The 143,770-nt window shown below is 42.7% G+C and overlaps 2 protein-coding genes across 13 annotated transcripts; one reads left to right on the forward strand and one right to left on the reverse strand.

The window, feature by feature from the left end:
* Window positions 1-24,256: 24,256 nt before the first annotated feature.
* LOC120410207 (basic proline-rich protein-like) lies at window positions 24,257-27,126 on the reverse strand. Its single transcript, XM_039553978.1, has 2 exons — window positions 26,989-27,126; window positions 24,257-26,101 (listed from the first exon to the last, which is right to left on the reverse strand). Exons 1-2 carry the CDS (start codon window positions 27,124-27,126, stop codon window positions 24,257-24,259), a joined length of 1,983 nt encoding a protein of 660 aa, XP_039409912.1.
* Window positions 24,280-105,382, forward strand: FGFR2 (fibroblast growth factor receptor 2). 12 transcript variants are annotated; one of them, XM_039553521.1, is made up of 18 exons: window positions 24,280-24,368; window positions 29,844-30,100; window positions 45,080-45,346; window positions 46,016-46,090; window positions 53,063-53,232; window positions 59,238-59,361; window positions 75,489-75,679; window positions 76,529-76,676; window positions 80,579-80,781; window positions 88,630-88,781; window positions 91,416-91,537; window positions 92,163-92,273; window positions 93,020-93,210; window positions 95,733-95,855; window positions 97,142-97,212; window positions 98,963-99,100; window positions 99,904-100,009; window positions 103,600-105,382. In XM_039553521.1, the coding sequence occupies exons 2-18, from the start codon at window positions 29,926-29,928 to the stop codon at window positions 103,762-103,764; spliced, it is 2,532 nt and encodes an 843-aa protein (XP_039409455.1). In that variant the 5' UTR covers window positions 24,280-24,368; window positions 29,844-29,925; the 3' UTR covers window positions 103,765-105,382. The 12 variants fall into 12 exon arrangements, with proteins under 12 accessions (XP_039409455.1, XP_039409453.1, XP_039409456.1 ...); XM_039553519.1 differs by lacking the exon at window positions 24,280-24,368 and adding an exon at window positions 25,143-25,223; XM_039553522.1 differs by lacking the exon at window positions 24,280-24,368 and adding an exon at window positions 25,207-25,223 and having other exon boundaries at window positions 29,847-30,100.
* The last annotated feature ends 38,388 nt before the right edge of the window (window positions 105,383-143,770 follow it).

Here is a 143,770-nt window from a genome sequence, read left to right on the forward strand (position 1 = left end):
GCAGAAAATCTTTCCACCAAGCAGGAAAGGTTGGTAGGACATTTCCAAAGTACTTGGTCCCTTATCACAGACCCTTGTGCTGGAACTGGGGCTCAACCAGCATCGAAGCCACTGCTGAGGGTCTGAAACTCTCCCCACCACTCTGTTTTAATTCAACCCCCCCCACCCGCTGGTTGTTTTGAATTAGGGTTTTGGCCTGGGATCACTGAATTACACGATGTGACGTGAGAATATATATTGCAAACAGAGCTCAGAGCTGCTGCGTGGATTAGCATCACTTTATCTCTTGTGCCTGGGGGAGTGCAGGATGCAGGCAGCTGAACTTCTTGCACTGAGACAGCGCTTTCCTCTCTGGGGTTACAATACCATGAAGGAAATGCAAGACAAGCCACGGCTTCAGCAACCTCCTTTATCTTGTCCATCCTCATCCGAGATGCTGGTGTACAAAGGGACACTGATGACCTTTGTTTGGTGCTCTGCCGAGGATGCTGGGCAGCGGGACAATGCCCAATGCCACAAGTCACCAGCTGTCCCACAGCGAATGCACCCACAGTAAACAACCAGGGACAATGGGGACTCTGGGGAGGGGGGGGGTGGGCTTGTACCAGGGCTAGTGACTGTACCTGATGTGACAAAGGGACAATTCAGCTCTTTGGGATGGCATACAGCGGCATGGCGCAGAGAGAATGAGTGAGGAGAGATTAGCAAGGCTTGGCTTGTGCAGGCTGGCACATGATAACATTATTGGTTCTGTCATTTGATGCCGGGTGAAGAATGCAGAAAGAAAGTGCTTGTAGCCAGCTAAGTTAGCACATCATGGTGGTAAGGTTATTTTATGGCTTTTTCTGCTCTGTTCCCTTTTTCTGCCCCCCAGAGTCTGGTAGAAGACCACTCTACTCCTTTCATCTGGTGATATTTCTGGTTATCAGGCAGCACGAGGATGGTGGGATTCCTGCCACAGCAGCCTCAGTGCTGGCCCAGTTAGCTGTTAACTGGCAATTGCCCAGGGATCAATACACCCAGAAATTTTCAGGGTGGCTCACGTTGGGCAGGCTTTGAAAGGATCCAAAACTGGAGGTCTGGCCTAAATCATTCAGAATGGAGGAAAGGTAACTCGCACCTGAGGAAAAAAATGGCCTGATGAGGATTTATACTCTGAGAAACCCAGCATTAGGCACCTGGGCTTGAAGATGTTGGTTTGTGCTCTCCATGGCACGCCTTGTAAAACCAAAATCTGTGTGTAAATAGTAGCAGATAAAGAATTTTTTTTAAATGGCCCATTGCCATGAAGAAATGGAGCTGGGCAAGCAAACAAGCAAAGGCAGCTGAGAGAATGAAGGTCCCATAACTCACAGTGCATTTGTTTACTTACTTTGGCATGAGACGCAGGTGTGAGCTCGGTCTTTGTTTCTTTCTGCAGGCTGGAAGGAAGCCTGCCTGCTCCTTGCCATGCAGGTAAAATAACTCCAGTACTGAAGAATATTCTTTAGCCACCTTTTTTCAATGAAGGGACACATGCCTTTTGGAAAAAAAGAAGTCCAAGGACCAGCTAAAGTTAAATAAATAAAATCTGCAGACTGTTTCACGCAAGGCTCTAACGATGGTTTTCATTTATTCACCTCACCTCTCCCTGAAATAACCTAAAATGAATGTTCATGGATTACTCTCCCCAGTTTTGCTTCCTGGCATAGATCTTTGCACATTTTCACCTCTCAGGTGTTGCAAATCTCCACGGACTCCCCCTGAGTGCGGATGCTGTACACGCTCTCTTCTTGGTCCTATTAGACTTTTGTATTTTAAACTTTGTGAGGATTTTTTTCATATGCACTTTTTGATATTACACCCTTTTAGTGCAAGTTTAATGGTATCTGCACAGAGAATTTGGGAGAGGGCAAAGTGTAAGAGCAGTAGCGAGGATGACTGAGTGAATCCAGGTAGGAGCTGCTGGACACAGAGGAACAGTTTTGGGGGAACGGTGGCCACATCCAGCCTCAGGAAATGGAGTTTAGCCTTCAGAACTAAATGCATCTGTAGGAAAGCCCCTCCTGGAGCTCCAGGTGGAGGAGGTGTACGTGCAGGAGCAGAAGGCAGGGACCCAGGCTAGCTGAACACCTTTCCCGTGGGATGGATAATGGGGAGAAAAGCAACACTTGGAGAAAGTAACCTGGGTGAACTGACAGCATTATCTTGTGTGTGGAGGTGCAGAGGTTGGAGAGCAGGGAGAGGAAGAGAGGGAGAAATCGGAAGAGCAGGCAGCTGCTCTGTGGATGGTCCATGTATTTGGCTAATGGTGGTAATAAAATAGGATTAGCTGCTAGCCCTGGATTGATGGCCATGGCAATTGCCAGACACTCTGCTTCCCTTCTGTGAGCAAAGGAAGGTGGCTGCATGTGGGAATTACTTTTAAAAGCTCATTAGCTGGGTGTTAAGTCTCATCAAACAGTTAACATTTCAAACAAATACAACCCGGGTATAATTGCAGCCTCTCTGAATTTGTTTGCCCCTTTAATACCTGCCACTATCAATTATTTAATTCCTCCTCAGCTGCTTGTTTTAAACTGGGCCTTACATGGATTTATTTATTTGTTTCTGACCAGAAGATGTGTTTTCTGCTCCATAAACTCTGTAATCTGAAGGTAAGAGATTAAGTGGGAGACAATAAGGATGGGGTGCTTTGGTTTGATGCTACAAAATCCATGGGAAAATTCTAGGGAGAGTCCAGGTTTGAGAAGATTGGAGTTTGGAGGACCTGGTTTGGGTCTCCCAGATGTGCCAAAGAGTTCCCACCAAAGCAAATGGAGCCTGAGTCATGCAGGAGACTTCGGCTCGTGTTTATTCCAGCAACGGGAGAACCATAGCAGCAGGAAAACAAACTTTGGGAGAGAGGACAGATAAATGAGGCATTCCTGGGCAGTGGGAGTGTAGTAACAGGGGAGTGAGTTCCATGGGGTTGCCAGAGGGGAGAGAGGGTCGCCTGCCCTGGAGCACTGGGGGAGTGCAAGAGGGGTGAATTGTCCCTGCCAGGCTGATAAGGAAAATAATAACCAGGAAAAATCTTTATTAGTGCTGATGCAAACATTTTTGCCATTTCTCACCTCGGAATGTTTGCTTTTATTGCTGTTGATTCTCTTTTTTTCTGGCTGCTGTGTCTCTGCTGAAAGTTTTGTGGCACAGATGGCTCCCTGGTAATTTCTGTGTATGTCCTCCAGGACACCTTTTAAAATTTTTTTTCTTTTTTTAAGTGACACCTGTTGTATGTGGGTATTAATTGGAGAGGGCAATAAAGAGTGCTGGCAGGTGAAAACCCTCCTCTTGATCTCCCTGTACTTGTCTCTAATGCTATTAAGCATAGAGAATCAAAATAATTAATTAAGGTGGCATTTCTGTGGTCAAAGGGAGAGCTTTGCTTTGGCTCCCAGCTCCCCACAGCTGCTCAGCTGCCACATGAGCAGGCATTTCTGTGCAGTGCATATGTGGCACTCTGTGCTCCTGGCGACAGAGAATAGGGGTTTATTTTGGAAACTGCTAATGGCTTTGTTTGCACATTTATTCCCTTTGCTGAGAGAGGCTGCAGACTGTTTCTGTGACCTTTTGTGTTTCTGTGATAAGAAGCTGTTTTGGGGGAAAGCAGATCTGATGCTTTTGGGCACCTAGGAGCCTTTGGAAAGGCCTCCAAACCATCCACGCCGAGGGAGGCAGGATGCTGATTGCAGCTGGAATCCATAGCTGGGCAATGCTTACTCAGGTAAATATTCTGAATATAGGTGTAGGAATTTAGAAGGAAAGAGGTTAATATATGTGCTTCTGCAAGGTACTGGGTTGCTGGTTTTGAGAGTTCAGTTCTGGAGGCATCTCCAGCCATGCCAGGGCTACTTCCAGTTTATTTCCTGTAGAGCAGAGGGATGTACATGGAGGGGAATGTGCCTTCCTTCCATCTTCACTCAGGAACCCTGCAAAGCTGTCAGACACCAGCTGAAAAGGGGCTTTTGGTTCCTAAAAAGGGAAATTGCAAACCACCCTGAAGGCAGACCACCTCTTAAATATAGCTGCACAATAATTCAAGTTTAAATGTTAATTTTTATATAAGAAGCAAACTATAAATTGTTCTTGCTTTTATTTTGGTACCGGAGCTGCAAACGACAAGGCATGTCATATTGCCTTTATAAATTACCCCCAAAATTGGCACTAATTTACTTTCAAATTTTGGTAACATTGGCTTCCATATATGTTTCCAGTTTCTAGTAGTAAGAAAAGACTACTTACACGAATCATAATTTGTGATGGGGAAAACTGAATTTTGAAGATATCCATGCTGAAAGTACTATGTGCTTTTTTTTATTATTATTATTATTATTATTATTATTATTATTATTTCTTGGTTAAACAAGTAGCTTGGAACTGGTCATTTAAAAAAGAAAAACAATGCTGGTTGTTTTTTCAGTGGCCTTTTCAGCTCGTGCATGTAATCATATACAAAATGAGGCATATTTCCATAGCTGCCATTCTGGAGTGAGCAAAGCTTGTTATTAGCTTGTCTAGCCTGGTTTGTTTGATTTGAACTGCAGTCAGGGGATGAGTGCATGCTTGACAATTCTTCTGCACTAAAATGTCTAAAGCAATGCCAGCCTGGGCTCCATTATGGGAAATGAGTAAAATCCATTCAGTATGTTCATGAGCAACTATTCTAACTTTTAATATACTTACAAAGTATACAACCACTTCTGGGCTGCTTATGCAGCCAAATGTTTTTGATGTTTAAAAGAAAAAAACAACTAGTGTAGGTTTTCTTAGATATGGAAAAAGTACCAGCAAAATCCTTATTTGTTTTATGTGGCTGAGCCTGTTTATATTGCCCATGCTGGGGATTATATGCCCTTAAACAGGAGAGGAATCTTGTCTACAGCTGTTGTGGGGCGCCTTTATTATAAAAGATGACACAGAAAAAAGTGAAGAACTTTCTTAATCAGTGTCTTAGTAATGAGAATAGAAGACAGATCTGTGATTTTAGCCCAGTTCCTTGAGCCCTGGAAGTACTTTAAGTACATCCATGACCTGATCCCTGTTGAACAAATAAAGTCAGTATATCTTTGAGGTTATTAGTTTCAATGGGGCTTACACGTGTGTTCAATAACTATGTACAATAAAAACTCTGCTGAATTCAGGCTCCAGGTTTGCTTTTCAGGTCCTGAACAATGGCATTTGTCCAGCTTGTCCTGAGACCTACAGATAAAACCACTGTGGGTGTTCAAAGTAGTGTTCTTCAGGCTCAAAAGTGTTAAAGAAATAGACAAAGTGTGTTTCTCCCTCTTGGATTCCCTGGAGATGTCTGATTTGGGTGATGGTTTGCCTTGCTGGTGCATCTGAGCACATCAAACCAAGGTATGGTGTTAGTGAAAAAATCTCTGGCTTCTCTTTTACAGCAAAAGACCTTCCCACCAAGGATGTTGTATTTGCAGCTCTCTGTCCAGGCTTCAGTAGGAAGTGGCATTTCACTGAGGTGGCTCACAAGCCACCAGCTGGCTGAGGGAGTCTGCCTAAAATGGGAGAGGGCTAATATCATGCTGGAAATGTGAACTCTCTCTCTCCTTAACATCCTTGGAAATCACTGAAGGGGACATGAGAACACAGCAGATGCCCAAGACCAGAGCAGCTATTCCAATGCTTCTGATGCTACTGATGCCCTACCCTGAGGGCTTGGCAGGTGGCTGATGTGGCAGAGCATTTTCTCTTTGTTTCTTCTTTCCCCACTTATGCAAATGCAGAGGACAGACAAGGGGGATAAAGGGGAAGGAAGTCTAATACATCCTCCAATTCCTCTGCTCGGTGGCTAGCAAAATCTAAACTCTCTGATAAAAACTTTTGAGTTGTGGCTTGGAGAGTAGATGCTATGGATCAATATCATCATCCCAGAATTTAGACATCATTAGGGTTGGAAAAAGCCTCAAAGGTCAGTGAGTCCAACCATTAACCCAGCATGGCCAAGGCCACCACTAACCTATGTCCCCATGTGCCACATCCACACATTTTTTTAAATCTTCCGGGGATGATCACTCCACCACTGCTCTGGGCAATCTTCTCCAATGCTTGATGACCCTTTCAACGAAGAAACTTTTCCTAATATCCAGTCTAACCTCCTCTGACACAAACCTTTCCTCTTGTCCTGTTGCTTGTTACTTGGGAGAAGGGACGAATCCGCAGGGATACCCATTGCTTTAGATATTGCTGTGCAAGTTCCAGGCATCTTTTTTAATTAGTGGCATTATTTATGTATCTTTAAGTATGCTCAAACCTCTATTTTTTTTTCTTTTGCCACAGCAATTAGTTAACCAGCCTAAAGGCTGATATAAATGGCAGTGAGTATGACCAGGTATCAGTGTGCAGAAGTGGCCTCTACCACACACCTTCATGCTGGCTCTGCTGGAAAGTGTCAGGGCTCCTTCCCACAAGATCTGTCTGAACAGGAGGCATCCAGGCTTTCCTTTTTCCAGCAGCAGCAGGAAGCGGTTTCAGAGTTCCTCCTTTGGGTTTGTGCCACCCAAATGTGGATATTTTTTTGGTAAATAGAGCATGCATGCAGCCTGCTTGACCTCAGTAAATACAGCGTGAGCGTGTGTGTAAACTTGAGGCCAGCGCACAGTTGGTGACTTGGAGAGGCTGCTCTGGCAGCAGGGAGCTGCCATCAATCACAACCTGCTTTTAGGGTGTCAGGCCTTGCAAGCAGAGCAGGCTCTGTTAGTCAGTAAAAACTCCAGATGAGGAGGAGCATCCTGGTGACAAAGCAGCAGTGCTGTATGATGTAATTCATCTCTGGTACTGTACTGTGTGCACAGGAAGGAAAATCCATGCCTTTCCCCCAATTAGTGACTGTCAGGTTTTTCCTGCTGGCTGGCAGCTGTCACTTGAATCTTCCTAAGTAACTAGATTGAGTCCCAAATAGTCCCAAACTGCCCCCTGGTCAGTTTGTTCGGGAGAAGAGACTGAGCCCTCCATTCACAAACTCTCTAAATTTGTGTTTCCTTCATGAAATCCCTTCTTTGGGATGTCTGTGATGTCTTTAAACTGTCTGTCTCCAAATCTTCATATAAAGGTCAAGGTTAGCACCTGGTAGTCATTGTTTTCCTTAACACTTCACATCAGACAGTGTAACTAACATTTTACTATTTATTGTTTTGCTGTCTGGGGGAAACTTGATTAATTTTTTTTTTGCTGAAGATTAGCCCAGTCACCCAAACCAGGCATTATTGTGATGGTTCCTGCCAGAACATTTTCAGCAGTGACCCAGTAGTGTTAAAGATGGAGATGAAGCAAGACAATATGGCTCCAACAAAGTTAATTGGAAAAACTCCCATGAACTTCAGCAGAATCAGGATTTAATTCCTGCTATTGTGCAGTTAAGAAAAGCTACATGAGAGAGAAGTCTTTAAAAAAATTATTAGAGAACAGTTGTGATCTTGCATGTCAAATGTATTTAATTAGAAGAATTTTTCCAGTATCTCTAGAGATTTAGGGACATGCACTGGGACCTTTTCTGTTTGGAAAATACTTTGCCCATTGTGGGCACTAGGAGAGGAAAAAAATTGAAATAATCTGTATCCAATTGCAGTTGGAAATGTAATACAATGGGATAGGGCTGAGACCCACAGGGAAGCAGTGGCAGCACTCCCACTGACCTTAATGGGAGCTGGACCACATCCCACACAGCCTCGGAGACATTTGTGGGGGGAAAAAATTTCTACTGCAAGGCTGAAAGATGAGAATGAAGAAACGCATGGATTTCAAAACTCCGTGGCTCAAGCGGGGCCAGAGCCAGAACCTGCTGAAGCAAACACAGAGTCAACGGTCAGGCAGCCTTGGTTTGACTCCTGTTGGCTCTTGTGTTTTGCAGAAAGTTTTGTAGGTTTGTTTGTTCCTACTCTTAGAAAATACCTGTTAATCAGCAGATAATGCTCATTAGCAACTCCTTTGTATAACTGATACACTGGGTTTTACCCAAAATCACAGGAGAGAGGTTATCTGTGTGTTTTCACTAATGAAGTGAAAGGGGACTGGTGACCTTCACTCTCAGCAGTTCGCTTTGAGAGGGGGATGTCTCCTATGGGTTCACCTGTGGGCAAGGGCTGGGGAAAAGCTGGCAAAAAGGGGTCTTATAGTGGTGGGGTTTCTATTGCTGCAAGGTGAGGCAGACCATGCTGCTGTCTTGCTGGCTTTGAAGATAGCAGAAAAATGATGAGGAGGTAAAATTTGCTAGAGGTAAAATATTTTTTGGGTTTGAAATGCAGCTGAGGAAAGGTTTAATGGTGAAAAGGCATTTCCTTCATGTAGAGGAAAAGGAACACCCAAAGGACTGCAGAAAGAGAGTGAAAATACTTTCAACTTCAACAGGGCCAGCAAAGGCCAGAGAGCCCCCAAGCTTCTCTTGCTTCCTTGCCATTTTGTGAATTTATGGAAAGAGATCTCCACCGTGGATCAGTTCACAGCAATCCGGTGTCTGATGCACAAGTGTGGGAGCTAAAGACAGGGCAAACACAAAGCCTCTCCTGGGTACCAGGACAAGCTTTGCTCTGTGTCTCTCCAAGTGCATCAGTTCTCCAAACCACACAGAAAAGTTTCCAGAACTTTCAACAAAGCAGGGCTCACCAGCTTCATAGGGAATTAAGAGGGTCCTCCCCCTCAAAGAGCTCTTAGAGAGGCAACATGCAGAAGAAGCCCAGCTCCCTAGCAAAGGGCTGCCTGTGCTTCCAGAAGAACTTGCTAGAAGCCACAGTGCATCTTGGAAGGAGCGGGGATCATATTTCAGCCCTGGATTTTAGGCACACGTTGTGACAGCCCGCGGCAGACATGCCAGGAACTTCATTCCGTAAATCACATTTCTTGCAAAGGAGGCCTCTGTGCTCAGTAGTAGTAGCATTTGTTTCTTCTTTTTCTTGGCTGCTTTGCTTGGAAGTAGTGTAAAGACTTAACCCTGGTGAGAAGGACCTGCAGAGAAATAATGGAGTATGTGAGAGCTCCGGCTTTTGCCTTGTTAAATGAAACTCCGTCTATATAAACACCCTTGAAAAAACCCACTGGTAATGCTGCAAACATGGGATTCAGCAGTGGGCTGTTTTCATTTAGCCTTTTGGCAGCATTTTTAACAAGAATATGTTTTTTTGTGACTTTCAAACCAGACACATCATCTTGGATGAACTATAATGGTAATAAAAGCATTGCAAATATCTCTATTTCTAACCCAGGTTTTGCTGGAAACATCTTACTGCTCAGAGGAGAAATAGAGCCTTCGTGTACTGAGTGCAACTTGCTTAGAAGTGAGTACTAAAAGCATATTCCTGTGTTTACTCACACCCCAGCTTTACTTTTAGTGTTTTTTGGTTTGTTCAGTATCAACCCCCTTGTTAAGGGTGGCTTTTACTTTCATCCAGCCGTGCTGCAGAAACTTCAGAAGCTGCTGACCTGATGTACTTTGCCGTTTCCCTCTGAAGCGTGTGATGTGTTTAATGCAACAGTGTTTTGTATACACAAAGGCTATCATCACCCCAAATTACCTGTTTGTAGACAAATGTTTCCTCAGTCAGCTGCTATGGGGTGAGGAAGATCTCTGCTGTCAGCTAAGAAGAGGCCTCAGTCTGGAGTGAGGTCTGCTTTGAACATTTCTGAATAAATATTTTGCAAAGAAATGTATATATGGAGACATGGTGTTTAGCTTGATTATAGTGGTGACCCTAAAAAATGTAGAAAATGGTAGTGGAGATAGTCATCATAAAAAGGGTTTAATTAGCAAAGCACCCATTGATCTGTAGAGCAGACATTAGCAGCTGCTGTTCAAAGCTCCTGCCTCCACCGGAGATGCTGAACCCCATCATCAGCTCATCATACTCGTCCTCTGAGTATCCAGAGTCAGCCTAAGATTAAGCAGGAATTTTCCCTCTCTACTATCTAAAAAGTTACTCCAGAATCTCTCTCAATATCTCAAAACTTGCTAACTTCCATGTGTTCTGCATTTTCTCATCATTGCCAGCTGGTAAAGTTTGGCATAACTGTCACTGTTAATCCTGAGCAGCACAACTCTATTCGTTGTACCAGTGAATTCAGTCTTTTTTGTAATTCTTGTCTGCTCTAATCCCATTCTCCCTGAACAGAAATTTCTATCCTCCTCTGTTTGACAGTCCTTTCCAATCTTATGCTATCAACAAAATTCAGTGTGCTCCTATTTCCTGTGCCAAGACTATTAATGAAATATCTAATATTAATCTAATATCTAGTATTAGTATTAATCTAGTTCTCTAAGAACCTAAAACTCAGTGTCCAGGAACTCTCCTCTTCAACCCTCTCTATGCTGGTGTCCTCTCTTTCAGTTTGAGATGACACTTCCAGCTTCCCTAAGAAGTTCCCTCTGGCTCTCTGCTGGAAGAGTTCTTGGAAATGCTGGGCTCTGTCTATTCTTTTGCTCAAAAGTAGGGTGAAGACGAAGAAGTACATTTCTTTAAAATGTACTGGTCATAGAATCACAGAATGGTTTGGGTTGGAAAGGACCTTAGAGCTCATCTAGATTCTGCTATCCCAGGTTGCTTCAAGCCCTGTCCAGCCTGGCCTTGAACTCCCAGGGATGGGGCAGCCACAGCTTCTCTGGGCAGCCCGTGTTGGGGCCTCACCACCCTCACAGTAAATACTCTCTTGCTAATATCTCATCTAAACCTGCCCTCTGTCAATTTGAAGCCATTCCCTCTTGTCTTGTCACTACATGCCCTTTAAAAAAAAAAAATACAGCCAGCAGAACTCTTGAAGTTTCAGCTGTCTCTGAGCCAAAACACATCTTAATAATAAAAAGTTGAGTGAGAAAATGAACTGTCCCTTCTGCAAAATCTCTGGGTTTATAAGAATGATAGGTAAAGGGTTGTTTATCACCAAGAGCCCCCAGTACCTCACTGCTTTGCCTGAACCATTCCTGCTGTCCATGAAGGTATAGATTTGGTGTGTTATCACACTGCTGCTGTTTACCTGTGCAGTTTAATTCCTTTAAGATGTGGCCTCTGCACTGAGGAGGTTCCCCTGCTTTGGAGCAGAGCTTCCTCTGGGAACGCCGATGGCAGCTGCAATGCCACCACCATTGACCACAGCAGAAATCATCGCCTCCAAACACGTTCACCACGTGGAAAACCAGAGGCCTTGCTGTGCCTGTGGGGTTTGCTCTTTCACCTCTGTCCTTCGCCCAGCACAGTGACCATCAGTGAACCACAGCCCCCTGGGGGGTGTTTGAGCCCCACCACACGAGGAAAGAGCAAGGCAGCAGCGCCGTTGTTGCGCAGGTCATCCTTCCAGCCCATGTGGTTGTCCAGGAGGCAGGCAGGGACTTAACTTTGTGCTCTGCCATCGCTTGGAGTTGCAAGCCAGCCTCTGAGGAGGAGCACGGCCCACGCGCCGGAGCCGTCAAGCTGCAACACGCCGGAGCCGCCGCAGCGCTCCCGGGACGGCTTCGCCTCACCCGTGCTGCTCCTCCTGCAGCCTCCGACAGGCCAGTGGAAAATAACAATCAGGTGCTGCATTTTTTGCCTTCAAAGCTCCCGTGCCAAACACAATACAGATTCCCTGTGCTGTGAGGTGCAGACAGGCACAGGAGCAGCCCACTCGCAGTGCGTTCTGCTGGTTTGTGACCCCGCAGCCCAGGGCTTTTTGCACTTTGGGGATGTGGGGTCAGCAGCAGCCACAGCCATGCCAGGCCATGGTGCTTTAGGTCTGTGTTGATATTGCCATTTCATAGAGTCAGAGAATATCCTGAGTTGGAAGGGACCTGTCAGGGTCATCCAGTCCAACTCCTGGCCCTGTGTAGGACATCCCAAGCATCCCACCCTGTGCCCAAGAGTATTGCCCAAACATCCTCCTGAGCTCTGTCAGGCTTGATGCTGTGACCACTGCTCCTGCTCCAGTGCTCAACCACCCTGTGGGTGAAAAACCTTTTCCTGATACCCAACCTAAACCTTTATATAAATATATAATTTTAATTACATTTGATGCAGTGCTGTCCCTGCTGTTGGTGCATGCTGAAAGTGCAACTGACCAGGCTTTTATTTTCTTTCAAACATTTAATTGGTCTAAATAAAAGATGGGATAATTGACACTGATTTAAGTTACTCAGGAAATTCCTCTAAATGCAGTAAATTTACACAGTTTACTGGCTATTGCGTGCAATCTCTCCCTGACAGCATGAGCATCACCCCACGCCCCTCTGTGTGACAAACCATTGGTGCAAAAGGGTTCTGGTGTGGGGAAAGGGCAATGAAGTAAAATTATAATGAGGTTTTGTGGCTGAAAGCTGAAGCTGAAGAATTCAGACCAGCAATAAGGTGTGCATTCTTGGCCAGTGGGGAATTTAATATCTGAAACAATTTGCCTAGGGATATGACGAATTCTCTCTTTGAAAACTTAAATTAAGATGGGGTTATTTTTTTCTAAACAATCTGGTTCAACCAGAAGTTATGGTCTTAATGCTGGAGGTTCTGGTAGCAAGTATCTGACCCAGGCGATGCAGGAGTTCAGACGAGATGCTGCAAGTCTCCACTTGGGTGAAATAAAATGTTTTAAATGCTGTACTAAAGCATTGCTTGCCTTCATGCTTTAAGTCTTATCTCAGTCTCCCCTGCATGAAGAAGTGGGGGAAAGTGAGAACAAATGGCATTTTCTGAATTTTTCTGTGATGTACTTTTACTTCTGTATCTATTCCTCCAATAATTTCTCACTGACATTAAATATGACTTGGCTTAAAGGGAATTGTCTCACCTTTACAGAGCCTCCTGATCCCTTTTCTTGTCCTGGGGAATGGGTTACTGCTTGCCAGTGCTAAGGGATAATTCACCAGGAAACACCCCAGGCCAAGCAATGAACTGCACAGCACAGCAGCCCTCTTTCTACTCATTTTCCTGCAAAAACAATCCTTGTGTGCTTAGATATTTAAGGAATGCAAAATACAGTGGTGGTAGTGACTTTTGGAGCTATAAAGTATATTTTCCTTCTCTTCCCTTAGCATGCAAAAGCCCCTATGGTGGGCACAGACCTCCCTGGCTGGAGCAGGATTTCTCCTTCTCCTCCTGGCCCTTGTAGAGGAGCTGTGGTTGAGCTGCAGGGACATCCAAACCACTGCTGCGTGCCCAAGTGGCTCCTGAATCCATGAGCCCCTGCAGATGAGCTGGGGAGAGTATGGGCATGGAAATACTTGCTGCATCCCTGGGAATACCTGGGCTGGCAGGAGCTGACAGGGCTGTCACCACAGAGGTGCTGAACAGTCAGCAACAGGATTTTGATGAGAAGAGAAAAAAAAGGCAAGTAAGAAGAGGACCTTTGATACAATCCCATAGAAACCACCCCTACAACCCAAGAGTACCCTACGAACTCTCCCAGCATTGTATAAATCTACTAAATTAATCCAGTGTTCATGATCTAGATGAACCCTTGTACTCATTTCAGCTGTTTCTGTACAAGGACCTCGAAGGAAAATTAAGATAAAGGCCTATATGTGAGGTCTAGTTGACTTTTCCCTGTCTCTGTGCTAATGGTGAAGGAATGCCTACAGGGGATGCCAAATTTTATTGTGATGTCTGTGAATAATAAGTCTTCTCTTAATACTCTGGAATTAGTAGGTAAACAAGAAAGTGCTTTTTGGGGACGTGGATGCAGTGATTCCAGTATTTCCCATGACTTTATGCTTAGATTTATTCATCAGTGGGTTTGATGAATCCTCAGACCATGTCTCCACAATGACATCAGTCAGACTCCCTCCCTTGTGCTTTAGGAGTTCATTCTATTAAATGTTGTTGGGTTTTTTAAGCTGTGAGCAGAACAGGGCTAGAGGAGAACTGAAATACCAATTTACTTCTTGTGAAGGTCTTGTGAAAAGCAGGCAATATCCAAGGGATAAAAATACTGGAAAATTATTCTTTCATTTGTCAGCATGCCAAAGCCAGGATCCATCCTTTTGCCAATGCTAAATGATTCTTCATTGTGTACAACACAGCTTCACAAATTATTGCTTTTTCAACCTTACTGCCCAATAGTTATTGAAATGAACAGAAAAATTCAGGCTTTCATTTAGAAAGTGGCTCGCTTTGGGGAAACAAATTTATTTACCGGCAAGAGTTTTACTTTTTGAAGCAAAACCAATACTTTGCTGAAGAGTGTTTGGAGGAAAATGGCATATGTTTATCTCCCTGTGTTTACTGAAAATAGACAGAAAAACCCTCCTTACAGAGGTTCTCTTTACTGGCAATGAGGCACAGACCTGAAAAGCTCTGGTGGGTTGCAAGCTGGCAGCTGTGAGAATTCCTATGTTCTGCTGCCTTCATGGCTTTCATCAGCAGAGATGCACAGGGTGGCATTTTAAGATTGTAGCTAACCAGGAGAGTGGGAATAATACCCTCCAGATAGGCAGGGAGATGAGATTTATACGAGGAATTTCAAAGCATGCAATTGAGGACTACGTGTAGGTAAATTTTGCTGTGCAGATGTTTCTTTATTGGCCTGAGACACACACACTTTACAATGCTTTGTGTTTGGCCAGTAAATTATTTAATGGAACAAACAGTTAATCTTCAGTCCCAGCCTTGACTCTGGCTCTGCTCTTCAAGCTTAACTCCAGAGCAAATGTTTCTGCTGACAAATTTACAGTGATTTTTCATGTTGTTGGCATGGTCTGGCACATTTCTTCAAGGAAAATAAATCTTGATATCAAATAGGGAATATTCACCTAGGAGGAACTGAGTAAAGGTTGGCTATTGGTTATTTGGGTGTACTTTCCTTTGGGGGAAGAAACTCATCCTTCTGTTTAACTCTTGAAAGATGTTATTGACTTTAAATAAAAAGAAAAAAACATTGAGAGTACACTGCAATCTCCTGACAAATATGTAAAATCCTGTCTGTTTGTATTCACAGAGCAGAGCTGGAACCAATGAATAAAGACCATCAGTAAACTTCCAGTAGATGAGGCAATGTGCAATGGCCCAGCATGGATGGGGATGAGCTTTTTAGCAGGGCTGGTTGTGAGCAGAAAAGGGGGGGGTGGTTTTAAACTAAAAGAAGGTTGATATAAGAAAGAATTTTTTTACAGTGAGTGTGTGAAACACTGGCACAGGTAGCCCAGAGAAGCTGCCCCATCCCTGGAAGTGTCCAAGGCCAGGCTGGTTGGAGTTGGAGCAACCTGGGATAGTGGAAGGCGTCCCTGCCTAAGGCTGGGTGTTGGAATGAAATGATCTTTAATAACCCTTCCAACCCAAACTATTTTAGAACTCTATAATTCTATAAAGAATAAAAGGAGATGTGGCCCTGGGGTGCTCTGTAGCAATAATAAATCCAATAATGCATTTCTAGAACTGCACAGTTGTATAACTGAGCCTTACCCCAGCACAGTGACACCCTGGATAGAAAAATGCTCTTAGGAAGATTCATCATATGGCAGTGGTACCCAGCCCTCACATGGAAATAATTTCCACTGCTTATCTACAAGCTCTTCAGCAGTGTTGGGTGAACTGAAGTCAAATATTACACTTTAAAAGACAATTACGTGTCTTTCACTTCCTCAAGTCCCTCTAAAGCCAAATAGTGCTATCTAATCTAAACCACCCCAGCTCTTCTCCATTCCCTCAGACACATGCTGTGCATTACATTTCTGCAGAAATCCACTGCAGTCTGTTTCAGCAATCCCTTTGAAGTCCTTGGAAGCTTATCTTTACTTCAGCAAGCACGGGTGTGTCTCGTGGCCAGCTTGCAGGTGACCATAAAGCAGAAATTTATCCCAGAAGCTACAGGTGGCTCTCTGGGGATTTTTTTTCTCTGACTATCAAGAAATCCCCAGAAGTTACCCCAGAATAAAGGACTTCTGAGGCTGTCAAGTGCTGCTGAGTGTGAGTGGGACTGTAGCGTGGGACACATCACAGTGCCTTCTGGGCATGGCCCACCGGGACTTAAACAAAAACTTTCAAGAAAAACTGAAAATGGTCACAGCTGCCTCGTGACAAAACCGAGCAGGACAAACAAAGTGGGGGTGGCAGGAGGCATCTGCCTGTGTCCCCTCCAAACTCCTTCAAATCCCCCAGGTGCACCCACCAGCATCAGCCTTTCCCTGCCCAGCTACAACCCAACTCTCCAGAGGGTGTACACACCCCACTCCCCCTGCTCCATCACCATTCTCACCCCCTTTCCTAGTAACCACAAATGCTTTCCCTAAAAAAAGCTGGAAAATGGTTTTAATGCCACAGGAGAAAAGAACAAAAAAAAAATCTGACATTAATCCAGAGATGAAAATGGCTGAGCAAGTATTTATGTTGATTTAGGGCTGTTCTTGTTACATTCTTGAAACTACTGAGGTTATCTTGTAATCCATCTGAATTGCAGCTTGCGGCATTTTGAGCTAATTTTCAATTGTGCTGCATTTAACTATTCTGTACCTCCTTCTGCCTCCCAGTATTTGTGGAAAAACCCTCATCAGACTTAGGAAACCCAAGGCTAGAACCTCCGAGGTGTCTTGGCATCAGAAAACGGAGAGCATTCCTTAAAAAGAGAAATTTCGGGGTCTGATGAGATTTTGGACTCTGCTAAGAGGCGACACTTTTGCAGGGCTGGGTTTTGGCTGGAGAAGGGTTCCCTGAGCAGCTCCCTTTCTGTTTATTTTCTGAGTGTTTTGAGTGAATGCACGTCTCCACAGATGTTTAGAGAGCAGCAGCACTGGAGATGAGGTTTATTTATTCACAAGATATGTACCATGCAAACAGCTGTGCACTGCTTCTCCTCACTGCTCTGTTGATGAGATTCAGCTCCCAGCCCACAGATCTGGCTGGGAGAGACAGCACAGCCCCCAGGAGTGGGGTCTGCAGTGCCTGGAGGCTCCTGCCTCTCCTCCAGCATCAGGCCATTGGGCTTATCCCTTCCTGGAGCTGGAGCTCTGTACTGCAGGCTGGAAAGTGAGAGGGAAACTGGCCATGACTCAGCACTCACAGGGTGCCCAGGGAAGCTGTGGCTGCCCCTGGATCCCTGGAAGTGCTCAAGGCCAGGCTGGACAGGGTTTGGAGCAACCTGGGATAGTGGAAGGTGTCCACAGCAGGGGGAGTTGGACTAGCTGACCTTTAAAGGTTCTTCCAAGTCAAACCATTCCATGATTCTAAACGGACACATGGATTTTGGAAGACTTTTTCCCTCTGGTGAAGTTAATTCCCTTCTCCTACCATTCTCTGTATTGAGAGAAGAGCTCCAAATGGACGGCAAATTTGTCAGAATTTTGGATGCAAGGGCATTAGGAGGTATTTTCTACTGGGCCAGTTTGGTGATCATCTCAGCATCCAAGAAAAGGAAGCCCCAGTACTAAACCTGGCATTTAACATATCCAATGACCAGACAGATTTTCCTAGAGTACAAAGCAACTCGATGTCTCCAAGCATATGGGATCACAGCATGATTTTCCTCTGGGGTCTTCTGCAAGTCACTCCCTGAGGAAAGTGGGGGTTAAGCCCATTTTTCACACGCCTCTGGAAAAAGGTCCTGGTCTGCTCCTTACCCCTTAAACCATCAGAAACCCAGGGATTTGGGGCAGGGTATGTGCAGAGAAACCTTGTATTTCCACATCACGTCCTGGTTCGTGACAGTTTCAGTGAGAGCACCATATGAGTGCCTTCCTTTCCTCCTTCAGCTCCTTTTCCCTTTTGTCCTTTCTCCTGACCCCTGGGCACCCCTGTGGCATGGAAAGAGACCCATTGCTTGCAGTCCCTGCTGTCTGTTTGTTTGCAGAGACAGGGTTACACCCGCATTACTACCTATCTGTAAATGATGTTTTTCCTGTTGAGCACAAGTACAAATGCAGCTCCTTCGCTTTTAGCTCAATTTTTCACCACTTGCTCCTCACATCCCCCTCCTCCCCCCCCCCTTTGTTGTACTCTGGCGATCGCAGCAGTTTCTGTTTAAAATGTTTCAGTTTCTCTGTTTTCTAGAATTAACCAGGAGCTTGTTGCTACATGTGGAGCAGGGTGGGACTGCTGATTCTTTTTTTTTTTTCCTTCCCTCAGAAAGTAGATTGCTGAATGTAAGGCTGCAGGGAATAAAATTTACAGGAGAGAAATTGCCTTGTATGTGTTTAAGGCAGAGCTACCTTGCTGGCCAACACAGGATTTCACCCTTTGCATGCCATGAAAAACTATTTTTAGTGCTAATGCCTTCTGTAGATCTGGGATCAATGTTTCTCCAGTTCCTGAGTCCTTACTACTCTTTTCTTGTCCTCTGTGGCAAAAATTAAATTTGTTGCTTTCAGATCCATTGCTGAATTGCTCTGATTGGCATGTAGCGAGGCTGAAAAACTGGATCCCCATTTAAATTCTCCTTTTTTGACAGATTTTTGAGATTTGTCATTGTCACCAATCAACAGTACAGCCCTTTTCAAAGGACCTCCAAAATTTTGGGACCCATCCAGCCTGGGAAGGTAGGGAGAGGCCATTTGTTGTGAGACCCCTGTGGGGGACACCCGTGGGACAGGGCTGGCTCTCCAAGGCTCTCTTTGGCAAATTAAAGGAGCACCAGGATTAAAAACCAGCAAAACCATTGCTGCACATCCACACAGAGCTGTTGTATTCCTCCCACTAGAGGACAGCAGCTGGTGCACGCAGCCACCAGCAGCATTTCACGGCAGAAGCAAGAATAAAACAGCCCTACCCTTCCTGTAGAAACTTGTTCCTTTCTAGTGGTTTTCACATAATGAATCCCAGTGAATATTTAACTAAGCCTCCCCTGTAATCAAGTTGCTGGCCTCTTTACTTGTACCCACAGAGCAAAACATTTCCTGACCCACTGTGTTCAGCAGTCCTGGGAGTCTCCAGCAGGATCTCTGCTCAGTTGGCATCAGGGGAGCAGCATGAGGGTTGTTGGGTGTTTCTCATCCAGCAATCACCAATACAACCTTTGTAATCCTTTAAGAGATGGAATCTGACCTCAGCTTGGCTATCGAAATCAAAAGCAGGACTTCAAGCCCTGAATTATGGCTGTGTGTTTATACATATATGAATATTCATTCATATGCATGTGAATATTCAGTAATGCAAGTCTGGATTTCATGCAAAGCAAGCTTCCCTGCAACCCTTTATTTAAAACAGAAAAGAATGAAGGAGAAAAGGGTGTTTCTGTGGCTGTGGGAGCAGGGAAAAAGGACAGTTTGGGTCTGTGTGTAGGAAACCTTTCTATGACTTCAGTTTAAGGAACTCCCCATGCTTGTATCAAATTGTCTTTGGGCTTCATCTGCCTGACCATTACCTTTTCATCCCATTTTTGGGACTGCAGCTTGTGAATGTGGTTACAGAGTTAACAAATGAGGGCTGTTAAACCTTGATGCATCTCTGTTTATGTGGAGACTCTCTTGGGCAGGTCACTGGCTTCTCTCCAAGGCAGTCCAGTCTCTGAAGTGAAATTGTGGGTACCACAATCACCTGGCAAAGTGGAGGAGGAGGTCATCTTACAGTGGGGACTGGAGCTGATAAAAGACATGGCTTTCACTGAGAGAGACACATAAAGGAAGAAGCAAATTCCAGTGAAAACTATGTTAGGAGATAGGGACAAGAAACTATTTGCAAAGGACAGGGAGAGGAGGAAGAATATTAACTGCTTGGAGAATGCTGACTTGAAAGATGTTTGAGGGTTAAGAAGAATGAGGCAAGGAAATAGTTGTAGGCATCTAGTGCTTTATTACCCAAGGTGGGAAGTAGAAGAATTACTTTTATTTTATATTTTTAACTGCTGCAGAGTGACTGTGCCTGCTTGTGTCTGCACCTGGGCCTGTGGGAGAGCGAAAATGCAGAGCTTGGCACTGCAACAGAGGATTTGGGAAGCAGGAGGGATCTGTTGGGATTTGGTGGCACCCAGCTGTGGGACAGCTGGGTCGCAGGACCCTGCCCAGAAGGAGCAGTGTGCCCACACTGTGGGTCCCTGCCTTACAGTTTCCTGCTCCTTCCAGGGTTTAAACTGTAACATGAACCCTGGTGTAAGGTTGACTTCACACCTTCTGCTCCGAGGTTGTGCCTGAAAGTTCGAGCACCTCTGCAGAACCCTGCGGTGTCACCAGAGAAGAATCTGATCTGATGTAACACTGCAGGGGAAGCTGCCACAACCACAGCTGGTCGAGTTCAACACAGGGCTCCAGTGAAACCAACCAGCGGGTATTGATCAGCTGGAAACAGAATTGAGAAGTGCATGGGCCGACAAGCAAAATATACCCAAGTTCTGTAACAGAAGGAGAAATTTTCTTTGCAGCCTTTGTCTTCTCGTTTTTATAAGTCTGGCTCTGTCTTGCTGTGCCCTGCTCAGCGCTCAGAGGAGTTTATTCACAGGGTTTTAAAGGAGCTCACTGCTAAAAGATTTTCTCCAGTGGATGCTGCTTTCCACTCTTTTGGAAATGATACTGTTCCCTGAGAGCCAGGGGTGCTCTACCAGGACAGCGTGTGACAAATTCTTTATGAGAGAATCCATAATAAATTGAGGATTTTCTTTTATTTTGATTATTTAGTATTCAATATTTGCATTATGGAAGTGCCTGGAGGTTCCAGCCGAGATCAGTGTCCTATTGTTCTAAGCCATGCATAAAAACATGGTCAGAGATGAGGAGCTTACCATCTAAATAGATGAACTGGATAAAGGGTGGGAGACAGGAAGCATCTATTATTCTCATTTCATAGCTGGAGAGCTTGGACACAGACAAATTAAGTGTCTTTCCCAGGAAAGCCAATGGAGAAGGGCAAAAATCATTGAATGTCCAGGATCCCTGCTCATAACACACCATATTTCCTGCTTAAATATATCTTGCAACACTGTAATGAAAACAACAAATATTTTTTTGGAATATTTTCCTTAAGACACACAAAATGAGAGGAGCAGCAGAAAGGTTACATGGCTACAAGGCATAACAATCCGAGGGGAGTGTTGATACTCAAATGCCATTACAAGACACTGACACAGCAGCAGTGAAAATAATTTTTTTCTCAACTGATTGGCCTTACTCCCTGAAAAAGGATCTCCTAGAATATTCAGCTGTTCATAATGCAGAGGAAGATCAAAAATTGATAGACAAAAGCAATTAATTTTCCCCCTTCTCTAGCTTAACCAAAATGAGGTTTTTTTGTTTGATAAACAACAAGTAAAACTGTTCCTTGATGGGCCAGGAACTGCAGCCCCCCTTCCCATACACATTTTGCTGTGAAAGAACTTGGTAGCCTATCTGCTTCATACTTTCATGGATAATTATTGGATCTATTGGCATTAAAATAATTAATTCTTATCTCAGTTTTTCAGCTTAGCAGCATCTTGAACTAATACCTGGAGAGAACTAATGATGGAACTACTGCTCTGCTGTAGTTTTTATTTCAGAAAGGGGTTGTTTTTATAGGAAATGACTTTTCTCTAAGACACTGAAAAATCTATAGAGCAGCTTTGCCTGTCTTTGACAAAGAAATATTTTCAGAAGTGGGTTCCTATGATTTGCTCTTTGGTACCCTAAAAAATAGTCCAAAGCTTCCAGGTAAGAAAACCATAAACATTTTGGAAACCAGGTAAATATTTTAGCTGCCAAACTTTGGGTTTAGACACTTAGCCTTGGAAGAGCTTTAAAGAAATCTTAGACAAGCATTTAATCGTATCTAGCATGGTCAGGAGAAATTTCTGGATGGGACAGTTTGAATAACAGGGAAGAATTGTTGATTCCCATTGTCTTTCATGGAGAAAACCCTCAGTGATGTGTGTGGTTGAATTTGGATCTAGAGGGTTTCTCCCCATAGACCTCTAAGACTTGAATTTGTGGGGTTTCATTTTCTTTTTTTCCCCCCTAATTTAACTTTGTGTATTTTATTCCTATTTTCATCAGATGGAGCTGTGGCATGTCAGCAGGTCCTGCACCTGGAGAATAGATCAATGCTGCCTAACTTGCTTCCCTGAGGTACCCATGGCCTCCCTTGCCATCTGCCTGCAACGTGCCAGGAGCTGGGGCTGGTTCCTCACTGGAACTCCATGGAGAAGCCAGTTCCCGTGGAGCCCTGGCTGCACTGATATCTCCAGCACTTAAAAGAAATGTCAGAGAATCTGCAAGGATTAGAACTGAGAGTGCTCAGAAGCTCTGCTGTGCTTTTTTCTGAGGTGACTTTTCCCACATTACTCGGAGGCATTGGCTGCCCATCTCACCTCATCTCTCCACAGACACGAGTTGTTCGTCAGCTGCTTAACCTTCTGCCTCCATCCCTTCAAGCTGGGCTTTTATGGATGAGCTGGGCTCTGGTGGGTCCAGCCCAGGAGCAGCCTGAAGTCAGGCACATCTTCACCTTACCCTGCCAGGTAAAGGAGATGTTGGGTGGGAAATAATTCATCTCCTCACCTCTGCGTGCCCCTCGCTGGGGCTTTGGCCGAGCCCAGCTGTGCCCTCCCTGCAGCTGGAGCAGGGCTTGGACCCTGCCCCTGTTGAACATTAACTGTATCCCCGCCTGCGTGCAGAGGGAGGACCGGGGTTCGGCTGACAGCAGCCACAAAGAGCTGGCAGGGCTGAAAGATTCAATTTAACTTTCTTTCTCCTCCCCCGCTTCCATATGCGAGGGCACACAGCGCTGTTTCTGCTTTTGAAACTTGCGGGGCAAAGGAGCATTGGTGTCCTCATTTTCCTTCCTCCCTATTGATGTATCATTGCCAGGATGAAAAAGGACGTCTCAAGAGCTTTTGAAAAAATGGGTGACTACTCAAGACATTTTATAAAGGAGGAAGAATGGGAGAGAAAATAGGACTCGGTAGGGGGTAGAAGGAGCCTGAATGTGTGCCTTGTCTGTCTATTCTTTCGCTTGAAACCTGGAGCTGTTGTTCCTATTTCAGTTCAAACTGTCACCTTTAGTTCATGATGGCTTTACTGCCCTTGCTCCTGAACCTCAACAGATTGGGGCTTATTTACCTATTCACACTCTGCTGTGGAACCTCATTAATAGGCTTATTAGCCACACCATTCACGTGCAGGAGGGCTCACAGAAAAGATCCCAGCCACTTTGAGAGGAGGAGGAAAAAACTGTAAAGAGATTATGCTCTCATTCAGCAGCCTAACTGCTATGAAAGGCTCCCTGGGCCCACTGAGATCTCTTGAAGCCTAAATATGATGACAGAATTGATCTCCCCCCCCACCCCTTTAATTCCAAACATGCTTCTGCTTTTCTCAGATTGAGGAGCTGGGCTGTTGTGGGCCACTTTAGGAGAATGTGGCTCATTTAAGAGAAAAGGCTGCTATTGATAGACTGCTATCTTTTCATCCTCCAAAAGAATAAATTCTGACAAGTGCTTCCAGACCTTGGAAATAGGTGTTCTGATTTGTCATTTTTAGTGGAATGCTTCCTTTTCTTTCAGAGTATGCAAAGATATCGATGAATGGGGAAAGGTATTGCAGCTTCCTGTGCCGGACAATAATTTATGTGAGAATGTGTTAACAATGTTTCCAATGGGCGATGGACATGCCCGGAGCTGGGAAAATTGGATCTTGACTGTGACATCTCAGCTTCTCAATTAGAACATTCAGATGTCTGTTGCTTTAGGAACAACAACAACAAAAAATACTAAACCTGTGTTTCCAATCAATTACAAATTTGTCTGCCATCCCTCATAAAGACTGCAGTACTGGTGGGAAATACGTGCTGGGAGGTAAGAACATATTCTACAGAAACTTGTTTTCCAGTTTTTGGTGTCTAGGAGTGTGTAAATAGAGTTACACTATGATGTATGGCCACAGTCCTTGAAAGTCCCCTTGATCAATACTGCACACAACATATAAAATGTACAATAGAGCTTAAGTAAAGTAACATTAAATTGATCAACACTGATTAAATTTGAGGTAACCACCACTTATTGATTTTGTTGTCAAGCTGACTCTACACAAGCAAGCATTACACAGACTCCATATTCAAAACCTTTTAGCTGATGGTATCTAAAGCAAATGTTTTATTAGCCAAGGATCACGCTAAGCCATACTGAATTTTGAATACCCATATTATGCAGTTTTAAATCTGTGTGTCCAAGCAAATTATGTTTGCGTAACTTTTCAACAACTTTTCCCATTTGGGCACTGCACAGACAGGTATTAAAGGCGCACTGTCAGACCAATTCACGGGGCAGTTGGAATCAGGCTTTGAACTGAGAGGCTCCTGAGGGTGATTTCTGGAGTGGGTGTTATCCAGCCATCCTCCCTAGACAGAAGTGGCCACAGACCAGCCATGGCTTCTGAGCCAGAAACACTTCAGGAGAGGTTTCGGGAAAGGCTGTTGTGATGGTACCATTTTTGTGTGAGGATGCAGATGCTGCCAGTGCCGGACTGGCAGTGCCGCAGCCCAGGCTCAGTCACTGCGGAGGTACTTGCCGCGCCCCCCATCTTTCCTTTCCAATCCGCTGGAAAACTTTCAGTGGAGCAACCGTCCGGGGGCTGCGCGGGTTTCCTCCCCTGCAGCCCAGCGGTCGCCGTGGGATGCGCTGCCCCGCTGCCCCGGGCAGGCAGCGGCCGGAGCGGGGACTCCCCTGCGCCCCTCCTGCCCCTCTCCGGTGCTGCTGAGTGCGCCAGGTCCGAGTCACGGGAGCATCCGCGACCCCCGGGCAGGGTGGGGGGCTCCCGGCTCCGCACCTCTGCGGGCCGGGCGGGGGAAGGGGCTCGGCGGCGATTGGCAGAGCCCGGCAGCGCCGTCCAGGAAAACGGCTCGGGTTGCAGCGGGGGGAGTGACCGGGGGAGGAGGAAGGAGCCGGAGGAGTGCGCCGAGAGGGGGAAAGGGGGGAGAGAAAACCCACCTCCCACCCGAGGCGGCTGTCGGCGTGACAAAGCTGCGGCGGCTCGGGGCGGGCGGCTGGATGGAGCGGAGCGGGACCCGCGGCGCGCTGCTCGGCGATGCCCGCGCGGGGGAGGAGGCAGCTGGCGCCGGGCACGGCGGGCTCGCCCCTCTGAGGCGGTAGCCGCCGCGGCCGAGCCAGGGCACGGCACGGGACGGGGCGCCGGGCCGGCTCCTGCCTCGCCTCGCCGCCCTCCTGCCTGCCCCGGGCGCGTCCCGCGGGGGATGCGCGGCGCTGCGCCGCTGCGGGCTCGCCAGCCGGGGCCGCCCGCGCCGTGACCGCGGCCGCACGGGAGTTTCGCCCCGTCCCGGGAGCCGCCGCTCGGCACCGCGCCCCAGCCCGGGAGCCGCCGCGGAGCGGAGCCCGCCCGCCCGGCGCTCTCGCCGCAGGTAAAGGCAGCGGGCGGGCCGGGGGAAGGGGCGGCCCCGGGGAGGCGGCGGGGCAGGGCTGGGGGTCCCGCCGCGCTCTCGGCGCCGTGTGCGCGCTGCAGCGCTCCGCGGGGCCCGGGGCTCTGCCGGTGTGCGGGGCTCGGGGTGCCCGGTGCGGGGCTCTGGGATCCCCGGGACGGGCTGTGCCGGTGCGGGGCTCTGGGATCCCCGGGGCGGGCTGTGCCGGTGATCGGGGCTCTGGGATCCCCGGGGCGGGCTGTGCCGGTGCGGGGCTCTGGGATCCCCGGGGCGGGCTGTGCCGGTGATCGGGGCTCTGGGATCCCCGGGGCGGGCTGTGCCGGTGATCGGGGCTCTGGGATCCCCGGGGCGGGCTGTGCCGGTGCGGGGCTCTGGGATCCCCGGGACGGGCTGTGCCGGTGCGGGGCTCTGGGATCCCCGGGACGGGCTGTGCCGGTGCGGGGCTCTGGGATCCCCGGGACGGGCTGTGCCGGTGCGGGGCTCTGGGATCCCCGGGGCGGGCTGTGCCGGTGATCGGGGCTCGGGGGTGACCGGGACGGGCTGTGCCGGTGCGGGGCTCCCTTCTGCTCCCCGGCGGGGCTGCGGGTCGGTTTGTAGTCAATCGGTCGCCGCTGCGGTGCGGGGGGAAGCCCGAGCAGCACCGCTGTGTTGCTGCCTTGCCCGCATCCCGGTGGGTGCACGGGTGTTTTTGGGGACGGTTCCAGCGGTGACAGCCGGACGGGCAGCACCGGTGAGGAAAGGGGGCTCGTCCCCGGAGGAGCAGCCCCGGCTCGGTACCAGCCCCGGGTCGGAGCCCGGCGCAGCCCGGTCCTGCCCCCGCCGTGCTGCGGGAGCGGGGCCGCAGGGCACAACCGTCCCGTCTGAGATAAGGGGGGAGAGAAATCGTCAGTGAAATATATATTTAAATGCAAAACGGCCCTCCAAACTGGGACCCATTATGCGTTTGGTGTGAAACGCTATCAACATTTAAAACTTCATTGTTTCCTTTGTACCAAATCCCTGTAAATCTTCCACTAGCCTTTTCTCATTTTCATCTGAAAAGCCTGTTTGGGCTGAATAGACAGCAATCAGCAGCCTCTGGACTTCTCCCTCTCTCTGGAATGTCAATTAAAATGCAGATTTCCCCCCCCCCCCCACCCCGATCTCTTGGTGGCAAAAGACTTGAGAAAAACAGGGTAGTCCTGGAAAGCAAATGAAAGAAGTTCAAACAATGAAAAAGTACTGAAGCTGCCAGCCGGTTTCCATTAGTCCTCCAAAATTAATGTTTAATAGCTGTGATGCTCAGATTTGCTTGGAGATTGAACTCTGCTGAAGAGTCTTGTTAGATATATGTGTATATATATTCTTATAGACGGATGTGTATTTCTGTCATTTTCTGTCCACACAGAATTCCTGTCAGTGGAATTGTGTATATAAAGCTGTTAGCTGTAAAGCTTCATCTACCTGGATTTTTCTGATGCAGCTACTGGGCTTTTAGAGGACTTCAGGGTTCTTTGTGAAGATCCATATTTCACTCAGATTTTGCTATTCCCCGCCTAATTGAGAAAGATGCTGAAAAGTTATACAGTGAGCAATGTATTGATTTGGTTAACATACTCAACAAATTGTACTGTCCCTGGGGAGTGATAAACATCTTATAAACAACAATGCAAGTAGATTAAAAAGAACACTGAGCATTGAATTTAATTAATGCCACTGCTGAACAAGTACTACTTGTTTGTGTGTGTGTGTGTTTAAACTGAAGTACAGCTTGGAGGAATTTGGTTGGGCTCCCAAACCAGTCTGCTTTCCCATGCTTGTCAGTTTGGCAAAGAAAATTTGGGCAGGTATGTGACGAGGTGAAAATTGACTTGATGAGCGAGTGGCAAGGAGAACCATCAATCATTGGGGGCTGACAACTCCTCCCCAAAGTGTAGGCTGAGAAGAGAGACAGAGTTCCCTTTCAAGGGGAAAAATAAACACTACGTGTGGCTTTCACTGAGTCTGAGACTCCAGGAGGGATTATGGTATTGTAGTCAGGAAGCCAGAATTGTGGAGGCCAAAAAGCATGCTGGGGCTGTGTTCCAAACATTGAGATAGAGGTACATAATTATCCAGCACAGGAGGTCTTTCCAGAGACTCGTCCCCCAGCGACTGTGGCAATTAAACTATGAAAAGAATTTGGTTTCGTTTCATCTTCGTTGGACTGCACTTTTGGGAAAGGGCAATCCTTGAAACCTGTTTGCTGTTGTGGTGGTAAAGAGTGGTTTGGCTCCATGAATGGGTGCAGAGCTTTGGTTTTTGCGTTGTTGCACCTTTGCAAGCTACGATTTTGAGTTTGCTGCTGCCCTGTGGATGAAGAATCCCTTCTTTCTGCCAGCAGATGTTCAGATGCAGAAGCCAACAAAGATCTTCAGGTGAGGAGACGCATGGCCAAGTAGCCTTGTGGCACGCTTCAGGATTTAGGATGAGGATAGGAACCACAAATGTGTTTTCAGTGGCGTTTAGTGCAGTCTGAAAATCTGAAACTGCAGGAATGCCAGTGGAATTAATGCTCTTGGAGTCTGAAATACATGCTGGCGTTCTGGTATGTTTTCTTTCTGCAAAATCATGATTGGATTTTGCATTTATCGACATAGACTTTAATCAGAGTTTACAGGACGATTTATGGAAATTAAATCAGCATTACATTCAGGTTGTTAATTAGGGATTTCTACCCACTTTACAGCTGGATAAATTGAGCTGCAGGGCTGTGGCTGCCAGACAGTGAGGTGGGCAGTTGACCTGGGTGGCAGCATCCAGGGGGGGGTTGCTCCAGTCCTGCTCCAGACACAAACTGGTCCCAGAGACAGAGCTCTCTTCAGCTCTACACCTGCTCTGTGCTTATTTAGAGAAGAGCTGGGCAAACTCTTCGCAAATGTTTGTGCAGTGGTCTGGTGGTGTTTTTGCTGGAGATTTAATGGTAGTTGCTAGCTTGTGGTCTGGGATGCTTGAAACAGGCTGAAATCTCTAAAGGAGGCTTTGAAGGGATACCAACTGAGTTGGAAAAAGCTTGCCCTGAAGTATCAGGGATTCACCTGGGGATACCGTGTATTAATTATTTTCGTCAAGTGCCTTATTTATGTCAACCAGAATCTGTTTTTACTGACCCCAGAAGTTACTGTATATAGTACCCAAAATAAAATGTCCCTCAACAGCATTTCTGTCCTTAGTACTATGAATTTTGTATGTAACAGGCAGCAAAAGGGCAATAAAATCAGAATCAACTTTTTAATGGTTGGCTTTATAAAAGGAGAATCTGTGTCCCTGTTCCTGTGTGCTGAGGTACCACGCCACATCCCAATGACAAGGGGTTTGGAGAAGTTTGACTTTATCTCTACACTCCCTGCCTTTTTAAGTTTTTTTAAATTTTCAAGTGTTGAGGGCAGGAGGGAAAAAGAGGTTTTGTGTTATTTTTTCCCTTCAAGATGAGTCCTCTCCAAATTTCAGTTGGGTTTCATCACATCTAAGATGAATCATTGACCAGATTAGAACAATTGCTGCAGTTACTTGTTTTATCCATTTACTGAGGTTTTACCCGTCTTTTATTTCTGAAGCGGAAAATCAGGTCTAATCTTCTGCTTGAGCTGTTAAACCACCCTGTGAGGAGGATGCTCTTCTGACCCTCACCTGGCATCTCAGTGTTGAGGCAACAGGGTCCTCTGAAGGGAGTGCCAGTTACTTTGGTGCCATTTCTCTTCTCTGTCAGACCATGCCTGGATTAGCACTTAACTCCATCCATTTAAATTACTTTTATTGTGAATAAAATAGACTTTTTTTTTTCCCTACCTCTGAAAAATATACCTCAATAAGCATCATTGAGAGACTGAGAAAAGAAAGGTTTGTGCACACATCTTGGCACGTTTGGATGGAAAGTGATGCTTTCCTGCAATTTATTCCATACTTTATACAGATTTTAATTGCCTGTAATGCAGAGTAGCAAACCAATATCATTGTGAAGACTAGAGCCTTTCACCTGTCCAGGATTTTCAGGCTTCCAAAGGACAGCAAACTGAGTTAGAAGAAGGTACATCCATGGGGGAGCTGGAAGTCCTGAATTGAAATAGTCTTACAGATTTTTCCAAGTCTAAGGAGTATATTTTTCAACTGTTTTCCTTGTGGAAAATTACTGAATTCCTGCAAATTCATCTGGCTGCAGAACTGCCTAGGTGAAGGAATGAAAAACAAGGCAAACTTACATAAACCTTCAAATAATAACAAGAATATAATTTGTATAATTGAGGTAATTTTGTGGCATTACAGGTTATGTGCCTGCACATGTGTGTGCCTCTCATTTTTGAAAACCTGTATGTTTTTTCTGTCAGTAAAATAGCTCTCAATATGTTCAGAGAAGTGATTTTGTGAAAACAAGGAGGACTTGGTTACGCCTCAGGTGATGATGGAAACTGCTAACAGAAGATGAAAAGTCACTCACTTTTCACATATTCTTGAAGCTGGAAAACTGTTTTTCCCATCCTCCTCCCCTCCCTCTCACCTCAGTTCGGTTTGAGGCGTTATGAAGGTTTTTGGTTTGTGTTTGGAGATGTTTTTGCTGACAGTGTTAAATCTCTCTCCTCCCCACAGCAGCAGCCGTCGTTCCAAGGGAGGAGGCATTACCCTGGCTGAAGGCACGGCTTTCTCTCCATGCTTCTCTAGAGGTGTTCAGATGGGATTAAAGTCCACATGGAGATATGGAAATGGACCAGGAATTTACTCTAAAAAGATGGTCCGCTGGGATTCGGGTTGCCTTATCTGCCTGGTGGTGGTCACCATGGCTGGACTTTCCCTGGCTCGACCTTCATTTAATTTAGTTGTTGAAGACACCACAGTGGAACCCGAAGGTAAATCACTCTAGAATCCTTAATTCCTTAAAAGAACTTAATTTAAAATGCCTGAACATCTGAAATAGAAGTCAAGATCTTTCCATGTGCTCTGGTAAATCTAAGGCAAGTAACAGATCAGCCCAGGAGAGTTACGGTCTCTGACTTTCCCTGCTCTCGCTTGGGCTGTGTTTGTACAAGCATGTGTTTGTTTATTCTTATGCAAGCCACTGGTGTCAGTGATTTCACTTGGGACTGTCATCACGTTGTATAATCAAAGTGCACAGATGAAAGTTTTTCAGGAATGGGTCTTCAAGGAAACCAGTCTGTGGCACTTTCGTGTCTGTTACGTGTTGCTGTCTGAAGGAACGAAGCAGCTGAGTGGCTGCTGTCATGAACCTGAGGAGTCCCAAGAAAAAGAAATCTCATTAGTTTTTATTTGTGAATGTTTAGTTTTGCCGGGCACTCTGCAAAAACACTGTTGCAGCTTTGTTGGGGTTTGTACTCACAACAAACTTCCCTGTTGCTGTTGATAGCCAAGCAGTGCCTGGATCACAAGTTCTGAAGGTGTAAATGTTGAGGTCTGAATAGAAGGGCTGTAGTTTATTGCTGGGAAAGCAAAGGCTGATGTAGACCTTCACGTTGGAAGAGGTGTTTTGATAAAATCTCCTATTTTGACCCTGCACCTGTTGGTATGTTCTTCTAGGTTTATCTGTTCCTCAAGCTTTGCAAAGTGGTTTTCTTCTCTGGACAGCTCAGGAGGGGCTGCTTTTTTATTGTTGTGAGCTGATTGCATTGAAGAATGATTTTACTGTGTTGTGGTGGGTCGTTCCTGCTCTGTGAGCATCTGGGGGAGGAAGTGAGGCTTCTTTCATAAGGTTGTATCTGTCTTTCAGAGGAGTGATCACAGTTCTAATAACTCAGCTGTCAAGCTGATATAATAGTCCACAGAGCATTTCTGACCTGGCAAGCTTGCTGCAGAGAATTTGGCCTTTATACATTCTGCTACTCATGTCCACAGATGCAGTTTTGTTTTTATTTAATACATCTTCATGCAAAACTTATTTGTTTCTATCCACTGCCTCTAAAAATAGACGTCACCAGCTAACACATTTTTAGAATCCGGTCCAAGTACATTTTTATTGATGGCAGGGGATGAACTATTTAAAGATGATGAGCCCTCTTCCCTAGCAAGCATTCCTGAAAAAAATTCTCAAAGAATAGCAATATTGTCATCTGTCAGCCATAGAGATTGTTGATAGCAAAGATTTTATTTTTTTCTCCTTTTGAAGGTAACCTGAGATTTAAAAAAAAAAAAACCACCCAACTCTTGTTGCCACTTACTGTATGATTTGTTAATTGAACATCTGGTGCCTTTCTGGCTTTTCAGGGGAATGACAAAATCATGAATAATTCTGGTTTCAGACTAGCTTTGTAGTGAGGTCCCCTAGTTTTAGGGTTAAGTCAGAAAGAACGTGATTGCAAGATTGGTGAAATGTTTTCCGGGAAGAAGAGTAATATTTTTTGCATGGTGACTGGTAATTTTTCAACTTTTCAGGGAAAGAATAGCTTTTATTATTTTGGAAAGCACAGTTTGAAAATATATGTTGTTTCCACAGTGAGTATGTAGGGGGTGGAATCTGGGTTTTATCAAAGAGTAAATTGTTAAAAAAGATTTAAAACTTCTTTCCTGGGCAGGAATGTTACTGACATGAAACAATTTTAGATGTGAGAACCCAAATCATTACCAGAAACAAGAAAAAAAAAATCAGAAAACGCTTCTAAGTTAATGGCATAATAAGAGCTTTTATGCTGCAGAATAGAGGGAATTGTGTGGGATTTATATCTGAGATTTGGGAAATAAAACCTCCTTTATGAACTTCATTAAACCCTTTGATAAAAAAAACCAAACCAAAACAAAACCAAGTTTTTACACAATCACCTTCTCTGGGTTCTATCACTGCCACCCACAAGCTCTCCAAGCCAAAACAAAAAAAAAAAAACAAACCCCTCTTCAAAAGATCTCTTCAAAGACAAAGTAGACTTCTTTTTTAATTTAGTAAATGCCAAAACATTTTGGGCACAGCTAATTTGGGGGGTCAGGTGCTCTAATAATGTAAATTTTCAATGGGGCTGCTGACTGCAGTCATTAGAGCTATGACATTTCATGCCAGCTGAGAAGGTCGGCAGGGCCATGACCTTTGGTGACACTTGCTGATCTGTTCCTGAGTCTTCCTTCATGGACATGCCCTGAATTGTCTTTATTTATTTATTTTTAATACAAGATGCTTTGGTTGTTATTATTTATTGTCTTAGTGACTCAAGAATATTGGAAAAGCTGTATGCAATGCTAACAGGAATTGAGATTTGTTCCTTTGGTTGTGACAGAGAAAATACCTTCTCTCAGCTATATGTAACTTTAGGGACGTTTGCAATAATTTTCTTCAGAGTATCTGGGTTTGTGTAAAAAATACTAAAGTTTGTGCTTTGCATGAGCAGTATTTAGCTAATAGGGTAATCAGCTGCATGGGTACAGGCAGGATATGTGCAAGATGTCATACATCAAGGTGCTGTGCTTTTTGGCTATTCACAGTCAATCTTGAGTAAATAAATACCCCTCTGTGACCACTGGACATTACTCTGGTCCATATGAAAGTGCTCACACTGCAAATGGCATCCTGAGCCGTTGTGAGTGATAATGGTGCTGATATTGTGGGTGCTCACTGAGGGGCCTGAGTGTGGTGAGTCTCGGCGCTTTATTTATTCCCAAGCAGCGATGGCAAAACCCGAGGCTGTTGCACAGTGTGAGCAGGAACAGGACCTGTAGGACTTCTCTGGGGACTGTCAGCTCCCAAATTATATCTCACATCAAGTGTTTATGTATATGCTTTTCATCCTAGGGAGCAGAAAGACTTTTTCTGCTTTTAAATGTTTAGAAATAAAGTCTCCCCCAGCGTGTACAAAGGCACCATTCTCTCAGCCTGTGTGTGCCCAGGCCTTTGATGATAGCCAGCGTTTCACAAGGGCTCTGACCGCACACATGGGTTGAAGGGTTACTTTGTGAACTGAATAATTAGTTTAGACATATATTTGATAAATAGTGAGCTCTCCCTTGACCTCCCCTTGCCCAGGCTGTGTGTTATCATCCTGCTGGGTAGCTAATTTGGTCTCTTACCCACATGCAATGCCTTGACACCGTCCTTGGAGCACCCACTTGGAGCCGCCGCCCGGTGTAGTGACAATGCGTTTCAGTTCTTTTAATTTAGGTCAAATTTCAGAGGATTAATTTAAAGCTTTCCACAAGGGACAGCCTATTTCTGTGTCCTGTGAAAAACACAGTAGTTCAGAATGGTCCTACATTTGGGAGGTTCCTAGGAGACCAGGGAAGGGGAGAGACCCCCTTTAAGGGGTGACGTGTGCTTGTGGTGGAAGTGAGTAACGAGTTGTCGTTTGGGTTTTAACTTGGTCACAGCCATTTGCTGACACTAAACAGTATTCAAAAATAAGTGTGTTCAGCACAGTACCCTTCTTTCTGTAAAAATGGTGAGTCATATGAGCACTGTACCTTCATTTTTGTCAAAATGTTGGCCGTGCTTAAAGGCTAATGTCACCTGTGGTCACAGTGGTCAGCACTGTCCACTTGGAGATCCTTCTTTAGCTGCTTTGACCTGCCTGGGTCAGGCTGTGGGATTTTGTGAGGTGCTGCAGTGTGTGGAGGAGGGATGCTATGGTGGTGGGATGTTCCCTGTCCTGTTCCCCATCCCAGGGTGTCCCCATGGGTCCTCTCCAGCCAGTGCCACCCTGCTGAGAGGTCACAAGGCTGATGGAATCCTGCACATCCATCATTTTCCTGGGACAGAGGTGATGTAGAAGCATCAGGGCTCTGCTTCCAGTTTGGTAGGAAAAAATAAAGCAAATAGTTCACCCTGGGTTCCCTTGTTACTTTTTTGTTTTGGTTTTTTCTTTTTTAAACAACAACAGCGGCTTTGATATCTGCAAGTTAAATTAATAATTCAAACTGATTAGTTAAATCAGAGCTGGCTTTATCTTTTTAATTTATTTTCCTTTTAATTTTATTTCAAGGCAGGGCAATTATTAAAGCCCATTATGGAGGAATGTGACATCCCCACAGCTTCGGGTGAGGGCTGGATGCCCTTTCAGGGATCTGGTTCAGTAAGTTATTTGGCCCAGTACAGGATTTGCTAGCTGAGATTCTGGGGAATTGTATGAACAGCCAGATTAAATCAGTCTTAGTGTGTCCATTCTGTGTTTAAAATGTGCAGCCCTTTAGCAGGGGCATGGTCTTGAGCTTCAAACTAATTGGACGTGGGTAGGGTTGTTATTTACAGTCTGTGTTGATGAGACACTGGGAGTTGGTAGTCTCTCAGTGTGGCTACAATTTTGCAAAGTAGCAGAAATAATTGCATGTTTTAGGCTTATCTGCCATACAGTTGCAGCTTTTTGAAGGGGTATAATAATTATTATAATAATCATTAACTTTTAGGAATTTGATTCCTTTAGCGTGGGGTTGTTTTTTTGGGTTTTTTTTGAGCCAGAAGGTTTTCAGAGATGCTGAGTTGTGAGGATTTTTTTATCTTTTTATTTTTATTTTAAAACCACTTGTATAGATAAAACCCCAAACCAGCGGCCAACTCCAATGAATGCATAGTTTCCTAATGTTAAAATAGTTCTCCCTTGGCAGAGAAATAGCAACAAATTTCAGGCCATAGCAGCTTTTTTACAGGCAAGTTAGAAACCTCTGAAAGCAGAATTTACAATGAAAATGCTGACGTCTCCAGTTATGCAAGGTTGTGTACGCATGAGACGATGGACTATTGTGGTGTTTTAATAATAACCGTAGCATAGCTCTTAATGAGCTTATTCCTATATCCAGCTTCCCAGCTTCAGTAGAATTGATCTTTAAATGTCTTTAACCAAAAGCACTCAAGGATTAGTGTTTCCTTAAAATGAGTGTTTAGTTTAGGATCAGATGGGAATGTAAGAAAAATACTTAACCATGTCTTTTTCTATCATGTATAGAGAAAAATTCCTTACTGGAAGCATCAGATTTTTAAGTGTTAAACATTTTGAAACTCTTCAAGATTGAAGCTTTACAGTGAAGCAGTGCTCCTGAGCAGTTTAAATCTGTGTTTTTAAAAGAACCATCACCCACTTTGGCGAGTTATGTCTTGTCTGTGTGTGATAGCACACCTGGTTTGACTACAGGAGAGAATTTATTTCAGTGTAGTTAAAGAAGTGCAAAATTCAGGCTGAAAAAGGGACCATGAATCCCAGCTGGACAAGTGGGAGCATCTTCTGCAGAGGACACTGATTTGTGTTAGTGGTGGCGGTGGGAAACGGGGCAATATTTGGTTTGGCACGGAGCCTGCCAGTGTAAAATCATCCTCACAGCAATTTGGGAACTGATTTGGAACTCAGACCTTTGAATTTAGGTTCAGCACGTTGCAATGCATGTTTGTAGTGGGGTTTTTTTGGGAGATTTGGCACAGCGTGCTCCCCAAATCAGAGACACCGTCTTGAAGTACCAGGGACTAAACTGACTTTTAAGCTGATTGAAAGAGAAGTTGGAGCAACTGAGCAACTTTGGAGCAACTTTGTAAGAGTCAGATCATAAATAAGGACCAGATTTGCAGGAGTGCAGCAGCCAACAGCTCCTGTTATAATTACAAAACGTGCTCTGGGAGTGCCGGGGCTGTTCTGGAAGTTTGGCCCTTCGGGTTTCAATCGGAGCTGGAAGCGTCAGCAGAACTGCCTTGGCATTTGTTCCTTAGGGACTGTGCTTCCCAACCAGGACAGTTGCAAAACAAGAGATTCTGTAAGAGGAGTGGATTTTTTTTTAATGTGGATTTTTTTTTTTAAAACTTTTAAAACCAGTTCATAACTCATAAACCGATTATGTATGTCTCCAGGTTGTCCTTTCCCATCTCTTGATTATCACTGGTGGTTTCTTTGTTTTGTTTGGTTTGTTTTTTTTGCAAAGAACCCTATTTTTATGGGTTTGTTTTTCCTGGACTTCTGAGTATCAGAGCACCTGGAACAGGGATGTGTCTTGTGGGCTTCATTTTCTGCTGGTTCAGGTTTTCCTGCCTCTTGTCACCACACAAATGCCATTATCCCTTTCAAAGAAAGGGACAGAATACTGAATTCTGCGGTGCTGCTTTGTTCACTTGCTGTGCTATTATTATTTTAATTGTATTTTTAAAGTGACTGTAAGTGAAAGCATTTGGTGAACCCCAGTGAAGCTGAGGAGCTGAGACCTGACCTAGTTTCATTCCCCTCCTCACACGTTGCAGGTTGTGTGTAATTATTGCTTTTCCTCCCCCACAAAAGAACGTCAGTTTGGGACATTCACCGTGTCAAGCAAAGCCACAAGAACTGGGAAGAGGGGAAAATTCCTTTGTACCAAGGAAATGGCTTGTGTTTGTGAGGGTTTACTGGAAAGGGAAACGTATTGAAGGACGGGAAGGGAGAAAAATGAGCATGAGAGGGTGGTTGGGGAGGAGAAAATCTTATTTTGGTTGGTTTTTTTTATTTTTTTCCTCTTTTCTATTTTGAATAGTTTTGTGACATGGAAGGAAAAGGTAGGAAAAGAGTTTTGTGACACCTCAGGCTTTCTCCCAGGGGAGTTCTGGCTGTTTCTGAGTGGGGTTGGAGTGGGATGCTGTGGCTGGGGATGCCTTGGTGGGCTGCACCAACCAGGACGAGGCTGTAGGAGGTTCAGTTGTGGTTGGATGGACAGCAATTGATCAGAGCACCACGCAACAACTTAGTTTTTAAATGTAATAAAAAGCTGTGGGGTGGAGGAACTCGGTAAGGTTCACGCTACACTTGCTTCAGGATGGGCTGTGTGGAGAGGTGAGCTGCTGGCAGGAGGAGAACCTGCTCTTGGGAGACTGGCTTTGCAAGTTTGGAAAGCGCCTTGCTCAGTGTCTCAGTGTTGCAATATTTAATTTGTTTCAAGGAAAGTAATATGATTTCTACTTCTGAACGACGCCCGACAGTTCTTGAAAATAATTTTAGCCCCCCAGTTCAAATTTTGAGTAGTTCTTGAGCTTGGTTCTGTTAAACATTGTTTAATCATGAAAAATAGTGCTGTTTAGGTACTACAGTATGGAAGCACCCAGATTTCCCTGATGTTGTTTACTCAGCAGGGTAGCACAGGTATTTCAGATGTGCAGGATTAACACGGAGACTCTAATAAACCTGCAGTGAACCACAGCTCAGTAATAGCTCTGCTAGCAATTCAGAAGCATTTGAACCCTGTTGCATTAGTATGGCAAAGTGCCCAGGATCCACAGCTACTGTCAGGAGTGACGGAGGTGTCTGGAAGGTCAAGTGAAGCATTGTGTGAGTGGTTGTGTGCCACCTGGAAGGGCAGGTAGCCAGCCTGGCTTTTCACTTCAGGGCTTGTGCTGTGTTCTTTGTCCCCACTGGAGACCGTCCTCTGTGTGGAGCTGGAATTAAACAAGCTATGATGCCTCTTGCCTAAATATTGCTCTCGGTTGAAAGGGAGCCTGGTATGCCTTGAGGCTTTGAAGTGCTTGGAGAATATCCCGTGGTTTATGTGTGTTGTGGATGGGACTCTCAAAAGTGCTGAGAGGATGTTTTGGGGATATTGTTTCCAGTGACTTTTTTTCAAATCCCACTTTAGGAAGTGGGGGGAGATGAATTTCAGGGAAACAGGCAAGATGAGACTTCCAGATGAGCTGCTAAAATTAAGAGGATTTGTATAGTCGAGTAAAAATGGGACCGTGTACAAAAGAAACAACTGCTGACTTGCTTGTAGGGAATCTGAATAGATGTTCTCTGCATCCAGAACTAACACTGCAACTTTGAACTGTGCAATTTTTAACCTCCCAGTTGTAATTTATTTCTTTTGCACGTTGAGCAGTAATAGTCTTGAGCATGGCCTTTGGCGAACCTGGAAGACCAAGGTTCTGTTTTTATGTTTGGATCTATGCTATGTTCTGTTCAGGTTTTATGTTGCTGTTGAAATGCAAATAAAGAACCTGAAAAAAGAGCTACAGATTGGAATAGATGGAAGAAAATATTAAACCCAAGAAAAACCTTTTGCAACCAAATATACGTGCTCGTACACTTTCCCAAGGCTGTATATCTTATGGAGCCTTTCCCAGGCAGACTTTAAGGCTGGGCTGAACCACAGGTCCTGGTTTAATTGCTCTGCCACTTGGTTACGTGCAGAATTCGGTCAGGGAGATTTGAAGTTCTGCTGTTGCTGAAAGAAGAAACAATAAGAAAATGTTCCTAGCTTCAAATTCTGCTTTTTTAGAGAGAGATTAATTTTTTTTTTCAGCTTTTCATTTGAGGTTCTGACAAAAAGTGATTCATTTCCCCTTTGTATTGTATAATAGATTACATGAGAAGACTCTTCTGTAATGAGTTTGAAGAGCAGTTAATTATTTTTGAGATTGTGTTACATGTGTGTTAGGTTTGTTGTACTCCTCGGTTCACTTAACACAGAGACTTTCACTCTCTTACTTTAGGCAGATGGTGGCATTTATGACTTGAACAGAAATGGTCAAAACTTGGTGCCTGGAACCAAACATTCACATCCTGAAGATGACCTGTAGTTTATCAAACTGATGAAATTACAAAAGGCAGCATGATAATTTTAGGGGGTTTGGTGTGGCTTCTCAAGGTTGGGGGGTGCTCTTTCCCTCCATGGTCTCCAAGTCTTTGTGCAGAAGCCATCCTGGTGCTTTCCTGTTTCTTGCACTATCTGGAGATCAATCCTGTGGTGCTGCTGTGTAAAGAACTCTTCATCCTGTGAGGAGCAGACCGTGAGGAATGGGGGCAAACAGGAACAAGTGGCAGGGCAGTTCCCAGCAGCAGGAGGTGGCCTCGCTGGTCTCTCTGCTGTTTGCTTTGAACTTGGCATGCTCCGAGTCTTCCCTGGCCTGGCTTCCAGCAGCATAAAGCACACAGCCAAGCCCACGAGCATGTGATACTTGGTGTTTTTGACGCAGGTTGCGTGGTTGTGCAGCCGTAACTCAACAATCACGTCTATAAAGACAGGTAGGAGCAAGCAGGCTACAAGTTGTAGGAATTTTTAATCTCTACATGAAGCCTAGACAAGTACAATTTCTTTGTCTTTGGGAATGAGTCTTTCTTTAACCATGGAGTGAGTGAGACACATCCACCCAACTGCTTGGCAGCTATCAAAGCCCTGATGAAACTCTTCATGTCCCTCACCCTGTGTCAACCAACGTAGTAGGGGACCATCCTCATGAGGTTTGCTCCTGCTGCTCTGTCCTGCTGGGTGTGATGGGGCCTGGGTGGCTGTAGCCAGGGCCAAGTGCTGCTTGGGGACAGTTACCTGCTGCCTAGGAGTATGACCCAAGGCAGATGGGATATAATCACATGGGGATAATTTCTGGGTGCCTGTGCAGAGGTTTTTTCTAGTCTGAGGAGTCTGGCAAGTGGCAAAATGCTTTGTTGCTCACCAGAATTTTTTATTTTTCGAAGCCTTCAAAGCTTAGGAAAACAAGATATAGTGCAGTGTAATATTTTCCCTTACCCATGATGACATTGGCAAGTTACTGCAACTGGAGGAGATTCACTTTTTTTTAAATGGTTTTAGTATATGTAGCACTCAATAGGAAGTTGACATGGTGTGAAGGTCCAAGCTCCAGCAGGTCAGTGTGGCTGGAAGCTCTATCCTTGCTGGAGCACCAGCCATGTATGATGTGGCAACACTGTTTTGCAAGTGTTCATTTCCAGGGCAAGAAGATTATTCCTGTTCCTTACGTAATTTTTTTTTTGGTCTGCTTTCATGTCTTCACCCGTCAGATGGTTACGTCCTTATTCTATAAGGATAACAAGATTAACAAACGTGCCAGGAAAAATTTATTTTGGAGAATCTGGCACTTTGTTTTGTGAAAGTCATTGCTATCAAATAGAGCAGCCCAGGAGTGTGTGTTAAAGGAACAAGTAAAGACTTAGAATCTGCCACATATTAATGATTGTAACTATCATGGATAGCTCTTTCAAGTTTTGTGTTTAAAGCTTTCCTACAAGGCCTATGTCTTTTTCATCATATTTGTTTTTATACATTAGAGGTGCAGGGAAATGATTCATGCTCTTTGGAGTCTTGTTCAGGGACAAGGGTTTTTTTTTTAAAAAAAACTTCAATGTTTTAAAATTATGGGAGGAACTGTAGCAATTTGGAAAGTGTTTTATCGAAACAGAGACTTCCTGATGGTGCCTGGTGGAGGCAGAGCTGGGCAGAGCTGGGAGCTGGCTGGCAGAAACAGTACAAATGGGACAGCAGGAATCCAGTGGCTTTGGAGCAGCTGATGGATGAATTGCAAGCACTGTTTTGTGCCCCTTTGTCTGAGGAGATGTGCTTAGCCTTTGTGGCTTTGGTTTGCCGTTGGCTAACGGGAGATGGTCACCATGGCCAGGAATGACTCTGCATTCTTAAACTGGTGGCTGTGTCTTTTACAGCCTGAATTTATCATCCATTGTCAGAAGAGGACATGGAGATACTCTTAATATTGGTCTTCTGGCTTAAATTAAGGGAGAATCCCATCATCGTGTTCCTGGGAGGTGGGAGGGAGGGAGAGCTGCACCTGACTGGTGACACTTGGGCTGCCTCCTGGAGAAAGCCTAAAGCCTGGACTTGACTTGCAAAGTCATGAGACCTATTTGACATCCCCATTCCATGTTGTTCATTCGGTGTGGTCTTGCTGGACTTCTCTCAGTGACAGGAAAACCATGATGAGGGGCAGGAGAAGCAGGAGTGGTGGTGGTTGGCAGCCTGGTGTTCCCTGTGGGGACATTCAATCTTGTAATGAACCTCTTGGATTCTTGACAGGTCAGGTCTGTTGACCCTTCTGGGCACACTGTGGTGAGTGTTTAGTTATTTACTAAAGCCTTTTGAAGTGAAAGTGGCTTGATGGGGTCTGAGGCTTTTGTGTTCTGGAGAGCTGTGTGAGAATCTTTGCTGGGGTTAGCTATTAGCTGATCGTTTCATTATTTGGCTCTGTAACTAAGTAACTAAATGACTTGAGACTGAAGATAAGCAGCTCTTGTTAGCATTTTATTAAATGGAGACAAATAATAATAATAATAATAATAATGATAATAATTTAAAACATAAGGAAGTATCAATCTCTCAGTGACCCAATCTGGAACAGAAACATGATTTGGAATACAATTGCATGTCTTAATAATCTGAACTAGAGCAGTCAGAGTGTCCCCAGTCCTCTATTGTGGTCATGGCTTTTATACAAATAGTCTTTACTCCACTTGCTGGCTGGATGGCATAAACCATGCTGTGAGGCTGTATGAGCAGGCAGAGAAAAAGTTCACAGCTGTTTATTTAAGAGCAGCTTGGTTTTCCATGGCAGTATTGTTCAACAGCTCCACCTATGAAGTTTAAATACATTGTGTGCACCACTATTGCAAATAAGGATGTAGCTGAGAGCAGAAAAAGCAGAAACAGTGTCCCCTGTCCTGCAGTGTTTAAGAACACCCAGAGTCGTTCTGCACGTGCCTTTGTTGCTTGTTTGGTGTTTTAAGAGGTGACTGACAGGTGTGATTCACATCAGGTAGTGCGCCTTTGCAGGAGGGACCAATGCCACAGTTACTGGATTTGCAGGATTTGCTTAAAAAGGAACCTTGTGCTGCCTTAGAATCAAGGAATGATTTGGGTTGGAAGCGACCTTTAAAGGCCATCTTGTCTAACCTCCCTGCAATGAGCTGGGACATCTTCAACCAGACCAGACTGCTCAGAGCCCTGTCCAGCCTGGCCTTAAATGTTTCCAGGGCTGGGGCATCCACTGCCTCTCTGGGCAACCTGTGCCAGTGCCACCCTGATTGTAAAAATTTATTTATATCTAATGTGACAAATCCAGCAATGGGCTGGTTCATAGGCCTCTGGTGATGGCTGAGGATCCAGTTCCAAGGCAGAGCATCAAAGAGGGCTGTAGGGGCATGGATGTGATAGTGGGTTATCCACAGGGGAGCCATTGGTTTGATGGTACAGCATGGACGTGAGTTCAAAATTCATCCCTAAACTTCAGAGCAGTGCAAAAACCCATGTGCAGTGTCCCAGGGAGAGTTAACTTTGCAGCATAGGTTGTTTAAGTGCTGCTGGGAACTTCTGAACAGTTTGAACTGGTTGATTTTTGCAGTGAAGCTGTTGGGCGGATTCATGCCTCAGAATCCCACCTGTTCTCTGTTTGCTTTTGGGCACCATTTCAAACCCACACTGGAAAAAAGTTTATAGGCAAACATTATAAAAAGTGACAGTCTTAAGTGCTGCTACAATGTAGTTTGGCATCACAAAAGCTTACCTGAAATAACTCACAATTTCCAAACATGACTTCATTATATCATGACAACACTTTGCTGCATCTTCCCTGATACTCTAGAGAGAAAGAAATGGAGGAGGATAATGCATACCAAATGCTAATACCTATTTGAAACTTGTTTTTCTTGAGTGTTCCAGTAATTTTCTTTGTAAGAGGAATTTTTTTTAATTGTAATTTTGAAATATATTACTCTTCTAGAGTTTGGATTCGGATTTGTGTTGAAAACTCAGTGCAAACTTGGGGTTAGTAGTTTAAAAGAGATGAAATCAGGGATTTGATGTTAAAAAATTTTCATTTTAATTTCCTTTTAATTGTGTGTGGGCTCATCCTGTGAGTTTCCTGGCACTGTTCAGCAAAAGGCTCTAATGCGCTTAAAGGAGGGTTGAGGTATCATCACCTAAGGTGGCTTTTAAAAAGTTTAAACAAAGACATTTTTAGACTCCAGTATGTTTTTGGCACAGTGTAAACTCTGTAAAAGAAATTTTCTTTGCAGGTAGAGCGTTACAAAGAAGTCTTACCAACTTCAAAGTAAATTAGGTAACTGGCTTCAGGTACCTTTTTTTACTTCGCAGTGAAATCTAATTAAAAAAAAATTCTCAAGCAGACTCAAATGCACTCATTACTGTGACAAAATACATGTAGAAAGGAGCTCATGCTCCTTCTGGAAATTCGATTTCTAAGAGCATGATGTAGCACTCAGTGAAACACCTGCGCTGCAGATCTGTGGGTTCGTGACTGTATTGGCGAGACTGAATTCATTTATAAGGGGTATAAAGCTGCATTGGAGCCTGTCCTAGACTCTGAGATGGAACTCCGCACGCTAGAAAGTTTAGAGACCTTGTTTTAAAATCGAAATTCAAGAAGCTTTACAGTCTCCATAACTGGCCGTGTTGGGATGGGTTTTATGTGCCACCTTGGTGTGATGCATGTGTCAAACCTGTTCTTTGAGAAAACATGTTTGCCCTAAGGAAAAAGGCAAGAGAAGCTTTGGGAGGGCACATGCCTGGAACAACAGGATTGCAGGATGAGTGGGAGAGAAACTGGGCATGCTGTCTCCAAGCCCATCAGTAGAACCTGATATCTAAAAGGCATGAGTCCCCCACTGTGCTGGCTCCTTCTGGTGGTCACAGAATCGTATTTCCAGTTGGAAGGGACCCATGGGGACCATCAAGTCCAACTCCCTGCTCCTTGCAGGGCTACACAAAACTCAACTACTGACAGAACTTCAGCGTTTCCAGACTCCCATCTACAGCCTGCTCAGATGTGGTGCTTGTTTCAGCCTTTCCTGTTGAACGTGTGGTAGAAGAAATGACAGTGTTGTGCCCCAAGGATAAGGAAATACCAGTTTCAGAGTTTTGGTGTTCTCAGAAGGAAGCGTGGACATCAAAGAGCCACCTCTTGGTAGTCCCTCAGAGTCCCAAGCAGACAGAGAGGTGTTTTATTTCTGGGTGCACAGTTGGTGCCTGTGCAGGGCAGGACGTGTCCAGGGTGCACGGTGAGCAGCTGTCTGTGTGCTCTGACCCTCCCCTTGAGCAAACAGAAGATGCCTCGGTGCTTCTTCCCTTTATTTACTATTCCTGCCGCCCTTGGTGAGGCCCTTAGGAGAGGGATTCTGGGGTGGTAGGGAGGAAGCAGTTCCAGAAGCAGTGCCTGTATCTGGGACAGCCTGAGTCCATCGTAGGTGTGCTGAGCCTTCCCACTGCACTGTGGAGACAGTCTGGAGTGCCCGGGGCTGCAGTTCCTTTCCCCTTGCTGAGAGCTGGCCTTGTAAGGGGTGGGGATGAAGCTCTAGTAACTATAGGCATATGTAGTTTTTTGGAAAAAGACTGTGGTTTGACATTCTTCTTGTTACTGGGTTACAAAAGGGAGCTGACAGATGAGCCATTTCGTTCTGAACTTCTGTGCATACTTTGACTTTGAAAGCTTCGCTTGTGCTCATGGGTTTCTGCTGTATTCCACTTGGGAGAGGTTGTGAAATAAGTAATGAAGCAAAAAAAGAATTTAAAGGAAAAAGTTACTGTCATGGAGAGTAGTGTTGGCAGTGTAGGAGGCAAATGTAGAGACTTTGTGATGGGCACAAGAAGGAAAATTAAAGACATCGTACATGCTGTGTATAGGAATTCATGTTTATTAGCTTGGTGAGTGAAAGGTTTTTTGGGTATCCTTTTCTTTCAAAACAGCACTTCTCAGGTTTTAAAAACAAAAAAGCCACTTATATTAAAATCAGGTGAGGAAAGGTAATTGTTCATTTGAATTGTGGACCCAAATGCTAAGATAGGAACTAGAATTTGCTTTTTGAACTCCTCTTGCTCCTACAAGTCCTTTGAAGCCCCCAGTCGTTGTCCCCAGCTCTCTGTGACCAATGAGAAGGGTCGTGTGTTAGTGTGGCACTGGGGACAAGGGACATGCCAAGACACTGATCAGAAGTGCCTGAGCTTTACTTGCGGTTAACTTCTTGAAAATAACTCGCATGCGGTTCAGTTTTGCAACACAGAATGCTGGGCTGATCTGGATGAAACTTTTTTGTTTAACGTAACTTGATTTCTGTGGATGAAAAGGGCCTTCACTGACTTGTGTTGGAAATTCTCTCCTTTCCCTTCTCTTTCTTCTATTTTTTCCTCCTTTCCTTCCACCTTCGCAGAGCCGCCAACCAAATACCAAATCTCTCAGCCAGATGTTTACTCAGCACTTCCAGGAGAGCCGCTTGAGTTGCGCTGTCAATTGAGAGACGCCGTCATGATCAGTTGGACTAAGGATGGGCTCCCTTTGGGGCCCGACAATAGGACAGTGATTATTGGGGAGTACTTACAAATTAAGGATGCCACAGCCAGAGATTCGGGCCTCTATGCTTGCACTGCTGTTAGGACCCTAGACAGTGATACCCTGTACTTCATTGTAAATGTTACAGGTGAGTGAGTCAAACACAGGTTTTTGCATGTAGAAGCTGTAAAATGTGATGCTAAGACACATTATGACATAACATGAAACAGTCCACTTGGGCACAGTGAGTTAAGCTGAGTTCTCTAGCTGTTTTGGGGATTTTTCTCCTTGTCCTGACCCTGAAATGGACTCAGTTTGTATCTACGGGCTCTGTAGTGATTAACAGCTGCTGAAGAGCTCTCTGTTTTATGCCACTCTGACAGGATTAAATTAGACAGAGTTGCTGTGATGATGATAAAGACAGTAGCATGAATACAGTTTTTGCCCCCTGCATCAGAAGAGGAAAAAAGGTGTTCTACATCCTTCAAGTTTAGAGATAAATTGTTCTGGAGATGCTCAGTTCTGTTCAACTGAATTTCTTCAACAGAAATTAAAATTTTAAGTGGAAAGAGATTTCTTTTGCAATTAGCAAACTTCCTTGGGAGACTTTGTAGCACTTCAGGACTATTAGCTAGTTTTGTTACAATTTTATGCAGAAATACCACATTTTGTGGCTGGATTTTCTTTTTCTCTAGCTTCTGCACAACTAACATAAACACTTGTTCTTCTTGATATACAGTCCAAGATGTAGCTTATCAATTTATTTGTAAAAGAAAAACCAGGCTGGTTTAAAGACTTGGTTGTTTTTAATGTGCAGATGCTCTTTCCTCTGGGGATGATGAAGACGACAATGATGGGTCCGAGGACTTTGTGAATGACAGCAATCAGATGAGTAAGTAACAGCAAGCTGCCAGAAGTCACTAGCAAGATCCACGTGGAAAATTATGTCCCATCTTTTGCACTCCTGTCTTCAGAGCTTCCTGATTGTTAACTGCATGTACTGTCAAATAGTGATATCTTTGTCCTCCTCCGTTTTCTGTTTCACGTAGCTCGTAACTTGGAAAAGAAAAATAAAAATAAACTAATATTCTTTTGAACATGCTTTTCTGGTCTGTACTTTCTTTCCTCCCTTCTTCCTGCATTTCCTTTCTTCCTGAATCGAAGTTTGGTCTTTGTCTGGTTTAGACTCTCACAGATGAACTAACTTTTCCTGAACCTGAGAAGAAATTTAACAGAAGAAACAAAGATCCAGCTCATTTTGTTAAAAGGTGGTATGGAAACTTTAAAAAAAAATTAAATTGTAAGGAGGAAAATCCTTCAATCCTTAATCTCAGCAGAAATCTACCCAGGGAGAATGAATTTGGAGACAATGAGGTTCTTTTGTCTGCAAAAGACCTTAAGGTTTGTTGCAAAGCAGGCAATTCAGCGCTAAACCCACATTTTGTGTTACTTATACATGATGAAAATGGGCTAAAGAGCCTTAAACCTATCTGAATGTTAAACTTCGTCCTCTTCAGAGAATTTGGAAAGCTATTAATAAGCTCTAAATAGAGCACTCTCTAAGAGTAAAAAAAAAAAGGTGTGTAAAATTCATATTGGTTCCTTATGCTGCTGTGCAGCATTGCAAAACCCCCTCGGTGCCTGGTGGTTTGCTATCGCTGGTGCTTGGTAAAGTCAATAACACAGAGAGCAGAGAAATCCTTCAGGGGAGATGTCAGTGAGTGGCACCCACAGTGGGCAGGGAGTGTGTGTGCTGCTCAGCCTGATCAGTAACTGGCAGCTGCACTGCAGCTTGGAACACTTGTTCAGGTGATAAAGTACGAGCCTGATTTCGGCTCCCCTGGTTAGTGCCTTTTGTGTGCGGCTGCCCCTGGTCTGAGGCTGTGAAACATTAGATGCTATTTAAAATGATATAAGTTCCTAGCTGCCTGTTTGGCCCCTGCCATCTGTTGGTGTGATTAACCCAGGCTGATGCACAGGTGCCTCTGGAAGGGGCTGAGATCAGGCAGCTGGAGGCTGCCCTGACAGAGGAATGTGGTGGCGAAGATAATTGGAGAGTTTGGAAAAGGGACACTGCTTTTAAAAGAGGTTGTCTAGGCAAAACCCACCAATCCAGGCAATGTTAGTGCTGCCCTGAGATGGAACCATGTTTAGAAATTGCCTTTAGGAAACACTTCTGATGTTTGCTATTTCTTAAAGCTTTGTTGGTGTTGGTCAGAAAAGGGCTTACAATATTTTCAGTAACAATTGTGCTTCTGATCTGCAGTGGTGGCTTTGGTGATCCATCGTGAGCATAAATGGCTTTTGGAATAAGTAAAGGACCTGCTCTCAAGGCAGCTGTGCTCTGTAATGGCCTCAGAAGGATTCCTGCCCTTCCAGCGACAGGGAGCAAGTACTCAGTGGTTGCGCTAATGACGTTCTTGTAAAACGAGCTATCATTTTGAGCTACTGTTAATCAATCTTGATTGGGGAGCTGGTGAAAGGCCCTTGACAGTGTCCATCTGCTGGGACAGGGGTGTGTGCTGCAGCAGGGGCCAGGCACACTCCCTGTTCCAAGTGAAAGATGCCTCTCGAGTGCAAACGTTTAAACATCGCGGATGGCGGGGAAAGTGCAGCCATGGAGATGGAAGGGAGGAGACTGCAAGAAGACAGATCTGGGCCTGAGCAGAGTGTTCCACAAGCAATTCCTTGTTGGACTGCTCTTTAAAAGGTGGCCACTGTGTGCTGAGGGAGCAGCGCAGCCTCCCATGGCCTGAGCTGGAAGCAGGACAACGACCAAAGGCTCGTGGTGCCGCGTCCCTCCAACTGTTCTGTGTTCAGTGAAAAGTTGCATCACAGTGACCGCCTTGGATTAATACAAGGCTGCTGAAAGAGGGCTGTGATTTGGCAAGATCAGAGCTGTATGAAAGTGAGGGGTGGGACTTGGTGTGGTGTGCCTTGTAAGCCTTCTTTTCCTCTTCAACATTTTCTATCACATCCAAGAGGCCACTTCTAATGGAAGATACTGTGTTACAAGGCAGATGGAAGAGTTAACCAGGAGCTGTGTCTTCCTTGGGTGTGCTGGGGGGCAGGCAGTGGTACACAGTGGCCAATGTCTTTTACCTTCTCCTGCCTATGAGATGTAGAGCCTGGGGTAGTCCACGACCTCACAAGAGCCCCTGGCTGCTGCTCTTTTACAGAAGCCTTTTAAGTGTTTCCTGAATCATGGTTTGAGCTTTGCAGATCTCAAACGATTAAACTGATAATTTACATACAAATTACAGCTGTGATCATTAAGGATAAGCAATGGAAATTGGCCTGGTTATGCCTTTACTGATGGAAACAAAAGGCCATGGTCTTCAAAGGTTGTTGCTTTTTGATGAAACAATTCTGATAAAGTCCAGCTGTCTTGGCATGTTAATTATGATGAGATGAGGCAGGAAATGGCTGTAGTGCCTTCAACAGGAAGCTGAACCTTGGCATTCTCATTCCTGCATACTTAAAACTAAAACAAACCTTTTAGAACTGTTTTATTTATGCTGCTAAGTATTCTTTTAAGCTGTTTTATTTTCTTTGCCTCTGTTACAGATACATATTTCAGAGGCCAAGGTTTTCAAATGCAGGTGGAGACGCTGTTGAGGAAATCTAGTGTAATTTTTAAGGCTGCCCAGAAAATACAATTGCTCTTGAAGTCAGTGGAGGCTGTAGGTGACTCTGTAGCTGTGAGGAGCAGCTCATCCTTGGGAGAGGAGGGCACTGCTGTGTACCCGTGTGCATTTGACCACTGGCCCTGTGTGTATTTTTCAGCAAGAGGCATGGAGAGCAGATTTCACTCTGGGTTTGGCGTCCCTTTAGCTTGACAGATATTTTAACTGTCTGAAAAAACACTGTGGTAGATTTGTTCCAGACTGCATCCTGAATAGCTTTTTATTACTTCCAGCTTTTGTTGAAGGGATTAGTGCTCGTGGGGAAGGTGCAGGATTGGTTCCACTGCAAAGCAGTCCCCTTTCTCCACAAAATGGCTTTGTTGGCAACTTGAGTTTTCCCCTTTGTTACCCTAAAGTTGGGCCTTAGCTTGGTTCTGGAGGGTCATCTCCATGGACTAGCTTTTACAAACTTAGGTGCTGATCATCATTCTGGCTGCAGTGGAAAAGACACTGCTGGCCCTTACTGCCTCATCCTCGTTGTGGTTTTGAGAGGTAGCCCTAATTTGAGGGATTTCTGTAATCCTGACCTGATGCTGGCACAGCAGCAGCTGTTGTGGTGGCTGCAATCAAGTCCACCAACTAATTTATCTGTAGACTCCTGGGTAGCCCTGAAGATGCTGCTGCTCTGCCTCGAATGCTGGTCAGGCAACTGGAGGCTTTACAATTTTTTTTTCCTTATTGCCCTTTAAACAATTTCTTCTGGGCCAAGCAATGGTAAATTGGCACCAAGAACAAAAAGTATCTAAATGTAATCCACATGCTGTTCCTTTCATGCCTTGAAGAGTTTCAGAAAGGATGAAACAAGGTTCAAATTCATCAAATCCTGTAGAGTGGAAACCCACTCAGGGGAGCAGCAAAAATTGGATGTTGCCTAGAAGTGGTTTTTAATTAAAGGTCAAATACAATAGTACTGAAGACCTTGGAGGGGTTTGATGTGGTCACTTCAGGCACTCTTTTGCCTGCTTGAGGGGCTTGTCAGGCAGGCTTGCAGTTGACTACTTTTGTATTTCTTTGTATAGAGAAGTCCCAATAAAAACTGAGGAGTCCTGAAGTGAAGTGGTCCCCTGGGCTTCCTAATTTCAATTTCACATGCAGGAGATCTGGCTGATGAGATGTCTTTGCAGCGGAGTGCAGTGTGGGTCAGCAGGATATTTTCTTCACTAATGAGAACTCTAAAAGCAATCAGGAATTCCCACCCGTTCCCCTGCTGCTTGTTACTGCCTCATGCTGGAGTCTGCCCTGTGGTTACTGTGAACTTCTAGCAGTGGTGCCACCTACTTCCACCTGTCCTGGTAGCAGTGATGGGATGTGATGGACATGGCCCGTGAGAGCAGTCAGCACCTGGTGGTATCTGCTCATTAACTATGTTCATTACTGGCTTAGTGAAGCTCGGTGTTTTTCCTTTCAAGACAAATTGAAGCAGTAAAAGGTGTTCTTAGGTTATGATGATTTAATCTATAAAGAAGAAAGCTGTGTGTTGATCAGATCAATCACTGGATGAAAGCACAATTTGAGGGCAAGTGTAATGGTTTGTGGACATTGCTGCCTTTTCCTCTTTTGCTTAAACATGCTGAGGAGCTGCCAATAGTAAAAACGTAGGATGTCTTGGAGCATTTTCAGATGGTGTTTTCCATATGTGAAGTCTGCAAGTTTTTCTCCAAGCTGACCTGTAATTCAGGAGCATTGCAGGTTATGCTGAGGGTTGTGTGAGGGGAAACTTTCCAAACAGTCCTTTCTCCCATTCTGGGATGTTTGCTTTCCCCTTCTGTGGGGCAAAACTGAGCCGCTTCTCTTCATTTCTGCCTGCATCTTCCTGGCCTCTTTTCTGCACCCGTCTCCATCAGAGATTTCCCTCCCTGTGCATTTGTTGTATTGGAGCCTTTCCAGGAGCAGATTGTTCATGGAAAGGATAGTTATTTTCAAGAAAACCAGAGGTTGGGCTGTACTATGACATGGTACAGACCTGGCTGCATGAAGCAGCTTTGTTTGGGGAGCTGCTGGTGGCTGTATCCTGACTGGCTCCAGTGCCCTGGTCCCAGTCTGCACCCTGATGGGAGCTTCCCAGAGTTTGGCCCATCCAGCCCATGGGCTGCAGGGCAGCATTGCCATGGGTGAGCTGTGAAGCCCGTGGCTCAGAGGCTGTGCCTAACAGTGGCTGCATCTGAGCGTTTTATGCTCCATATGTATGAGAAAGGTGCATGTGATGGACGTGATGAGAAGTAACCGTGCTTGCTGCAGAGTGGCTGGGTTGGCAGTACCCATTTGGAGGCTAAAGTAAGCACTCAGCTCTGTCTGGGATGGTGATAAAACTGGTTTGGATGGTTGATTGTCTTTGACCTGCCCCAGTTTGCTTTGCCTTTGTGGGAGCTGTGGGTAGGGACCAGGAATGGTCACCTTGTATTGCCTTGTGCAAGACCTTTTAGCAGTCCAGAGAAAGCAGCTTTTTAATCCCTCAGTACCAGCAAGTAATTCTGCCTTTTCCTGGTGTACTTGTAATGTAATTTGGCCTTTGAGTGTAGTAGTTAATTCCTCTGGTTGGCTTTGTTTAAAGTCTTCTGTTGTTTTAATGTGATCCTGCTTTTAGCAAATAATGTTAACAGTGATTTTCCTTGCATCCCTAACTCACTTTAGTGTGAGTAACAATTCCTTAGTGTTGCAGTTAAATTTTCAATAGTTACTTGATTTTCTATTTTGATTACATGCACAAATTTGCTTTGCTTTTCTACTTCATTAATTTTAACACTAATTGCCACTTCGGGCAAAAAAAAAAAAAAAAAACCAACCCAAACACTTATCGTTCATAGCATCATTATAGGACTTGCTTTTAGAATGTTTTCTTTATACTGAGAGAGACTTTGTTAAAGGATTTATTCCTGTATTTTCTGTCCAGCTGTATTTTTATTTAGAGAGGGGGGTAGCAGGATTTCTGAGTTTGCACTGATTGTAAGAACTGCTATAAATATTTGAGGAACGGAAGAGTTTATTTATAGTGGAGTGTTGGCCTGCTAATGAAGGAAATGAAACAGGGCTGAGAGAAATGGAGTTATTTTTCTGGACCCCTCTAGTCCTAAAAATTCCACGCTAATCTGATTTGCTTCAGGAAAACTCCATTGTAAAAGAAATTAATGTTTCCTACTATTAAACAGATCTTGAATCTTTAACTTTTAAAAAAAACTATTATGGTGAGACAACTGAAGCAATGCTATGAAGTTGTTGAGAAATGTGGACGAAGTAGTGCAAGGATCCAGAGCATGGGATAACCTTGTTTTTGGATCTATGCATCCAAGTTTACTTTTTGGAGGGTGAAAATGTGTGGGTAGTTGTAAATTTTATTCTGCTATTTCCTCCACTGGTACATGACAAATGTGCTTCTCACGATGTTAACGTGGGTGCAGGCTGGACCAGGATGTGGCAAGGAGTGAGTGAGAGCCAGGAGAGCCATGTCAGGGTCTGCGAAGAGTGATCACCTCAGACAATGTGGGCTGAGAAAGACACTCTCATTTTATGCCATGTTTTTGGATGTCACTGACCCTTTGGACTTCAAGAGGCTCATTAGTGTGGGAAATTCCTGCAAAATGATACATGTTTTTTGCCGATCCACATTTACTCATTTGGTTTCCTCCTCTTGGGTTAAGATTTCAGAAATACGTTCCATTTGTAAGTACATTTCAGTGGTTTCTATGGCAGTAGCAGCACGGGTCACCTTGGCATCACACCCTGTAGGTTTTAGCGTGCTGTCAGACAGGTGGGCGTTTTTATCCCCCGTCTCACAGAAGGGGAAACGTGGAGGCTGATGCTTCCAAGAGACTTCTGTCTTGGTCTGTCTGGTTTCACAGCTGAGGCCCAGGAATTCTGAGTTTGAACCCTCATAGTAACTCACCTTGAGGTCAGAAGCATCTGATGAAAACTCAGTCCCTCCGTCTTACTTGATGTATGCAAAACAAAGGTTGTCTGTGGTTAATTGTTGGAATTTTGTCACAAATGGAATACTCAGAGCAGCAGACTGACCCGTTTGCAAAACCCTGGCTGACACTTGCAGCACATGATCTCCAGTCTTGTACTCTGCCTAAACCGTGCTTAAAACGAGTACATGCGGCTCCTTATAGCTGTGGAAGGGGCTGGAGAGGGATCTCAGTTCCCGAGTGCTGATGTTTTCTGGATGTCTCCCTTTGGAACAGGGGCACCCTACTGGACACACACGGACAAAATGGAGAAGAGGCTCCACGCCGTGCCAGCTGCCAACACCGTCAAGTTCCGCTGCCCGGCCATGGGAAACCCAACGCCGACCATGCGGTGGCTGAAAAACGGGAAGGAGTTTAAGCAGGAACATCGCATTGGCGGGTACAAGGTAAGGGCTCATGATGGGATTTTGTAATTTGTGTTCTTGACCAAAGCTGTTAAACAAAAAACAACCTCTCAAACCCAGCCCTCCTCCCTCTCAAAAAAAACCAAAACCAAAAACTTGCTGAAGTCAACAGAAAATCTTTTAATGGCCTTGGATCAAACGTGGAAGCAAAAGGAGGTAGTTGTTTTCTTCTGGGGAAGGGTGGGTGGTTTCTTTGGCGGTTACTGAGCACTAATTCTATATTTATTTTTTTTTCTGAAATTCAAGCTTCTAGCCTAGCAGCGCAGCTAAGGATTATTTATAGAGACGTATTTGGAAAACTAAAGACTGACTTTGCAGAGCAGATTAAGACTGTTTTGCTCTATTCACTTTTGGCTGCATTGTTAAAAACATGACCATTCGCTTTGGTGAGTGTAAGGCAGTTTAATAAAGGAAGGCTTGGAAGTCAAAAGTTATTATTTTCTATAGAGTTTATGGCCTGTGAAACTGAAATGGGAAGAATTTGAGGGAAAGTAACAGCAATTACTTGGAAGGGTTTGTTTGAATTTTAAACAGCTTCAGATTAGATGTCTTATTTTGAGTTGGTGGTTACTGATTAAGAGAGAGTTTTAGGGAGGCCAGCTCTCTCTGTATGTTAGTGCACGGACCTTTAACCTCATGGTATCTGCCTAGGTCAGGTCAGAAGTCAGGATTCGGTCATCTGATCCCACTCTTCCAAGGAATTGGGAATGCATGACTTTGATGGCAAATTGCTGTTCAAGCGTTGCCATTTCTGAGTTCCATTCACCTCTTCTCTGGGTCCTCTCTCAGCAGCTTCTTCACGTCCCCGACACCTCAGCAGCTCCTCCCCAAGGAGGAGAAGTTTCTGAGGCAGTCACCTCGTGTCAGGGTTGGAATCCCCAGCCTGGAGCTTGTGCTGAGCTGCTCTGAGCAGTTTGCAGTCGTCATTAGATGCAAGTTAACTGGCTCTGCCAGACAGAGCTCAATTCTGAGTCCTGAGGCTGCCCCCCAGTCCTGCACCCCTGCCTTGCCCCCATGATTGCAGCATTGTTGGGGGGCTGCCTTGGGTGAGCCATTGCTTTGTGCTGTTGATTCAGGTCCTGCTCGGTGCAAAAAATCTGTTTTCCAGTGCGGAGGAGGACAAGCCTCAGTCTCCTTTCCTCTCTAGCTGGATTTACTGTAGAAAGTGTCAGTTTTTCCAACATTAGTGTTAGCAGAGAGCGGAGCCCAGAAAGTCTCCCTGCATGAGCACTAATTATCTAAGTAGACTTTTCCATCTATGTTTGCTTGCACCATAAATTACTGTTGCTTATGAGTGTACACCTGGCAACACCTTCTGCCTTTCATAACGCTGTGGAGTGTTAACGAATTGGCTCCAATTCAGTGATTTTTGCCCTTCTCAGTGCTTTTTTAAAAACAAAAAAAGCGCCAATTAAAGAAAAAAAAAACCCAACCAAACTAATCCTGTCTTGGAAAATAATACTAACTGTTCTGGTACTAACCAGACTGTTATTTGAACACTTTGCATCTGATGAAGGGGAAATGAAGATATGACTCTTGAAGACCATGAAGGAAAATGTGTGTCTAGAGAGGCAGGATGGAGATACCTGGTGTCTGGTTTGGGAGGGGGATCTTTGGTGGGCTAAATCAGCTCGTGTGGGGCTCCCATGCTGGCACTGCTAGTCTGTGCTGGGGAGCTGGGTGAGATCATTTAGACTTGTGCCCATTAAGTGGCAGAAATTAAACTTCTGGTCATGTTTGTTAAATGTATTCAACTTCCTAGGTATGTATGTACTCTGGGAAGGAACCACAGATGCCTGTTCCTAAAGCCAGCTGGATAAGTGAAGCCTATAAATCTAATTCTAAATCATAACTTCTTATATCTCTTTAGTCCAAAGGAAGAAAAAATGCACACAGCTGAGGATTTCAGACTTTCTTGTTGCTCAGAAATACATTACATTTTAAATTATGTTGTAGGATTTACTTACCATTGTCAAATCAACCAAATCCATGTATATTCTACATTCTGTCATTTTGAATAATCATCTTTGAAGATTGAAGCTTGTTTCCAGTGTATGGGTGTTAAAGAGTGAGGACTCCAGAGCTTTTGGAACCTGTGTCCTCATCTTGTCAGAGGGGGCAGGCTGAAGTCACTGTGGGCTCATGCAAAATTATACTAGAATAGAGAGAAAATTGCATTTTCTTGACACCACTATACCACGGAACTTTTAATGAAGGAATCCTCAGGAAGGACTGAGTCTATCAGTGATGGTCTGTCTTCAACCAGGTATCACAGCAGCTCATAAGCCTTGCACCTTAGTTTGTCTTGAATCTGAAGGCATTTTTGCTGGAGATATTCACAGTACTTTGGGATAGAATAGCTGAAAGCAAACCGTATCCGACAGAAGAAACAATCATCCTTTGAAGCCTTAAGGGACAAAGGGAAGGGAGAGAAAACGTGAAGCTTCCCAGTAATCCTTCAGCCACCTCTTTCCTGCTAAGAGCTACGAAATCCCTTGGTGTATTGTTTTTATCAAAATCAGATAGTGGCCTGTAGCACTTTGTCCCTCGGACTGGGGAATGTCTTGAGTCAATTTGCACTCTGGCAGGCTAGCAGGAGGGTGTATGTGCTGGCCAAGATAGCTTCCAGGGCGGAATTCCTGTACTCTGACTAATTCTGGGTGGTGAATTTCAAAATTGATCCTTTTATGATCTTTCAAGATATACCCAATCTCCTTAAAATAAAGAGAATGGGATCAGTTTTTGAACATCGAAATCCTTTTTACTCTGATTTTTTGAAGTGATGATAGCTCTTGTTTGTGCCTTTAGAGGTATTTAGTATTTTCTTTGAGTTGATAATCTAAATCCTCTCTGAGACCACAGGAGCCTTTTCTTTCCTGTACACCACCCAGAAAGCAAATGTACTTCTATCAGCTGTTACTGTTTAAGCATTAACACGTGTGTATTTTCACCTATGCCTTTGGATAAGCTTCATCACTGCAGTCGTCTTACACACACTTCAATTCAGCCAGGTAAATACAAAGTAAGAAAAGTTCTGATTACAGGAACAACTGCACAAGCCTATGGCCTTGGCAGGGATGTTCTGTACTTGTTTTCTTTGCCTGAGCAGTACCGCTGTGTGTCTGTGGTCTGAACTGTGCTGATTTTGTGGAGAGTTCTATTTTGGTTTCTAATCCTTTCCTTCGAAATTAGTTTAAAATTGATCCATTTTTAGCTAAGTGACAACTTTTCATGGCATTATCTATTCAGTGAAGACACACATTTTAAGACTGAACAGAACTGTCCACTATTCTTTACGGGATATTCCAAAAGCAAAACTTTTCTATGAAACATTCCTTGCCCTTTCCTAGGTCTCTGACCAATATTTCTTGGCATTTTGATTCCAATTTGTTTCCCACCTCCAAGCTATAACTTAAGGGTGCAGTTTATATGCATTTGATATAGTTAATTTAGTTTAAAAATTGAATCTTTCAGAGAGATTGTTTGGAAGAATGGTTAAAGATTTGATGGAGAAGATGCCCCCAACCCCCCCTCCAAAAAGAAGGCATGTCAGTAATTTTCTAGAAGTATCCGTAACCGGTCAGGAAAAAGCCTGGATGAAGGGATGTGGCCTTTCACTTAAAAAGGCCACATTATCAAAGCCTGTGTTTCAAGCTGTGTGGGTGCAGGGATGTGGCTGGACTCTGGCATGTCTGAGAGTGAAATGTTGAATTTGGAAATCTTCAGTGCGAGAAGAGGCTGCTCATCCCCAGCAAAGGGCTTTTTCCTGGACTTAGCAATGCTGCACTTGTATCCAGAAAGCACCAAGCCAACAAACTGAATCTTGTTGAGTCCAGATCCCTGACATAAATCCAGTTGTGTGACAATATGTCATAAATGCTTTGGGCCTCTACAACAGTTGTTTAGCTTAAACCGAAGTGGCTTAAGCTGTTGTTTTGTTATAAAGATATTATCTCTGTCCATGGAGTTACAAGAAGGGAAATTGCACAAATACTTTTTAATATTGCCATCCAGTATATCCACTTGTGGGTCTAAGTTAGTTATGTTTTCTTAATGAACATAAACAATTTCTTGTGTTTTCCTATCAAATTAATTACTTGCAGCTTGTTTACAGTTTTTATTTTGTTTTAACTTTAGTGGAACTGTGATCTGTTCTTCCTGTTTTGCAGTCAGATTGGTTAAAAACTCTTGCTCTGATTCTGAGAAGTGTGTTTTAAACTTGTAATGGCAAAAAGTTCAGGTCACTTTGACCAAGTGTCCTTCAAAATAACCCCCTAAGAAGTAAAATATTCAAAACATGTAGCAGTTGTATTTGTTATTAACCAACAGTTTACGACAGTGATTCTTCCTGTCCCAAGCTTTGACTTCCAAAGTTGCTTAGCTGAACAATGAGATGCTGAAGTAACACTGATAAACTCTTTCTAGTTTTATAAACTTATTCCTGAGCTCTTCACAGTGAAGAAAAATCAAGATACCATTTTGATGAAATCAATGACCATTAACGTGAGGGGCTGAGGAGAGGAGCTTTAAGTTTGGGATGGAGATTTTGAGGCCGTGTCACACATTTTTTGACGTTATCGTAGCATCCATGGTCTTCTGCTGCTGCTGGAGTCTTGTCCACACTTCCTTTGCTTTTCAAAGCCCACATGGCCAGTCATTAGCTAATATTATTAGTCCACAACTGAGTAATAATAGTAATATCCAGCTATTGAGATAATTACTGGCTGGAGGAACTAGGAAAGCCAGGAGCCCTTATAGAGAGAACTTCTCTTCCAAGCTTTGGACTGAAGGCACTTTTACCTCCAGCAAGGGCTCTTGGCACTGGGATGTGGCCCTGTGCAGCTTTTCCTGCTGGATAAGGACCTACAGAATAGTCAGGCACGATGCAGGATTTCATAGCTATAGTTGTAATGATGTTTTAAGAATGTATGGTTACTGGAAGCGTCACTGAATGGTCCATAAATTTTTCTGGTGTACAGCCCTGAATTACTGCTTTCCATTTGGCTGATTAAAATGACTGTACCAGATTGTGTTTTATTCCATTTGCTGAAATATGTACTTTGCAGTTGAAGAATTGTACATTGCAGCTACAGAATGTAAAGCTTTCTGAGCACTTTGTCAAAAATGTAATGCTAAAACAAGGAATTAGTCCATAGCCAGCAAAAGGTCATTTTGGGAGCCAACTTCTGATGCAGGAAATATATGTATGTACCGGATGGCTCTGTATCCTTCCAGTACTGGCTGGATCCTATTTGCTGTGAGACCAATGCCAGCGCTCCTTTGGAGTTCAAATGGGAACAGAATCAGTACCTTTAATAAATTCTGTCTGAGAGGGATTCTGTGAGATAAGTGTATATCCTTATGCTCTGTTTCCGTGAGGGTTTTCTTCAGGCATTTCTCATGAGGCAGCATGAGTCTAGGATTCATTTCTTACTTGTGGTACCCCAGAGCAGCAGGAGGTCTGGGGGAGGCATCCCAAACATCACCCCTCAGTTTCTCTAAAACATGAGCTGTGTATTTGAGCCTTTAGGAAGGATGGAGACTTAGATGTTAGGGGATCATACCCATCCTCTGTTGCTCATGGGTGGTTATTACCAGCTGGCTGTTTGGAGACAGATGGGGAATATCCTGAGGGTGTGCATTCACTTTAGAGTGGATTGAAAGGTAAAGCCTGGTAAGACAACTGCTGCTAATTGGTGCCATCCTGGTCAGCCTGGGAGGACTGAGTGTGCACTGACATCTGCAGTGCTCAGAGCAGGGGCCAGGTGAATTTATAGCAGAAGGTGTGAAAGCTTTCATTGCTACAAGCCATGCTGTCCTGGATCAGGCATAAATCATTTCAGTGTCCAGAACTGTCAAACGAGCACAGAAGAGGCTTTCAAACATGGATTACACAAGGTTAATTACTCAGGGAACAGTCCTTTTGGAAGGGGAGAGGGTGAAACTCTGCTTGAGAAGATGCCAAGCTCTCTGGTTCCATCCCCCAGGTCCGTAACCAGCACTGGAGCCTCATCATGGAGAGCGTGGTGCCGTCGGACAAGGGGAACTACACGTGCATAGTGGAGAACCAGTACGGGTCCATCAACCACACCTACCACCTCGACGTGGTTGGTAAGTGAAGCTGTCATGGGCAGGACAATGTTTTTAACTCATGACTTTCTCTATTAAAGCATTTTGAACTGAGCCGATACGTTCCGCATTTATTTTGGAGATGATTTCACAGTACTCTAAAGATAAGATTTCACTGCACAGCCAATTGCTTCATAACTTTATATATTCATCTGTCTCACTCGTGTCTCTAGGATTAATCTACCCCTGCCTTGGCAAAAAGTGTAATATCCACCCACAAGTTTACCATGACGACCAAATAATAAATGCTGGTGCAATTTTAATCATTAGTATTACAATTTAATTATTACTTGTACAATTGTACTAACACAGACTTTAATAACTGCAGTTACGAAAACTGTCACGCAATCCTTTAGAGTCCTGTTATTATAGATGAAATTATTATTTTTTTTTAAATGAAAAGCTAGATACTGACTTTGCAGCTAGAGCAGATCTGGAGCTTCAGGAAAGGCACTTTGCATTCACAGCAATCTAACAGAGATCTGACTGGAGCCTGCTGGGTGGGCTCTGAGCAGTGCCCAAAACACAGATGATAAAAATTCTGAAGAAGTGTTTTACCTGAGGACAAATTCTAAGCAGCTGTGGGAATTTTTAAGTAGTAGCAAAGCGGTGATTACACAGGACTATTAAACACAGGCTTAATAATGTTACCTTATTAATACCTAAATCCTGTTGACTTTAATAAGAATCACAGATGTTTATTTAAATGCTTAGCTAACTTAGAGCTTGAAATCTCAGGAACCGTTTCTATTCACCTCTAGTCTTGCTGATTAGCCTGGATGGGTGTGAGCAATTTTATTGACTCTGAAGGCATTGCTGTCCAGAATAATCAGTGTGGCTTTTCTTATAGGACCTGCTGGTAGAACCTTTAGGGATCCGAGCCATGGTTTCTGAAGTTTGCCTTGACTAGGCTTTGCTCTCTCCAGCTTTGGGAGGTGATCTGAACATTACAAGCTCTGTGAATAGAACTTCTGATCAACCACTATTGAAAGCAAAAATTAATTTGATTATTGCATGCTGTTTTCAGCTGGTGACAGACAGCCCAACTCCATAGATTCTTTGCGGAATATCTTGCTGTAAGTTTGGGGTTGTGTGACTAAAACGGTGACAAAATATTAATGTCCCATGTTCTTGATTGGTTTTACATGAGTAAAAATATTTCCCTTGCGTTGTTTTGGATGGTCTTTAAAAGTAGTGTCTTGTTTTGTCTGAGACCACCTAAATCTGCGGAAACCCCCGAATTGTCAGCTTTTCTGGGCAGAAGAAAGGAAAACATTCCCTGTGAAAATACCAAGGAGAGCTAGCCTTTGTGGAGCAGAGGAGGGGAAAGATCACTTTGTGATGGGGATGCCATCAGACTAAAGCCCCACCACCAGCCCTCATACATCTAAGTCTTCAGAGCCCGTGAACCACCCAGCTCCGCTGTGCTTGAGTTTGGGGAGTCGACACTGAAAGCAGCGAGGATTTCCATAGCCTTGGCAATATTTTGTCACAGAGTGAGCTGTAGGTATGCTTGAGGTGAGCTGGGTGGCTGGCAGAGCCATTTTTGTTTGAACACTTGTTTAAACAAAGTTTATGGAGGGTGCAGCAGCAACGGCTGCTGGGGATCATTGTCAGTTGTTGCAGTAAGTTGTGTTCTGCATGGTGTGGTTCTCTGCTGCCCACCTCACCCAGGGCTCAGGCTGCCTGCAGGGGCTTGCCAGGCTCTAGGCCTGACTCAAAACCTTTCCTTGCTGAAATGAAATTGGTTGAAAATTCCCCTTCTCTACCCCCTGTTTGTTTTCCTGTCCCAGCCTGGTGTGTTTCATGTTGACCATAAATTTCTTCAACCATTTTTTTTTTCCTAGCAAATGTGTTCATGGATGATGCGGTCACTTGAGCAAATATTTGTCAGAAGCCCTCTCACCTCCTCTCCTGCTTTGAGCCTTTTGAATGTCTTGCATTGAGGAATATTTTGCAGAAGTTTATTTTTCCTGGCAGTAAATTATAGTGACCTGCATGAATGAATGGAATGGTAGTAAGGATTATGTCATTTATTTAAATGTCTAGTCCTTCCCTGTAGAGAGGCAGAAAAGTAAATAATGAGGTTTTCAAAAGTGATGAGAGGTTTGGGATGCTGGATACCCAGCTGATGGCACCCATAGGACCCTGCTTGTGTCTTGTAAAAAATGAAACCAGAAGTCCAAAAATTACTTCTGCAAGTCACAACCTGCATTCTGGAGTCCTGCATACTTACTAATTTAACCACTCTTTTTCTTCATTTCATTTGATGGGTTCAAGGTTATAATTGTGAGTCTGTTTGAAAACCTGTGCATGGGAATGTGCACCCTGGGTTGAATTTAGTGTGAATCTCTCAAGAGACTGGGATTTCAGCCTAAAGGGGGGTTGATCTTGGAGTGCTCAGCCATTCCTATGTGGCTGGAGGCTTGCAGTAATTGTGGAGCATAAAATTGCTGAAGCAGTAAATTAAGGCTGGCCAGAAGGGGAAACTCTGACAGTTTTTCTAGTTGAGACAGTTCTACAGAGTTAACTTTATGCCCTTTTTTCTGTTTTCATATGAATTTCCAGTTCCCACAGGGTTGTGGAGAGTTATGAATGTTTGTTTAGAGGCAACTGCGTATGTAGACCGCATCTTACAAACTTCAGGTCGTAATTTTAGGTCAAGTTCTGTGTAGAAAACTGTCAGTTGAAAGCCTCTGAAATTACTTTTCCTATATGGTTTAACTGGTTCCAGAGCTGATTAAGTGTAAGTAATAGCAAATGGTATTAAACATGGTAACATATTACACTAACATGAGCATCTGACTATATGTTGTAATGTAGAGAACCCTCTGATTATGTCACAGAGTTGGGAGGTATCCCAGTAAAAATCGTGCCAAATAGTGACACAATGCTAGTTAGGAATATGCCAATAACTTTCCAAACCTTGAACTCTTTTGACAATTAAAAGCCTGGAGCCAGCAGGGCTGAGAAGTTTTGTCAGAATGTAGGTGTGAAGTATTCTCATTTTTACCTTGTAATTACTTGCAAGAACTCTTAAGAGTCAGCTCAGATGGTCTTGTTCAAATTTACAGACCTGGCAAAACCCTTGCACTGATTTTTTTTTTTTTTTTTTACAGTGGGAGTAGAAAATACGGAAGGAAAAAGGCAGCAAGTCATTGGCAGCGTCTCTGTTGCACAGGATACTTGTGCACAGTGACTCTGTTAGCAAGGAATGGCCCATTCAAGTTGGCCAGGATGTTCTGTGCTGGACAAAGCTATTCTTTAAATGTTTGGGATACCCTGGTCAATGGCCTTTTCCTTCCTCCTCCATTTCCAAGCAGGGATTCAAGCAGGGCTTTGCTCAGGGACTCAGAAGTGTTAGGTTGCAGTAGTGGCAAATGGTGGTGGTACAAAACTCCACCAGGATGCTGAGAAAGGGAGACGAGTCGATTTTAGCTTTTTATTAGAGTAGTACCCAGAGGCTTCAATTAATATTGGATACTTATTGTCCAGGGCAACCTGCCAGCACACAGTAATTGCTTACACGAGAAATACAGCAAGGCCAGGAGAGGGAAATGTCACTGTCCATTTTAGAGATGAAAACCTGAGCTGTGGAGTGATGAAATTTCTTGCCCTGGGTCACACAGGAAGCTGGTGACAGAGCCAAGAAGCAAAGCTGGTCTTTGAATCCTAATCCAGTACCTTAATTAAAAGAATGTTCTCTCCCTTGTATAGTTCAGCCCATCAGCTGGTTTTTTACATGCAGCTGAAGTGCCTTTTCTCCTCCTTTGTATTTAACAGTAGGTAGAAACTTGGGTTTTTATGGTGAGCTTACTAATAGACTAACTCCATTCTCATTAAACGTATATAAAGTTGTGCAGTCTTGAGGGAGAAGGAATGAAAACGATGTGGTTTTCACTTATGAGTTGTATTGTAGTGAATCCGGGTTGTAGGAAGCAACGTGGGAATGCAGCCACTGAGACTTGTATATAATTAGATCACTCTTGGATTGCAATTATTGCTGGAGTACAATTTCAGCAGCGGCAGCTCTGTTTGAGCGTGGAGGAACTAATTGAATTTGGGTTTTAACGACAGAAGAAAAAAAGGTTACTCTTTGAGCAGTCCTGGTCCAGGTAGCCATTTCTGCCCTATTTAATGTTGTCATCTGGGGAGACAAAGGATGGTTTGGTTTCAGGTGAAGTTTGCCATGTTACCTCATTTACTGGGATGTATAAGCAGCTGCTAAAGCACAACACCTCTACAAAGAATGTGTAATCTGACCGTGCTGTTTACTATAAAAACGAACATGTCACAAATATATTCTTTTTCAAAAGAAGCACTTTTGCAGCCAGGTTAGCAGTACTTTGAGCAGTTCCTAATTTTCTTAATAGCCATGCCTTTGGCTCTCCTTGCTGAGGAGTGAGCTCTAGGGGTGGCAGAACACCATGCCGCCGTCCCTTAACAGTAACTCGCATTTTCATATAAAACCAGTGTGAGAGTAACTTCTCATCCAGAAAGCATTTTAAATGACTCTCAGTTTAAAGCCTGTGCCTCAGAAATCTCATGTATGAGTGATTTTACTGATGGCTGTGCAGAAAAACATTTTTATTCTGAACTCTTGGTGGTTTTAGAGGGCTATAGGATGAATTTTATTCTTGTTTTTTTATAGTGTGTTGTTAAAAATCTTATTAAAATGGAATCGACATTTTGCTGTTGGTACTTCACTGTTTATGTTTCCCTTCATTTAGACAGAAGGAAAAACTTCTGCCTTTGTTTCTAGTCAAGTTTTATTTTTGGACTTTCATGTGCTCTTGCAGTCTCTAGCTGTGAACATGGCATGAGCACATTTATTTTTTTTTTTAAGGACATGTTTCCATTTTGTCATTCTCAAATTAATAAAAACACATGTACTGTTGTTTTGCTTTTTGCTGAGGCTTGTTGGAATAAAGTTCAGAATTAGTTTGACTTAAGAATAGTTCTTTCTTTGATTTCCAAAGAATTGTTTTTAGGATTCAGGTTACATACGAAAAAGGAACTGACACCAACTCAATAACATGCCTTGGGTGTTGCATCATTAGTGTCTGGCAGGAGTTAAGGGCAGGTATTACAACCAAGCCTAAACTTGCATTTCTGGCAGATGTTCTTGTAGTTATTGACTGGCTCTTTACACGGACAAGCTTTGGCTTGATGTCTTCACCCTGGTGCTCGCGGCGTGGGGCATGACGAGGCAGGGCCAGAAAGGAATCCAGGCTGATGCCTGCCCTCAGGTATCTGGTTAGGCTGAGAGGGAAGATGCTTTTATTTAATGGGCTGATAAGCCCAGAGTGTGGACTTTACACCTGGCACCAGGCTTTTGGCAAGGTGTGTGCATCGAAGGAGGAATTACGCAAATTGTTTAGCGCTGGGGGCTGTGTGGTTTGCTCCTGAAAACAAAGCCCACACTGTGATGGTTCAGCTCAGGGAAAATGAAAGCTTATGGGTTTTCCCCCCCTTTCCTTAATAAGGTAAAAATATTCCAACCCTGTAGTTTTATAGCATTAAAGCTTCTGATTTCATTGGAGTAGTCTGGCTAAATTACATTTTATGGACAAATACTAGTGTCATTACTTCATCTGCTGGGTGAACAGTGAATTTGTCATGTTTGGAATGCGTCCTGCAGAGTCTGCTGGGGAGGACTGGTCTCCCTGTCCCACTTTCTATCTTATTACAGCCCCAAGGCAGGTATTTCTCTTTCTTTTGATGAGTGATGAACAGGATATTGTTTCAGCTCTGTTATTATAATTCTTAATTATGCCTTCTAATTTGTGCAGTATCCTACTCATGGAAGTGCAAGTAGGAATTTGCAGGAGCTGTCTGAAGTTGCAAACACAAGACTGTTGCCTTGTTAATGTGCAATTGGCACGTGTCATAAGCCATGTCTGTGCCTAATAAGAGGGGCTTTCTGACCTGATCCAGGCTTTTCTAACAGCTTTATTGGTGAAAAAATGGCAGTGTGATCACAGGTAAATTGGTAAAGCTATGTTTTCTTAAACACTTTAAAAAAAAGCCTAAAAAAATTATTATAAATAGAGAAAAGTTCTAAATGAACTGTGATGCAGATTGGATGAATGGACCATATTAAAGATGAACACAAGGTTTACAGTCTAGGAGAGAAAGAAACATTAAGGGATCCTATCAGGGTGAGAAAGGTAAGAGGGTGAGGAATCTGGCAGTACCAAAGCAAGGACAAATCAGTGAAATGTAAAATTCTGTGTCTAATAAAAAAACAGGTTGCACTTAGAACCTTGGTGTTGGTCTCCTCTCCTCTCCTCTCCCTGCTCTATAAACCACTGTGTGACCTGACATCCAGAGGTGGCTGTGATTTACAGCTTTTCAGGATTTTAGGCCATTATGTCATCCTTGGATTGCTACCGTTCCCGTGGTGCAGCTTCCACAGCTGCTGTTCCATTTAAATATAAAAAAGCACATTAAAAACCAGAGTTTGGTCAACACTTTTGAATATTGAACTGTTCTGTAAAATTAAGATACTGAGTTTATTTTTTTCAGATTGCTCTTGGAAAGGTGGCATGAATATGTTGAAATTTTTGGCTTTCCCTGAAACTAAAACCTTGATACTGTCAGAAATTTAGCTAAGGGAAGAACTTAACATGGCAGTGTATTAGTTCGAATAAAGTCATTTATCATTTTTACAAATGCTTATGAAAGTCTAAAATTGTATATACTTACCAAGATTTTTAATCACCATCACAAATAAGGTGATCAAAGCATCAGTTGTTTTGTGTATTCTGCATTTACAAGTGAATCTCCATGCACTGATTAGTGTTTACACCTGCAGCACTGTTTCTGCTGCTCAGTTGGATTATGCATTGCTGAGCAACAACATAATTTCATTGCAGCAGTTGATTTCCTTTGATATTTGTGCACCTTGGGTGTTTGTGAACATACCTATGTCTATATTTGAGTGAATATTCCAACAAATGGGTTTTATTGCCCCAACTGCTTTTCAGTAACATTTTCTCAGAAAGCAGCTCTGGCACCTGCTGCTCAGCCGGAGGCTGTTGGTGGTGCTCCTGTCTCTGCTTCCTGGGAAGCTGTCCGTTTATGCTGAAAGGCAGGAAAATGGGGGTGCAGGAACATTGTGGATTATCCCCAACAGGCAGCTAAGCCCCACACAACCCTTGCTTACACCTCGCCGTGGGATGGAGGAGGGAATCAGAAGGGCAGAACTGAGAACTCGTGGGTTGAGATAAGAACAGTTTAATAATTTAAATATAATGATAATAATGAAAAAGAAAATAAGAAAAAGAGAGAGAAATAAAACTGAAGAAAGTCAAGTGATGCAAATGAGAAACGGTTGCCACCACCAGCTGGCCAATGCTCAGCCAGATCCCGAGCAGCAGCTCCTGGCCAGCTTTGTCCCCAGTTTATACCCTGAGCATCTGGTCTGGAATATCTCTTTGGTCAGCTGGGGTCAGCTGTCCTGGCTGTGTCCCCCCCAAGCTCCTTGTGCCCCCCCCATCCCCCCTGGCAGGGCAGCACGAAGAGCTGCCAAGTGAGTGAGTGTGAGAGCTGCTCAGCAACAGCCAAACCATCAGTGATCTCAACATTATTCTCATCCTAAATCCAGACAGGGTACTGGACCAGTGCTAGGAAGAAAATTACCTACCCAAGCCAGAACCAGGACAAGGTCTGTAGAAAGTTAACAGATCAGCTGTGTAGTTGGACACAAGTTTGTGTCCAAGCGTGGCCAGCCTGTGATCGCTGTTGCATCTTGTGAGCTTTACTTGGATTTACTCAAATTACTGGAAGTATGACAAATGTGTATAATCAGGGTCTTCCCATGAGCAGTCTTCTTCAGCATCTGGTCCAACGTTCAGAACAGTGGATTGTGTGTTGCAGAAGGCAATGTGGTGTTGATGGAGGGATGTCTCCAAACTTCATCACCAGGGAAGGAAGGCCCAAAGGGCTGACACAGACATGTCAAGAGGCTGAGCCAGGACTGTCCAGCACTGAAATTCTGGGCTCTGGAGCTTCTTTTCTGCCCTGAGACCTGCACAGTAGGTATGGTCAGTCAGCTGCTGGTTGGCTGTGCCTGGCAGGGAGCTGGGGAAGGTGAATTCCACAGTGCTTCCAATAATTTCACACCTGCATCGCTCAACGGAGCAAGTGTGCTGTGTAAGAAAAGGGGGGGAGAAGTGTAGAAATGTAAGGAGTGCTTTAAAAGCTTTACATAATCTTTTCCATTTTACTTTAAAGGCAGAGCTGTTTTCAGGAAAGGAAATTTGGCGGATGAGAAGTACGTCACAATAACAACAGAAATAATAACTCCCCCTGTGTGCTTTATGGCATCACTGGGTGCACTGGTGAGTTAAAGCCACTGCAGCTGGGAGAGGACATCATCCCTGTGGGAGGGATGCTGTTTGCCAGGCATGCAGTAAACCTTTGGCAGAGCCTACTGGAGAGCCCATTCCAGTGGATGCTGGACCCAGCATTGTCTCTGGTTATTACACAGCAGCTGAGTGCCGGGAGCTGTGCGTGGTACAAAGGATGATATCTCTGGGTGTAAAAATTCATGCAGTCTCTGGAAACAGCCAGAACAATAAAATTTTACCACTTGTCTGTGAGAAGTCACAAGCTGTTTTTCATATTCTCTTGTAGCTTTTTTCTTTTAGGGTATTCTGAAAGGAATATCAATGAAAATTGTAGCTTCTCATTGTTCTGTGTCCCATCATTTTTTCACACTAAAATAAGGCCCCTCCACCCTTTGTTCAGACATGTATGCAGCATTTGCTTATGCATGCACTGTATGAGGGATACTGCAAGGGAGCTCCAAGATTAGTGTTGTACAGCTCTTGCTGCTACGACTTTTTCTGCTCCTTGGGGCTGATGAAACCCACGCTGTCAGCCTGACAATAGGGCTTTGCTCTTAAGCACAAACTGGTCTTAAAACCCTGTTGATAATTTCATGTTTTAAAACAAGAGCATTCATGTTTCCTGCCTTAGCCCCAGGCTTGCTGGATGTTCCTGTTCCTTTTAACCCTCAGATATATGTATGATTTGAAAGGACAGCTTTTAACTAGTTCAGATTCTGACTTTTTTTTTTTTTTTTTTTTTTTTTTGTGGGGGGTGTTACTGTTTTCACTGATATCAGTGGGCTTTGTATCAAGCCAAATAGGTCAGTCTTGCTTTCTGTCTTTTCCCTGTGTGAGGAAGAGGTGTGCAGGTGCACTTCTGCTGTACAGGTGTGCAAAGATGGATTTTTAGCTAAAATGCAGACAGGACAGCAAGCTGAAGCTCTGCTGTAGAGCTATCCAAGGAGACAGATGGGATAACGTCAGTGGGAGCTTTGCCTGCTTGGGAAACAGTGCCATTACTTAAAATTAGAGATGAAGGTGGTGAAGCCAAGGACAAAGAGTTTGAATACACCTGCTTAACTTCTGTAAAGATTTTAAAAAGGCACTGCCTTTTCCTTGGCTGGCCTTGCTGAGCAGGAGGGCTTGAGTGTCACAAGGAGGTTGGATGGGGTGGTCGAGGCTTTCCTGTGTATAGCAAATGGGTCTGCTTTTGATATATGTGACTAAAGTTTAATCTTTGGGATTAAAATTCTTTAATAGTGTTCAAATGTTTAATTTCTTGCAAAAGTATTCAGTGACAGCAGGGATATGTGGAGTCTGGTTCCCTGCTGTCTCACTTGGTGCTGACTGCTGGTACTGCCCACAAACCAGAGCAGAGCTGGGTGCTGGGGCCCAGTTGTTGGCAATGGTGAAGTGACAGACACAGCAGCAGCAAGAAGTGCCTCAAGCTTGTATAAAAGGCTTCTAAATTAAAGGACAAAGGGAGCTTAGAAAGTGGTGATGGAGGTTGGCCCGGGGTCCCTGTGGCAGGTTCACTGGAGCTCCAGCTGCAGCAATGCCCTTTGGAGCTCTTGGCCACCAAAATGACTTCTTCAGGTAGTGCTGGGCCAGTAGGAAATGCTGTACGTGGAGGTTCCTGCTGTACTGGAACATGGAGTAGCATGAACATTGGTTGGCTAATGCCTACTGATTAAAAGATGCCAAAATTTGTAAGGTTTGGTGTCAACAGTACTGGTAACGCTGGGCTGATCCATAAGCTATTCTGCAAGTCTGCCTGACAGGCTTCTGTTCTTTGTCAAGTGTTCTTGCCAGGGATGGTGTTTATCTCTTACTGTTTTATGACAGTGATATTAATCCTTCCAGCCTTAAAGCATCTTGTGATTTTGCAGCGTTTAGGAAGAGAACATCGTCCCTAACTTGTTGTGGGCTCTACCTTGGCGTGTATAAATTCCCCAGGAAGCGATGCTTTGGAGGGGTTTGTATGTATGTCTATTGAAATAGAACATGACAGTTCAGCAGCACTTCTGAATTGGCCATAAACAACACGCAGAGCTTCACCTTGTGCAGAGAGAAACCCAAACTGACGTGCAGCTGCTGGAGGCTGCTCAGCTCCTGGCTCACGGACGTCTGGCACATGACATTAATTAGCAGAGGTGTTCTGCCTACACCTGCTTGGTTCTTTCTGACCTTCTGAAGAGCAGCTAGCACTCAACCTTCCTCCTCCATGCCATGGAGCAAGCAGTGGAGTGCTCTGCTTCCAGGATTTCAGAGAGCACAGGTTCCCCTAAGCAATGGCTTTGTGCTGGGTAGAGGAGGCAAAGGTTGGGCTTGGCCCGTGGGCAGAGAGCTACCTTGAAGGAGGAAATTCCTGTGGGGACTGGCATCTGTTTGGTTGGACCCCTCCTACGCCACTCCACGTAGGGGTGGGGAGTGCAAGTGTAGCTGCAAGTGGGGTCCTTTGTATGAATTTGGGTAATGCTGGATTTATAGAGCAACCTGAGTTGCAATTCCTCATGCTGGAGTTGTTCCTGGAACTAGCCTCAGAAAGGCTCTCTAATTCAGAGAGCAATAATTAATCCAGCCTCTGAGTGCTTATAAACTGGTTTGCAATTAGTGTATGTGGGATCTCTTGTGATGGGGAGAGACACATGCTCCTCCATCAGCAGTGCTGCTCCCAGAGCCCGGCAGCCTTCTGTGATCTCCTGGGTCAGGTAGATTGCTCAGTGGAAATGGTGGGAAAGTGCTGCTCATGGGTGAAGGTGAAACACAGGGGAGGAATGTTTCAGTCCAAGACTGTGATAAAAAGGCTGTGGTTAATTTTTTTAAGGCTTGCAAGTCAATCTTGCAAGTTTACAATGTGAAGCCAAAGGTAATGCAAGAGGCTGTGATTACAGTCTGGCCTAAAATGCTGTAGGATGCTTTTGAGAACCATAATTTACAGCATAATTAGCATCTTCCAAAGCAACAGATGTTGCAGGATCTGAAGGAAGGTGGTTGGGAGTGGATAGTGTTTCCTCCAAACAGCGTCCAGGCTGCTGCTGAATATTTCTCAAGCTTGGAGTCAGGCAAAATAAGCAACCAGAGCTGAGGGTGCTGTGCTGAGCAGGGCAAGGGAAGAAGAGAGTATGGCAGGTCTGTGTTTCCAGTCAATACAGTGACAGCTTCATTTCTCATTCAGTGATGACTGAATACACAGAGCTTGTACTAGGGGCTGTGGATCCAGACTTGGTGCTCCGAGGCATCATTTGAGGGATCCCTCTGCAGCTTCTCAGTGGCAGCCGTCAAGATGAGTTCTTAGAAGGCAGTAACATTTCAAAACTGCTGTTATAGGCTCTGATAAATGTGTCCAGTTAAAAATTATGGGAAAGAATTAGGTAATTTTTTTCTCCCTCTCTTCCCCTCTTAATTGAGGTTCTCTCCGTTTTCCCCAGAACTCATGCTTGGTCTTGCATTTGCTATTAAGCTTTTATTTTTCTAGCCCACACTTGAATCACACATTTGCAAGAAGAGGAAACAAGCACATTCAAAAGGAGAAAATAAGAGTAGTTTTCATTTTCTTTTTTTTCAATGAATCGGATGCCTTATGCAAAGCCCATTGAATTCCATGTGAGTTTTCCCCCTGACTTCAATGGGCTTTGGTTCTGGCTTTTAGCTCCCGTGAAAGGTCCTGAACTGTCTGTGCTAGGGTGACAAGGAGGCTTGGAGAGACAATTCACAGAGCTCTTCTCAGCCCCTGGCACAGCCAGGTTGCTAAGGAGACTTGGCCTGGCCAGGGTCCTGGAGCTCCCCCCTTCCGGGGTTATTGTCTGCTGTCCCTGCCAACGCTCTCTGGTGGCAGCAGTGCCACTCTCTCAGCCACAGGGCCTCTCTCCTGGCCTCTGACAGCAGCAATTCCTGCCCTCCATCTTCCCTCTGCCGGCGTGCTTGGCGAGCAGCCTCCCTTCCGGCGGCTGTTCCATCCTGCTCGGGGGCTGCAGTGATGGGGTTGTGTCTTCTGGTCTCCCTTGGCCATGAAGGTTGGGGTTTGGCCCTTACCACCCACCTCCACACCCCAGCATCTTCACCTGGAACGGCTGCATCACTTTCCTCTTTCTCTCCTCTCTCATTTCCCCTGGTCAGCAAAAAAAAATTGGAAATAAATCCAAGGATGGGGAAGACATGAGGCCCTTTTGTAAGAATCCTCTGTTCAGGGGCTTAGATTCCTTAAAGAGCCAATTCTCAGGATTCCCTGTGAAGTGTGTAGGCTCCAGTAGTCATTTCCAGTGGCAGGACAGGCTCCCACCATCTCTAGGTGTCCTGCAGTGCTTGGAACTTCCTGGGCAGTTCCTTCCATTGTGCCAGGCTTTTTTGGAATTTGGAATTTTCCAGCCTTCCTGGGTTCTTTGTAGTTCTATCTCTTGGAGGGAGGTATTCTGAAGTTTTAACATTAACAGGCTGAAGGACAGTTTCTTCTAAGCCTTTTGGGCAAGGTCTCTTTGTCAGTCATCCCCTCAGATAGCGAGTCTGTTTGTCTACAGATAAGTGAGCAGAAGTGCTCCAGCCCTGGCCACTTTTATGGTGGTGTAAAATTTAGGTGCTTGTGGCCTTGAATATGATATTCCTCATGTGAGCAATCATTTTTGTAGATAATTAATTCCTCAAATGGGGAGGATGTTGGTTTTGGTATCTAAACTGCAAGCTGGTGTCTGTCTCTTACGGTGGGATCTGGCATGAAGCATGTTGGGGGTGATTTTCTGTATTATAGCATATGTTTTTGACTTGATTTTATAACAAATTGTGTCAGCAGTGAGATTGTAACACTGAAATTTCAGTGTTCAGGAAGCAAAGATTTCTTTCGCAAGGTGATTCTTCAATATTAATGAACAAGAGGAATAGTGAAATCAGGCTACAGAGCTATGAGATTTGTTGCCAGCTTGTTTTGTATGAAAATATTGTTTGAGTTAAATAACTAGAGATGTATATGGTCACTGTATTTTAGTGATGATCCTGATTATAATTATTAGGTAATGATAAAATCACTTTCACCAGCCTTTAAGATTTTTTTAAAGGCAACTTTGACTCCTTTGCTGGTGTTCAGTAAAAAGGAACACGCTGTTTCCATCTAATATTAGTGCAGCTAGTTGTTTGAGTGATGATATCTGCTTACAAATGTACAGCTTGTATTTTAAATGCTGAATAGTGATGTGAGATTTATGAATATGACTTTGACAGTACCTGTGCTTAACAGAGTCCTTAAATGTGTGTGGGTTTGCAGAGAAGTAGGATAACTTCAGGATGTTTTCGGATAACGTCCTGAAATGAGTATTTCCAAGAAAAGGTGCTGTACAAAATTAAACTTGGTTATTGGTAATTAGTGGAAGTTTCTTTGTAGTTATTTTCCCCAATCCTGAGTGTATTTTGTGTGGTCTTTGGACCCCAGGTTTGCCATGAAGCCCTGCTGGATTTGCATGGTGATGATTTTGTTCTCCTGTGCTGTTTGCCTGTGTGGGCACAGGAATACTCCCCTCTGCTGAAGTGGAGGAGTTGGTGAACACTAATCCATGTGAGGGAGGGCAACCAAAGTTTATTTTTAACACATTTGCCTCTAGAGAAGAACTTTCACAAATGTCTGTGCATATATACCCATCCATATGCACACACTTTTAATTTTTTTTTCAAATGAATATGGGGACCAAGAGTGTGAGAATTCTCCTTCTACTCCTTTGCTTTGCCTCCCCTTTTTTAGTAGAGGAAATGCTTGACAGTCATCAATAAATGATTAAATCATTGATGGCTATCGGGATAAACTAAACACATTTCGTGTGTGGATGCTGGCATAGTAGGAACTTTTCCAAGATGTTTCAGGCCTCATTCTCTGGTTTGTTAAAGGGCAGAGAATAAGGTCACAAAGGAAATCAAACCCTGATGTGGAGAAATGAAACATGAGGCCTACTGACTTCTAAAAAACATTTTAAATAACATTCTCTAAGGTTTCATTTTATACCGAAGGCAGCTGTAATAAGTTTTGGAAGATGGTGTAAGGTTTCTATTAAAGAGAGATTTTTGCTTGCTGTTTTTGTACCCAAATGAAGGAATGAGGGAGATGGAATTAGAGCTTATTTAGTATAAGGTGAGAAACTAAAAGTTCTCTCCAGAACTGTAAAATAGTAATTTATATGTTCTACTGCAATTTACAAATTAAAAAATATGAAACTGTTCCTAGATCTTCGAAAATGACACACATAGCCATGGAATAATTTAGTAACTGCAATGCAAATGCACTTTTGCCACAAGTAAAATAAGACTGCTGCTTTGTAGTATGCTGCCAGCATAGCCTCAGTGAATAAATTCCCAGTAGATGTTTGCTGCATGCCAAATATATTGGACTGTATAAAAGATCCCATTGTTCAATGGCATCATTATTTGCTATTATACTCACAATGTTTGCTTGTGAAACAATTTATTGGAGACCAGTATGTTTAAGAAGGAACGCTTGGTTTGAAATTCAGCTGATTTGGCTCGTAATGTCAGAGCTTTTACAGTATATAGCCTCTAAAAATAAATATTTAGGTCTGCTATTTTTTACTTATCTTTGAAAGAATTTCTGGAGCAGGGGAGAATGGGGAGCTGAGGCTGGGGATGGGCAGTGAGCTTCTGATTCGAAGAATTGTTTAGGTTGGGAAAGCCCCCCTAAAATCCTTGAGTCCAACCATTCCCCCAGCACTGCCAAGGCCGCCACTAAACCATGTCCCCAAGTGTCACATCTACCCACACAACTTTTAGATGCCCTCCCTGGGCAGCCTGTTCCAAAGCTCGACAACCCTTTTGCTGAGGGAATTTGCCCCAATATCTAAACCTCCCCTGGCACAACCTGAGGCCATTTCCTATCGTCCTGTCACTTGTCACCTGGGAGAAGAGCATGGCTCCCACCAGGCTAAAACCTCCTGTCAGGGAGTTATAGAGAGTGAGAAAGTCCCTCCTGAACCTCTTTTTCTCCAGGCTAAACAACCCCAATTCCCTCAGCTGCTCCCCATGAGAGGTTGACTGAAAGTATGTGATAAATGCTTATGCAAGGGCAGAGATTAGAAGCTGAATTGGCTCACATTAAATACACTTCAGTTTTCCAGAGAACTCTGTATTTGCCTGTGTCTTGGTGAGAGTAAAAATGATCTGTGTTTCTGCTGCTGTGTCTGGGTGAAGCAGGGAGCAATGGTGGATGGTGGCACTGATTAGGGCATTTTAGGAAGTTGAGCTGCCTGGTTTGTGCATCCTGCATGTGGAGTTCCAGTGCTGAGTCTTCTGCTGCTACTTTGGAGAAATTCCCTTTGGTTTCTTGTAACACGTTTTTAAAATTAATCAATGGTTAATGATTTCTTCATTAATTAATCAATTATTTCTTCTTAATGTGGAGGTTTAGTTGAATCGAGATATTTTAGAACTCAGAGGTAACTTTATTATGGTAGCTTAAAAAAACCCAAAAGGAGATATTTTACCTAATTAGGGCTGAGTTAAACTATGGAAAATGAGTAAAGTGTTTAAGCAGGGTTCCTGCCCTCCCCTGAAATGTCTATTCTTTAAATTACAAGTGTAGTGCTCAAGCCATCTCCTTTGAACTGCAGGTTTTGTTACACGTTTTGGCTGCAGTGTTATTTCGGAGGAGTCAGCCAACAGGCTTACAGGGCTTTTTGGCTGGGGTTCACTTACAGTTTTCTTGGCAGCCCTGCTTATTTATGCATCTTTATTTCTCTCTCTCTCTCTCTCTTGCTCCTTCTCTCCCATTCCCTGCCGGAGCAGAGCGCTCCCCGCACCGGCCCATCCTCCAGGCCGGGCTCCCTGCAAACGCCTCTGCCGTGGTCGGAGGGGACGTCGAGTTTGTCTGCAAAGTCTACAGCGATGCCCAGCCTCACATCCAGTGGATAAAGCACGTGGAGAAGAATGGCAGTAAATACGGGCCAGATGGGCTGCCTTATCTCCAGGTTTTAAAGGTGAGGCTTCACAGATGCCGGCAGTGGTGATGTCTTCTTTAGAGCGTGGCGTTTATTTGGTGTAAATCCAAGGATTTTGAGTTCTGAACTTCTTTGTTTATATGCTACAAATGGAATGATGAGTTAGGTAAACATTTGCTTGTCTAAATGCTAATTATGCAGCTTATAGATATTGTTTTGCTCCTTTTTCCTTCCATAAAAAGTCCTTTATTTCCAAATGTTTCAGGCATGACTTATTCAGAAAAAAATTGAAAATCCTTCTAAAGAACACCATTGACATTTTTGTATGGGTAGAAAGCATCCAAAACATACCTGGGACAATCTCTACTCCATTTCTTTCATGTTTCTTCAGCCTCTTGATTCCAAAGTAACACGGCATCCGCTGCCAAAAGCTTGCTGGAGGACTGTATTGTCTGGATGCTGAGCCTGCAGAGGTGTCTGGTTTTGAGCAGTGTATTGGTAGTGTCATTCCTGCCAGCAGGCATTTGGAGCCAGCCTGACCAGGGAAACTGAAGTTTTCCAAGCTGGGTGGCATTGCCAAAACTCAGTGTGCTGGCAGTCAGGACAGCCAGCGCTGTCCCTGCTTGTCCCATGCAGTACCTGCCTAGGTGGTTTTTTCCTCCCCCCACGCTGCTCTTTTCTAACTCCTCGTGTGATGCTTCGGATGTAAGAAAACCAAACAACGACAACCAAAAGGAAAACAAAAAAAAAAATCCACCCCAAACCCTTCAATGTTTAGAGGCTGATGTGGAATGTTCTGGTGACATGTTGGTGGTGGGACCATAGACAGATTGGTGTCCGTTCTGGGCAGCAGTGACATTGTTCTCCTGTGTTATTGGTCTGTTCTAGCACTCGGGGATAAATAGTTCCAATGCTGAAGTGCTGACACTGTACAATGTGACAGAGGCGGACGCTGGAGAATATATTTGTAAGGTCTCCAATTATATAGGGGAGGCCAACCAGTCTGCCTGGCTCTCTGTTCTGCCAAGCGTACAAGGTAACAATGTTTTTTAAAGCAAGCTGGAAAAAATGGTGCTTTGGGAGACTGCAGGCAGCTTGTAGGATACTCTCTGGCCTTGGTGGTATATATGTGTAATCTTCCTTCGGTGATGCAGCTGGTGTTACACCAGCAGCCATGGAAAAATTCCCACAATATTCTCTGTGCACCAGAAGCACTGCTTTGGTTTCTGATGCTGATCTTTATTCTCTCTTTGGTGTCTTTGTGTCTGCATATGTGTGTGTGTGTGTGTCCAGTTTTGCTGTTAATTCTGCATACTCTGCAGTTCACACAGAGGGTACTCACTGAATAATGTAATTACAGCCTCGTAGGGTGTATTTATATACATACATAGGCATGTATATATATGACCTGTTCACATAAGTACCCACTGAGGCATAAGTCAGGTCAGTTTAGTCATTTCTAACTTCCCACCTCACCTGTGACTGTGCAGGTGGGAGGGTTTTTCCAGGTGTTACTCACCCCTTACTAACTGGTTTTTACTCAGCGGTAACAATAAAGACTGGCAACCCTGTGGCTCCTGTCCACAACTAAATGTACCTCAAAATGGTCCAATAAAAAGGTATTTATTCCCTCATCGTGTATTTCAAAGTAACATTTTTGAATGGAACAGAGATCAAAAGCAGCAAACATTAATTTCTCTAAACCTCCATCACTGAGACCTTGATGCTGATGCCCTGATGTGCCCATCTTGGGACAGCTGGGAAGTTCCAGGCCTAAGATTTGCTGCATTTGTATGAGTTTGGATAATCACTTATACTTAGTTTGGTGCACAATGTCATGACAGCAAGTCTGGAAGATGACCAGAAAAAATCCCCGAAACTTGCAGATTTTTTTCCCCCAGTCATTAAGATGTAGAAAATTATGTTTTATTTCCATCTCCTGGTTCTCAAACATTTGGAGTCTTTTTGCTCCCACCCGTGAGAGCCACAACTGAACAAGAACTCTGATTTTTGCACAAGAGTTGAGATACTTTCCACTTGAGATACTTGCTTCTAAGCAAACCACCAAATATTTCCAGACTTGAGATGAAAACAAGATTTGGCAAATCTGCACAACATACAGTGGTAGTTACTACACAAAACTGTAGTGCAGTGGGTGATGCAAGGATCATACACAGCCTAAGACAGCTACTAAGTTGTCTTTTGGAGCAGAATTCACATCTTTTTTTGATCATTTTAGAGTATGCTTTTATGGTAAATTCTTTCCTCTCAAACAGGTATCTACACACGAAGGATCCCACGTTCTGTCCTACTTCATTTTCTCTTTTTTTTTCTTTCAACTTTCTCTTGTTAAAAAAGAAGAAGGAAAAAAAAAAAGCTTTGTGGGTGAATTTTTCCATGTCTTTTGATTGCATGCATGTTTAGGTGGTGAGTTTAGGTCTGGTGAAGGGTGTTGATTACTTTCTGAGGTGAGCTGGGACCTGTTGGTAAACGCCTTTTGGACGAGGGATTGTGGATGGGGAAGGAGCTTTGCATCTCTCCACCTCTGCCTTTACCAAGTGCAAAGCCCCGTGGCTCCATCTCCCTATCCACAAAAATTCTCTCAGTGTCTAGCTTTTTCTCTTGCTTCCCTCTTGTTTTTTTTTAGGCTGCCGGTGTTAACACCACGGACAAAGAAATTGAGGTTCTCTATATACGGAATGTAACTTTTGAGGATGCTGGGGAGTATACATGCTTGGCGGGTAATTCTATTGGGATATCCTTTCACACTGCATGGTTGACAGTTCTGCCAGGTATACACTGCTCTCTTTCTGTGGTTTTTCCTCTTTCCCCGCCCCCCCTTGTTGATTGCTGCAGAATTAGCACAGCTTCTGTCTCAAAAAAAGGACTTTTACAACGATTTGGGTTTTTTAAAAGCAGTTGTCTCAAGCCAGTGAGTTGTTCTGTCATCTGTTTGCAACTCCAAAAAGCTAACAACAACAACAACAAAAGGGAGGGGAGTGTGTGGCTATTGAACTTAATTGAAATATTTTTACATTGTCAGAAATGCTAAGGAGCTGCATTTCCTTAGCACTTCAGTGAGACAACTGAAAACCAGCCTGTAAATCTTTGTAAATTTTTTCAAGAGGATGAAATCCAGCTCTTACGAAGTTTGGAGCTAATTTGGCCACGATTATGTCCTGGCTCATTAAAATACCTGAGCTATTCAGTGTACTTCAATTCATTTTTACCTATCATGCAAATCTCTCACGGAAATTCCAATTTCGATGCCAGAGGATCATGTACAGAAGCAGTGCCTTCCATACCTTGGGAATCGGCTCCGTGCATCTTTAAACATTGCATGCTCTAAGGAAACAAGTAGTCATTTGCTTTTACTGCAAAGCATGTCTTGCTGTTCTGGGGTTGATGATGTTTCTGTCCTTAAAAGAAACAAACATCAATGTGCTTTATTGCCTGAAAATTGTTATCAGCTGTTAGAAGACGTAACCATAGTTGGTTTTGACATTAGTCAAATTTTCTCATTTATAAGTGTTGGCAGCTGCCTCAGGAGTTCCTTTGGAAAAAAAACATGAACCACCTGAGGTTTGCTGGGTCATCTTGTGCTTAACATTTATTAATTGTTAATCCTAAGTAAGAGGTACAAAACCTGCATGTGCATATTGCTGAGGTTCACAGGGTGGGAGTTAAACGTTCCCACTGTCTGCAGATAATTTCTTACCTTTTATTAAAATACAGTGAACAAGGCAGCTTTATTCCATCTCACTCTGAATTGAACCCCGAGCCTGCAAGGTGTCACCAAGCAGGCAGAGCAGTGCTTGTGTAGAGCTTGCTTCTGCTGGCAGTGTTTGCATTTTGCAAGTGCTTGAACAGCATTTTTTTTTTTTAACCGATTTTCTCAAACAAAGTATTTTTATAAGCCTGGAAAGGCACCAGAAAATTTCAGCTTGAAATGTGCATTGCTTGCAGAGTGACCGCTGATGGCTGTGGAATGCTGTTTATCTGGGGGTTGAATCCCAGATAAGGGATTAGGGACACTGTTTGCACGTGTAACTGTCTTGAAGATAGCCTCAAAATGGTTTCAATCAGGGTAACAGCTCTGTAGAGCCACTCCCTCCAAAATCTAATCTCATAGACCAGTAACCACTGATGAGGTTACTTGAAAGACCACAGTCCTCACAGAAGAGGGCTCGTTAATTAATGTGTTGCTAGCAATTAGTTTTTCACTTCAATTATGCTTTTTAATCCAGCACTGAGCTCCTCAAAGGACCTCAGGGGAGCTGGGCACCCAGCATGAAGCACAGCTGGTTAAGCAGCTGGACAGTCAGGTCCTTGAAACACTTTTGAAAGCCCTAAGCTGAGTTTACAGAAATGATGGGGGACTGATTCATCCTCCCTTCCCTCTGTATTTTGAGATCCTACAGAAAATTTTGAATAAACAGGCGGTCTCAAGCAGATTCAAGCCCAAACACTTACTTGCAAATTTAGAAACTTTTCTTTCAGGCTGGCTAATTCACTGTTTTATCTTTACATGTGTTTTTGTGTGGTTCACAAGAATTGCAGTGCTTTTAAAGTTTGACTCAAGTAACAAAATGAACCTGAGCCTAGTTTGAACAGTTTTTTCTTCCCCCTAAAATTATCCTTGATCATGCAGTATTTCAATGTATATGTGTGTACTTACCTAGGCAGACACGTGTGCTTGTGTAAGTACACATAGATGCACAAGCTCACACTCAGTGCAAACTGAGAAGTCAAAGCAGTAATCTGGAAAAAAGAATTACTCTTAGATTGCAAGATGGCCTAAACATTCAGTGTTGTGAATATCACACAAGAATTGATTATGTTTCAGCATTACTTGTTCCAAGTGCTGTGCCAAACCATGCCTGTTCTGTGTGTTAACCCTGTGGCATGATTGTTCCCTCCTAAAACCTTCCCATCCAGCTCCTGAGAAAGAAAAGGAATACCCAGCCTCTCCAGACTACCTGGAAATAGCAATTTACTGCATAGGGGTGTTCCTGATTGTCTGCATGGTGCTGACAGTGATCCTGTGCCGCATGAAGAACACCACCAAGAAGCCGGATTTCAGCAGCCAGCCCGCTGTCCACAAGCTGACCAAGCGAATCCCCCTGCGCAGACAGGTAACAGAAAGTAGATAAAGAGTTTCAAAGAACTTTTTTACCCGAACTACTAAGCCAGCACATGCTTCTGCTGAGAGCTTTGGAGAGGGGAAAGAATAAGTGAATTATTAAATAAATGATACCAAATTGCGGTAGGGGTGGGATAGAGAGAACATCTTAGCACAGCGATGTGTGTCCCAAGGAAATCAGGGTAGGGCTGTTAGGGAGGGGAGAAGTGTGAAAACTGAAATATGTTCTGCTTTAGCAGGCTGTAGATGGGGGGGAAAAAAAATGTATTTCAAGTATTTTGGGGCCTGATCCCACGGCTTGTTGGAGTCAATGGAAAAAATGTTATTGACTTAATGGGCTTTGGAAGAGAAGCCTATTTAATTGTGTATTTATGATGTTTCTAAGGTGATTATTATTGTAGTAACTAGGTACCAGATGCAGAGAGGTATTTTTCAGGAAGACTTCTGAAGACCGAGGGGAGGGAGTTTCACAGCCGGGCACCCAGTGAACACCCCAAAATAGAAAAAAGACTGTAATAAAGTAAAAATAGGGGAGATACTATATCAGACCTTGGACAGCTTGATTAACGTAGTGATGCTTTTGAGCAAGGAACAAAAGCAAGTTCCAGATTTAAAATGCACACAACAGCATCACATGAAAAATATTTTACAACTGTTTGTGGCTGGCAGTGAGCAGTTCTGGAGAGGGCAGTGCCGTGAGCAACAAACCAGTTGAACAAGTAACAGGACTTTGGCTTTATCACAGGCCACCACTTGCCAAAACAGCCTCCATTCCCACATACTGTCCTCTCCTGAAAGACTTGGGGTTTTTTAGAAGCTGGAGTTTAATAGGTTTTGATTTTCTTGCAGTAGTTCTTGAGGTCAGACCTCTGCACCCCCAGGTTTCAGCCCTGCAGGATGGGAGGGCGTTGGCATCTGAGGCTGTGGTTCACCTCAGCAGCCAAAAAAACCCTGTCTAGGGGGATTGGATCCAGGCTCTGGCCAGGGGATTGGGATATGAGGGTTCACTTTGTGTGCATGTGCACCATGAGTAAGTGGTGCAGGAGTTCTGCAGATTTGTTTTTACAGCCTGCCCAGAATATTGTCACTGTCAGAGTAATACATGTACCTTAAAAATGGTTCTTCAGTGTGGGTAAGTGTTTGAAATGAGATGCATGGGCACACAGAGTGGGAGATTTTGAACAGCATTACTATTTTCTGGACCCTTGTTTCATGGTTTCTGGATTTCCTTGGTTAAAAATACCAGGGGAATGCTTTAGCTGTCTTCCTCTGAATTCAGTATTTTACAGAATCCTGGGGTGGGGGACCTGAATTTTTTCAATCTGAAAAATACTTGGTTTGTCTTATGAGCAAAAATGTTAAATTCTTATTTTTTCTGACTTTCTTTACCACTTTGGGTTGTTTTCTTCGTTTTGTTTTGGTTTGTTTTTTTTTTTGTAATTTTGTGATTTTATTCATTTGCTTGAGTATCACTGGGACAAAGAGGGACTTTTCACTCTGAGTGTGTCAGAAAGAGTGATGAGAAGCCCTCAGCTCAATTCACACATCTCTCTGGCTAGAAATCTGTGGAGATTTCTGGACAAAGAAGGCTTTTCAGATGTTGCATGCTTAGCCAGAGAGAGAGAGATACATATCAACTGCTTAGATAGGAGACATTTATTAGATGTCTGCCTGAATATAAAAAGCCTAATGACTCAGAGATAAGTTGATGGCATAAAAAATACCTAGGGTTTGGTGTGAGCTCAGTTGTGTCAGCTGGAAATAGGTCCTCAGGGAGAAGAATGTTATTTCATTGCATGTGACAGCAGTGCCAACCACTGCCCTCAGTTTAGCTATTTATCATTAAATGATGCAATATGGACCTTCTCCAAAGCTATTGTTTTTCACAGAGGAAAAAAACTGTCTTACAACATGTTTGTCACGTTGGGCTTTATGAATTTCAGGTTTTTTACCTTTTTTTTAGCTGCAATGGCATTTTGCTTTTAAAAGTGGGAATAAAGTTTTTTGAAAAACTACTTATATTTGAAAGTGCAAATGCTGATTCAACCCCTAAGCAAAAATCCCACTTCTCCCAATTGTTCCTGGTACTGTTTTGTTAGCAGCAGTTGCTCATTGAAGGTCTCTCTGCTTTTGTGTCTGCAAGGAAGAAAGTGTAACTACTGTAAGCATTGTCTGAAATCTGAATTTCTGGTCTGATGATTTCACTGGTCAGCTTGCAGAGGCAGGATGAGACAAGCAGTCCCTGAAGACTTGCTCTTGAATATTCCTTAATTTTTCGTGATCATCTCCTTGGTGCTGAGGTTGCAGCAGCTCTTTAGTTTCTGCATCTTTTAAAGCTGGTTTTGGATTTCAGGGCTGTTGTCACAAGTGAAGAATTGAAAAATAATCCAGATGTTTTATTTATTGGGTGTGTGTTTGTGGATCATTCAACCCTGTTTTATTGTGCCACCAAGCTCACTTTGTTTCAGTTTATATGTCTTTCAGAGCATTGTGTTTAAACTTGGTGGGGTTTTGTCAGTAAACCTTTATGTATCTGTGGGTCACAGAAGGTTCTCCCTTTGTGCTGTGGGTGGGAGGGATGAAGTGGTTGAGGTGGGAGGATGGAGAGAGCAAGCAGGGGAGATGCTCGTGGCAGGTAGGCTGTGAGAATGGGGCAGGGATCCAGAGCTGGGTGATGGGATTTGATGGAATTCCAGAGAAATGAGGCCATAGATTGGGAAATTCTTGATACTGTTTTCAAAGCTCTTTGGCTGCTGGCTCAGGGTCCCTGAGGATCTGGGTTGGAAAATAATCCTGGTTCACAGAGAGACATTTGCATGACTCTGATGCCATCTTGTCTGAGCAGGAGAAGAGTCTTGCTGAGTAACAGATGGTTTGGTTTGGATTCTCCTGCACTATTTAGCCTGAGCTACTACAGGATTTTATCATTCCCCACAAGCAGGCATTTTTTTCCTGCCAAAACGCGGTTCTTTTTGCATTCATAGGAGGGGTCAGGATGAAGTCAGACATTATCAGTTCCCATCCCCTGCAATCCTCAGCCTCACCAGGATCTGGTACTCGGTTTTCAGGTTTTTCCAGGGAAATCCAGCAGGCAGCTCCTCTTTTCATCAAAGCAGCTCAAGTGTTATCCATGGCCTGTGTGGAGGCACCAGCTTGAGAGGAGCAAGGGGATGAGGAATCTGTAGGATTCACAAGCTGATTTGCAGGAGAGGCTTTAAGTGACAGGGCCACTGAACCAAAAGGTGAAGAGTAGCCTTCAATAGGATGTACATCTATTTTGTAGAACCTTTATTTTAACAAATAAATTATAATTGAAACAGACAAAAAGACCGTCCCTCCTCTTGTGACTTGCTCAAAGTCAAGTACAAATGTTTGTCGTCACTGAAGGTTTTTGTTAGGGCTGTCACAGTCAATCTGTCAAATCTGGTCCCCCTCAATATGCGTGTCTTAAACAGGAAGCAACGATTTTTTTTTATGCTTAGTATTTAAAATACACTCCCAATAATTTATGTCTATTGTTGTTGTGGAGTCTAATCCTTCATAAGATATAATATTTGTGATGAACAAGGATTGGTTGGTTTAAAGTAAGGCTTGAGCTCACCCAGCAAATTAGTTCAAAATGATAGTTCAATAATTCAAAATGATAATGGCATCTGGAACGTGAAAAAAAGAAAAGTGATCAGGAAAAAGGAAACTAATGTAGTATTTCATGTAATATTGAGCAGTAAAATGATCATTTTTTTAGAGGAATAGACTATGAAATACAAAGATTAATACACAACTGTCAGTAGGATATTGTTGAATGGAATTTACCTTAAGGATTTATTTTATTTTTCCTTTATCCTTGGATTTTTCTATATGGAAACCACTGTCTTGTCTAGTAGCACTCATTGGATATTATTTTGTGAATAAGTGTTTCCAAATGAGTGCTTTTCGTGGAGGGGTGGTGCATGTGTTTTTAAATGTCAGTGCTTAACATTAGGATTACTTAGTTCTCTGTAGTGCATTTAACCTCATATTTTCCTGGATCTGGTCACTCAGATGGACTGTTTCTACCAGCAGCTGACAGCGTTATTTACTAATTGTAATATACAAATATGCATATGACTTCAAATTAACTTCTACAGCAGAGCCTTCAGAAAGGCTGACAGTTATAGGAAATCACTGCATGGCTGCTAAAATGTCCCAGCATGAGTGCCAGCACTGACAGATCCAGGCTCCAGGACATGGTATGAATTATCAGTGGAGGAAAACACCCTTCATAATCAATTACAGACAATTACACACTGCTCTGCAGCTGATTTTGCCACATGGCATTTAAAGATTCCAGCAAAGATTTGTTTGTTTTAAATGCTCCGCTGCTTAGAAATGCTTGTAAAGCATTAACTGAGAGCTGATTAAACACAGTGTGTTGGCCAGAGGAAGAATATGAAGTTAATGGGGATATAATCATGCATTGATGTATGAGGTTTGGATGCAGTGGGCTTTTCTCCTTCTTGAGTACAGATATGGAGCTGAAGGTCTGTCTGAGCCTGTTGCTTTTCTCACTTCTGGCCTGCTAAAAGCACAAAGGCAGCACACAAGGAATATTTTCTGGTAGACTTCTGCCTTCCTGTTGAGGTTGACATGGACCATAATGGTCCTTTCAGTGCTCTGCTCAATTCAAGCTGACTTTTGCCTTTCTTTCCTTAATTAAATGCTCAAAATACCTCCCTAGTGCAGTGTCATCACTTAAAACAGGGTGTCAGCACACTGAGTGGGCCTCCAAGATTCCTAATTCACCTGTATTAGGTGAACCTGTGTGGAGAGCAGAGCTGCACGTGGCAAGCTGGAGAAAAGAAAAAAAGCATATAGAAAGCTGCCACTTAAATGTGGATTAAAGCTGACCATGTCTACTGACCTTGGAATAGGTAGGATTTTCCTCACTCTTTTATAATGTGCTCTAAGGCAGTGAAAAAAGATGCTTGAGGGAGGAGATCAAAGGTTAATTCTTTATTATTGCAGGAAAGGTGAAAGGCCATTTTGAAACAGAAAATCTCCCCCAGCCACCGGCCAGGCTGGGTTGGCTACATCTTTTCTGGAGCGGATTTTTATAGCCCTTGAGCTCCTGTAACTCCTTGTACTGCTCCAGTTAATCAATCAGGAGAATATTCCCTGGGAGTACAGTCCATTTATCTTCTCCCAGACATGGAGTAGTTCCTCTGGATTTCTCATCATTCCTGTCCACATTAATGCACTTTGGTTACCTCCAGCTTCTCTGGCTCATCAATGGACAGCTCTTCTGTGAAGTAAACACGTGCAGTAGCGTTAAAAGGGAAACTGGCAGAGCCTTTAATCTGCTTTTTTCTATACGTTATTGCTATTTAAGCTCTGTGTTTAAAATGCATCACCAGAGTATTTCAGTTTATTGCAAGTTTATATTTTTAGGCTTTAACCATGCTGAGGCTGCTGAATGGTGAGTGTGAGAACTAGTGAAAAGATGAAACGCTGGAAGAGATCCAAGCAGTGTCTAGTACAATTACTGTATTCATGAAAGAGAAACCCAAAACCAGAACCCAGAATTCTGGACCATTTCTGATACCTAAGATATCTAAATTTTGTAGCTTCACTTCCATGCCTTTCTGTCCCTTGAAAACAGTGGCTGTAATAGCAAAGACAGGCATGAAAGTAAAGGCAATGTTAGTTAATACAGAGTATATGAATCGAGACTTTAATAAAGATCCTGGTAGAATGACTGGAGAATAGTACGTAGAGTTTGGAAATATGGAGGAAGTGGCCACAGAGTATTGATAGGCTTGTGGTGAGAGATGGAAAAATGGAAGCCAGAAATAACAGAAAAATGGAATTCAGGACAGTAGGGCTGGGGGCAGAGGATCTGCCGCATTGTTCTTGGAGATTTGCACATTTCTTTGTGCTGACCTGGTTCATTTCATGAAGCATCAGTTTCAAACTGTAATGAAATAATGAAAATGAGCAAAAAAAAAAAAAAGCAGATCAGATTCCAGTCCTGGTTCTGCTGCTGGCTTGTCCAGCAGGTGAGTTCCCCTCTGCAGGCTGGGCATGGCAGCATCTCTCTCTCAGGACTCAATTCAGTATTCACTCACTGATTTTTTTACAGCTCCATAGTCTGCCTTAATAGTACTTTTCTGTTTGTATCCCAAGTGGTCACTGGATTTATTTTCCTAGAGGAATGTGCCAGGCACTTATATTTGCTGAGAGTAAATGTTAATATTCGTGATGGTGGGATGAATGAGGGGGAAGCAGTCCACCTTTCTTTTTCTGAATGGTGGCCTTGTGTTTGTCAGTTTTACTCTCTTGTTTCATGGACATCTTGCATGCAGGAGCGGTTTCTGATATCAGGAAAGGTCTGTCAGCTGCAAATCTGGTTATCAAGATTAATTTTTTGATAGCAATCCTTAACATTTTCTTCCTTATGAAACCTCTTTCCACTCTTTATCTCTGGTCTTACAAAGATGCCTTTTTGTAATCTAAGACCTGTGGGACAAAACTGTAGCCTGGTGACATTTTACATAAGCAAACCTGGTGCCAAAGTTGATCTTCATCCAGGTGAGGAGGATGTAGGTTCTCTGGTGCTCCAGGCTTCCAGCTGGGTCCAAGAGAAGAACCTCCTGCTGCCTGGTGAGAGGATGGGTGCCATCCTAATGGCTTTGTGAAACAACCTTCATCCCAGCCTGGCCACCGGATTTGGGCTTGGCCAAGACGATCATGGCCTGAAGAGAGAAGGAGGATTCCTGAAGACTTGGGAAGGGAAGACTGGCAATACAAGCATTTTTATTTTGTGTTAATATTCACTTGAAGCTCTGAGGTCAGCAGATGTCAGGCTGCTGTTTGCAGGCTTGAGGGAAGTGCCTTATGGAAGATTCACACCAAAACAAATTTTGTTACATGGATGGAGCAGCTGCCTCCTCCTTCAAAATGTTTGTCATTAAATACCTTTGGTACTCTAAGCAAAATATTGGGGCTGATGAGAAATCACACTCCAAAGTTTCAAAACTGAGTTATTTTTAGGAGCTCTTCCCCACATTTCCTGTAGAGTCTTTAGCTAAGAATGTAGCTAATTGAAAACTGAAGTATTGTGATAGCTTTTTGATGCTTTCAATATTGAGTGCTTGGAAAATAGAGAATAATAGAATCATATAGGTTGGAAAAGGCCTTTAAGATCGTTGAGTCCAAATGTAAACCCTGCCAAGGCCACCACTAAACCATGTCCCATGTGCCACATCTACGAGGTTGGTGACTCCACCACTGCCCTGGGCAGCCTGCTCCAATGCCTGACTGTCCATCCATTGAAGGAGCTGTTCCTAGTATCCAATCCAGACCTCCCCTGGAGGCCATTTCCTCTTGTGCTGTTGCTTTTTCCTTGGGAGAAGAGATGGATCCCCACTTGGCTGTGTGCTGATTTGGGAAAAGACGTGGTGACATGGACAACTAGGAGTTGAAGAAGAGAATGTTTTAATCACCTTTGCCTATGGTATAAGATGCCCACTTGATATCTAAGAGTAGTGATGTAAATATTGTCATTGATTAAAAAAAAATCTTAATGTGGTAACTGAAAATATCTTCTGAGGGAATATATTTAAAACTTACATGGTTTTTGACCCATGGGACAGACTGACAGCCTTGGCAGCAATTAGAGTCAGTATTGTGTTTACAGGGAGGCTAAATGTGAGAGCAGAGCACTAGAATCAAGACTGTAGATCCAACCACTTCCTAATACCATGGTTCTGAGCTGGCTTGGTATCAGGTACTGGTGGTTTTCAGATTTTGGGCCAAGATTACATCTCTGTCTTTTTTTTTCTTGTTGCATCTTGCATTGCAACCACAGGTGTCGGCTGACTCGAGCTCCTCCATGAATTCCAACACTCCTCTGGTGAGGATCACCACCCGCCTCTCCTCCACTGCTGATGCCCCCATGCTGGCTGGAGTCTCGGAGTATGAACTGCCAGAAGACCCAAAGTGGGAGTTCCCAAGAGATAAGTACGTAGCCTGCTTCCTCTGACACCACTTCTGCATGTCTGAATAACCTTACACAGTATGGCAGGAGGAAGCATCTCTCCTCATGTCTCCCAGGGTTTTTCTAGTTTAAAGAAAAATCTCAGTCACCTGAAGCTCCTCTGAAGATTAAGATTCAATTCAATTATCTGAAATCAGTTTGGTTAAATAGAAGCTAAATTTTCTCTGCCTGCCATCCTGATTATATTTTCAGATTTCTTGCAGGTTTTCAGATTCTCTGCTGAAGTGTAGCTCCTCTATTAGGAAAAGAGTCAGGAAAATTAGGTATGATCTAGACTGGGGAAAACATCCACATACAAGCAACTGTTACAGGGCAATGGAGATTTCCCTGAGCAGTACCTCTGAACATTAAACCATGTGTTGTAGTCGACTGCTTAATTGGCTAATATTTAAAAAACAGGTAATGCAATATGTAGGAGATAGAGAAAGTCTAAATTATGCTATTAGACAATCTTTCTGTCACGTCTCTGGGTAGGATTTGGTGTTGACTTTGTACTGACATGTATTAATGGAGACAATTATTTTTAATTCAGGGGAACATTTTGCATGTCGGGTGCATGTATGTGCAACTTCTGTGGCTTAAAAGTATTAGGTTCCAAGCAGAGCGTACTGAATTTTAATACATTCAAATTCGTGTGGCTACCTAATATTTTCTTCAAACTCTGTTGACTAACATGCAAAATGAGCTTTTGAATAATCTAATTAACATTGTAACCATGTTGCCTACTATAAAAAAAGACATGCAAAAGAGAGAGAATGGTAACACAGGTAGAAGCATGATTATTTATCAGTTAGTGCTAACTTTAAGAAGTCTTTAGTTGGCTTTGAGAAAATAACACCTTTTAGCATGGACAGTTCTCTTTGGAAGTTCAGGGTTGTGACTTTTGAATAGGAGAACTGTAATATTGAACCTTCTGACAACTGTTCTGGAAATTGTTTTATTGATTTAGCTGAAAACTGGAGTAAAAGGCTGTAATTGCCACCTGCAGCATTCTGGTCAACAGTGGGGGCCTGTATGTGTGCTCCTGTCAGCCCAGGCCCTGGGGGGATGCACTAAATGCGGAAAATTTTAGAGTTGCTAAACATTTAAACCCAGTGTTCAGCACAAATGTAGGTGGAGCAGATGGGCAATGAAAGGAGGCTATTTAGAGGCAGTTTATTAGGCTGGGGGGCAGCAGGCACACAACGAGGGGTTTGTTACTTTGGTCCTAGCAGGGCAATAGCACATAAATTAACCAGTTTCCAATGCAAATGTTTGTTCTCTGCCAAGACCCTAAATTCAGTTTTAGTTCTGGAGAAAATGCAGGATGACCTCAGCATAGCATGTGCTGCCCTTCAGTCTTTGCACCTTTTTAAACTTGCATTTGCTTTAGAAACCAATCCAAAACAGCTCGAGGAATTCTCACCAAGTCAAAGCCCACATCTGACAGAGTGAGCTGGCTGCCCTCAGGAGGAGCCACCTCGCTTCTGTCCCGTGCCGGAGCAGATAAGCGAGGTTTCAAATCACTTAGCCCTGGTCTAACCCTTCTGCTGATGGTATGACAACCTCTCCTTGTATTTCATGGAGAAAGGCAGGTGTCCATGCTTTTAAGAATGAGTCCCTACATCTGTGGTATCTGTGAAATCCTCCTGTTGACCATGGAAAGTCAAGTCCTTAAGAACTCGTTTATGAAAATGCTTATCTGAATCTGGCCCCTATATTGGATAATGTTATCAGCATCACAGTCATTGAGCACCCTCCCTGATTTCTGCCACAGCACTGCTGCTGAATGGTAGGTGGTATTCTCTGCAAGTAAAGGAGCCTGCGTCTGGCTCTTAAGACTTAGGCTGGAATCAAAAGGATTTTGCCCAGAGGCTTTGAAGTTTCTTTTTCATTTCATCTCTTTCTCCTCATGGAGTTGAGATCGACATCTCTGTGTTAGAGCTGAGCAGGTTTTGCAACCAGGAACATGCTCCACAAAATGCGTTCTGCAGAGCCCACTTAGTGACTGCTCCTTTTAGGAGGGTTTGATATTGGTGCTGTGATTACAGCTGAGTTTGTTTGTCCCAGTCTCTGCCTCCCCTCTCTGAGCAGAGCCTGGGCTCTGCGGGCAGGAGGCATCTTCTGGTCCCTTCAGCCAAGACTCTTGTGGCTGCAAAGAGTCTGCACAACAAAACAGCCACTGTGCTGGACCCTCTGTGGCTGAGACTTTACTCTCATCTCCTTGCAGTCAGTGTGGAAACAAAGACGACCAGCTGTGTTAGTGACCGGAGAACCTGGCCTGTTGCTGGCTGCTCCCAAATTCCAGCCACTCTCTGAAAGCTCTGCCCCTCCACATTGTGTGTCCCCACGAGCCATCAAGTGCAGCCTTGAGGAGAGCTTAAGAGCTGGGTTTAGTGACTGATGTGCCTTTCTGAGATGTGCACTCCACCATCCCTAAGAATACATACCCCGGCCTGCGTGGAAACCAGTGCGCAGCCAGGGCCTTATTGGTTCCATACGATAAACGCCTCACGCTGCAGCAAGTTGTTGAAAGGTTTTTATATTTAGCCCTGGAATTTCACTGGCTGCACCCCTTCACCAGATGTTGTGTGTTAATGCACTGTTTGCACCTCCAGGCTGACGCTGGGCAAACCCCTGGGAGAAGGTTGCTTTGGGCAAGTGGTCATGGCCGAAGCGGTGGGAATTGACAAAGACAGGCCAAAAGAAGCAGTGACCGTGGCAGTGAAGATGTTGAAAGGTAAGAAAATTGGGTGATTGGGGATCAGAACGGGCAAGATGGCAGCTCTCATCCGCAGAAGTTTCTTTTGTGGCATCTGAACTCTGTCATCGTTGTGGGGGGGTCAAAGAGCGCATAGCTGACCTCAGCCTTCAGCAGTCTGGGGTGTAAATCTGCACCCTTGACAGCCTGTTTATCTTGAGCAGCGGGTATTTGGGAGCAAGGAGATGTATTAGCATCGTGTGGGTCTCTCTGCTTTCAGTTTATTTCATGTCAGAGGCTATCCTTGTGTAGATCTGAGCCCATTCAGTCCAGGTGGTTGGTGCCTATTTATTTTGAATTTAATTGTGAGGTTAGTTTGCAGGAAAGGTGGTGTTATTGGAGGTTTGATAGCTAAGGACAGCTTTTTTATGCCTGATCTTGCTGTGCTGCCTCCTTACATTATAACACCGAGGAGCTGGACAGTCCACGAAAGAGGCTGAGACTATTTTTTGTTAAGACATAATATATGATGTGCAGTGTAAACTGGAAAACAAATCCCACATTCTGCATTTTGGGCCACGCTTATTTTACACCAGCTGGTGAGCCTTACTGGAGCTCAGGCTGGCACACTAAAATATATGAACTGAATGTGTGTCTTCTACAGATGATGCCACAGAAAAAGACCTGTCTGACCTGGTGTCAGAGATGGAGATGATGAAGATGATTGGGAAGCATAAAAATATCATCAATCTTCTTGGAGCCTGTACCCAGGATGGTGAGTAGGGAGAAGAAAGCAAACCAGGACTTTCCAACAGGTCTGCAAAAGTCTCATTAATCATAATTTTTCAGGAGGTTTTAAGGAAGCAGTCATGCCGTGGTAGGATTTTTAGCTATTTCTCTAGCTTAACAGCAATATTTTAACTTCTGTTTCTCATTATAGTTGCAGCCTTAATATGAGAAAGGGTCCTATATCATATGAAAACTCTCTAATCCCTTGCTGTAAGGAACAAATGACCTTTTGCAGGGCCTTTACCCATGACTGCTGTTCTGAATTGTCAGCCCTGCTTCAGGAGAACTTGCACCCCACAAATTTGAAATGAGCACTTTTACTCTTTGAAAAGCTGATTATGCCACATAAAGTGATGCAGAATGGCATAAATCTCTGGAAATTTAAAAAATATTAGGAAGCACTTTCCCTTTGTTGGAGATCTCAGTGTGTTTTTTGATTGAAAATGTTTGTTTTACAGTACGTGGCGTGGTCTGAAAGGAACAGGCACTGGGGCAGGGTTTAGGTACTTTAAGCCACTAATTGTGGTTCTGCCACTCTCCTGCTGTGGAGCTTTGGGCAGTCACTTCCCCATATCCAAACCTTTTATTTTTTATTTTTCAAGTGGTGCTTGCTGCTTTCCCATTTTATCGTTACAGTTAATTTATTATAGAGCACTAAAAGCTTCTTTACATAAAAAACATTTTACCCTGGGACCTGACCCTGCTTTTCCCCATGGTTCTGCTCATCCCAAGGTCCTTTGTACGTGATAGTGGAATATGCTTCCAAGGGGAACCTGCGGGAGTACCTGCGAGCGCGCCGCCCGCCCGGCATGGAGTATTCCTTTGACATCAACAGGGTGCCCGAGGAGCAGATGACATTCAAGGACCTGGTGTCCTGCACCTACCAGCTGGCACGAGGCATGGAGTACCTGGCTTCCCAAAAAGTAGGTGGAACTCAGCAAATACAGCACTTTTTCCAGTTTGATTTTGTCCTCGTCTCGTTTGTGCTCAAGAATTCGCTGGGAGAAGGAGCTGTCTCAAACAGGTTGTGTAATCCACACCCCTGCAGATCAGTGGGAGAATTCATTCACTTGGAAGTTTTTCATCTTTGTTTAGCAATATTGCTAAAATGAGGCCTGGAGTGGATCATTTAAAGTAAATACTGTGCACGTATCTGCAGTTTGAGTCCATAAGCACAGGTGGTCACTTGATTACACAAGTCAGAGCACTCCACCCATGAGGCAGCAGGCTCTGTTTGCCTTCTGCTTCCAGTCAAACCAACCAAATCCTATCACTTCGTGATGTAAAACAAATGAATTCTGTGGCTGAAAGGATTTACAGAATAACAACAGGCAGGGTTGAGAAGAGCCAAGACAGCAGGGCAAAAATAGTGGGTAGAAGAGGCAAAAATAAGTGGAGTGTATTAGTCACTTAAATGATGCACTTTACTTAAAACTGGTGTTCTCAGGAGGCTGAGCTTGTTGAAAGAATTTATTTATCCTGTCATGTCCCCAGACACTTATTTCTAAAACCTGTCTTCAAACAATTTCTTTTTAACCAGCATTTTGATTAAATTGTAGTTATAAAACCTTAAATAGCCCTGTATAACTAACTCTGTAAACATACTGTGGCTTGGTGGATGAGCAATCCTGGATACCCTGGATGATGTTTGGGCCCAAAGGCTAAACCAGAGCAGCAGATACCAATGATAAGTACTTCCTGCAGGGTGTGGAGTGGTTAGTGGGATTTACACTGATTTCCAGTCATATCCACTCCCAAGTATGGAGCTGTTTTTAACCAAAGACCAGGGCTGAGCTCCATTCCTGTTGTGTGGAGTCATGATTTTGTTATTGTTTTTTTCCTGCACTTGTAGAGGTTGGGGAAGAGAGGGAATCCAGGTTTAATTTTGCTTTTATTCTTTTGTTTTGAAACAGTAAATCTTAGCACAGTAGGGTCAGCAGAGTGACGTGCGTGACAGCAAGGCAAAACTCTTCTAATGGGGTAAAGCAGGGGTATTGATTAGGTGACACACCTCAGGATATCTCTTTCTGAGATTAATGAAACTCCTGCCTGGCAGTGAGCCACGTCCCAAGAAAATAGAGCTGATGTGAAAGGAAAACATAAATCTTTTGATCGGTAGTCTTGAGAGTAAGTGTCCTCCTGAGGAGCTCTGAAGTGCTGCTGTAGGACACTTACAAGAGCCACTGCAGCCTTTTTTATTTGCAAAAACACTTGATTGGTGCTGGGCTGAGCTGGACAGAATGAGAGGCATTGCACAAGACAGAGGGAGAACAGGGCAGCACACAGTAGACCTGTGCATTCCTGTGCTCCAGGTACCCCACCACTTCTGTTTGTACTCCACCCATTCTTCTCCCCTTAGGGATCCATTTACAGAGCTGGAATAATGAGAGAGCTGCTCTTCTCATGGTATTCCCATCATGCAGGAGCTGTGAGAAAGGCAGTGTTCTTGTTATTTCAATCCAGTAAGTGGCTCACTGAGACTTCAGTAAAAGAAAAAGGTGAAGGTGATGTTTGTTCACCTACCCTTTGCTTATTAGAAGTTTTTGCCTTACAAGCAGTGGTACTTAGAAACAGTATCCCATTTCCAGCACATGCTGGAATAAAACATACAACATCAAGAGTAATCCAAAATTGAGGAGGAGAAAAGGTTTTTTTTAACTTGAAAATAAATCAAATATCCTGATGGGATTCCAAATGCAATGCTTCCTACCGTGGCCCCATTGCCACCTGGTATCAACCCTAGTAATATTTGAACACAGAAATAATATCCAGAGCAGTCATAGAGTCCCCTCAGTGTCAGGATAATGCTGACATGAAGGAAACATCTCTCAGGAGGTAATAGGTTTAGTTTCACTATCAAAGCTGTCTTAAAAACAAACAGTCAAACCCTGATTTTTTCTTTGCCTTTTCATAATTAAATTCTTACAGTCTTGTGGTTGAAGTAGTTACACACACCCTAGACATCTAGTTTACAATTGTATTCATATCTTTAATACTAAAAATGGTTGCACTGATCCAGTCTGGCTGTCAGGTTTTAGCTCTGGTGAGACAATATAATTTAAGAAAAGCAACAAAATAAAAATGTTCATTAACAGGATTTGTAAGGAAATATGTACCTGGGCACATGTAACAGAGAGTGGATGCTTGGCACAACTTGGGTCACCACCCAGCTTTCAGCCTTAGCAAAAATACACATTTAAGTGGACCAGGACTTTCTAAGACACTCCTTAGGGCCATTGTTCAGCTTGAAAACACCAGCTGAGGGGATGGATTGCAGTAATTAAGAAAATCATATTTCACAGCCTTGTAGTAAATGTGTGGCTTTCCCACCTTGTCATTTAGGTTAAAATCCATAAAGGAGATTTAGTTATGGTGTTGAAGCACTTCCACTTTTGCAGCAATTTATTTCAGTGGGCTGTTTTTTTCTTCTTCTTTTTTTTTCCAGTGCATCCATCGAGACTTGGCTGCAAGAAATGTTTTAGTAACCGAAAACAATGTCATGAAAATAGCAGACTTTGGTTTAGCCAGAGACATCAACAATATAGATTATTATAAAAAGACTACTAATGTAAGTGGATGGTTTTCTAATCTCTGGAAACAAGTGTTTCTTTCAGTGATTCATTTCAGAGCTATGGTTGTAAACTTAATGGGCTTCTTGTACAGCAGCCTCACTTTTCATCCCAGACAAAAGGCAGGGATCAAGGACATGAGCATTTCTGTCTCCTCTTACAGTGATAGTTCGTTAAAAAGATAAGCAAAGAGGCTGCATATTGTAGGATTAGAAATGCTAAAATACAAGAACCTTTTTTTTATTGTGTCCCTGACTCCAGTCACTTGTAATAAGTGGAAACATTGCTGTTGATTCCAGCTGGTTTAGTACCCAACCTAGGATCTTGAAAAATGCTGTACAAACAATGCCAGCATTAACCACAATAAAAATCCTGTTTACTTGTGGTGATGTCCCATTCTGCCTTCTGCCTGTGCCTGTACTTAGCTTGTTAGGGACAGGTTGTGGTGGTGATCTCAGAGTGGGGCTAGAGGTTGAGAAAATTGATTTGTATTCCCCACACTGTCAGTGTTTTGCTGCTTAGCCTGTACCAAATCAAGAAGATAAAACATTTTGGATATAGCATTGATACCTAGTTTGAACTCCTCAGGGGGCCTCTTAAGGTCCTGCTGAGCTGCACTTGGATTTTGATGGGAGCTCTGCAGAACTCATTGAGTTCTACAGATTTTATATGTATAAATATGACTTCTTAGTAACAATCATGTTAAGTGGCTTATTTATGAAAATCAAAAAGCAATTAGTGGCATTTTAATGGTAACATCTGCCTACTTCCAAAAGCCAGAACCACCATGTACAGCAGCACTGGAGAGAATTGAACCTTTTCATTTCAGACTTGGTGCAGTTCTTGGGCTCTGTGTGTGTGCAAAGCAACAGGCAGCTCTTACTGTGAGCTTTGGGACCCTCAAAAGGGACAGGAAAACAAAATTATTGAGTTTAGTAATCAATTTATATTTGCAGGCGAGCTTGTTTTTCAGAAGTTTATTAATTGTGGGTTTTTTGCCTTTAAAGAGCTATAGCAGAATGATACTTTTGATTTTGATTGCTTATCCTATCATTCTCCTAGCAAGCAGTCTGGGAAATTTTAGGAACTCTCAATGCTTTTAATTTTACCTTCAATGCTTATATCCATTTTTATAATAGTGTCTGTACTTTAGCCCATTTTACTATTTTCTTACTGAAAATGCTAAAGGTAATTTATGTGCTGGTTTGCATTAGCAGACTGCTCTTAGAGAAATCATCCTGTAAATTGCTGCCATTTTAATTTCTCTTCCCCTCCAAACTCACAGGGACGGCTTCCAGTAAAGTGGATGGCTCCAGAAGCTCTGTTTGACAGAGTTTACACACATCAAAGTGATGTGTAAGTGGCCTGATTTCAATGGGGTTTTGGGGGTGGGAAGGAGGGGGTTGTTTTGCTTTGCGTTTGTTAAAGTTTGGGGTATTTCAAATGTGTTTTGCTGTTGTCCTTTACCTTTAAGAGTTTTCATTCTGTTTCACATATTAATAGATGGAACAGGACTTGCCCTTAGAAAGTGAGGATTTTATGGTAGACTGCTAACCAGTGCTCTGTTACTAATCTGCCCAGCTTCAAAGCACATGAAAGGTGGAAAATGCTAACCTCCTTCTGTCACTGCGGAAGTTTCCCCCCTTGAACTTATTTACGGATGTGCAGCTACAAAGAGTCTATCTAATTTGCTTGCCTTTTGACATACTCTGGACTTCCTTCAGGTTTTAAAAAAGAGGAGAGAGAGAAAAGAACGAAAAAAAGAAAGTTCCTGAAAACTTCTTTTTAAAAATCTGTGCTAAGATCAAAAATCTTAATCTTAGTGTAATAAAACATAGGCTGGGTATGCTGGAAAAGTTTTCTCTGATTTTCAGAAGTGGTGTTGCTCCCCAGCAGTACTTCACATGTAATAGGGAATCATTGGACTCTGACACTTCAAAAATCTTTTAATGTGTGCACAGAGCCATTGGCTGATGCAACTGCTCAGGGTTTGTGCTGCTTCCTGTTACAGTTCTGTGTGCATTGTGCTTGAAGTAGAGGTGTATTTCTTATGCAATACAGATGAAGATCCTGGTTTTTATTTCTCCAAGAGAAGCTGTTAACTGTAAAGGGCTGGATGCTTCCCAGCAGAGGTGCAAAAGGTTATGCACATCAGTGCAGGGTTAAAAAGGAAAAGGGCAGGATGGAGAAAATAAGAAGTATCTCCTCTTTCTTTAACCTGGGTGCACTTTCCAAGCTGTTCTCTCCTTAAGAAAACCATTTACCGAGGCGTTTCCTGCAATCTCTACATCATTTACAAAGGAAACTATATACACAGGTTAAGGGTGGATCAAACTTGTGTTTTAAAATAACATCTTGGCAAAATATTTAAGTGAATGTGAAGTAAACTACTTCACTCGGGACTGAGAGTCAGTCTGAGCTCCTCAGCAGCCAGGGAGCACAAGGATTTCAGTGCTGGGACTTGGAGACTCTTGGCCCCATGGTGGCTTTGAAGATGGCTAAAGAAAATATTATTGTAAGTTTGTGCAAACGGTTTACTAAAATACCGTGCTGCAGAGCTGGGGGAGCTGAGAGGAGCTGGGGAGCCCAGTGCAGGCTTTGTGCTGGTGCTCACCTGCCAGCCAGCCCCAGCTTGCCAGCCAGGCAGGATGAGGCAGGAAAACTGGCTTAAAATTATCCCCCTTCATTCCCTAGCAGAAGTTAGCAACAAAAGGAAAAAAAAAAAAGAAAGAAAGAAAGGCAGGGTGATGCAAAATATTTTTGTTTTGAACAGTCTGCTTTTTCCAAAATATCCTGCCACATAATTGTGCCCCAGCGGAGCTGTTAGTGCTCTGTAAGTCATTAAGCTTTGAAGATGCAGTGCTGGGCAGTAGCCCCCAGCTGCTCAGAGCACACCAGACAGAGGCAAAGAGGGCGTTTGGGAGCATGCTGGGGTCAGTCCCCATCCTATATGCTGTCCATGCATCTGATGCACTTCCCAGACCCCTGTCCTGTTCCGGGCAGGCAGACCTGGGCATGGGCTGGTTTAACTCTTACAAGGGACTGGGATTGTCTGTTTTCAGCAGCTAGGCAGATCTACTAATGCAGTTTTCTCTTTGGTTTGCAGTTGGTCATTTGGTGTGTTAATGTGGGAGATCTTCACCTTAGGAGGGTCACCCTACCCAGGAATTCCAGTGGAGGAACTTTTTAAGCTGCTTAAAGAAGGGCACCGAATGGATAAACCTGCCAACTGCACCAATGAACTGTAAGGACCCTGATTTGCTGTACCAGGGTTGAAGGGCACAGCTGCACTGAATTCACATGTCTAATGCTACCCCCAGAAGAATCAAACACTTTCAGAAGTGCTCGACTCTAAAATTATGGATTTTTGTGAGGGTATAGATGTGTAAGGAAAAGGGATGGGAAGGATTTCAGGAAATGTTTGGCAGAGGATCCTTCTTTGCACACCCTGCTGTGATCCTATTGCAGAAAGAAGAAATCATCTACAAGCCAGTCTCTGTCAGTGTTTTTACGCCCACATTTGTTTGATTTTTATGTTACTAACATGGAAATCCATAAATGTTGCACATACCACTAATCAAATGTGAGGTACATCAGGCTACTTTTGTACCCAACAAAATACATCTGGGAAGTTCTGTGTTAACACAGCATTATCTCCTGGTGTTGTGGGAGTGTGACTTCTGGTATTTCAATACAGACCTTAACTGTATTTATTATTTTCCCCATTTTGATTTCTCCACAAAGAGTGCAATCCCTAACATGCAAAAAATACTGACACGTGTGTAATTTATTACCTTTGAAGTGTCTGGGCCACAGAACTGAGCCCACAAGAAGGTAATTTAGACACTGAGCAAGGGAGAGACAGGAGTAGAAAGCCCCTCTGCAGGCAGGGAGTGCTGCCCAGGTCTGGGGATTCAGTGGTCCATGAGTGGAGCTGTGTGTGCTGTCTGCTTCCCTTGTGAGGGGCAGGCACTGACTGTGCGTGAAAAGGTTTGTGAGGAGGACGCGTGATTTTAATTAAGCCAAGCAAATGTGTATTTCTTACAGCTATATGATGATGAGAGACTGCTGGCATGCTGTGCCTTCTCACAGACCCACTTTCAAACAGTTGGTGGAGGACTTGGATCGGATTCTCACTCTCACAACTAATGAGGTAGGTAAATTGTTTCCCCCCATAAGCTGCTGATTGGGACAAATGGTTCAGGAGACAGATGGAATTTATTCAATTATGAAATCCTGCTCAAGTTCACTTCTTGTTCTGTTTGTCATTGCCCTCTGAGGTTACAAGCAGCTAAACTATGTATCCTATGAAATCCTCGGTCTCTTGCCACTATGCCTGGAATTATGTAACTAAAAAGAAACACATCTTTGAGCAGTTTTTGGTTATTTCTTGCTGCATCTCTGGATGTTTTCAGCATAGCAGCGTTGAGGGACTGCGTGTGGCAGGTTGAGGGGCAGTGTTCGTGTTTCAGCAGGAGTTGCACGTGAGGGAGAGATGTGGAGTTCGTGGTGGTTCTCATTTGCCAGCTCAGTTTGATTCCCAGCCATGCTATGTAGGTCAGAAGAGGAGAAATCGTCAATGGCAGATTTCAGATGATGTGTCTGAGAGTGAATTAGGTTCACTGAAATAGCTCTCTGTGGAGGGAATGAGGACCCACGGGGGATGTGCAAACAGCCATCCAATTATCCAAAGGTCCTGCCTGGCACTGCTTCAGGTTGGGATATGTGAATGCAGAAAGGTTTTATTTGAAGAACATTCTTTCAGAGGTCTGAGATATTATTAGTTTTAGCAAGGAACACAGCGATTAGGGTATTCACACAGGAATCAGTCCTCTTATCACTAAACCACATGCACCTTTGAGGAAAATCACCAGTGATGGAAATGTTGATTCTTTCGGTGGAAATTTCTTTTGAGAGAAAATACTTGGTGTCCCAGAAATATTCTACAAACTCCTATTACTTCTGAGAAATGAAGTGTTTAATGGGAGCAAAAAAAGAACAAAGCAGTTACACAGGAAAACTGCAACAACTTGATTTGACAATGTCAAAACAAGATTTTCGTAGTTGTTATTGCTTCTTTGTAGAAAAAAAAAAAAAGATTTTAATCACTTTATGTGCCTCCTCCACGCTGTGTTCTAATTTTTTAGAATTGTCAGAGAAATAAAAAACGGATTATGGAGCAGCTTTGGGAAAGGCTGTGCACAGTGGAGATGACAGGAGAACCTGAGTAAAGAGATGGCATTTTTTATGATCATAATTTGCCCAGTAGATCTGGTTGAAAAAGATTCTTTGGCTTCAGTAGCAGCTGTAAATTTATCTGGTTTTTGTTTTTAAGGCTTACTCTAAAAAGTGGCACCTTCAGGGCTGGCTCAGAGATGGGGCAGGAATATGCTCTCCCTGTGGACTCATGGATGTAACTCTGTGTCCTGTTGCCATTTTCACCTCATCCAGTACTGCCTGCATCTTTTCCTGCCTAATTCATATATGATTTCACAAGACCAGTTGGAGGTGGGCTGGCTGCCACTGCAGAGTGCTGGGTGGCTTGGACTGGATATGTGTTTGCAAATTCAAGAGGGAGGTTCTGGGCTGCAATTCCAAGCCTGGGAAAGGATACTGCTTTCTTTTTTGCGTGTGTTTAACCTTCTTGTGTGTGCCTTCCCAACTCCGTGCTGCTCATAGTCCTGGAATGATCTCAGTTAACCTGGAAAGGCCTTTAGGCTTATGTAAATTACTTTAGACTAGAGTTGTAAGAAAAAACGGCTGGAAAAAGCTTAGGAACATGTCCAGTCCATCTGATGGGTCTATCTCAGGGCCTGCTATACGTTTGTCATTCCTGACAGATGTTTATGTAACTTGTCCTCACAGATCTCCACTGCCGTATTTTGGCACCGCCCCTTGACAGCCTGTTGCTTTGTTTTCCTAATCTCTAATCTTTCAACATCAGATAGTGCTTTTGTCCTATTTACTCTGGACATAGAAAGCAAATTATTCCACTTGTCTTCGTGGTGTTTTGTGGTCCTGAACACTCGTCGTCATCTCGGTGTCTCCTGAGGACTCCAACGTGTCTCATTTTCCTCCACAGCTTTTGAGATCTCTGATTCTATGTAATCTGCATGATTTTCCTGAAGTGCAGATCCTTCAGGCTTCACTTCTGCTTATCCTCTCCCCACTTTCCCCCCAGAATCACACTGTTGGCACAGGGTCAGCCTGGTTTACCCAACTACTCAGTTTGCTGGGGCAGCCAATAATCTCTTCTGCTCTTGTGCAAGTAATGATTTCTGCTTAAATAGTAATGTATTGCTCTTTTCCATGTTGAATCATCACTTGTGGTGTTTTTAATGGGTTTTCTTGGGGTTTTTTTTCCCCAAAAGACTCTCATTCCCATGTTTCTGTGACCCACATATGCACAAGTCACCAGGAGTGAGCCTCGTAGCTGTGTTGCTTTATCAACACCAGGAACCAACCTGGTGTTAATTCTTATGCCCTCGATGTGACTCTGGCTATTGACACTGGGTAAGGACCCTGCCTTCAATGCTGAATTCATATGTGAGTTACATCAAGTTGTCTGATATGATGAGCTGTGTCTGATAGCTCTCGGGAAAGCCCCGTTTCTTCAGAGACTGGCGTCCTTTCCTCTTCCGTCTATTTAGAAAATGTCTGATTAGTTCTGCTCACATGGGACTGATTTTCTAATTCATAAGTATGTATCAGGATTGCCCTGGTGGATTTTTCAAAATCCTGGGCCGCCACATAGTCAGTAATCAATCGATCCAAACTCCCTCCTTTTGCTCCCTATTGTATTTTCCAGCATTTTAAAACTTGCATTCCACACTCTCCTTTTAAAATGGTGACCATTTTTTAACTGTAAGATGGTAATGATTGAATCTCTGACTTAAAAAAGGAATGTTAGCCAAAGGACTAAATTACCCCAAACCTAAGCACAGCAGCATAAAATACTGACTGAGGTGGAAGACTTGTCCCATCAGTACGATCATGACTTGTGGTTTAGCAAATGAAGAGATTGCATTTAAATGAATGCAGCTGCCTTTAGAAGTTGAAAGAGAAGGAACATTTCAAGGGGAAAAATAACTTTATTCTCTTGCCAAAACTGTTGTTTCTAGCAAAAGAGCCTTAACCCAAAACTTGGATTCAGCAGATGATATTTCCCTTTTTAATGACTGCTTTGGTCATGGCTACTCTGGGACACACAACACACAAATATGTAGTGTAAAAAACCCAAATCGTGTGAATTTGGTTTTGTTTTTCTTTCAGATCTTTTTTGCACGTATGCCACTGCATGTTGAAACACAAATTTAATATCACAGAATATAAAACAGATATTCGAAGTGACCTAAGGAATACAAAGTTGGAAGCGTCTTTCCCTCTCCAAATCACTACCATGTGCTAAAGAAAAATGGTTCCATTTAGGATGAAATTTCATTTTTATCATTGCGAGTGAAAAGTCCTCTTTTGATGTGGTTGCCATGTTTATTCCCACTGACACAGCTAATGCTGGTGATGTTGGACTTCAGAAAATACCGTGTTATTGGCTTGGTTTTTCTTTCTCTAGTCGAGCTCCTTGTTTTATGAGGTATTTAGGCAACAAGGCAGTTTTGAATGCAGTTGATTTACGGAAGCGTGCGTCATTTTTAAACTGCTCTTTTCCAAAATCCAAGCAGTGCTGACGTGTTATTGTCAGCTCTCTTCACTGTCTAAAAATGGATTTTATTCCTCTTGCCACAGGAGTATCTGGACCTCAGTGGACCTCTGGAACAGTATTCACCCAGCTACCCCGACACGAGGAGCTCGTGTTCCTCGGGGGATGACTCCGTGTTCTCTCCCGACCCAATGCCTTACGAACCTTGTCTCCCCAAGTACCAGCACATGAACGGGAGTGTGAAAACATGAACAGAGATCACACAGAGGAACAAAGAGGCAAGAACATCAAGCTACCTACAAAAGCAAAAGCTTTTCTCCAGGACCTTAACGTTTCTGCTTGTACATAGGAAATACGGAAAAATAAAAAGGAAAAAAAAGAGAACTTGGAGGAAAGCAGCGGAACCTACATAAAGATTCTCATCACTTGCAACTTTTAAATGTTCCCAAGAAAGAAGAATGTTTATGAGTTGTGTCTAGATACCCATTGCTATCAATTTTCTGGCTTCCTGTGAGCTGCAACAGACTTTGTTTGTACAATGGACCAGTTGGACTTGAGGCAAACTCTGGGTCTGCCTTTCTTGTTTATTTTGTAATATTTGGAGAAAATATATGTTGGCACACACTTACAGAGCACAAATGCAGTATATAGGTGCTGGATGTATGTAAATATATTCAAAAATATGTATAAATATATATTATATATATTTACAAGGAATTATTTTTTGTATTGATTTAAAAAATGGATGTCCCAATCCACCTAGCAAATTAGTCTCTTTTTTAACAGCTATTTGCTAAATGCTGTTCTTACACAGAATTTCTTAATTTTCACCATCCAAAGGTGGAAAATACTTTGCTTTCAGGGAAAATGGTATATCATTAATTTATTAACTAATTGGTAATGTACAAAACAGTTAATCGTTTATAGGGTTGTTGTGTTTTTGTAATTTAAATGGCATTTCTATGCAGGCAGCACAGAGGACTAGTAGATATATTGCTCAGACTTTACTAGTTTTCAGATCTTTAAGAAAAGAAATATTTACAGTATATAACTAATTTGGGGGAATTAAACTTTTGATTTATTTGTGTTTAAAAACTGCAGTGTCAGATGATTATTCTTATCAAAACCAAATCCTTTAACAAGAAAGTCTTTTATTCTCAATACCTGTCACTTTAACAATTTAACCCCTTTAGCAAGGTTTCCCATGGCCAAAAAGCAGAGTCATTCCACTCCAAAAAAAAAAAAAAAAAAACAGAAAAAGAACATTTTGAAGAAGGTTCTTAAAGTAAGGAAAGACATGAGTTTGTCTATAACCACAGCAGAACAGACTGCTCTAAAAGGAGCTGAGCTTCTACCCTGAGTTGCACATGCATCAAATTATCTACAATTCTCTTGCCTCAGTTGGATAATGGGTTCCAGACCTTTTGGCCTGGATCTTTTGCCTTTATCCCTCTATTGTAACTTAAGTTAAAAAGAGAGAAGTTGTTTATAATGACAACTTGCCATAGGAATATCAGCATCTTTTTAGGGGATTAATTCATGCTGACTCCAGTATTTCCTTCTGAACCATTCCATAACAGTAGGTGTAGCACTGGCCTCTGCTAGAATATCACTGTTGTTTGTATCTTTTTTTTTTACAGAATCTTGTATTTTTACTTTCAGAACACTCGCATTGATACGGCCATGGAATATGAATGCAAATTTCACTGTTTTATGTGGTGGTGTGTTTGTTTTGTTTTGGGGTTTTTTTTTAAATAATTTTTTAAATTGGGTAAAATAAGTATTAAAATCTGTTAACTTTTGTACTGACAATAAAATGTTTCTACAGATATTAATGTTAAAATTACAAAATAAATGTCATGCAGCTTATTTTTCCTAATCCTTTGTGTCATACAAAATGGTTTCCTGAACATCAAGTGATGGAACACATCCAGAAAAGCTTCCTTTAGACCTTATCATAGATCCTATATTACAAAGCAATCCTTTCAGGAGTAATGCTTGTAAGATGTCTACTCGTGAGCAGCATGGGTTATTTGAGTAAACATATGTACAGTCTTCTGTGGAAAGTGGCTTGAAGTGTTCATAATGTAGACCTAAAATATGTTCTCTTTTTATTTAGGCTGTATCCTTTAATTAGTGAGGTTTCTGATCATTCTGGAGAGCCTGGAGGACCATTTGGATGGGAGATTTGAAAAAAATCATAGCAGATGGAAAGAGGCATCATGGAAAGAGTTTAAAAGTTTTCTGTTGGAGTTTTGTTTGGTTTTTTTTTTTTTAGCTTGGAAACACAAGGAAGACACCCCAAACCAGCCTGTGCTTGAGGCAGAAATGGGAACTTTATGGTCACGTTGCTGCAGGTTAGCCTGGAGAGGGATGTTGGATGTGATCTTCACCACGTGCTGTAGAAGTGCTCCAGACACCAAACTGTTGTTTGGTTCCTTTTTGCCTCTTTCTACTCTGACTGAAAATCTCATGCCAACCCTAATAAACTTTCTAGAAAAGTTCCTGTTAAAAACTGGTGGTTTTCAATTAAGAGTTATCTGATTGGACAATTCCCACTGACTTCACTGGAAACCATAATTCCCTTACCCCACAACCTCTGTTACTATTAGCAGCAGCAGTGGCTACTGTGACAGGACCCCCAGCGTTTGTAATGACACACGTCTGGTTTTAAGATTTTTTTAAAGGCTCTCAGAAGATCTTGAATCTTTCTCTGCTTGTTTTGAAGTGGATTTAAGTGTATCTCATTACTTTGATACCTTTTTAAAGTGACAGGATGGAAGCATGCAGAAATGTGATGGAAAGGTGCTGTTAATTAGTGTAAATTTATTATTACCCTGATTTTGTTTCAAACAGATGATTTGGGTTTTCTCTGTTCATTTTTTAGCTCTCAGAGAGTTAGATTTGCACCTTGGACGTATTCCACACTTCCACAGTTTTCATGTCTAGCCCTTGAGAAAAAAGCACCCCGAGGTTTAGGGACCATCATTTCAGTGGAAGGTTCCATGATCTCAAAGGAATAAATTAAACCAAGAGAAGGTTAATACCAGTCATGAGTTTAAGAGATTTTTTCTGTAGTCCAGGAAATTTTAAGTGTGCATCTGTTCAGGAAAAGTAAAGAATTGTCAGAAGACAAATCCTTCAGCAAGCTTCCTAGGAACTTTAATATGTTTTATTTACATTTTTTTAAGCAGCCAAACATACTTGAGGGGGGGAAAAAAAAGTAAATGGTTGCTATTCATAAAAAAACCCCAAAAAACAGCTGTAGAAAGGGGAAAAAAAGCCAACCAACACCTGTTTTTGAAAGGTCATCTGTCCATTCTGTAATCAGGAAGTTCTGTAGTTGCATAATTTGATCTAATAATTAGAAAAAATTCATTGATTTTTCCACAGTAAATGTAATAAATTTGTTGGGATGAAGCATAAGCTACCTCCAACAATTTGTGCTTGGAAAGATTGTCAATCCTGTGCCTGGGAAAATGTCTGTACTTCTGAGCTTTTGTTGCCACGAGTCCTGGATGTCACAAGCAGCTTAAATGCAACAGATTTTATGGAACAAGTCTTCTTTTTTATCCCATTTTATCAGATTTACATGTTAACCAGATTTTCTGTAAGGCTCCTGGAGGAGAGAGAAGATGGAGACAGTGCTGAGACAACAAGGGGAAGAGGCACCAGTTGATTCAGGGTATTTCTATCTGAATTTTAGAAGCAATTTCTTCACTTTTGGACCACTCAGACACTGGGATAAACTGCCTGAAGAAGCAGTGGTATCTTCCTGGCCATAAATACTCAAGAACTTGGCTTGCCAGGGCTGTGGATAACCTCATCTACAGCCCTGCTTTCGACACAAGGTTGGCCAAGACGATCTCCAGGGTCCCTTCCAGCTGAAGCTTCTCTGTGATTTTGCAAATCTGTGTTGTTGGCCAAAGGTAACCCAGATCTGCAGCAGAGTCCTGGAAAGCTGGGCTGGCACATGTGGAGGCTGTCAGTGGGATGTATTGTTCAGTAAATTCGATTTAGTGATGCATTTAACAAGAGAGATTCCCCTCTATTAAGGATGTTAAAAGTCAGGTCCTGGCTTGTTTGTGAGTGTCACAGCCAGCCAAAAATGTTGTGACTGGATTCCTGTGCAGTGGAAAGCAGTGTTTTGTCAGAAGCTTTCTAGAGTGCCCTGCAGAAAATGGAGTATTTTGACTTTATCAGAATGACATGACCCTATCAGAGTCAGAAGGAAATGAAGTAATTTTATGTTGCAGCTATTTCATAGTGGACAATGGCATATAAAGTCAAAGAAGGAATGGAGTATTTAGGCTTCATCAAACCAGAGTGGTTAGACTAACTCAAAATGACATCTGGGTACCACAAATAATTGCACTTTTCAAATGTTTTATTTCCAGTTCAGGCTGACAATGGGGTTTCCTTGAAGAATGCACTTTGAATGATCAAAGATGTCCATATTGCTCAGATTGACAGCCAGTATTTTTGCAGGCTTTTTCCTGGTGCTCCAGCATTTGTTCCCTGGAACCAGAGGCTGTGAGTGAGGCCAGGGGCCAGGATATTTTGGGATGATTTGTGAGGAACCTGGTCCCATTTCCCTCACCCAGCACAGGGTGCTGCAACCAGGTTGCCTCCCCTGAAATAGTGAATTACTGGGAAAGCTTTTCCAAAGCCTAAAAGGATTTCCAGGGAGGACTAATATTTCTCTCTGGCAGAGGAGTAGCTCATCTCTTCTGCTGGGGCATCATGCCTTTGAATTGTCTAAGAGGAAGGAGAAACAGGCCAGCAAACAGGAGCCCCGGTGTCACTGCTGTCTGGGGAAATCTATGGCCCATTATACCAGAACCAACAGGAAATACAATTTATGGGGAAAAAAATCAGTGCTCCCAAGGACTGTTGTAAAGACATCTGAGAGAAGGTAGCCAAGGTGCAATATTTTGTCCAGACATGTTTCCCTGGCAAAACTATAACTTTTTTTTAAGGCTATTCAGCAGCATGAAGGACTTTCTATTCCCAACGTTTGTTGGCACAGAGATGCACAAATTGCCAGCTGAATACTGCTGTACTAAATTCAGTAAGTGAGGGATCTGCCATGGGAATGATGCTTTGAGTGTCCAGGAGAGCAGCTCCATCCAGGGCTGGGCAGAGTGGGGGTGACAGTACTGGAGAAATTGGGGTTGCATCTTCTTACATGGTCCCAGAGTTTCAAGGGTCATATGCCAAATCCTGAGTGCCAAAAGCACTTGAGAAGAATTTGCCACCACCACGAAAACTCCCAAGGAAATTCTAGCCTGCAGTGAGAATGCTGAAGCATTTTCTTTCATGAATACCCCGTGTTCTTACCAATTTTCTTGAGTGTATCTCACTTATTTTTCCATAAGTATCTTTTTTAAAGGTATTTTCATTTTTCAGGTCACAGAATTGAGAAAAAACCCCAAACATTTTGGTTTCTGCTGGGACTTATAAGTAACAAAAATTTGCCTATTTATTTTTTCAAATTGGTATTTCCTCTCTCCTTTAAAAGTTCCAAGACTTGTTCCCTGACAGCTGTTATAACAAATGGTGGGGCTTCTTCAGCTGATGTGATCCAAAACTTCAATCATATCAGTGGAGAGGTAATATTTATTTAACAACTGGTCAATGAAATACAATCTGTTGATTTGTTCTTTAGAGTTACGTAGCCCTTTTACGGTATTTTTCACTAAAAATAGTATATTTATTTCTAATTATGTATGCAGCCTAGGTCTGTACAAGAAATTTTGTAGGTCCAGGTTTGCAGATTTTTAAATCAGGAGGCTGATGCCACATAAATGTTCAGTAATCACTTAATAGATGTAATCATGACAGGGTTCTGAAAGAGTCAATAAAAATGTTACTAACCAGATTAAAATGGTAAAAAAGGAAAAATGTTACTATTGTGAGTTAAAAGTAGTGGGTTTTTTTCCCCCCTTATTTATTTGGCATTGCTTTGCTTGCCCTTCATTTGACTTTTTCCTTCATTGTTCACAAATACTCTGGATCCTCATCTGGCTTAATATTTGGGAAACAACAGTTATGTTCAGGATGGTTCCAACAAGCCTTAAAATCACCCTAGAATTTCATGCCTGGCCTCTCTTGCCATAGCCCTAAACATGAAGGATGTCCCTTAGATGCAGACTCGAGTCTTGTAACCTCTGTTTTTCTGCCTGTGTCAGCTGGCTCCTCAGTCCTCAGCATGTGTGCTGAGCTCCCTTTATTCTTGCTGTTGCAATAAAAAAGGAGGAAAAATCTGCTGTGGTTTTCCTTAGACTTTGTTTCACTCATTGCAGGCAGATGAGGAGGGAAGAGGCAGCAGCCCCTCGCTTTTCCTGGTGCCTCATTCGTTGTCTGTGTTGCTGGAGCCTCCAGCACCTCCTGCCCTCATCACTGTACCCACCACATCAGCAGTTTAAAAAACATACATCCTCAAAGACCCGTATTTTGTTGAGATTTCTTTGTAACCTGACTAGACAGCCACTGCCCCATTAATCAACCCCCTCTGTTTGACACACAGCAGATTTATGGCTCTGGGTTGATGAAACCAAAAGGCAATTAAACACAATCAATCAGCTGGGCTGAAGGTCCCAGATTCTGCTCGTGAAATCCTTTTCAAACGTCATTAGAGCCAGGGCTGCGAGAAGACTGGAGTGAAAACAAAGGAAAGATGGTTGTTTTTCCAGGTTTTTCAAGGGTGTTTTCAGCCTCTCAAAGATCCCCAAAGGTCTAAAAAGATGTTAAAAAAATAAAGAGCCAAGGGGAAGAGAGGCTTGTAGGGGTTTGCTTTCAGTCCTGGAGTAGAAGTGGGGGTGAAAGGAGCATCAGATGACAAAGTGGTAAGCCACTAAATCTGGGTGGTTTCTGCAGGCTCAGTGTCTGCTTTTGCTCTGAGAGGCACAGCAGACATGAACATCATGTTCCTTTTTGGGAGGAACATTCCCACTTCATTAATTTACAGAAAAGATTCAATACAAACATGACAGAGTTGCCTGCTGGATTTGTAAACCCTTTCTTGAACAGCTCTGGAGTTCTTGACTTCCACAGTGTTGCTGTGTACATCTTTAGTCCACCAGATGACTTCCAGGAAACTACCAACAACCAGAAGCAGCTTAATTTCACTTATTCATTTATGTATTCGCTATTTGCAGCAATCTTTTTTTCCTCCAAGCAGCTGTGATACAGAGGTAATGAAAATAAAAAAAAAAGTAAATTTTTATTCTTCCATCCATTGTACATCTTTTGAGGAGAAATGCTTGGTGTTCCTTGATCTTGCACATATTAACAACTGTCAATATTTTTGTTCTATCTCTTACCACTACAAACATATGTAAATTACCATGTGCTCTTCATTTAATGTGAAAAGAAAAAGACACTCAAGTATTGGTGCCTGTGCTCGTATGCAGTTCACATATTGGGTTGATTCTTACAAAAGAGATAAAGAATGTATTCCTATACACACTTGGGAAGCTGCAATGTCCCAAAAGCTTCCTTACCTAGTGGAAAAAATCTTGGCAGCTTTCTGACAATGCAAAAAAAAGGGACTCAACTTCCACAGCAATAAGCAAACAAAATTTAAAAAATAAATAAGTTTTTGTCTTTGTACTTGATCTGCTTGTTAGGTCACTTTATAAATGTTTTGGTGTTTCTGGCACCTAGTTCTGTGTTTGATAGTCAACAAAGGCCAGTTCCCATATTTGTATATTTATTTTTCCCTACAAACTTAACTTTATCTGAACTACTTCTGCACTGAGTCTGCTACGGAGCCAGTACTCAATACTCACCATAAAAAACAGAACAAAGATCTGTCTCAGCAAAGTCTGTGGACATTTGATGCCATTAAAAGCAGGCTTTTTGCCAGGAACTCCATGATTAATTTCTCATGGTTTCAGGGTAATGTGGTGGAGAAGTTGTCTCCATCTCTATATCTGCATTTTATACCATTCTTTGAGAGGTGAGGAGTATTTGAAGGGTGCAATGCCTGACTGCAAGCACACTGCTTTGAAAAAGGCAGCCAGCAACCTTCTCCTGCTGGTGGAATGGCCACAGACATCTAGATCGTGATGTTTTCCCCATAATTGATAGAAAAGTGTTGGATTCTCTGGAAAACCTTGTGGTTGCCCTGTGATATGTTCACATTGTGACAGGTGGTTTGCTGGTTGACATCCAGTTCTGGACCAGAGTCTTGGACCACAGAGTGCAGCAGCTGCTGCTCCTGGCGCTCCATGCCCAGGGCAGTTTGCTGTCTCCAGAAGGGCTGCTGGAAGGCTTTGGAGAAAATCATTGCAACTCCAAATCCAACTCCTTGACAGGATTGTTGCTTGTAAGATTTATCTTCTCTCTCTGAACACCTTCTCTGCTTCCTGTGTCAGAACCACCCACCAGAGCTTCTCTGCCTACAGCAGCAGCACCAGGAGAAGAAGCAGCTGATGGAGGAGAGTGTGTTCGCCCTCATTTGCTTTTTTCCCCAAAAGGGAACCCCATCCTTGTTAAAGCTCCCCAAGACACGTGTGCCAGACCCACATCAGCACTACTGGCTTCAGCAGCAAGCAGCTCTCATCCTGGTTTTACTGGTTCCCACTTTGCCTCCTAAAAAATGTGTCTCACTTTTATTTTGGAACAAAAAAACCCCACTTCCAGGGTCTCTGCAAGATGATCTTCTAAAGACAGCTACTGCATTGACCAAATAACCTGGACACTGCATGCACTCAGCTGGATTTTGGGTTTGTTTTAAATTTTCCAATTGTTAATTTTATAATGTGTCCCTCAGGTCCCTTATTAACGGACAGCTCATGGAGGAGGTCTGGGTTACTGTTTACCACAGCCCTCAGTACTTTGGCATCCCTTAAGTCAAACTGAGCTCTCAGGCCTCTGCTTGCCAAGTCAAATCCTTTTAGCATTTTTATAATCTCCAAACACACGTTTCTTCATCTCTCGGACTCCGTCTCTGCAGTTCAGTAAGCATTTGTTGTTTGAAATCAGATCATGATGAAATCGTTTAATAGTCAGTCTATGAAAATATTTTGTTTAAAAAACACTCAGAACTTAATTGGAATGAAAATACCAGCAGCTGGATTGTAGTTTGAAGTCAGAAGTCTGAGAGGCAGCTGGAACAGCAGGATTCAGAGAGACACTTCTAATTCTTCCCCTTCCTACAGGAATGTTCCAAGGCTGCTCTGTTTTGGCAGGCAATGAAAAGGACCCACTCGGGTTCAGCCTTCTCTGACCAATATCATCTGCTGCTGGTCCATCTGTCACTTAGCTCTGCAGATAGAGCACAAAAACATCCTGGGTTTCTTTTTTCCGTATGCTTTATGAAGGGTTCTGATGAGCTCCACGTACTGCCACAACATCCTTGTCATTACTGGCGTGTCTGAGCAATGACTCGCTCTAGTTGAGCAATTTAATTTCTTCTTGGATCCCCTAATGAGACTTACTGAAGAATATGTGGTAAAGAAAGATTTGGGGTGACTCGTTCATTGGATGAGGGCTGACTCCTTCAATTGTATTGAGTCTGGCTCTGGGATTCATGAACTTGCTGGACAGTTTTTGTTGTGTTTTATTTATACTTGGTTGGAGGAGTTGTTAGGATTTAAATAGTTGGAGACCTTGGATATGCACAGTAGTGTTCCTGCTATGAGTTCATTGGCAAAATGCTGGAAGTTTTCAGACCAGATCTCTGTCCAATTTCCACTAGATAAAATTCCTTCCATCACAAGAGTTAATTGATAAGGGTGGAATTAAGTGCCTGGAGTAATTGCCTTCTTGGGGTAGAAGTAATCTCCACACACAGCCCAGCAGCTTCTTGTTTGTATCTGAAAAGACTGGCTCTTCAATTTGAATATTTTGTTTTAGATAAAGAGGAAAATGAATGTATAAAAAATGTAGTTTTGACATTGAGGCTCTAACAAATACATGCAAAATACCCTTAAATTAATGCAAACTTACTGGAGCTGCCTTTTGAAAAATTATTCTCATTGGATGTCTACTTTCAAATTGCACATATGACCAGCAGGATATCTGGATGCCTAAAACCATTTTTTTTAAAGTTACAGATATAGTAATACAAACTTGGCACAGAATGCAGTGAGAATGTCAGCAACCTCAGAAGTCTAAAAGGAGCCTGTGGATGAAGCACCCTCCTCTGCCAGCAGCAATAAAGGAACTCCAGCGAGGACTTTTGGGGGTTTAAAGAGGCATCCAAAGTTATTTAGCCATGACTGCAATCATGACAATATTGACAGGCTTTTTGATATGTGGTTTTTTTGGTTGGGATTTTTTATAACCTGGCATGGAAACTGAGATCAGGGGACATTAATAACAAAGTGTCGTTGCCAAACTCGCTGGTTAAGGATATAAAGCAGACTTCTAACCCGAAGGTGTTGTCCTTATTTTATCTCCTACTGAACAATCTGTTTATCCTAAGGTAATCAAAACCATGAGGATGAGGAGAGAGAGCAAGCATGTTTTAATGCAGAGGGGAATTATTATCTCCTGTTAACTCTCAGTCACTCCTGATCATACTGTAAATTATTTGCTGGAGTATAAATTGTGCTCCATTTACATATTTTGCTTATTCTTTCTCAGCAGTATTATTTCAGTGGCTACAGGCTTCATGAATTTAAGACAAAACTAATTTTACATCAGCAGGACATAGCACAGGTCTGGGTTACCTGTCTGGAGCCACCTCCACGCTGGTGCAGACAGTGCTCAAGCCAAAGCTGTCCCAAGGAGGAAAAAGCAATTACAAACAAATCACTTCTAACCATTGGCAAGTAATTCTGGAGGGGTTTTTGTTTGTTTAACCCCCTTCCAAATTCTGCATAACAAAGATGCTGTCCTTTCTGGACAGTACTGTCGACAGCAGGAGTGTGTCACTGGTTTGGCAATGAGAAATGGACACAGATTAAAAAATGTGATGCAGACTAGACCTGGTGAATAGTTGCCAAAATATTCCATGAATGTTTGCTTGGGTTTTGAAGTGAATTCACTTTGGCTTTGTTCCTCCTTCCGTGGACCTCACACACCAAGAGCATTTCAGTCTTGCCATCCCTGACCACGTTTAAAAGCAACCTTTAAAATCATTTGCGTCAGCAGAAGTTGAATTTTGTATTTGCCACTTTTGTATTGCAGATAGTTGCCCAACACTTCCAGAAGAAGGGACAAAAAAGTGAGTGCAGCACTTCTGTCTGATCACAAAAGCCACTGCAGTGACAAGGAAAGGAATAATGCTGCCAGTTTTGCCTTGTAAGCATAGCAGGAGAATAATTTTGAGGGGAAAAAGAAAAAGCACAGAAAATGTATTTGTTCCTCCCTTTTGCTGAAGATTGCATTTCATCCCCAGAGTGGTCACACCAATCCTGAAACCAGTATGTGATGCCAAAGGAGAGGCAGATCTCAGGTGACGGTGTGGGAGTGGGAACTGGCACCTGGGGCTCTACAGCAGGATTTTTGTTGCCACTGGTGAAAGTTTCTGCTATTTTAGGTGATGTTTGTGTGCCTGGGTGCAAGCTGTGCTCAGGGTTTGTCCCCAGGTTGTCTCACACAGGGTAAATGTGAGTATTGGTGTAAGGGAATGGGGCACCTGGTAGCAGCGGCTGGAAAATATATCTGGGGAGACAAGGGTGGATCAGTGTCAGAGAAAATGGCTTCAGCACAGAGAGTATAGCAGCTCTGTGAACGATTGATGAAAGAAGGGCAGTAGAGAAATGCAAGAAAAGTATTCCTGCTGTGGTTTTTCCTAAGAAGAGCATCCAAACGGGTTATAATCTGTTCATGGAGTGTCTGCATTCAAGGAAGTTAAACCTGTCAAGTACTTTCTTGTCTCAAAATTCATTTGAGCCATCAAGTTGTTCATTCAACTCCTAAATAAGCACAAAACCCGGCAGATAAACATGAGTTTCTAGAATAACTGACAGTCATAAGGCAGAAAGCTGAGTTTCCAACTGCAGCCTGGTAAATCTGTTTTCCTTTATCCTTCTGGAGAAGCCAGAATCCTGAATTGCTAGATTAAGTTTACCTTTCAGACAAGAATGATTTAAACCAAAATATTTTATCACACATATCCCAGACCTCAGCACAAGCCCTCAATTGTGCTCTGCTGAAATTCATGTGAATGCCATCATTGTATTGATCAGTTGACTATCACTGCAGATGTTTGAGGGTTATGGATTCTTTCCTGTGATCATATTAAATCTTAAATTGGGTTTCTGAATTACCAAAGTAAATGAATAAAAGAGTATAAACGGATAACCAAGGAAGTTGCATCAGTTTACACAGCCTGAGGTTGTGAGCTGCACTTTATTTTGTGCCAGATCTGTGTTCCTACATCATTAAGTTGTTCTTGTGGTATCTGGTTGTGGCATTTGATTACAAAATTATTTTGTCATAAAAAAGAAGCTGTCTACTAATATAAATCTATGTTTGGTGTTCAGGATTTTCATGTGCTGCGAGGATATCAAGTAAGAAACCGACCTTTTCTTCACGATTTTGAACATACTCCTGAGCATAATGGATTTAAAAATTCACTCTAACCTTTTGCTATTGGCGCACAGCATGTGTCTGACCTCCTGACCTCCCAGCTGTATTCAGGGAATTGTATACTTCAATGATTTCTTTTTATACAGACCTGTGTTTGGTTAATTTTAAAAATAATTATTCTGAGTTGCTGTAGAAAGGAGAGTCAGAGACGCAGCATGTTCCAGCCTACAAGAGACAGCTACTAAAAGCACCATGTTTAAAATCCTTATTTTTACCAGGAGTTAAGTGTTATTTATGACTGTCTCTCCTTATCACTGAGTATGGATAAATATGCCACTTTTAACTACAGTGCTGCTCTGCTGTTCTTTAAGAGTAATACCCCATGAAATAGAGCTTGAGAGGGTTTTTATACAGTGATATTGAGTCTCAAATGCTGTAAGGCAGAGAGGGTCAGGTGAATTATTCTGAAATACAAGGAGCTGTTTGATGCCTTAGTGAGGAGTCAGATCAACTGGCAGAGAGTTCCCTTTGCAATGAGTGGTGTGAACTCACCTAACACTGCAAGGGCTCTTTGAGAGTCCTGTTCTGCAGTCATAGGTCTGGAAAATGATTGCACCCACATTTTTGCTTTCAGTTTTATAACTTTTATGACTTCACCAATACAATTTCTAGCAGACCATTGCAAAATGTCGTACTGGTGCAAGTGGTGGGCAGTGAGCAGTGATGTTGGAATGATCAGGCATGTGTGGAGGGTGTGAAAGTAGAAACCTTTAAAATAGGTTTTACACTTGGAAGGAGGCTGATGTTGTTACATCCTGATTGCCAGACTCAACCTACAAATGAAAATGTAATCATTTCAGAACATTGAATAGAAAGATGCAGGTGTACATAGACAAACACAAATGTAATTCAAGTACTACTGGTGGACACCTGGAAACAGATACATTTGTTTTGGAATTTGATGTCATGAGAGAACTTCTAACAACATTGGAAACTTTAACAATTGGAAAGCAGAGCAATATTCTGAGTTTCACTGTTACCTCCATCTCGATGACGATTGCTTTGTGCTTAGCATTGCTTTAAATAAAGCAGGACAGATCTGTGTTCTCAATGTCAGCCTTCTCATTCCTTTCTGCTTTACAGAATGGAAGTTGCTGTTTCCATCTTTCATCTCTCTTTCTCTCTCCTAAAAATGCAGATGGACCTTGGCCTCAGCCCCTAGGCAGCATCCAAGCAGGTCGTTGTTCCCAGGGGGAATCCTGCTCCATCCCACTCAGAGCAGTGCACTTGCTCTGCAGCATCTCGGTGAGTCCTCTGCCCACCTGACCTGAAAGGTGCCCTGTGTGATTTTCCAATTATCAGGGTGTTCACAGGTTACTTCAGAGAGGAAAATAATCCAAGGAAAAAACCTCAACATCTTTATTCATTCTTCAACACTGCCATATGCTTGACGTGTCACTTCATACAGTACCGAGTAAAATGAGCCTGTACAAATGGTAGGGGCACAAAAATTAGCATTACATAGTCGATAAATCATGCAAGGAATTTGGTATCTGTGTACTTAATCTAAATTTGTTAACACTGGCAAGATAAAGGTCATTTGGACTCCATGCCGACTCTTGAAACTGGGACGCTGTTCAGAAATTTGAGGTTTCTCCATCCAGCTGTGTACATGTGCCTTGTTATCTAATACTTTAATTGCTAACAAAACACTGGGTAGTGGAGAATATACTGGTCTGTGTCAATATTTAAGCAGGACTTTACTTATGGCTGAAGTTTATTCACCTTGGAGGGAGAAAATTTTTTGCCTCACTTGAATAACTGGGCAAAGAAAAAGAAGGGTTTCAACTTGCTCCTGTGGTTTGTACTTACTATAGGCAAAGAGAAAAATATGTCAGTTGTTTTTGAAAGCTGCATTTTCAGGTCCTTTTATTTATTTATTTTTCTTTTCTTTTTTTTTCTTCTGGGATATTTCAAGAACTGTTGAGACCTCACAAGTGTTTGGGACCTTTCTCCTTCCCCCTTCCAAATGGTTGAGGCAAATTAGGCTCTCCAGCTTGTTTCTGATGAATATTTACCTAAATTCTTAAAATTCTTCCACAAAGGAGATTAGGAGTTGTAATTGTCTCTCCTCTCCTGTCCTTCTCATCACTCTTGGGAAAGCTGAGCCTGAAGATGAGGACTCCTGCAGGCTTCCAGGGAAGGGCACCTGAGAAGAGACAGGATAAGCTGCTGAGGTTTGGGTACAGCAAGCACCACCACTGTCCACCTGCACCCCATTCCCAGAGGCTTTTTCCCAAAGGCACTTTCCTTTAAGCTTCTAAAGCCTAAAAATTGCTGGTTTTCATGTCCAAAAGTCTGATTCTTGCTGTGGAGGAAGTTAAAATAAGGGATGCCACCATATTCACACAAAGCCATCGAACTTTTGGAATACTGATGAAGGAGGGGGTTATAAAGACAGATATTTTCTTATGCAAACTGGAGTTGTCCACGAGGGAGAAGCAGCAATGTGGAGCTGTGACATCTGCCATGTGCAGAGGCTCAGTCTGGGTGATTTTTCCTGGAATCTGTCCTCATGGCTAAAGGATCTGTCTGTTTTTCATACCTCATGTTCACCAGCCCGTGGTAACATTAACAAACCAAGTCCTGAGGAAGTTCCATACTTTGATCACTCCTTTATGCTTCCTAAAAGTCTCTCCTGGGCTGATCCTGCTTCAAACTTCTCCTTCCGTACTGAGAGTTTAATCCTTTCACTGCTTTTCCCCATTCCTGTGCTTCACTGGGACTTGAAATAAATATGTAGCAAAATGACCCCCCTGTACCAAGGCACAGAGGGTACATTGAGTCTGTTGTACCCCAAATGTAGCACAGCTTATGGCTGTTCTGTACATCACAGGACCCATGAAAATAGGAATCAAGGTACCAGACTGCTGGTTTTAGTACAAATCTCATTATTAGTGCAAGACCTGGCTTATGGCCATGAAAGTGGTGGTTTTGTTGGGTGTGGGGGCCTTTTTTTTTTGGGTTTTGGTTTCTTTTTCCTCTAAGCAGAGGAAATGTGTGAAGAGCACACACACCATAAGTTAAAGCTCTGTGCAGATAATTGCAGAGAGGTGGAAGAGGCAGCGAGCTTTGAACAAAGAGGCTTTTCTGCACAGGAGATGTGCACATGGGCCATGCCTTCAAAAACCTCTGCCAGCTCTGGCCAGGCTGCTCAGGGAACGGACTGGAACTGGTCCATATGTCTCCTGCTGTAGATGGGGCTCTGACTGTCCCTCCAAGGAGAACTGGGAAGGCTCAGAGCAGGGATTCAGGAGTCAAGGCTGATGTTGGTGGTGCATGAAAATATAAAGAGTTGGAATGAGCTGCATTTAACAAGCTAACCAGCAGTTTTCAGCCTTGCTCCATGACAGTCAGCCCTGCGCTGTCTCTCACGGTGAGTTTTGGACATTTTTCTGAGCTGGTTTCAAGTGTGGCTTGTGTTTGCCAACCAGAATTTTTTCCACATCCTCTCTCTAATCCAGATTTTTCAGGAAACTCAAAGCAATTCTTATTAAAGCAAGTCCAACTCCATAAAAATCCCAGAACAATGGATTTAAATATTTAACTGCTTTATAATAACTTCAATTCTCATTCATATATATATTTTTTCAGTAGGAGTACTTATTGGAAGGACACTATTTATTTTGCAAAGTCACTACTTTATGGCATGATGAGGATATAAATTGTGAAGTGTTGAACTTAAAACTAGCGTTATCTGCTCTGACAATAAAAATTAAATCTGCAGCTCAATATTGCTAAACCTGAATATATAAAACCTCTTGTCTGTCCTTCTAATATTTAGCTAGGTGATAGAACAGCTAAAATCTCAGATATTTTTTATTAAAATTCTGGAGTTTGGATCTTTAGCGTTTATGTTCACAAGACCTCTTTTCTAATGAAGCCCAAAGTTCTCATACGATCACTCTAAACATGGATACTTTAAGAAAAAATACCAAATAAATTTTTAGAATATGGGAGGTCATGCAAAAGGATGAAATTAGAAAGAACCAAGTTATTTATGTCAAAGAAAGCTCAAAACCCAGCCATGTTTAAATGCTGAGTTTTACAGAGGTGTATTTTCTTTGGGGTTTTCTGCTGAGAATGATAGATCCAGCATCTTTTATCACATCAGTGATTTTTGGCTTTTTAGGAGAACTGGAGGGTGGTGGCAAGAAAGAGATTGCCCATGATGAATGTTTGGACACAGACCAGGTTTTGCAGTTAGGAAAAAGTGGTTTCCTTCTAATCCCAGTACTTTCCTTCCTGTATTCTCTGTGGTACCTTGCTTCTCAAAGTCAGGTTTTGTGTCAGCCTAGCAGACCTTTGAAACGTAGGTTATTAGAAATGTTGTTCCTTCTTACACAGTTAAATGCCTGTCATTTTAGATTTCCTATGCCATTAATTTTAAATATGCATTTTTGGGTCTTTTCCCCACTTTTTGGGTATTGGCAGGCTGTAAAGAGCCATGTATTGCACCATGCCAGTTGTTCTCAATCATTCTTGTGACAATATTATCCCTGTAACATGGCCAAAGCAGAGTCTGTGTGGATTATCTGATGCTTAATTATCTGAATTACATGGACACAAAATGTAATATGAGCAATCATAAGGCGTGTAACCAAATTATTTGACTGCTTTTGTAGTCTCCCCTGCTCTGTTCTTCTTCTTCATGGTTTGCATTTGTGAACTATCACTTAAAAAATAGAAAACATCAAAACAGGTGATTAATGTTTCTGTGCTGGATTGGATTATGATAATACATAATGTAAATACAAGAGTCCATTTGTGGGCTTCCAGCCTTTTCCACATTATATTTAAACTCAGGGCAGCACAGTTGCTCTGGACCACATGACTGTTAATTTTTCATATCTTGACCCTGCTAATATATGTCATTTTTTAAAAAATCAATGGCCAATGGATGACTTTCATGACTTCTATGTCATTTCTTGTACCTGGCGTAACTCATGGATCCAGAGACCCCACAGCTCTGGGGGTATTGCTGGCTTGATGATGCTTCAGGGGAAGCATTTCTGTAGTAATTTAATTTTAGAAATCTCTACATCTGTCATTACTGGATTTGCTGTTGTCACTAGACAAATGCTGCATCATGTGCAGTGCTAACACTGACCTGGGGACAGCTTTGACAGAATCTCTCCAGAGGTTAAATGTGGTGTATTCTCACCTAAACCAGCCAGGTCCTTCAGAGTGGCAATCCTAGCACTGTCCAAACTTTTGTATTGGGGAAAAAATAATGTGGTGAACCCTTACCCTTTTTGTTAGGGCTGGTATTCACTAAAATACTTACAAATACCCCTAGAGCCAAACTACCCTGAATTTTTGTGCTGTCTTAGCAAGCAGTTATTCAGCTGATGGCAAATTATTCTACAATTTCATGGTAAAGTTCAGTTCTGAGAACTTCTCTATGGTAGTTTCTTCTCCCTTTAAAAAAAACCCCCAAGATTTGAATGCAGCCTTCATAGTTCTTTTCTAAGCCAATGCTTTTAATCTCTGTGTGTTACAAGCTGCTCTTAGGTAGTACATTCCAGATAACAGAATTTAAAACAAATGGTTTCACTTGCAGGGACTATCACTTAAAGCTAAAATCATTCCAAACTCCGTGTTGCTTTGAGACCTTAATCAGCCACCTTTTGCAGTTAATTGCTATTTTGGCAGGCTGGAGAAAGGAAATGGAGATTTTTAACAATTTCATATCAACACAAACCAAAAGGAATTTGATGAGACAAATAAAAGGACCTTTTCCTAACTCAAAGATGCTCTGCTTGCCAAGTGCCAGAAGCTTTTTGCAAACGTCAGAAGTGGGAGAGGATTATTTTGAGAAAAGCTTGCTAGGCTCCTTTATAAGGAAACATTTTATGCAACACAGGTAAGTTCCATTTGGAGCATGCCCTGCCTAACCCATCTCACCCAGGATGTTCCACCCCAGTGAACCAGGTTCTTGGGAGGCTTTGTGGAGCTCTGATATGCACTGAAAAGTAACAGAACTGGGTAAATTTACCTCTCTGTCCATATCCTAGGTGGTATTTCCTACAGTAGATGTGCACCACAGCATTTCTGACCTTCCCCTTATTGACCAACACCACAAACTCAGCATTATCAGCAAGGACTATCCTCTCCTGATTCACCCAGGAAAAAGCAATGGTGGAGCTGCTTGTCATTAATATCCACTTCACTTTAAACTTACTGAAGCACTGGAAACCTCAGAAGCTGCTATTCCAGTTGCTCATAATGTGCTCTTTGTTTTGTGTTTGGCTTATCTTTGAGCACAATGCACTCTGAAGGAAGTACACCCACTCCCTGATGTTTTCCTTGGGAGCCAGAAATGTGTGTGCAGCGTTTTTGGGGCAGTGGTGAGTAAAAGTGGAGTGTGTGTTATGAAAGGTGCGGGGGATGGTGGTGGTGGTGGGATGCAGGAAATTGTGCTCAGCTTTAAAGTCTGCAGATCCAGGCTAAAAGCAGAGTTCTGACACTTTCTGGTTTAAAATTGTGCAGCCCGAGTCAAAAAGCTCAACCAGCAAATGCAGAGCCATTGCAGCTTGATGGATGGCTGTCCAGGGCTGGTACACCTTGTGCTGTGAGCACACCCAGCCTTTGGAAAGTTCAGCAGCTAAACTGAAACTAACCATTATTCAAATACTTCTGGAATGAGAGAATCTTGTTTACTTTAACGGTTTCCCTTCCTAACAGGCAGGCAGTGCTTTCCCAGCCTGCAACGTTTCTTCTCTCCTTAGAATTTCCAAAAGTTACAGAGTCCCTGGATCCTTACACAACTAATTCTGATCTCTTTGCAAATTATTTGATTTTTTTTTTTTTTTTTTTAGTAATAAGTCTATTTGAGAAATCCTAGATTTTGTTTTAGCTCATGATAAATATATTAATGTGAAAGTTTAACTTTACACATGGCTGGCTTGGGAGGCTGCCTGGGTAGCCCAGACCTAGTGGGTGTATATATTATTTATCTTTATTTACATTCATTAGTTATATTTATATGTATATGTATATGTATATGTATATGTATATGTATATGTATATGTATATGTATTTTTATTTTTATTTTTATTTTTATTTTTATTTTTATTTTTATTTTTATTTTTATTTTTATTTTTATTTTCATTCATTATTTCTATTTCTATTTCTATATTTATATGGTTTATAGGGAGGACATAAGAGCACAATAGAGTGTTTAAGGATTCTGAACTTAATCCATAATGTTGCCCACTCCTGTTTATGGACAATGGTATTGCAGCTAAAATCCTGATCTGGATGTGGATCTAATCTCACATATGAGTCCATGTCCCCTCTACTGGCTCATGTGGGAGAGAAGGGCAGCCCACTGCTCTGTTGCTTACTAGAGATGTTCTTTATTCCAGATAGTGAATTTTGATCTGAACATCTCCCTGCTCTCCAAAGCCCTGTGGGATTCTCTGCCCCTGCACTCTGAGCCTCTACTGGGTTTTGCCAAATGGCTTTTCATTTTCTGCTGCATTCTGAATATAGTTCCAAGGCATCAAAGACAAGATGGTAAAAAAATGAATGAATTAAAAAATGAAATCATGTGTCCCCCTGCTGCTTCTTTGTCTCTTAAAAAACGAAGACAAAACCATGTACAGCCACCAGATACAGACCTCATTTTACAGTTCCTTTAAATTTCACAAGGACTCAATCTTAAATGTTGAAATTCAAAAGTCATTTGGGATTTGGTTCAGAGTGACAGGTAAATATTATTGGAAACCTATTTGCAAGGTACTGAAAACTCAGTTTAAAAGCTGATCTTGTAAAAGCTCTGATTTTACAGGAAAAATTAAGGAGTTTTTCTCTGAATAAGATTCAAACCTTGCTTTAGATTTAAATTGCAGCTCTGGGTTTTTAATATACAACGCAGTTTGTGAACTGTTGCTGACATCTCGCTCTATCTTGAGCAAAGCAATTTAGAGACCAGGCTGTTTTCCTATTAAATAAATAAACATTGCTGTTTCATTGATGGTTCTTAACAAAAGGGGTCAGCCCCATTGTTTCTGAAACAGCAGTACATGAATCTGAAACATAAATTATTAGTATCAACAGAAAAACTCATGATGTAGTCAAGCATTTGTCACAATGAATGAAAAAATAAACAAGTTATTCCCCCAAGACCTCCGTGCTATTTAGAGATGAATGAAAAGTTCATTGAATAAAATAATCAGCTTGAATATTGTTTTTGATTGTTCTGTGATTATTTGAGAGATTATATCTTACTGAAAGATCTACACATCAAATTAACTTTTAAAAATGCTCTAAATTAGAGGTTAAGCATTAAATCAGGTTTCTTCAATCCCACTTTTATACCATCTTAATGTTTATAATTTTTTCTAACTAAAAAATCTTAGTGAAATAAAAAAGTTGGACTTCCTTGTATTTCTAGTATCTCATACTGCTTCATCCTTTCTGGAGAGAGAAAGGAATAACAGAAGAGAGAGGAAAATACCTGAAACCGGAAAATGGAAAATCGAGATTTTTCCGTTTTCACAACACAAGATGAAATATTTTGTACTGAATTTGAAGCATTTTATTCAGTGAAACACCTGTTCCTCTAAAAGTGGTGGCTGCATTTCCTCTGATGTTGTCTTCTGTTTAAATTAATACAAAACCAATTACTTTTCATATGTCAATTTTTACAGACTAAATGAAGACTCTTGTAGTATTTGCAGAATTAAATCTCAGACCAGTGAAGGCAATGCACTTGGAGCAGCATCTCCTCTGCAGCACCTCAGTGCATCAAGGCTTGCTCTGGGCCTCCATTTTTCAGGCTGTTTCACGAGCACAAACGAGCTGGCCTGAAGTTTATAAACAGCTTTAAGTACCAGCTCTGAGCTTTGCTAGAGCAGCATCCATCACAGCTACGTCAAGGATGCAGCAGGGAGCTTTGTCTTATCTCCTCTCTCTCTCCAGTCGTGTGCTCTCATACCTAGACAGTTGGCTCATTAAAACAAGTGTGCTATTGCTGAGCACAAAAAAAGAAAAAAAGAAAGAAAATAAAAAGGGAGACGCTGTTTTTAAGACTTGGATTTATAGTTCCATGTTGTAATCAGACATCACAGATTCTTTCACAAGAACTATAAAACAAGTTTTCTCATGAGAAGCAAGAAGGAAAAAAAAAAAAGAGAAAAAGGCGGGTGTGCTGTCCCCCATTAAACAATTGTGAGGTTTCAGTTTAGTGCGAGCTTGAGGGGAAAAAGGGGACGTGGCAGTAAATCATCTGTGCAGTTCTCAGCCATAAAGTTTCTTGAGCAGTCAAAACTGCCAGGGCTTGTTTGGATGACTTATTCCTAGGCAGGGGGGGATGGAAGAAAGTTTATAATACAGCTGCAAACTTTAGCTGTCTCTGGTGTCACTGTTGTTTACGTTACGTGATAATGTGCTACAGAAACCTCCTTCTATTTCAAAGGCGACATTTACCTCCCTGACCTTGTTTTGGGATTGTTTTGCCCAGCCAACAGAGCAGGAATCTGGAATCGCCTCGGCACTGCTGTGCCTGGGTCGGGTTTTTGCTGGGAATGGGGGTTTGATGAGGGGGATGCAGGTCAGGATGGGCTGGAGCTGAGGAGGGACCAGTGGGTCTGACTGGGGTTTGGATCAGGTCTTGAGTGCTTTGGTCCCTTATCCAAATTGGTGACGGATTGAGTGGTTGGTCTGTGTTGAGGCTGGAAGGAAGATGAGTGCCTGCTGGCTTGGGTGGCTGGTACCCTTGGATAATTCACCTGCTGCTGGGAACAGGCTGCCAGAACTCTGTGTTAAGTCACCAGATCCTCTCCATTAGGCTCAGGCTAAAATTATCATTGCCCATGTTGATGAATGACATCTAAAATCCTAGCATCATGGAGTGTTTTGGGTTGGAAGGGACCATCTTGTTGATCATCTTCTTGATCATCTTGTTGCAACCCCCAGCCATGGGCTGGGACACCTTCTGCTATCCCAGGCTGCTCCAAGTCCTGTCCAACCTGGCCTTGGACACTGCCAGGGATGGGGCAGCCACAACTCCTCTGGGCACCCTGTGCCAGGACCTCACCACCCTCACAGGGAAGAGTTCTTTCCCAATATCCCATCTAACCCTGCTCTCTGGCAGCTTAAAGCCGTCCCACCTTGTCCTATCACTACAAACCCTTGTCAAAAGTCCCTCTCCAGCTTAAAGAACTTCATCACTGCACTCGTATTTCAAATTTTAGTCACGACAAACTGTGTACAGTAGTTGGCAAGACCGTTTTCAGCAGGAAGCAGTGCTTCTGTTTGACAGCACAGGGATTTATCAGATTTATCTGATTTATCTGATCGGAGCACGTGCCTGGTGCCTGCCTGGGTCTCAGCAGTGTGCGGGCAGGGGTGCAGTTGACAGACAGTCCCTGCCTGGGTGAGTGGTGCCAATGCTGAAGCACTGAGAGAAAACCACTCCTGCAGAGCAGCAGAACTCACCCAGAGGGATGTTCCATAGTGCAGCAAGTCAGATGGAAAGTTAGGGGAGGATAAAGATATTTTAAATATGTGTTTTAGACAAGCAACTCGAAAATTTGTGAGAATAATTCCAGAACTGGCTCCTAAACTGTGTTTTTCTGGGGGAAATGGAGGAAACTAAGCCTGAGCAGGACTACATTTCTCTTTCTTCTCCTGAAACTCTCTCTCCTCACTTTTTCCTTGTGCACTGTCACGAGAAAGACATCCAGTATCCTGAGACCTCTGACTAACGCTTGAGATTAGTATCTTTTAAATTAAACATAACTCAGCCTGACCTGTCTCTGTCTTAAATTTCTTAATAGTATGAAATGTACCCTTTAAACAACCTTAGACCCGTGGCTCCCCCTTCTCCCCTTAATCTCAGGTATGATTAGTGCTTAATGGACCTTGAAAAGCACCTTTATTTACAATGGCCACAGGTTGCTCTTGCCTAGATATGATCTCCAATTTTCAGTTTTCTCTTGAAACAAAACCCAAAATAGTGGGACACATACTTGGTTATTATGTTCATGTATGCTCCATTTTTTTCCCAGAATCACAGTCTTTGGTGAATGATTTGATACATATAACTTCTTCTAAACCAAAGACAATGGGCTGCTTTGTTCTGAGCAGCACTGATAACATGATATCTCTTACACAGATACACCAGGGTATCAGGTGCCAAGGGGCTCTTTCCAACGAGGAGGACATCTGAATCCAGGACATTTATTCTGCATCTGAGGAGGTGCAGTGAGAGCAAGAGATAGGGCTCTCCTACCCACTATGTTTTGCTGCACAAAAAAGCTCAGAATCCCTCAAAACATCAGTCAAAACTGATTATCTGTCCTGTGTTATTTGCTGAAAAACAGGAATAAAAGTACCTAGTGGTTTAAGAAAATCAACCCAAGCAGGCAAAGGCCCAAACTGTGATTCCAGCATCATTTCTTGTGTTGAATAAAACCCTGTGGGTCTGAATTCAGATCAAAACTATGTCAGTTATGCCTGAGCCTCTCCTCATTGAGCACGTGTTTCCAAGGAGCAATCTCCAAATCCCACAACCTTTCCAAGACCTTCCTGACTCCACTCAGACTAGAAAATGAGAGAGGTGAAGCTCTCAGAGCTGGTAGGTGATCCTGAGGGATGAGATAAACAGTCATTACCTTTGCTAATGATGGTGAATCCCTGTGATGTGCTAATCACGAAGTAGCAGCGCCCACATCGAACGGCATAATTGAATTTCCTAGGAATAGATTACAGTGGGATTACTGGTTTTCTCCATAATGGCATCAGATCTAATACAACCAGCCAAAGTTCAGATATATTTGCATTGCTAATGTGGCTTGGACTGATTTCTCTTCTATTAACAATAATGTTGCAATAATGGCTGGAAATCCTGGTGGAGGCTGGGGCTGCACCACTCTCAGGAGTGGGAAAAGACAGGAAAAGTTCATCAAGTCCAGTGATAAAAGGTACCTGTATCAAATCTGGAGAGAGCAGTAACCACCTCCAGGGCCTCTGTCCTATCCCTCAACCAGAAGAAAAGTCCATTCGTTATTATTTTGTATAATGCACAAGCTTTAACATACAATCCCTGCTCACTTGGATTATGTCATTTTCGGCTATGCTAATTTTCTAGTAATTAGTATCCCCAGGGCTGGGTACCATCTGTTTTCCACAGTCCCTATCACCTGAATATCTAAGGGCAGATTTAAAATATAAAAAAAGCTCCAATGGGATGTAAGTGCCTATGAAACATGGATTTTCATGCTCATCTTACTATCAGCACATTCAAGGTGCTTACTTTGATTCCCCTTCTCCCCACAGCCTCTTTCCAAACACAGCCAGCGTGCTTTCCTTTTCTCCCTGGCCAAATCCTGAAAGGTGACTTAATGTGTGGAGACTCCCCCTCAACTGCTGTGTTTTAGGCTTCAGTACATGACTCAGTGGATAAATATTCAAAAACAGGGCGATTTCTCAGTGCTGTTTCGCTGAGCAAGTTAAGGAGGGTGACAAGGCCAGTGAAGTTTTGATTTCAGATGATCAGCATGGAATGCAGCTGAGCAAAATGAAAGTGGTGAAAAATCACTGGCTGCACAACACATCCAAATTTGCTTAAATATATTTCCAAATTAGAATAATTTGGATTCTCCATAATTGAAAGCTGTTTCAAGTCTTCTCTATTTTTAGATCATTACTGCTATTTCAGAATGTTCTAATATTACAGGATTTAAGTCCTTGCAGCACCTACACTGGTAGGCAAAAACTGCATGGAAAAATGAGGCAATTTAAAATATGTCATTTGATAAAAACAAATGGAGAAAATTGAAAATATTCACCCACATGTAGTATCTTCTCAAAGGACAGCTAGAGAAGCAACCTGGTGAGATAAAAGGAATATAAAAGTCAAATAATTAATGGCTACAGTGGATTGAAAGGTGAAATAATGGTTAAGAAGTAAGAACTACAAACAGTAAGGCAGTGAGAGAAACATGATGGAAGGCTGTGGAGGATAAGGTTCTTTCACTCTCTTCCAATCCTAGAGCCCCTTATACTTGATGACTCTTAGTCTCAATTTTCCTCATCTGAACACTGTCCTCAAAAGGATAGCTGTCAGGTTTTGGTTTTTTTAAAACTCTTAGCTAAAACATTTAGAGAATAATTCTATAGATCTCTCTGATGTTGGGTGATATTTTAAATAATAGTAGCTCAGTATCTAAAACCTCAGGTCTGAAATCTCAGTGTCTTCACCAGTGGAAACCATGTATTGAAGACACAGTTTCACGTCATAAATTTAGAGATAACCTTTAATAATCCATTGGCTGGGTGTTTCCATGTGTAAGTTTGTGTATAGCTATTTACATTCTAATTTATATGGTGAGGGAAAAGTTCCCCTTTTTTATTGCTGATTGCTGATATTTGAGGTATGTGAAGTATTTTTTTGCACTGCTGTTTTTAAAATAAGGCTGAAATAATTTACGCACAAACTACTGATAAGGCCAAGGATTTTATTTTCACTGCTCACTGAAAAATGCGAAAAATGTGAATCTAACTTTTAGGGCTACCCACATTATCTGGCAAGAGACTGAAAACACCACAACTCCTCTCCTTTCTTCCCCAAACACATATGAGAAACAGGCCAGGGATGCTGTGTTACAGAGAATTGGACAGATGGGTCCTTATCTGTGCTGTACAACCCAGACCCTGAGTCCCGCTGTGGCTTTGATAATTTTTCTTTCTATGATTCATAAAAAATAAAGTTAAAACAATGAAATCTGCTTAAGTAGAGGTGAAATTTTGATATTACTGAACTATGCAAAAAGCCGCTCTGCGAGTAACTTGATTCGCCATATGGGATATAACTAAGGCAGAATGAATCCTAAAAGCCTTCAGAAGAATAGGGCAGGGGTTTTTAAAAGGGATCTGCCCCTGAACACACAATGCTCTTTGTCTGGAGATGAGCTCTGAGCTGCAGGAGGTGTGTTTGAAATGCTCCACCTGAGCTGGTTTGCCCCTTTAAGAAGAAAACCCCGAGTTCTGAGGGAATCCAAGCCCTGGTGCAGAGTACAAAGGTTGGGAAAGCTTCACTGTCGTCATTTTTGTTTCTATGCCCAAAGACTGTACCCAATAAATCAGAGATTTTTGCGTGTTGCTCTCCTAATATTCTGGACTGAGACTCTTCAGCTCAGGCTGCAGACAGAAATGCTCACAATGGGGCTGGGCTGCTCAAACTCAAAATCATGGCTTGTATTTGGGATGGAATGATGGATCTTTAACCCACTGGACACAGCATTTTACTCACTAGTTGTTAACTACTGAGATTAGTGTGTATAATATGAGTTTCTTGATTTCTGTATTTTGATTTCTTTACAGCTTTGTTACTCCCCGAGCCATCTCAGCGCCTTCAGCAGGTTTAGTCAGGAGGCAAAGCACTATTTTTTAAGGGTAAATGTTTCAAGGACTGAGCCAGTTCTTGTGTAATTAACTTGGGGGCTGTGACTTAAAACTGTCAGTTGTTTGATATTTATCATGGCAGGGACTGCAGTTACCGCAGAAATAAATTCTCCCTTTCCACAAGTCTGTCAGTGATGAATAAACACAAATTACGAGCATCACACCTCACACAGTGCTTTATTTTTGCAAAACAGTTTTGGGGACAGAGTGGTTCTTTGCTGGAGTGGCAAATTTTTGGGCTTCTGCATTTTGTCTGGTGCTGGTTGCTTTCCCAAGTCATTCCTATAAAATAAGATGAGGTCGAATGTTGTCTAGGAGGTGCTGAACACCTGATGTGCAGTGCTCTGTGATTTTCTGGAGGTGGGTAACCCCTGACTTGCTGTTGTCTGTTGGTTGTCTGCTACACACCCTCCTGTTGGTCTGAACGACTTCCTCCAGGAGTTCATCTGCAGATTTGTGAATAATCCAGGGATGCTGTGCAAGTCCTTGCACCTTGCATGGCTGGGGTTGCAGCAGCAGCACCAGCTCAGTGCCTGGCTGACAGAGTGCTGCTCTGCTGATGCCAACAGGTCACACCTATTTCTAACTCCCAATTTGCCCTACGAGAGATTATTGAGGCTGAAAGAAACATTTGCTCAATTTCTGCTTTTCTCAGATTCTTTTCTCTTTGAGGACAATTTCCTAAACAATCTTGCAGCTCTTAATGAGCAAAGCCTAGAGTGTTTATTGTAACCTGCTTTGAACTGCTGGCAGCTCCAGAGGAGGGAGGGCTTTGAACAGAGCCTGTCTTGTGCCAAAAAGTGAGCTCTGGGCAGAGCAGGGCCGAGGTACAGGAGCAGGGCAGCGTTAATAAAAACACTGCAAATGAAACGTTAGCGCGGGGTGGTGAAAGAGCTCAATTTTATTTTGTTTTCACACATTAGGTTTTGCTTAAAGCAGACAAGTACCAGGGAGAGCGTTCTGAAAAGAGGCTTTGTATAGGAGCTGGGGCTCTATCCATCAGATTTGTCATTTCAGGAATGCAGCCAGATGTATTGACTTACTAGCAATTGCATTGGTGCCATCTGGCCTGCTGGAGGCTGTATTAAAGATGGAAAAAACTGAACAGAAAGAAATGAAATTTGTTCATCACGCCATTACCCTAGCTGCTTATTTAAAGAGGGAAAAAATGTAACTTCTTGGCAGGGGGTATGCTGTTTGAAAATAAAATAGGAGGTCTAAAGGACCACAAGTTTTAAAACCAGCACTGATGTTTATACGCAGACTTGAAAGCTGGGCCTCACTGTTGTCATTTTGTGTAATTTTTTTTGATGGAAAAATGCTTTCAAATCCTACTGTTCCAAGTCATGGAGCAAAAAACACCCGGAGACCCCTGCCTGTTCCACTGCAGCCTTTATCCTCGCTCCCTCTCAGTCCTCTGCATACCAGTTCAGCTGTCTGAATCGCCTCCTCCTCCCAGGAACTGAGTTTGTAGGTGCTGTGCTTCCTATTGCTGTCCCAGGAACATCTGCATAACTTTGGTGTCATTTCTTTTCAGACTTATCAACATCACCCTCTGAGCAGAACTGCTGGTCCTAGTACAGCAGTAGTAATAATACATTGCTTAATACTGAAACTCCTAAATGTACTTAATGTCATTAATAAATCAAATAAATCCATGTTCCAAGTGTTTCCTTGCATTTCATGTAGCAAAATCTTTTTCTTAGTATTTTTAGGATTGGGGTAAAAATTCATTGACACTATAAGAACTTTTTCAGTCTAGAAAAGTATTTTATGGCTGTAGGGTAAGAAATGTTCACCAGCCTTATTGGGGTATAATTTTAAAGATGCCTTTATTCATATTTAATTCTACAATTAGTCTTCCTGAATCAGTGCCATCTTCTTGGGAAATTATTCCATTCATTTCACAGAACAAAACTGTGGGTCTGAACCTCCTCCCACCAGTGCTAATGGAATTTGTACTGACTCCTGTAAGAGCCCATGAAGCAATTCCTAGCCATTTTCCACCTTCAAGCTTTGTTGAAGGACAGAAAAAAGGTTTAATTACTAAAAAGTGATTATACATAGTTTTATAGTTTTCAGTACTCTCTCATAGACATACTAGTCCATTTACTGTTGCAATAAAAGTTGTTTACAGCTACTGACAAAAATGATGAAACAAAGGACCAGAGGTTTTTTTTAAAAATAAATATTTTTCTGTTCTGCTCTGGTGTCTTCACTTCTTTTGTTTTTGCCATTTAAGATAGAATGCTCTCGAGGGGAGGGAAGTGGAACTCTGTAAAATGCTGAACTACTTGTGGGTGAAGTCAGTGTTTTAGCACTCCCAAACACATGTGTTAGAAGAATACATGATAGTTTTAGGATTTCTACAACCATGAAACCTCCACTATAGCACTGCCAGGGTCTTCACTGTGGGGTTTTTTTTCCAACAAGATGAGAAAAGCTGGCACCAATACTGGAAAAGTCAACAGTGACTAAATACCCTTAAAAGAAGATGTAATGTTCTTACTCATACCAAGTCATGGAGCTGTGTGAAAAAAGACCCAATTCAGCCCTCATTAAAGGTCAGGAAAAAGATTTCTGTTGTCGACAGTGAAACCTGGTTTGTTTCTGCCAAGAGAACAGGGGGCAGCATCACCTGGGCAGGAGCAGGAGTTGGTACCACGCTGTGCCCTCGTGTCCATAGCCATGGAGAGCCCCAAGCTCGTTCAAGGGTGCTCCTAAGTGGGACTGGACTGAAAAATCCCCAGTGCCTGAACCAGCTCAAGAAAACTCCATCTGAGTTTGGGAGAGTGCCTAAGATGCCTGTGACAGCCCCTGTTTGTGTTTTGTGCTGCTAACAGCCCATCTCCCTGCATCAGTGTACAACAGCCCAGCCTTAGCCCATAAAGTAGATTTGGGGTTGCCCTGAGCAGCTGCTGCTTCTAAATGTCTGCTGAGAAGCATGGAGAGGGTTTGTTGCTACTTAGGTTTTAGTAATTTGCAATGTTCTGAAAATTATTTTAAACAAGGTTGAGGGTTTTTTTCCCCCACCTCTGAAAAATCAGTATCTCTGGTAGCAATGTCTGGATTATTCCCCTCGCAGATTAATTAAAAGGCTTAATCTCTGTGCCTTTTATTTTGTAAATTCAGAATGTTGACATTATTATTGTTAGCAGTAATCTCATGATCCCAAGCAGGAAGGAGGGAGGGCTCAAGCATATGACACTTAGGACAAAGTGCTCCTCTGGCCAGGAACCGCACACTGAGCGGAACAGCGAGGGGACACAACATTCTCGGGAAAGGAAAACATTGCCATTTCTCTGCAGGGAGCCTTTGCCCATGCAGAGGTTGCCACCAGACATTGGCAGCCCTGCCAGGAACAGAAACACTCCCAAAAACTGTGGTTAAGTTTCGAGGGAAAGAGGGCAGAGCGTAAGACTGAAAGTTTAAAGAAAAAGTGAGAAGGGTGGCAGGAGGAGCTGTCAGATTTACATTGCAGAAAAGGTTGCAAAGACTAGAAGTAAGAAGAATAAAAACATTAACAAGTAATGCTAAATAAATACAGGCAAGTAAATATATTGCTGAGAACAGTGTAAAGTCTTCCACCATTTTTATAATTTATTTAACTTATTTTATATGTTATACTCCTGCACAAATGGAAACACTTTCTCTGTGTTTTTAGCAGTATAGCATCCATAAGATATACTAAGAGTTGTAAAAGGAGTGAGGGAAGGCAGGAATACTTTTATTCCTTACTGTCCATAGTGGTTTATTGTTTGATTTCTTTTTTAGTGCACTTTTGACACCCAGTAACAGAGGGTGAGAGTTGCTGGTGCTCAGAAGGCACAGATTCCATCTTATCTGGTGAGTTAGGTGAGACTTTAACATTGGCTTGAAAAAGTTCATTGTACACCAGAAAATTTAAGAGAAGACCATGTGGAAAAATCCTTTTAAAAAAATCTAGAAAACATGGAGCAGCACATGTCCATATGTAAGTATTTAAACCAAACACAGGGTTATAGTAGCTTTGGACCACTCTGAAATCAGTGGATATTTTCTCCATGTATATGAGACCAGTATTTTGTCAGTCTGCTTTTCATTAACGTAAACAGCCTGGTGGTAGTGACATAGGTAGTGACAAAAGGTGTATTTATGATAAATAATGGACTGACAAAGGGGAGAACTGTGCAAGGGACAAGTTCCATGTGTACTTTTTGATGATGCATGACCTACCATTACTCCACAGGTTTTTATCATCTCTACATGAAAGAAACATGTTCTAACCAAGCTCACGTGGATTTGATAGCTCTATCTTTGTAGCCTGTTCTGCAGTACTCCCCAATGGGCTGATAATAATATGTAGCCAGCCACCTTTAGGCCATTGTTAGGTCAAAATGGAAAAAATAGAGTAGTTTCCAAAACTTAAAACCCCTGTATAGGTGACAAGAGAAAAAAGCAAGTGTAAGTCCAGGCAAAATCCTAGAGGTGGCCAGCAGGTTTAGTGGAAATCTGAGGGGGATTGAATGCCTTGTTCAAAGAGGGTCTCTGCACAGACTTGCTGACAGCCTGCACTATTTCTGCTTTTCCTGTTGGGAGTCTGCTCTTTCAGGGAGAATCCCGCTGCCTGTGGAGGTGTGTCCAAGTGAGAAACTTTAAACCGTTGTATAGAGGAAGATAAAACAAAACTCAGCTGGTTTATTTCTGAAACTGCCCTGGAAATGAATCCCATGGGGTCAGTGAGGAGAAGGTCCTGGTGCCACTCTGCTCTGCGTGAAAATTGCACCATGACTTCAGCTCACCGAGACTTTGTTCCTTGGGGGAATGAACATGCAGTCCTTTGACAATATGTTTTTTTCAAGTCCAGATTTTCAAGATGAAACATTCACTCTGTGTATTAGGATTAAAATTAATAATTGACAGCCTAATGAGAAATCAATCCAATCTGTCACTTCTGCCAAAACCAGGCCCCGATAAGAGAAATGGCTGCTCTTGTCCTTCTCCTTGCTGAAGTTCAAGTTTCTATGTTATTAAGTGGTTTATTGTGCTTAGGTGATATACTCAATTTCTTTTTTTAAGGATGTTGTTGTTTCTTTTTTTTTTCCACTTCACTGACCACTCTGCTAAGTGCATTTAAGGCTCACTGACAGTAGTACTTTGAATTTCAGGAAATCGAGTGACTCTTATTCTTATGCTATTCTTTTTCCCCACTCCAGAATGCCTGTATTAAGCACAAAGATGACCTGGATTTTGCAATTAAAAGAAAAGTAATTTGATGATGCACACACAGAGCACTGGGGCACGTATGTGTGCACATAAACACTGGAGTATCACATGGAAGCTCTTAATGAAAACCTTATGATAAGAATAATGCTCAGGTTACAAATTCTACAGCTTATCTGGTATGTGTGGTAGGTGATAATAACTCTGCAATTCAGTCAGGGTAGGAAAGCAATTTTAGTAAACATAATACTTGAAAGCAATTTCCAAATTATTCCCTGATTTCTAGTGCAGAGTAATCTCCAAAACAGTTGGGTTATTTTTCAGATCCCATTTCCAGTTTGTGTTGGTGGTTTTTAACCATTAGTGCCACTTTGCTTGCCGCCTCAAACCCCTCAGTTTCAGCATGTGATACTTTAGAGGGTTGCACTGACAAGGTTCTTGTTTTCTGACCAAACCCTCAAGCAGAGTGTTCCTTACACTGGACACAGAAACATGACATGGAAAACAGGGACAGATCAATTATGGCATGGATTCAAACACAGCACAAATCGGCTTCTCTGCACTGAAAGCCTTTAAGGATTTTCTGAATAACAAGAGAACTTCTGAACATGTAAATGGGCTGCTCTTGAGGTCAGTGCAAAACCTGGCCATTCCTGTTTGGCCTTTCCTCCTAAAATTTAGAGCTCCCTGGAAGATGGAGACATTGCTTCTTTCCTACTACTCATGCTACAGTTGTACTTCTACATTTTCCAATGGTTAATATGGATTTGAGGAGAAGAATCCTGTCCCTGCATCACTTTACTTTATCCTCTGTGCACTTTCTGCCCATGGGCAGGGAATAATTGTCCTTAGCCCCTAAGTATGGTGGGCAGCGCTGCTCAGCTCTTCCCTCCTGCTCAAGTACCCACAGGGACAGTCCAGCCTTCCACCAGTGCAATGACAGTGTTGGGCATGAGCAGAACAGTATCAACAGCGTTCTAAGAGACACAGTTCTACTAGCCTGATATAAAGGCCTTACACTATTGAAATTCTTCTTTAACTGTGCCAGGAAAATAATTGAAAGCATATTTAGCTGTATGGATGTAGAAACCTACAGGAATTTCGTTGGTCTTGTGGTTAGCTAAGGAAAGATGTGGAGAGACATTTAAACCAAGAGTTTCTACAAGCCATATATTCATGTTCCTGAAATTTGAGAGAATACATTTGACAGCACACTCACTTTAAAAACTGGGTATGAGGTTCTTTAGGATTGTTCTTGTGTGCCTTTGTCTGCCTCAGTAATATTTTTGGAGAGAGAATTTTGGTCACTCTTTAGGGTTTGTTCAGGGAAAGCAGCTTAGACCTGTTCAAGGTTGAGGCATTTCTAACTTGACCACAATTGAATGCTTTTCAGGCAATCTTTCAGCTTAGCTGAGCTCTTTTTTCCCAAGCAGAATCTCTCTGAATATTACAGTTAAAGCGAACTTTCCATTCAGATCAAAGTGTATAGGCTGGCCCTGTGTTATCACCTGACAACATTATCGTTGGGAATATTAAGCTGTCAGCAGCAGATCTGAAGGAATCACTTTCCCAGTCTGCAGTGAATTATAGAGGATGGGAATCTATCACACATAAAAGCCTTTCCATTTTCTAAGACTGTATCTAATTCTAATAGTTTCAATCTGACCTCAGACTGGATTTTTCTCTTGTTTTAAATCATGATCAAGAGACCTTCTAAGAGCTTAGCTGCAAGATTTGTAACCATTCAGCACATTTGTGTGTGCATTTGTGTTGTTTTTAAGATGTATTTAAATCTGCATGTGCCAAGTCTGTGTGTGGAGCCAGTGGTGTCTTTTTGCTAAAAAACTCTTCCCTGCTCTGTTCTATTTCTTTCCCTTTCCTGTTGCATTCCTGATTAATATGTTGTTTGCGTGGCTTTGTGCTAACACACACATCATGTGGGACTGAGTGTGGGTCAGTGTCAAGTGGCACAGGATTAGGATGTGGGAGGTTGCTGGCATTAATGCTTAGCAAGTAGGATTAGGATAAAGCTGTAATTGAACAGTTCAACTAACCTGGGATTCATCAAGAGATTTGCAAAAGCACATTATAGTGGTCAATGAAAGGAAGTTTTAAACTATCGAGGCAGCATGGTTTTGCAAAGCTGCAACTGCAGAGAGGCAGGGCTAAGCACTTCTCTCGTCTTGTGTGTACAAATGTGGGATTCTTTGCTGGTTTTGGCATCTCAGGCTGTGTTTGTGAAGGCTCAGAGATAGTGGGACAATGAGAAATGAAAAAGTGTTTTGTGTAAGGGAGTTCAAAAAATGGCAAAGATACCATAGTGTTTAATGCAACCTCATTAGAGACACATAATCTGAATTTGAAGGGAGTTGGAAGTGAGAAAAAAATATATAAAAAATTACAAAGGACCTTTAAAGAATGACTCCAGCAATTCACTATTTGCAGCCACAAAATTTCACGTATTTCTCTAATCCTGACTTTTTTTTTTTTGAACTAAGGAGGTAACATGGGCCATGGTAGCTCAAAAATGTACACACAGTACACAGACTTTGTGGTGGTCCTCTGGGCAGGGCTGATGTGTGATACTGCACTGTAGAGAGGGTCCTCTTAGTCCTGACAGGCCACCCCAAAACTGTACTGGGGGATGCTGTTGAAAAGCCCACAGTGCTGATAAATCCCTAAAAATTCCACCCTGTTTTCACCTAAATCTGCATTCCAGCCACCATGCCATTGGCACGCGTTAGCACAGAGAGAGCAGTTCCATTGTGTAACTTGTCTTGGCTGTGCTCAAGTTTTAAATTTTTTTTAAAAATGGGAACAAAATAATAGCTTTTGATGACATCATAGCTGTGGCTGAGATTAACCCTGCTCCCCTGTGGGGTGTTGGTGGGGTTTTTGCTCCATCAGCTCCAGGGATGTGTATATTTGTGCTGTGCTGGCAGCAGGCCAGGTCCTATGATTGTTTTATTGGGTGTCCACTGTTATTAAGCCCCTCTGTGTTTTTTCCCCTTTCGCTTTTTACTTCTGAACTGCTTTTCTGTAACCAATTTGCATTACTTTATGTTAAATTTCACGTGCCATGTGTCAGCTGAATTACACATCAGATCTAAAGATTCGAAGTCCTTTGAATTCTTCTTGGTGGCTACGCTATATTTACTATTCACTCACTCATGTGTGATCAAGGAATTTAACAAGTTTTCAACCGTTTTTCATGTCTGAGGACATCTATGCACAGTACAGATTAGAAAAAACCTGTAAAGCTCCAAAAAGGGAACATTTAGGGATAACTGGCAACACAATTTATACCCTGCTCTGTAACAATCCTCTTGTGTTCTGGCCTTTATGTGCATTCAGCAATTGCATTATTCTGCTGATTTATGAGGACAAAAAAGTCCATTCTTTATGTCTGCGAAATGCATAGCAGAGAGAAGTCTTGATGTTGTCTCAGGAGAGCCAGAGGGGCACTGAAATATACAGATCATTAATAAATTATCATCGTAATAATGTCAAGTTGCTACACACCAGTCTCCATGAAATCCAGAACGGGCTTGAGGTCGTAAAAATATGTATCTTTTCTTAAAGCCTTCAAATACTTTTACTGTGGTTTATATTATAATTTAGCCACGTTGATGCATTTCTATGGCTCAGTAAAAATATTATAATGATGTGGGCTGTATCCCAATCCCAGAAAGTTTGAATTTCTAAAGGTTCAGCAATATCACCAGATCTGAATCTTTTCATCAGTTCTCTTCAGTCCCACATGGGCCACCCATGAAGTCGCCCAAATTTTTGTCTGAGGTTTCTCTGAGCTGCTTTTTCTTGGGAGTAAAATAGGTGTATTGAGTATGGTTCCCATCTTTATTTTTGACCTGTTTCTCTAAATCAGAGACAACAGAGAGAGCCGTGAATGACTTTCTGCTGCTCTTCCATCCAAGTAAAGATGGTGCAAGGAGGGTCAGAGTCAGGCTCTTAGTCACGATAAATTTCCTTGTGCTGGTGGCAGTATGCTCAGAATGCTTTGAAGTGCTGGTTTGTCAGAGTTCACAACAGTTCATTTCAGCTCCAAATAAAATATTATCTGACTTTGCTGGCTTTGCAGCACCAGGCGAGGTAACAGTGGAACTGTTCTAAGTCATTTTACGAATCCAGTTTTCTTACACTGGTTTCTTTATTGGAATTCGTACAGAGCTTTCTTTAAACACAGCTTTGAGCTGAAGAAAAACAAAACAGTGTTTATACAAGACAATAGGGCAGACATCATTTACTGTATAGGGTTGATTTTGAGTTTATGCAGCTAAGACAAAGGGAAATGAACACCCCCATGTGGTATAGCCTCTGCAAGAGTGTAGCTTTGTTATTTTAAGGCTTGAAATACCATACCTTTTAAAGTTTGACTTATTGAGGAATATACTCTACAACATGTACTTTGTTCTGCAGAACACAAGCACAATAGTTTCCTTATGGCTTTTAATTTAGAATACTCTCAAAGAAAGACAACGTCCACCCTTTCTGATGCAGTTTCCAGCGTAGCATAAATGACATTTATCCCAGTTTAAAGAACTTAAAGAACTTTCAGCAGTTGATTTTTTAATACTTTTTTTTTTATAGGTCTAACAATGTCAGCACTAATGCTTAAAATAAGCCCAGTTGCTGAACAGAATCCCTTAAACATTCAATCGTTAATTCTGATGTCTCTATCTTCTTTCCTTCTCGTTGTCTGCTGTGTGAAATTCTGAATGAAATAGTCCCTTGGGGCTCTTCTGAAGCTTATGAAGGTGTGTGTGAGAAATGGTGAGGACAACGAGGAATTTCAGGACCTGTGCACATGGAGGGATCCAACAGATTGCAGCTTTTCCACTTTTATCTTCCATTGCTTTTGGGTTAAGAAAGAGTGTTCTAAAATAATTGGAGAGAACAGAGAAAATTTTAAACTAAGCTGTTTATTAGTAAGGTAAAAAGAAATTTTCCCCTAATACATTAGTGGCTGCAAAAAAAAAACTGACTCCAAAGTTTTATATATGAGACCATCATGCAGCCCCACAAAACTGACCTCAGTACAACACTAATACAAAGCTACAGTAAATCCAAGGAAAGGTGAACAGTGTCTGCAAGATTAAGAATTTATTTTCCATATTTTTATGTCTTTTGTCCTGCAGGCCATTATAATATTATCTTGAATATTTTTCTGTCAGAGGGTCAGGTATGTCTTTATGTGTGGCTCAGGAACCGACATCCAGGTCTGAGAGTGTTTGTTGGCCTTGTCTGAGTTCAGAACCAACTTCATAAATCATATTTGAACCAGCAATGCTGTACCTACCTATATAAGTAACAGATTTTCTGATGTGAAAACTCTCCGAATCTGAACAGGTAAGTGGAAAGCAGGAGAGGTCAGCTAGTCCCAGAGCAGTCAGCTACTGCAGACCAGTCCTGACAGAGTTTTGCCTAATTTCTTATTAAGAAAAAAAAATTGTGAGGAAAAGGGGCTGTTTTATTTTAAGGGTCTCACAGCATCTCTCAGTGGTTCAACTGCTAATAGGTAACTACAAGTGTTTGAACTGAAATATGTGCAGAGAGGGCACATTTTTCCATTAGTAATGTTGGGTTTTCTCAGAAAAAAATCAGGTTCTGCAAATCCATCTCACAAATCAGCTTCAGATGGACTATTTATTACTAAGAATTTGCAGACTTGAATATGTAGGAGAAATGGTTGCTTTCTAAAGAACAAAAGAGTAATGCCTCAATTGTTCTCCTAAGGGCTGAATGCTCAAATCTTACCTGCCTCAGCTGCCTCCCAAACCAGCTAGAGCAAGGTTATTTTTAGTGAGCTAGAGACTGAAAGTTTCATTTTGAGAACTTCAAAAAAAGTATAAATCAAGATAGTTCAGTGATAAAAAAAGCTTGGCTGGAGACTTCTATTGGCTTTTCATTATGAAATACAACATGAGTGGTTTGGTTGTTTTTTGGGGGTTTTTTATGAGCACAAACGTTACTTTTCACTGGCTGTCAGAAATGACCTGCTTCAGCTTCTTGTACAATTGACCATTGTGATAAGTCATGAGTTTGCTCTTTTTATCCACTAGAGTGAATAAACACTGGGATTTTGTTCATCTTTTAAATCCATTATATGGTATTTCCCAGGGGAGGTAAGCTTTGTATTTACTTGTGTGGTAACTCTTTGAAATATGACATTTCAAATCATTACCTTCTTCCCAAAGAAGCATTTCCAACAAACCAAGAGTTTGGCTATATATGTACATTTCAAGGGCTAAAAAAATTCCTTAATGTGAAGACACACTGTAAGTTTAATTAAATACAGGGCTACTGCACGATTAGATCAGTAGTCTGTTTATATCAGCAATGCTTTCCAGAAAAAGTTTTGACAACCAGCTGCTGAAAATAGCTTCAGAAAACCCCCAATGAAAACCAGCAGTAAAAAAAATCCCCAAGACTAATTCACACAGAAGTAAAGAAGGAGTAGCTGAAGACCCTATCTCAGTTTAGGTTAATGCTGGCCTCTTCGTGGAATCATTTCTTTTGATGTTCTAAGGGAACTGTCTTGATGTTTTATACACTTGTTATTTTTTATCTCTTTAAAGCTACCACAGAGATTTGAGTGTGAAATACTTTTTCAATTTATCACAGAGGCTGGATGAGGACTGCACAAAAAAGAGATTTCAAAGGGACACCTTTACAGTACTTCCATGTATGATGGGCATTTCTTTAGTAAAGTCTTAAAAAAGTTGTACCAAGTCAAAAAGAAAAAGGAGGTGCCACAAAAAAGAAATACTTCATGAGAAACTACCAAGTTCAAGTACAGGGATGTTGTTCTGATGTTTATAAACATTATCAACATGCTACAAACTGACAGACAAATTCTTCTGCATTTTTGGCACCACCAGTGCCTGAGTCATTTATTTGCCATTGATTAAGTTAGTCCTAATTTTATGTTTTAATGCACTGGCATGAGAACTTAATCAGCCATTGCTTGAACAAACAACTGTGGTAACTATTGAGATAGGAGAAAAAATTCAACCTAGGCCAATGCATTTGTAGTTCAAATATTATCTGTATTTAACCTGTCTCTGCATGGGCTAGAATCTCATATTATTCTCTCAGGACTTTTATTCTTGTTTCCCTAAATAATTATCTGGACTACCTGACTTTGTGCTTGGCCATCAAACTTGCTGAGTTAGGAACACTGAGGAAAGGTTAATGTGCTGTCCTGCTGTTGATTATGTCAGAATGGGTTAGGTCTGAGAAATATAAATATCCAGGATGCCAAAGCAAATATTTCTATTCCCTTGAACTCATTAGCAAAAGTTTATTTTAGATGTGATGGGATGCAAGCTATTACTTGGAATTGATGGATAGATTAGGATGGATGGAATTCATGCACATGGCAGGTCAGTATCTACTGGAACTTAATATTTCCTTACTGAAAGCTCAAAAATGGCTTAATTTATGAATACATTCTTAGATACCAGTATTTTGTTTGATATTTCATCACTCATAGGTAGAATTTTTTTCTTTCAGTTCTTTCTGGGTTTCGATCCTGAAAGGAAATAAGGTAAATCTATTAACTGGCTCATATTTCATGCTAAAAGGGGAATGACAGCCATAATTCAGCATGAACAACACATGGGAGCATGAACACCATGTAGAACTTCGCATAACTTATGGAGCCTAAAGTTAAAATGTGAGCAGCCCATCAGAATCCGAGGAAATATTTGGTGCATTTTTGTTTCTCTTAGTTAACAGCGAGCTGCCATTCAGCCTCAATTAAACTGCCAGAGTGGTGAGATAATAACAGCAGGAAATTCTTGAGAGATAAATTCAAGATGGTAGCTACAACTGGACTTCTCTGAACTGATTACAGTTCTAATTGCAATGTGAAGCACACTTATAGTAAAGCTGACATACTTAAATTTTTATTAAAAACTATAGTAGAAGAAAACCTCTTATCTCACTTCAGTCCTATGCCTCCCTCAATACATTCACTCTTGAGCTTCGTTTGCAGCTTGCAGGGGACAAGGTTTATTTGAGCTGGTTGTGTTTTGAGTTCCTTCTGCCTCCCACTGCAGAATGTACTCC

The sequence above is a fragment of the Corvus cornix genome, chromosome 6, assembly GCF_000738735.6.
Source record: "Corvus cornix cornix isolate S_Up_H32 chromosome 6, ASM73873v5, whole genome shotgun sequence".
In the NCBI taxonomy this organism is placed as follows: domain Eukaryota; kingdom Metazoa; phylum Chordata; class Aves; order Passeriformes; family Corvidae; genus Corvus; species Corvus cornix.

Coding starts and splice junctions, on each gene's coding strand:
- LOC120410207 (XM_039553978.1), bottom strand. CDS start 27,126: ATGATTGATGGTTCTCCTTGCCACTCGCTCATCAAGTCAATTTTCACC. Junction 26,102..26,988: donor CAACCAAATTCCTCCAAGCT/GTACTTCAGTTT, acceptor CCCTTATCTCAG/ACGGGACGGTTGTGCCCTGC.
- FGFR2 (XM_010408089.4), top strand. CDS start 27,501: ATGGGTGCAGAGCTTTGGTTTTTGCGTTGTTGCACCTTTGCAAGCTAC. Junction 27,638..29,843: donor AAGCCAACAAAGATCTTCAG/GTGAGGAGACGC, acceptor TCCTCCCCACAG/CAGCAGCCGTCGTTCCAAGG. Junction 100,010..103,599: donor TCACTCTCACAACTAATGAG/GTAGGTAAATTG, acceptor CTCTTGCCACAG/GAGTATCTGGACCTCAGTGG.